Below are 121896 nucleotides of genomic sequence, written 5' to 3'. Positions count from 1 at the left end.
GGCATGCTTGGTTTCATTGGTCAGAACATTGAATATAGGAGTTGGGACGTCTTGTTGAAGTTGTACAAGACATTGGTACGGCCACGCTTGGAATACTGTGTGCAGTTCTGGTCACCCTATTATAGAAAGGATATTATTAAACTAGAAAGAGTGCAGAAAAGATTTACTAGGATGTTGCCGGGACTTGATGGTTTGAGTTATAAGGAGAGGCTGGATAGACTGGGACTTTTTTCCCTGGAGCGTAGGAGGCTTAGGGGTGAACTTATAGAGGTCTATAAAATAATGAGGGGCATAGATAAGGTAGATAGTCAACATCTTTTCCCAAAGGTAGGGGAGTCTAAAACTAGAGGGCATAGGTTTAAGGTGAGAGGGGAGAGATTCAGAAGGGCCCAGAGGGGCAATTTCTTCACTCAGAGGGTAGTGAGTGTCTGGAATGGGCTGCCAGAGGTAGTAGTAGAGGCGGGTACAATTGTGTCTTTCAAAAAGCATTTAGATGGTTACATGGGTAAGATGGGTATAGAGGGTTATGGGCCAAGTGTGGGCAACTGGGACTAGCTTAATGGTAAAAAACTGGGCGGCATGGACTGGTTGGGCCGAAGGGCCTGTTTCCATGCTGTAAACTTCTATGATTCTATGATTCTATGAAGACTGATGACTGGTAGCGAGCTGCAAGGGTAAGTTACCACAGCTCTCCTGCAATAAATTCCGCTGGCCACCCCACAAAATCCCATCCACCTCCCCCTTCCACACAAATCATTGGCTGACACCTGGCACCCTCCCCACATCCGATCTTCGTGCTTGTTCCTTGGCATCACATGGCACCCACCAGCACAACCCCTTCATGTAAAGTTGCGGCGCCCACACATGCCACCTGCCATAGACTCCCTGATCCATTGAGTGTGTGGCATACAATGCCCTCACTTTGTCCCAGCAGGAGAAGATAGGAAAGTGGGAAACAGCCAAAATGGGTACCAGAGATTCCAGTCCTCACCTCCTATGAGGAACGGGCCCAGGAGATCACCGGGTTGACCAAGGAGAGAACAGTCATTAACAGCAAGGTTGGCCTGCACCACAGAGGTGCCGATCCACTGCCCCTTTATCCAAATGACCTGTCTCAAATGTGTTGTTCATATCAGACAAAATTATACTTCCCCCTCACTGACCATATGTGCATTGTCTCGCAGGATCTCCATCTAATGGGACCGGGCTCTGACCTCCTCGAGGGAACAGGCTATCTCATCCTATCTCCACAGCGTCCAGAATCCTGGCCAGGTTGGACTCGCCAAAGCAAGGAGCGGAGCATCCAAGAAACAGCATCGCCTCCGATTATGACATAAAAAGGGATCCTCCGGCCGTACGCCGAATGCGATTTTGGCGTTGGCAATCGGAGAATCCCGCCCATAGTCTTGGTGCAGCTCAAAGTTATTATAGTCTACTGCCCGGCCATACAGGGCAGCCGTGATCCCACAGATGCACTTGTAGGCTGTTGCGTGTGAAATGCCTCACAAGTCACCACTCGAGCCCGGGAATGAAATGGTAGCATAGAGGTTCGGGGCTGCGGTGACATTCATGGCCAGTGGGCATGGGCTGGTTAGGTAGCAAACTGAGTCGCGTCCAGTGCGAATCTCGATTTTGGTCTTTCCCACTATTTAACCGGTGTGCCCAAATCCGCGCCGGGCACAACGCAGTGGTTAAATCGCGCCCATGAGATCAGTGGGCTGTGCCTCCCTCTCCTCTGTAGGGCACTGGTCCTGGCCACTTGCAACAGCAGGTCACTGCTGCTCGATAGCAATCCAGAAAACTGCCAGCTCGACTGATTCTCCATGATTCACTTGAATCAAAAACTGAAAAGAAGAGAACATCAAAGTGAGCAATGACATGTCCTGACATTGCCCTGACGTACAGGTCTGCCAGGATCTGGGACATCCACCCATGTCGATCCCCCTATGTGAGCACCTTTCCAATGAGCCTCACTCCCTCCCCTATCACACAAAAGCCAATTTCCCAGTTACTTCTCACAATTCATCTTAAAGAAGTGCTTTGACCCTTGAGAGCCTCAGCGTGACTCCCCCAGTGAGGGCAGTGAAGTACAGTCAATGGACCTGTGGTCCAATCTTATGGGGGAATGAGATGCTGCCACCCTTCATGTCCTGAGTGGGGTGACGAATGAGCGCAGTCATCATAATGCCTTGAATTGGGGGCAACATCTGAGGTAAGTATCCTAAAGGGGTTGGTGTAAAATCCTGGACTGGATTCACTGTTAAAAGTGACGCAGTAGCTTTGTTTAAAAGTGTCAATTGGAAAATGACAGGGTTCCATCCTGTGATCTTCCCGTCCAGTTATTGCATCAACCGAGACCAAAGCACAGGATAAGGTTGCAACAGCTGGAGTTGTTCTTCACAGAGCAAAGGCGATTAAGGAGAGATTTGTACAAGATTATGACTGCTTTAGATAAGGTAGACAAAGAAAATCTGTTCACATTCGTTGATGGTACAAGGACTCGAAGATACAGATTTAAGGTTTTGGGCAAGAGATACAGAGAGGACATGTGGAAGACTTTTTTTTTTACTTGGCAAGGGTAGTGATAGCGGAGACAATGAATGATTTCAAGAGGCATTCGGATAAGCACTTTGACTATCGCCGACCGTAGCGAGGGAAAATTCCTGGAGATTTTCATTAGCTGGACTTGCACTTGAATGTCTGAGCAATTGTGAGACCATTATCGAATATCAATCCAGACTCACAACTGAGATCCAAATGCTTAATTATAGAATTGCCAATGTACAGTCTTTTGTTTGCTGAAGAATTTACAGGTTGTGCAGAACCCTTGAAGAGCTTAAGGAAGAGCTCTGCATGAGAAGAATGCACTTCATCAAAGCTGAAATAGGAGAGAGTCGATGAAGATCTTTTTGCCTGGAAAAATTAGCAATAACTGAAAACGTGGTATCTCCACATTCGAAGCAGCTGTGGAAGATCCATGTATCACCAATCCAAAAAATGCAGTCAAATATATTTTCTTTAATTAGCTGACTCACTTTTCTGCTGAGAAATATATCAAATGTGGCATAACAACAAGGTGGGTGTTAGAGTTTTGGTCATGCTAGCTGCCCCAAAGTCAAAGGTGTAATGGATGGCATCCATGAAGGGCCCAACAGTACAAACTGAAAACCAGTTTAACAGATGGCCAATCTGCAATTGTCTGTTTAACATTTGCTACAAAAGTGAAGATTACACTCATTACATCAGACTTCATTGTCCCTATATAGTGATGCAAGCCTTAATCATCTGTTTGAATAAATCAACATAAAGTGCACCTCAAACCACAATATATGTGAACATTTTCATTAATACTCAAAGTGCATTTTCCTTCCTCACGCCCTGATTCCCGAGGTGTCTAATAGTGCATGAAACCACACGTGAACCATACATTCCAGCACTCTGACATGCAACTCACCATGCTAAATACTTCCATAGTTACCGGCTCCTCTGCCAACCTTCTGCAACAATCTTCAACTGTTTCCGAAGGCTGCGCTCCCGATTCCAAGCCACACAATGCACTTTTTCACTTGCACGGACAAATGCTACTGAGTCATCCAGACTCGAAACGTTCGCTCCCTTTTCTCTCCACAGATGCTGTCAGACCTGCTGAGATTGTCGAGTATTTTCTGTCCTTGTTTCAGATTCCAGCCTCCACAGTAATTTGCTTTTATCTATTGAATTACCAATGGATATTTAAATAAACTAACCCTACAGTTTAGAGTGAGGTCAGTGTTGAAGAACTTGCAAATCCTGGCTGGGGGAGTACAACACTGGAGTAACGATAAACCACTATTCTTTTAAAATAGTGTTATTGAAAAGGCTATGATGAGCTCATGCTCTGCAAACAAACAATAGACTTCTGAAGCAAATCCACTTTCCACAACTTAAGGATTGCATCCGATCTCAAGGGAGACTGAAATAAGGTTTTAAGGACACCCTGAAGGCCTCACTGAAAAGGGGACAAACTGACATTGGTTCACAGGAACAAACTTCCCACAAACCTTGCTGTGTGGCATCGCATCATCCAATAAGCCACAACAGATTCCAAACCTGACCACATGAACGCTGGCAGGGATTTTCTGGCCTTTCTCGATGGCGGGATCTTCCGGTTCTGCTGAAATCCGCCCCCCCCTCCTCCCACTGCAGATTCCCCAGCGGCTGGTGAGCAACGTAAATTACCATTGACTTCGGCAAGCCTGGAAGATTCTGCTTGGCGGCCAATGGCAAGCTGCCTCTGCTACAGGATTATACACCACGGGGGTGGCCGCAAAATCCTGGCCTCTGCTGCAGAGAAGCGGCAGAACTGGAAGGGGAGAGAACAGAAGTCTGGCTCGAGAACCCTTCAGGGCAACCCTTGACCTCCCTGCGCACTGTGGCTCCAAGACTGGCCCGCAAAGTCACCTGAGGGTACAGAAACCCTGAAGCCTGGCCAATGTCATCCTCATTTCAAAGGACTGATGTTGATGGCGATGGCAATATGAGTTCTGTGTAGGAGCACCTTTATGACACAGTACAACGTTACCTTCTCAAAGAGGTTCACAATCTCCAAAACAACTTTAAGCTAATTAACATCAATAAATAGTCCACAACTTATATCTTCTTAAGTCTAAATTTTATTTATCACAGAAGGAAACAAAATTAACACCAAGTCTGAATGTACATTAATCACATTTGTTCTGTTAATTCATATATTAAGTTTTAAATTACCACAATAAGTAGAATATAATTCTATACTTTTAGTTCTCTGATAACATTATTAAGTATACATTCGTAAAGGTCTTTATTGTAATATAAATATGAAATTCTAACGGGTCAAAGTTATTTACAGCTTAAAATAGTTAATAGTGAAAAATTACCATTAGCTTTATAAGAATTAGAATTGTGTCAGAACAACACTATAGTGAAGGTTTTCTTTTCAAATGTTTTCAATTTAATTAATAAACTATGGAGCCAATATTCCACTCTTTTGTCTGGGAAAAGCTGAGGAAAAAGAGTAGGGGAAACATTATACTTGGGGTGAAATTTTCATGAAAATGACAAAGTGTCAGGTTCTGACTGAAAACCGGCATATTTCACTCCAGAAACACAGCCGAGTTTTCAGATCAAATTTTCTGGCGTTTTGAGCACAGAAAACCTGGGGAAGTGGTTAATGCGTTCACCCTGGCAGGGCGGGGCCTGACAGGACTGGCAAGACCATCTTTACAGGGCACCCCGATCTGCATTTATAATTAGTTCCCTCAACCCCCCCCCCCCCCCACAGACATGAAGGACCACCCCCACAAGCACCAGAGTGACCCCTCCCACCACACAAGTATCGGGCACTCACTCACCCCTCACCACACAAAAAGAGATGCCTCCCTCCAAATTGGTTACCCCCTGCCAGAGCTCACTTGGCATTGGCCCATTCATGTGCCCTCTTGGCAGTGTCAGGGGGAAGTGCATACCCTTGGCCATCAACACCCTGTGCACCCAGGCTCCTATGCACCCCCGGTGTAGTCATCGCAACCAGTAGTGAATCACAGCAGTGTGATTTCATGCCTCCAGGAGTGGAGGATTCACCCAGAGGCATGAAGCCGTTTAATGATATTAAAATCTACGTAAATTGCATCTAAATCAGGTTCACACCCTTTCTGGGCATGAACCTGATTATGTCACCAGCAGGAGGCAGGGAAGACCTCAAACCAAGATCTCTCGGTGCACATCCCTTTTTGGCCCTCTCAGGAGATTTAGTGGCCATAACAGGATTTACATCCACAGTGAACAAGACCACTAGATCTTGCCTTTGGTCTCTGCATTCTTGTAGCACGATTTCCTTGTGCTACCATGATAATGTTTCCAGAGGGAGTCGTTATGCAAATGAGATAGGTGGGGGTGTAAACACTCCACTTCAGTCACCCTCAAACAAAATTCAAACCAAGTCTATTAAAACATGGGTGGCAAATCAACAGAATTTCAATGTTGGATCTAATCTTATAAGAGCTCTTATCTCTTTGCCATTCCCTTCACTTCCCTTCTGGCAGAGAGCGAGTTCAGCCACTCAGGGATAATGTCAAGAATTGCTTCTTTACACAAAGGTTAAGTGGAAATCTGAAATCTTTGTCAGGTAAGAGTATTATAAGACGTGGAATCAAGATATGTAAATGGAGATGAGATACAGATCAGCCATTAATTAAATGAATAGTGGAAAACACTGATGGGCCAGGATTTTCCGCCTTTGCAACCCACGCGCCCCCCCCCCCCCCCCTCCCTCTCCACCCCACCCCCCGGCCACCCTCCATGGGAGGGATGGCTTGCCATTGGCTGCTGGTGGACTCTTCTGGTCGCGCTGAAATCAATGGCCATTTACGTTGCTTGCCAGCCATTCACCACCGCAGGGGGTCACCTTTTGCAGGACCAGAAGATCCCACCAGCGAGAAGGACCAGAAAATTATGGCCATGGAATCAATTGTTCCTCATTCACATTGAAGGCTGGTGCACAGAAACAAGGTAGATTACCACCGATAAGAACTTTAGATCCAAGGTATGTTGCATAACTAGTTTTAGAAACGATTTCTACCAGAGCAGTCTTAACTAGTGCCTTGTATAGTTTTAGCAAGACTTCCCTATTTTTATACTTCATTCCCTTTGTAATAAGGGGCAACATTCCATCTGTCTTCCCTATTATCTGCTGAGCTTGCATGCTAGCTTTTTGTGATTTATGCACGAGGACCCCCAAAATTTCTTGTGCTGGGGCGGCAGGTGGCGTAGTGGTTAGCACTGGAACTGCGGCGCTGAGGACCCGGGTTCGAATCCCGGCTCTGGGTCACTGTCCGTGTGGAGTTTGCACATTCTCCCCGTGTCTGTGTGGGTTTCACCCCCACAACCCAAAGATGTGCAGGTTAGGTGGATTGGCGACGCTAAATTGCCCCTTAATTGGAAAAAAATAATTGGGTACTCTAAATTTTAAAAAAATCCTCTTGTGCTGCAGCTTTCTGCAGACTTTCTCTATTTCAATAATATTCAATTCCTTTATATTTTCTGTCAAAGTGCATAGCTTCACATTTTCCTACATTGGGCGGGATTCTCCTTTCTGGCGACTAAGTCCCCATGTCGGCGGGAAAACCGGTGCGAACCACTCCGGCGTCAACAACCTCCGAAAGTGCGGAATTCTCCACACTTCAGAGGGCTAGGTGGACGCTGGAGGGGTTGGCGCCGCGCCAGCCGGCGTCGAAGGGACTGCGCGAGTTTGCGCATGCGCCAAAGGGCCGGCGTGATCTCGCGCATGCGCGGAAATGCCGGCTTGTTTTGGAGCATGCGCGGGGGTTCTCTTCTCCACGCTGGCCATGGCGGAGCCCTACATGGGCCGGCGCGGAAGGAAGGAGTGCCCCCATGGCATAAGCCCACCCGCAGATTGATTGGCCCCGATCGCGGGCCAGGCCACCGTGGGCCCCCCCCCCCACCCCCCCCCCCCGGGTTCGGATCCCCCCGAGCCCTCCTGAGGACCACTCCCGCCGACGTACCTGCCAGGTCCTGCCATGTGAGAACATGTCTAACCCACGCCTGCGGGTCAAGCCAGAAACGGACGGCCTCTTGGCCCATTGGAACCCAGAGAATTGCCGGGGGGGGGGCGCTGCCAACGGCCCTCGACCGGCATGGCGTGAACCCCGCCTCCGCCTGAAAAACGGTACTGGAAAATACGGCAGCCGGCGTTGGGGTGGCAGGGTGGGATTCGCGCCATCTGACAAGTTTTTGTCCGCTTACTTAATCTGTCTATATCCTTCTGTAGACTCTTTGGGTCATTCTCATCACTTGCCTTCTCACTTATTTTTGGCAATAGAACATTCACTTCTCGCATCCCAGTCATTGATATATATTGTAAATAATTGTGGCTCCAGCACTAATCCCTGTGGCACTCCGCTAGTTACAGGTTGCCAGGCTGAAAATGCCACTCTTACCCCAACTCTAGGGGGATGGGGGAGGGGGGGCGGTTCCAGCTGTTCACACCAGGGTAGTTTTCCCAGTGCCGGAATGGATTCAATGAGAAGGCGGCAGGGCCGGAAGATCGTGCTGCTGGCCAACGGTCAGCTGTCAGCAAGAAATACGCTGCGGAGGCGCAGAAAATTGCACTCCCCGCTTTGTCTTCTATTAGTTAGCCAATCCTCTATGCATGCTAATATACTACCCCAACACCGTGGATTCGTATCTTACCTAGTTTTTTGTTTGGTACTTATGAAACACCTTTTGGAAATCCAAGTATATTACATCTACTGGTTCCCCTTTATCTATCCTGCTTTTTACCACCTCAAAGAATTCTAATAAATTTGTCAGGTATGATTTTCCCTTCATGAAGCCATGCTGACACTGCTTGCTTATATAATGCATTTCTAAATGCTCTGCTATTATATCCTTTATCGTGGACTCCAACATTTTCCCAATGACAGATGTTAAGCTAACTGGCCTATAGTTCCCATTTTTTGTCTCCTTTCCTTTTTGAATAAGTGTGTTAAATTGGCAGTTTTCCAGTCCTCTGGGACTTTCCAAAATTTAAGTATTCTTGGAAGATTATTGATGCACACTCAATTACTCTCGAGACAAGGTGAGTCATAACTAATCGGCTTTAATCAGCTAGAACTGTACCCAGCAGCTTCGATACAGAAAGTGAAGGCTGCTGGGGCGGCATTGGTTCTTATACCCTGCCTCTCAGGGCGGAGCTATGTACATTAGCCAATGGTAGACTCCTAGGTCTAGCCAATGGTCATCCACCTCTCAGGTACTGCAATACCTGGTATTACCACAATTATTACCAGCAAAATCGACTATCACTTAAGCGACTTCCTTCAGTAGCCTAGCTGTCTAAAAATGGCTAAGAAAGCTACTCAGGCAGTATAGGAATGTGCAAAATGGTGTCTTGATTTTCCTAATTGGCATCCTATGACAAGTTGCACTGGGCCGAAAGTAAATGGGGGTGCTGGAATGTGTGTCTGATAGCATTTGCCTGCAATCAAATGTACAGCACCCTCAGTAAATTTACTTTGCAAGAAATACTATGAAGGAGCTTGGACTTTACAACTTGGACTTCTAGTATCTGTTTTAAAGGAAAACTAAAAGAATGATGTGGAAACCTTTAATTATTTGGTAAAAGAAAATGGAATAAAAAGCATGTTGGGAAATGACCTGAAAAAGAATACAAAGTTTGTTTACAAGCAGGATAAGTCAGTAAGTAGAATTACAAAAAATTACAGCGCAGAAATAGTCCATTTGGCTCAACAAGTCCATGCCAGCGTTTATGCTACTGATAAGTCACCCCCCACCCCATCCAAACCCCCACCCGATTTAATCAAGCACTATGAGCATATGACAAGCTGCAAGATCTGAGGAGGTGATAAGAAATTCTTTAGCACTAAGACTGAAATCAGCACAAATATGGCACTAGTTTCAACAACAGATTTGACAGAAAGAATAAAGAACGGCCCAAGTTGCAAGGGTTCTCAGGAGAACTACATGGCCTAGAACATGTAGAAAATAGATGACCTAAGAACCTCCTTACTGTAGCAAAACACAAGAGGACTAAATCAATCCTTCCATCTTGAGTTATTTTCATCAGAAGAGTTTCACAGAAAGCTACAATTTTCTTTCTGATATGAACTAACACATCAGCATGACACAGTAGAAAACAATTAGTGTCTCATTTGATCCTTAATCTTTTGTGCTCGGAACAACAAAGAACAACTACAGCTATCGGCTGGAGGGGGTTAAAATAAAGTACATCTTAACAGGGCAGTAATATTTAAAACATGTATATACTAGATAAATATATGCCAGTTCTCAGGAAATCAATTTTCTTCTCAATTTTTTAATGTGCACAATTAGAATGCTCTATCACTGCAAAATTTAAATTGCCATACCATGAAGATACATAGTAGAAGGGCAACTTTTCATCCAAAAATCAGATTATATAAAATTTGCACAATGAAATGCTCAAAAATTCTGATTATTGGATGATTTGAGTTAACTAATTTTGAATTAAGAGCAGAGCATAATACATTTCCCATCAATGTTCAGATCTGAATAGTTACTCAAATTAGCTTAATCTGGAGAAGTTCCAGTTCTGAACCATTTTTAACTGATTTATGGGCAGCACGGTGACACAGTGGTTAGCACTGCTGCTTCATGGCACCGAGGCCCCAGGTTCGCTCCTGGTCCTGGGTCACTGTCCGTGTGGAGTTTGCACATTCTCCCCATGTTTGCACTTAGTGCCGAAAATGATCCTCCACAAGCTTCACGCTGGTACTGGCTGTCCCACCAACTGATTCGCCAGATTCGTTCCCGGCAGCTCCCCGCTTAAAAACACTCCCTCCAAACGCAGGCCCAATCAATATATGAGCATGGCACCACATAGACCTGCTCCACGTTCGGGGATGCCAACCTGACCAGACTGCTGGATGTTGTGAGGCGAGAGGGGACACCCTGTTCCCCCGAGTGGGGTTGGAACACCAGGATCAGGGCCGCCAATGCCGTCTGAGAGGCAGTGGCAGCGACCATCATTTCAGGCAGCGTGACCAGGAGGTCCGCTGTAAAGCGCAGGAAGACCAACGACCTGCATCAGGCCACAAGGGTAAGTTGACACCCACTGGCATCAGTTCCGCCTGCCACCTCCCTGCCCTCGGGCTCCCCACACCCAAAACTGGTCAGCAGCTGGCATTTCAAGGTTCCCCACATCCAATCACCGCGCTTGTGCCCCAGCACACTCTGGCACCCACCAGCACAAGTCCTCCATGTCCAGGTGTGGTGCCCACATATGCCGCCTGCCATGGACCACGCTGATGCACCAAGCATGTGATTCACAATGCCCTCTCTGTGTTCCTCTCACAGGTGGACATTGCCAAGGTACTGCAGAGCATGGCCCAGATACAGGTGGACATAGCTGAGGCACCCCGAGCATGTCCCATTCACTGAGGACCATCGCTGAGGGTGTCACCATGGTGCAGACAACACGGAGGCGCCAGGACTGGCAAAACAGGATGATGCAAAGGCATCTGGAGCTCACTCCAGCTGCCCCTCCGTCCTATGGAGACCCCCCAGGGCCCTATGGGCACCGTCCACGAGGTGGGGGAGCTAGAGGCCGACCCGGTGTCTACCAGCAGGGAAACGATGGCAGATTCCCGAATCTCTCCCTCCTGACACCATGTGTTTCAAGGTCAGCAGGTAGAACAGGGTAGCACAACAATGCCAGTGTCACCGGTAATTTTGCCGGGGCCCGCCAGCTGCAGGCTATTCAGGGGATGCCCACCCGGGGCATCAAAGGTCACATGGCGCGAGACGCAGCAGGCTGTCCTCACCTCTGATGTGCATCCTGGGACAGAAAACCACATGTAAAAGCAGAGCACGGAAGGGTAAGAGGATTGAGGATCACTGAGTTGGCACTGGGGTAGGGAGCACTATCTGTAGCTATCTGTAGGGGACAATGGAAATTTCAAATGTTCCCCAATAAACATCTAACACCTGATACATATGAAGCCTCTTAGGTTATTCTGCACAAGTAGCCTGCCTGCACCCTCACCCCCTGTTGCCCTCTGCTCCCCCCACGCCCCCAACCCCCTGCCCCGCTGGGGTCCTAGATCAAGAGCTCTGTTCAGGTAATGAATGTGAGCACGCTGTCAGCAGAAAGGCAGAAGTCAGATTTTGGCATAACCTGAGGAGCATAAGAGCTAACCTCAAAGTGAGTTATCATCACTCTCCTGCCTTGAATATTGACCCACTGACAGCACCGACACAGGCCCATCACCCTTGCGTGATATTAAACTGACATGGTAGGGTGGTAAGGGAAGGGGGGGAAGCAATGTGTGTGAGAGGGTCAGGGAATGAGGGGGGGCGAGGAAGGAGAGAATGGGGTGGAGGTAGTCAATGGGGTGAAGGGGACAGTTGGGGGGGAAAGAGGGTGAGCTGACCGACAAAGCCTCGCCCTATGAGAAGCGGGCAAGGATGAGGGCCTCCCTGGCCCTCCGGGCATGCCAGACTGTGGCCGCTGCCTGTCTTCCATCCTCCAGCTGTTCCTGCCGGTCCTCCCTGCGCTTGTCCTCCAGCCCTCCTGGTTTGGCCCCTCTTCAGATGAGGCCATATGCCCAGCCCCTCCTCCCCCAGCATATCGAGCCCTTGCTGTGCCAGGTTGTGGAGGGCACAGCAGACCACCACAAAGTGGAAGGCCCTCTGCGGGGGCTCACTGCGGTGCACCACCAGAGCTGTCCAGGCATTTGAATCGCATTTTGAGCAGTCTGTTGCACCGCTCAATGAAAGCATGCGAAGCAACATGGGCCTCGTTATTACCGGGCCTCTGCCTCGGGCTCCGGCCACCATATGGATATCATCAGCCAGGGGGTACCCCTTATCCCCAAGAGCCAACCTGTCATCCTGCAGTGGTCCTCGAAGATGTCGGGAATCTCTGAGTGACCCAGGACGTAGCTGGCATGCATGATTCCTGGGAAGTGCGTACTCTTGCTGGGGAGCCGGTTAGTTCCCAGGAGGCCATTAGACTGGACTTCCACATCGCTAATGAGATGGAGATTTGTCTTAATTGGTGTAAGTTGGTGCCTCACCACTTCTGGGCAGGATTCGGAACCCACCACCGGGAGTGAGCCGGTTAAATTGCAAACCAATTCGCACCCAGCGTGGATCCTGATTTTGGCCTCTCCCGCTACTTAACACGCGTGCCAGGACCCGCGCCAGGCACAACACTGCTGCTAAATTGCGCTGATAGACTTTGCAATTTCTGGCGACACCCTTTCCTACAGCTCTGCTGAGACATAACCTCCATTGGTTTTGGCAAGGTGCTATATAACTGTGTTGTTGGGCAGAAAACTGTTCTACACTATTCACTTCTTTCTTTCACCTCAATTCCAAATGTTTCACTGCAGCAATAAATTCAAGCCTTCCCTGGACTAAGATGCCCTTTTTTTTAACCAATATCATGAAAAAAAGGATGGTCCTTGTTTCTCATTTGTGAACACAATAATGCAAGGACTAATCAAACACCACTTGTATCAATACATCCAAAGACTGAAGTTCAAAAGTCTTCTCACATTGTTGCATTTTCTAACCCCCCCCCCCCCCCCCCAGTATAAGATCAAAGTAATTTCTTTATCCATTTCTAAAGCAGATCTTTATTTTCATTATCTTGTATTTATTTTTATACAATAATTTGTAAGGTGAAATAATAAATTCTTCACAGTGAATGGGAACCTGATATTTCTAACTCTTTTTTTCTCATATGTAACGCGAGACTCTTGCAATGAAATAAACTTAAAGGGCATAATTTAACTGGCACGCTTGCTATTTCTGAACTCAATTTTAAAGATACAATTAATTTTGAAAAGTTGCCTATTTTTCTCCACATGTCTGTATTATAATGCCAGTGAAGATTTCAAAACTCTTATTGATTTCATCTTGCTGTAGTTTACAAAAGAGAACATGTCTTAGACTGGGAACCTTGCGCCTTCTGTGATACGTCATCAGCTGCAATTTGAAAAGGAGAGAAAAAAATTGCACATTAAATTGATTATAAAACTATTGATCTAACTCCTATCATAATGTTTTAAATTATAGTTTAAAAATTACTCCAAGCAGAAATATAATGTACATATGAGTACATCAGCTTTTGGCCAGAGTCCAAACAATCTGAATGTTTCTTATTTTCAATTTACTCATATCTTTAACATATTATAGGATGAAGTTTTGAGTGGTTTCACTTGCCAGATATGCACCCAGTATGGCTGTACAATAATTCAACAAGGCCCACTGCTGGGTATGCATACTGGCCTTCGAGGGTAAGCAATTGGCCGGTTTAAAATAGAAATTAGGGTCCAATCCTGTCAATAGGACCTGATAGCCATTCTTGGACTCATCTGGCCTACGCATGCATAGCACATGTTCAGCAAAGACAGGTGAGTTTCTGTACTTTTTCCCCATCTTATGCAGCTCAGTGGAAAAATCCACCCCCACCTGTCAAATTTAAGGGATTTTCAAGATGCTCTCGGTTATATTTATACTACTACATTTTACATAGAATTTAGAGCATAGAAATGGGTTTCTTGAAACAAAGGTCAATGCCAGCATTTGCGCTGCTCCCACCCAATTTGATCTAACTCACTTGACATATTCTTCTACTCTCTGATTCATCTTCAGATGTCTAACCTTGTTTTGCTGCACGTTCTTCCTCCTTTTTCTGCTTCTCTTCCTCAATGGCTTTCACTTTTGCCTCATGCTCATCCGCCAGTGCTTTCCACTCCTTTCTGTTGTTGAGTATGCCACTGAGCATAGGCTGAATTTGACAATGAAATCTGGTGAATTCCTGATAGAACAGAAATATTATTATTAGTGCAAATGCGTATTCACAACAATCAAATGTTCTCGATGTAGATACGTGGGTGTGACGTTGCGGGAAAGGTAAGGAGGCCATTGCATTTGTTTTAGGATTTGGGGATCAGAGTACTCCAAACAGAACCGAACCAAGATTGTATACAAGTTTAACATAACTTTTCAATCTTTAAGTTAATCCCGAGCTTTGCTTACAGCCTAGTAACCTGCATGGTACTTTTCTGATTAATGCACCTGTACCCCCCAGATCCTCTAGTTCCTCTTTCCCATTTAAACACTTGTCTTGCAAGGTGTGTGTGGTCTCTTCATTCTACCAATATGCACTGTGACTCCTTACAATCACCCTCATCTTTGAAACATCTTACACTGATGTCTCAAATCACCTTCTTTCTTCCATCTTAGTACACAATAAATGTGGCACATTCCAGCTCCCCCCACGCCCCCCCCCCCCCCCCCCCACCCCCTTCCACCCCATCCCCCTCTTTGGAGTAGAAGAGTGCAAAACTCTAGGAGAAGCAGAGAAAGGGGAAGGGACATCCAATGACAAATATCCATTGGCAATCTATATCCATCTGGTCCATTGGGAAGGAGGTCTTGACTTAGGAGCTGTAGAGATCAGCAAAGACCTTCTGTGAAAGCATGAGGCCCATGAGGCACTGGTGCTCAGACATGGTGAGAGAGCTGATCCTCTCTGCCTGTAGATGCTGCATTGAATGTCTTGCCTTCCTCAAGCTGGATCTCCATGTCAATCTCTTCACCTTGTTCCTCATAAGTCCAAAGTAGATCTGCAGTAGCTGCACCCACGCTGTAGTGAAGAATGACAGCAGGGAAGTGAAGATAAAGATAAGGGAATTCCAAGATGGAACTGTTTTCCCAGAGGTTATAAACATCTGCCAAGCAGTGAAAACACTCAGATCAAGTGCTATATGAACAGCTGCAATCCTTCAGCGTCATTCTTTGAAGGCTTCCCAACCTGTCCGTTTCACTGAAGAAGCTCTGTTGAGTTCTCGCATGGTTGATCCTGCTGAGTTCCACACAACTTGGGAAAGCGGTGGCCCCTGAACCCTGCCAACCCACCAATTTGACAAGTTAAAATTCTGCACGAAAAAATCCAACAGCGAATTCAGGTGAAATATTTTACTTGCATACAGCATAGATCCATTAAGGAAAAGCTAAATAAATACAGGAGGAAGAAAGCAAGAGAAAGGATACGGTGATGAGGTTAAATCAAGGAGGCTTGTGTGTTGAGCTGAAACACCAGTGTGGGCCTGTTGAGTTGAATGTGTTGAATGGGCTCCTGTGTTGTAAATACTAGGTAATGCTTATTTTTCTTAATTGAACTTCAGATGAATATGAATGGGCAAAATAGCCTTGAGAAATAGTTTCTTAATTTTGCCCAACATTTCTAGCTATCCGAGGATAGTGAGATTATTAAAATGTGAAACATCTATTACTAATGGATTAGCCAATGTCATTGCAATATTCCAGTAAGGTGGAGGAGAGCTGCACACCCTCCTGCTGAAACCTTATCAACAGGAAAGATACTCCCCAGAAACACATTGAGCTTGTTACTATTGAGGTGCACAGTGGAAATAATGTCGGTACCAACATGCATAACTGTACTGAAATTGGTTGCAAATAACATGCTGACAGACCATATGATGGAAGCTCGAAAAAGCTTCCCTTTACTTTGTTATTTCTCTCTCTTAAAAATATTGTAATTTGAGCCTGTTTTATATGGCCTACCAGCATGCTAATCATGATGGAAAAAGAAGGAGCAAATTCAATAGATTACATAGCCAAATACAGTAAACTGTTTCATTTGGAACACTGCTAACCGGAGCTCTTTACTAACTGGAATTTCTGAGGTTTCTCTACTTTGAATCATCACTTTACCAAATGGAAGCAATTACAAACTTTCCAGAACCCATATTTGTATACAGTATTATTTTATGCTTTAGTGCGATGGAATGGTGGCAGCAGTCATTACAAAATTAATGGAGTGGCTGATCAGGAGTCTCAAGTGTAAAGGCCCGACAGAAATTAGATCACGGGAAGATGCAGCTAGAGTAATAGAGGTGCCTATTTTCACAGCAATTTCATTGCAGAGTTAATGCAAGCTTACTTGTGCCCTCTAACATTACGGAGACTCATGTCCATTAAACTAATTGGCCATCACGAGTTAACCCTCAACAATGTCAGCTGCCCACATTCACAAAATTCATGGTTCAAGGATAAAAGCTTGAATATACAGTGTTGGAGGGCATTTTGTGATACTGGACTATGATATAAATTATAGATGGCCCTGTAACTACATTTGTGCTCCTATATTGCTTTTGAATAGTTCCGATGAGACAAAAGGTACTCATTGGCTTAGATGCCTATTTAGAAGAGGTAATTTGTAGAAATAGATAGTGTATACATAATGCTTGTTAATATCAGAAAGGACACAAAATGGCTGTTAACTATTTTAGCAATACTAAAGATACAAAATGGCTGAACTAGCCACTGTCCTTTTTTTATAAGTTACAAACTGTGTAAACTACCTCATGAGAACCTAGGGAGTATTTCAACAGCTGCTGATAACAGCTTCCCAGAACAAGAAATGCTATGTGTCCTTGATAAGATCAAGGACCCCAGTTGCAGACAGGACATCATTATGTTAGTTTTGAATGACTTCTGTATGAAGTGGCGGGTAAGACAACACCCACTTTAACCATATATATGATAACTGGGATGCTAGGAAAATTGATTGACTGCATGTAATGAAGTGTGACGCGAATATAGTTGATTGATTGTAAGCAAATGAGAATACAACTAATTCCGCCCCTTGAATCTGTATATTAACCCGTGTGAGCCTTAGCTCAAGGTGCTGTCAAAGGCTGCGGAGTCTCAGGCCTTTCCTCCCAGAATTCTGATATAATAAACTGCTTTTTTACTTATACTCAGGCCTTCGTGTGAATATTTTCACCTCTAACATACAGGATTGGCAGGGACAAGTACTGGACTCCAGCACCTGCCATTGAAGATCTATTAGTCCTCAGGTTGGACAAAACTATCCAGTTAACCTTGTCCATGAGTGTTAGGTGATCATGGCAACCTCCTGTCAGAACCCTCGGTGATGTAGAGATTAAGGGATGGGACAATCAGACAGGAGGCCAGATGCAACTCTGAAGGTGCAAGAGCATTGACTAGGGTCTGTCTCTGTCTCTCTCTTGTGTTCTCTCGCAACACCAAGGGGTTGTTCCTGGGCTCAACAGGTGACCTGTGTGACATTTTGCAGTCAATCGCCCACACATATATCTGCCAGGTCACAAATACACTCTATGGGAGGTCATTGGATTTCATCCATTTCAACCTTGATCGGGCCCATCAGGATGAGAAGGTTGCAGGATTCATCACCAAGCTGGTCAGTCGCAAGAAGGGGGCGATCGACTGAACTCATGTCGCTTTACACATCCCGTGGAATCAGGGAGTCCCATTCATCAACAGAAAGGCGTTTAACTCCCTTAATGTCCAGCTAGTGTGTACCCATCAGATGAGGTTCATTCACATGTGTTCAAATTTTCCAGGGAGAGTACATGATAGCTACATCCTTGGGCAATCACAAATCCTTGGAATATTTGAGGATCATCCCAGGGTGCAGGGATGACTTGTTGGGGACAAAGAATATCCACTAAGGCCTTTGGTGATTACACCAGTGCAGACATCGGACACCGAAGAAGAGGCCCGCTACAATGAGACTCACAGTGCTACCCCGTCTGTGATTTAACGGTGCATCAGGCTCCTTAAGATGTGTTTCTGCTGCCTCTACAGATCCAGTGGAGCCCTCCAGTACAGTCCCAAGAGGCTCTCCCGCATTGTGGATATCTGCTGTGCCCTACATAACCTGGCACAGCAGCATGCAGACCACCTTACTAATGAAGCCGTGTAGGAATGGAATGTCTCCTCAGATGAGAAGGAAGGCCAGGAGGGAATGGACGGAGAGGCAGGAGGGGAGCTGGAGGGTAGAGGACAGGTGGGGTTGAGGATTTGCCTGGTCAGAAGGACCAGGGATGCCTTCATCGCTTCCCGCTTCACACGGTAGGAATACCATTTTGGCCGACAGTTCAAGAAAGCCCCCATCGCCAAGGCGATGCAAAGTCCTCTGTGAGCACAGAAGGAGGGTCACAGTAAACCTTAGTCTTCAGGGTGCTGGATCTGGGAAGTCCTTGTGCTTGCTAATCAGAAAAAGCAGGAGGGTAATGACAATTTGCAGTGAGGAAAGCTCTGTGATACACCTTAGCTATTGCTTATGTCCAACTCCTGTCTGTCTGATGCCAACACTGACTCCTCGGCTCATGTGCGAGTGAGTTTCGGCCCAAGATCCCTTTGTCACATAACACTGGAGGCGGATTAGGGGCCAGGATCTAGGACTCACTGACTAATACCCAAGTCGTTTCAGGAATTCTGTTATTTTCGCTTTGTGGGTCTAACTGTTTGCCTGACTTTGAGGGCCTCTTGAGAAGAGCTGTGTCCAGATGGGGGTCAAGTATTACCCCACTGGGAGGTGGGATAACGATACTGTGGCCTTAAGGTTGTGAAGAACAAGAGTTTTTAATGTGGTAACATATGCATTTGAGACATTTAATTAAGACCCCAGATATCTATGCCTAACCTCACCTGTGCCTACTTTGTCCCCCTACAATTACATAACCTTAAGAACCCTCCCACTATATCTTGGTATATTCCCAGGATGCATATCAAAAGTGGAGGTGGCCTACTGCCTTCCATGTCCTGTAGGCTGAGATGCCCTTGGTAGCCATTTTCTGGAGGCCCGGGACCTGGAGGGCTCTGGCCTACTCTCAGGTGGCACTGGTATTGCCGCATCACTCTATTCAGCCCCACTCCCAGGCTCTCCTGGGTGGAAGGCTATGGGAGGTGTTCCAGCGGCTTCTCCTCCCTCTGGGTGCTCGTGGACCCCTGGGTTACTCCGTGGGATGGAGAGACAACTGGAGTGAGCGCCACAAGCCTCAACATCATCTGGTGCTGCCAGTCCTGGAGGCCCACCATTGTCTGGTGCAAAGTATTGAACCCCTCAGCTTTGCTCCTGAAATACTGAGCCATGCCTTGGAGTTCAGCAGCCATGGATCTGACATCTTAAACCTGGCTTTCCACTTTGGCCTCCAGCCTTGCAGTGTTGGCCTGGGTGCCACGGATCACCCGCAACATCACCGGTGACAGGAGACTTTGGGAATCCTCCATTCCGCCTTGCAGTTGTAGGAATATCGGTGACAGCCCCTCCTGGTGTTCCTGGCTCTGTCTTTGCATTTCAAGCAGCTGAGGGGCAACCATGTCCAGATGCACGGCACGTGTCTGGGGCACAGCTGTGTACTGGGATCCAGCAAACCTCTGACTATCCAATCTCTGGGAATGTTACTCCTTCCACTGGATGTGCATCAGAAACTGTGAGTTGTTTACCAGAATGTGACCCAGACGCCCGCCTTATAAGCTTGCCCACTGAGGTGTGTGTCTCGGTGATGGTGGATGGTATGTGTGTTAGTTGAGGTGCTTCATCCATGTCCTCCTCCGAGATACCATCCGAGCTGCTTTCAAAAGTGGGCTATGGGGCACTGCTAGTCAATGGGCTAGGCTCTTGAGTTGATGTTCCTGCAAGGCAGGGGACATGGTTTTAGTGCAAAGCACTCGTGACTGATCATCTGAATGAAGGTTCAATGGCTCTTCACTTTTCTCTCGCAGGCCAACCTTATTCTCAGTACAGGCTCACTCCTCAATGGAGTCAAGATTGTCAGCTCGGACATTCCACCGCCTGTTTGTGCGTGTCTCTCTCTCTCTCTCTCTCTCAGTGCTGCCACTAGCTCCCAGGCAGGATGCTTGACCTTGCTAGAGGGTCTCCTGCCAGTCTGAGGGTAGGTAGATAGTTGTCCTTCTCTCCTCCACAGCATCCAACTTGGCTTGATTGTGAGCAACTTTTTAAAAATATTGATTTACAGGATGTGGGCGTCGCTGATAAGGCCAGCATTTATTGCCCATCCCTAGTTGCCCTTCAGAAGGTGGTGGTGAGTTGCCTTCTTGAACCGCTGCAGTCCTTCAGGTGTAGGTACACCCACTGTGCTGTTTGGAAGGGAGTTCCAGGATTTTGACCCAGTGACAGTGAAGGAATGGTGGTGTACCTCCAAGTCGGGGTGGTGAGTGACTTGGAGGGGAACCTCCAGGTGGTGGGGTTCCCAGGTATCTGCTGCTCTTGTCCTTCTAGATGGTAGTGGTCATGGGTTTGGAAGGTGTTGTCTAAGGAACCTTGGTGACCTACTGCAGTGCATCTTGTAGATGGTACACACGGCTGTCATTGTTCGTCAGTGGTGGAGGGTTTGAGTGCTTGTGGAAGGAGGAGCAATTAAGCAGGCTGATTTCTCCTGGATGCTGTCAAGCTTCTTGAGTGTTGTTGGAGCTGAAATGAATCAGGCAAGAGTATTCCATTACACTCCTGACTTGAGCCTTGTAGATGATAGACAGACTTTGAGGGCGGTCAGGTGAGGTAGTGCCATAGGATTCCTAGCCTTTGACCTGCCCTGATAGTCACATTATTAATGTGGCTAGTCCAGTTCAGTTTCTGATCTATGGTAACCCCCAGGGTGTTGATTGTGGGGGATTCAGCAATGGTAATGCCATTGAATGTCAAGGGGCGGTAGTTAGATCCTCGCTTGTAGGAGATGGTCATTGCCTGGCACTTGTGTGGCGCAAATATAACTTGCCATTTGTGTGTGCAAGCCTGGATATCATAACATAACATTATCTTTTTATTGTCACAAGTAGGCTTACATTAACACTGCATTGAAGTTACTGTGAAAAGCCCCTAGTCGCCACATTCTGACACCTGGTCGGGTACACAGAGGGAGAATTCAGAATTCTCAGCTGGCATGGGAATTGAACCCGCGCTGCTGGCCTTGTTCTGCATTGCAAACCAGCTGCCTAGCCCACTGAGCTAAACCAGCCAGGTATTGCTGCATTTGGACATGGATTGCTTCGTTATCTGAGGAGTCGCGAATGGTGCTGAACATCGTGCAGTCATCCGTCAATATCTGACCTTCTGATGGAAGGCAGGTCATTGATGAAGTAGCTGAAGATGGTTGGGCCAAGGACCTGAGGAACTCCTGCAATGATGTCCTGGAGCTGAGATGATTGACCTCCAACCACAACAACCATTTTCCTTTGTGCCAGGTATGACTCCAACCAGAGGAGAGTTTTCCCCTGATTCCCATTGACTCCAGTTTAGCTGGGGCTCCTTGATGCCATACTCGATCAATGCTGCCTTGATGTCAAGGGCAGCCACACTTACCTCACCTTGCTGTTTTGAAATCCTTCCATGGCCTTGCCCCTCCACATTTCTGTAATCTCCTCGAGCCCTGCAACCTCCAGAGATAACTGTGTCGCATAATTCTGGTACCCTGAGCCTCCCCAACTATAAGGCCCCCCACCACCATTCGTGATCACACTTTGTTACCTCAACTCTAAACTCTGGAATACTCTCCCTACACTTTTCCATCCCACTACTCCTTTAAAACCTACCTCTTTAACCAAGCTTTTGGTTATCAGACCAGTGTGGCCTTATGTGGCTTGGTGCCATTTTGCTTTAAAATGAATCTGGAGTATCTTGGGACATTTTATTACATTAATGACACTATAAAGATGTTGTCACCTATGATAATTAGCAAAAGTAGACAAATCATTTGTTTAAGAGTTGTGGAGCACTTTGTGTATTCTTCATTTCTTTTGTACAGGAAAACACAGCAACGCCCCCTGAGACAATGGTCAGGATTTAACAAAATGGGAACAAAGTCCCATAGTGAGCGTGTTTAGCCGCGTGTTTCCCGGCACTCGCAATGCTGAGAAACACAACACTATAACTCGTGTTAGATAGAGGGCCTTAACGTGGAGCGCGCAGTTGACGATGCACATAGCCCCAGAAATTCCTCAATGTAGCGAGAGTTTGGGATGTCATTTTTCAATGGTGACCCGATTGTTGGTGCCACCATAGCGACCCCACCTCCTCCAAGCCCCAATGCACTATGGAAGGGTTACCCGACTCCCCTCAATACCCTCGCAGGGCACCACTGGTCAGATCGCCATCATGCAAAAAATGCCAGCTTGGCACCTTGACAGTTCCAACTGGGCAGTGCCCTTGACAGCTGGCAGTGCCACCTGGGTACCTTGGCAATGCCAGTCTGGCACCCAGATGGCACTGCCATGGTGCCAGGTTGGCACTGCCAGGGTGCCCAGGTGGCACCAGCAAAGCCAGGGTACCACTCTGCCCAAAGGGCATGCAGCCGGGGGCCTCCGATCCCCTGGGAGACCCCACGAGTGCCATTCCATCTGGTCTCTGTTTGCGGGGACCAATACTGAAAAGCGCTCGCCCAAGGTCTCCGAGGCAAAGGGGATGGATCCAAACTCCTCGGGTACCTCAGGAAACTGCATATTAGAGTGAGACTAGCTATCTCGCTTTAATGTGCAGATTGCGAAGAAGTGATCCCTCCCACAATGGGCAGGGTTTACACCTCAATATTTCGCGAGATTGCGTTAGATCTCACGATCCGGATATATCATGACAGCGGCACCATCCGGCTTTTATCAGCCAATCTGTGCCGCAGCAAGCTACTTTCCAGACGTAGCATGGCCGTTGGATCCTGCTCTTAGAACATTTCCGTTAAAAGCCATCCCTCTTGTTTGGAGGACATTTTGACACTTATTTATAAATTAATTTCACATGTTTTAAGCACAGCAGTCCTTAAGGATTTTTACTGCCTATGTTCTTACCTTGTATACAAATGTGCACACAAAGTCAATGAAACCAACTTGAAGTTTTGGAAGTTCAGCAGACTTGTTTCTGTCCATCATGGGCTAAAAGAGTCATAAAGAGGCTAAGTAATACTTGAAAATAACTAGAAACAGCGTGCAGTACAAAATATGTTAATTAACATTTGTCTTTCATTGTTCTCAAGTTACCTATTGAATTGCAACCTGCTAAATACGTTACAACAAAAGAGCACTGTTATTTTTAGGTTCAAGATATTATCCTATAATTTTGCTTCAGGTCATTGTAGCAGGACTTACAATAGGTTGTTGTTCCAATACAGTTCGTTCCAAGTCACCTTGCTCCCAGAATTCAGCTGCTACAGAAAGAGCTACCTTGAATAGAAAGAAAAGATGTCAGATCTGAGATGGTGTAGCAGCACAGAATTGGCTTCCATCAATTATAACATAGGAATATAGGGTTTCTCATAATTGTAACACATATTGACACAGTGAAAGAAATGTTGTCCAGTTCTTCTTTTAAAAATTGGTTAATATTGCAAACATGAAGTCACTAGGGGCAATAATTGACTTCATCCAGTCATTCCAAGGAAGTGTCCGGCCACACTAACTGATGGTTACCATGGAGGTATGGCAAATATTGGAAGTGGGAAATATGTCTTGAGTACTTTAACATATATCATTTAAAGTGCAATTGGGGTACTGGATCACATTGGGTGGATTCCTCTTTATGGTTTTAGGATAATGACGATGGTGTGATGGAAGTCCAGAGTCTATGGCCTGGAATTTTACCGCCTCCAAACATGTCATCTGAGATTCTCCAATCCAGAGTCTAGTGCTCCAGCCAGCGGAGAATTGGTACTGTGTCCCACTGGTCCTAGGAGCGTCGCCGAGGTGGTATTCTCAATGCTATGCTATACCTGGCTACTTCAAAGCAGATAAGTGCTTTCACTTCATCTTTTCCCACCGCAGAAAGCACTTGGCATTGGTGAAGTGGCTTGCAGCTGTCAATCAGAACAAGGATGTTTATAAACATTGAGGTGAGGATCAATGGAGGGTACTTTAGATACATTTAAGCATAAAGGGAAAGATAAATAAACAAACCTCATGTGGTTATAGATTCTGAGATGAGACTATTAATTCCAATGTTTGCGCTTCTAAGAGATTATGCAGTTGTAGTGATTGGGTTTATTGATTGAGGGTTTAAAAATATTTTTTTATTTGTATTTTTAACATTTTAACATTTTATACATAAATAAAACAATGCAAAACATCAAAAACTACAGAAACCCCTCCCACTCCACCAAACAATACCCCACTAACTCAAATAAACCACCCTCCATCCCAACCTGCCCCTCCGCCCAACCTACCCGTCCCCCTTAGCAGCTGATGGTAACCAACTCTTTAAACGTGTAGAATAAACAGACCCATCTCTTGTGGAACCTCTCCATTTCCCCCCTCAAAGCAAAAGCTACATTCTCCAAATACAGGAACTCCATCAAGTCCCCAAGCCACACTGAGGCACAGGGCAGAGAAGCTGACCTCCGCCCCAACAGGACCCACCTGCGAGCAATCAACGAGGCGAAGGCTAAAACATCTGTCCCCATCTGCAGCTCCAAAACCCCAAATATGGCCCCGAGAGGACTGGACTCCAAAGCCACATGCAAGATTGGCAATATGTTGCTGAAAACCAACCTCCAAAGTTCCTCCAAATTTGGACAGGACTAGAACATATTTACATGATTGACCGACACCAGTTGCAAGTGGCTTCCACTCTCTCAAAGAGACGGCATCAGGTATGCCCTGTGCACCACCTTTTTAAAACAATTTTCCAATTAAGGGGCAATTTAGTGTGGCTAATCCACCTACAGTACACATCGATGGGTTGTTGTGTGCGACCCACGTAACATGCGGAGAATGAGCAAACTCCACACAGCAGTGACCCTGGGCCGGGATCGAACCCGGGTCCTTGGCATCATGAAGCAGCAGTGCTAACCATTGCACCATCGTGCCGCCCTGGGCACCACCTTAACTGTTTAAACCCCAGCCTTGCACATGAGGTTGAGGCATTCACCCTCTGCAACACCTCACACCACAACCCATCCTCCAACTCCATCCCCAGCTTCTCATCACACTTAGCCTTAACCCCCTCTAGCGATGCCGTGTCCTCCTCCAAAATCTTCTCTTAAATCACCGTGATGACTCCCCCTCCAATCACATCACTGACAACACCCCCACCAACAACGAGGAGGGGAGTGTCAGCTGAAACTTTTTTGCGAAGTCCCTCAGCTGCAAATACCTAAAGGCCTCCCTTGTGGAATCCCAACCTTCTTCATCAACTCCTCCAAACTTGTGAACCAGCCATCCAAAAATAAGTCCATCATTTCCATCACCGCCCTCTCCTCCCACCCCCAAAACCAGCAGCCAGCCTCCTCGGCACAAACATTCTCTCGAACCAGCATCAACTTCGACTCCGTCCCCAACTTAAAATGCTCCAAAATTGCCTCCATATCTTCAGTGTGGCCACCTCCACTGAACTACCTGAGTATTTCCCTGGGGCAAATGGGAGCGGCACCATTGCCAGCACCCACAACCCCGACCCCCTACAAGCACCTACCTCCATTCTCATCCACATTGCCTCCGGTTCCCTACTCCACCCGCACCTTCTTCGCGTTCGCCGAATAATAATAATACAACAGATTTAAAGAGCCAAACCCCCTGACTGTCACTCTCGCTGAAGCACTGTCTTCCGAATCCCCGCTACCTCACCTGCCCAGACAAAGGACAAAATTAACCGTTCCACTCCCTTAAAAAACGTCTTTGGCAAAAAGACCAGTAGACACTGGAATAATAATAAAAACCACGGCAAGATATTCATCTTTACCACCGGCGCCTGACCTGCCAATGATAGGGGGAGGCTATCCCATCTCAACAATCTGCGGTAACCCTGCCTATCAGGCTTGTAAAATTCATCTCACGTAGCCGGGCCCAATCTCGAGCCACCTGCACCCCCAAATACCAAAGTGAGTAATCACTACACAAGACGATAATCCCTCCCAAACCCCATTATATCTCCTGACGTGGGACCCGGGTTAGAAATATACAACAAAAGATCATCAGCTTCCAAGGAGACCTTATGCTCCAACTCCCCCCGACTATCCCCCTCCACCTATCCAAACACCTCAGCACAATGGCGAAGGGCTCAATCACCAGAGCCTTGCATTCAAGGACAACTGCCTACCCTTTACAAATCCCGTTTGATCCTCCCCAATTACCTGCGGAAGGCACTCTTTCAACCTAAGCGCCAACACATTTGCATCCGCATTTAGCAGGGATATTGGCCGACAAGGCCCACACTCCACCGCGTCCTTATCCTTCTTTAACAACAGTTAAATAGATGCCTGGCCCATCTCTGAGAGCGCCCCCTTAGCCTCGCCGTTGCATCCGCAAAACATCTCCCCCAACATCGGTGCCAACCTATCCAAAGACTTGTCATAGAATTTCATTGGGAAACCATGTGGCCCATCAGGCTTTACCCGTTTGTATCTTCCCAATCGCCATACGAATCTCCTCAATCCCCACTGGCTCCTCGAACCCAACCCTCTCCTCCTATACTACTTTAGGATACTCCAGCCCCCACCAAGAAGTCTCTCATATACGACTCATCCTCCAAGGGATCCGACCTGTACAACCTTTTATAAAACTCCTCAAATGCCCTGTTCATACTCTCCGGCGTCACCACCAAACCCCTCGCCCCATCTCGGACCTGAAAAATCTCTTGTGAGGCCACCTGCCGGCGGAGCATTCCCACCAACAAGCCACTGGCTTTCTCCTCGTATTCGCATACTACCCCCTTCGCGCTCGTCAAGTGATGTACCGCTTTCCATGTAGACAAAAGGTCATACTGGACCTGCAGTTGCTTTCTATTGACCAAAAGCTCCAGAGTGGGATCTTTTGCATACTTCCCATCAATTTTCAAGATTTCATTTACCAGCAGTTGCCGCTCCTCTCTTGCCTTCCTATATAACTGCGACTTATACGAGATGATCTCGCCCCTTACCTCTGCGTTCAGTGCCTCCCAAATTGATAGAGAGACCTCCCCATTCTTATTGAACCCCACATAAATCATCAATCACCTTTCCCATCCTCGCACAAAAACTCGGATCCACCAGCAGCCCCACATCCCACGAAGGGGTCAATGAACTCGGCTTAGACTGATCAATTTTTGGATGCAACACTGTATTTAAATCCCCACCTAAAATTAATTGATACGTGTCCAGAATAGGTATGGCAGCCAATATCCTCTTTATAAACCCTACATTATTCCAATTCGGGGCATACATGCTAACCAACACCACCAACCACCCCTCCAACACACCCGTTAGTATAAAGTACCTGCCCCCTGATCCGTCACCACTTTCTCCATCTGAAACCTAACTCTTACCCACGAATACTGCAAAGCCCCAGGCCCTGCTATCAAAACCCGAGTGGATTACTTGACTCACCCAACCCTTCCGAATGCTAACCGTGTCCTTCACCCTCAAATGGGTCTCCTGCAACAGCACCACGTCGGCTGTCAAGCTCTTCAAATGCGAGACAACTCTCACCCGCCCCAGCCCCCGCACATTCCGCGTTACCATTCAGACTAGGTGGGCTCTCACACCCCTCTCCTTCCTATAAGTCATGACCATGGCCTCCGGCTCCACCCTGTGAGCAGGACCAGGCCCTATCCCTAGTCCCTCTCCCCGTCCCAGAAATGCCCCAATCACTGCCTGTCAAAACCACTTCCCCTTGCACTACCCCAGCCTGCCTCCCAGAGAATTCCGCCATCCTGGGTTGAATATTCCAACTTCCAGGGTACTTCCTCCCAGGTCAGATTTATGGAGCTGGAAAATGTTTGATCCCTGTGCTCCCAACCCAGGAACCAAAACCCAGACCTAAATACTACAGCCTGTGGCTTTTCTGGTTGGGAAACCTTCCATGGGAGGTTATTTGCTTGTCATGCTTTTCAGAGAAGAACAAGAATAACAAACACTTCCCCTGTGGTTTTTGCCTCTACTTGCAGGATGGACCATTTTTCTCAACTTTATGTAGTCTTGGCTAAATTTTGTACATTGCTTTTAGTGACACAGTCTCCCCCATTTTCTTAATATAATGTTATTCCCTGCCTTTTCTTTCTTATTTCTGCTGTTTTAAAGAGTAGAGGATCTGAATGCAGTGTCTAAGTGCCATGAGGAAGATGAGCTTGTGAGGGGAAAACACTTTTAGAAACAATTACATTTATCAGATATAATTTGTCTTTTGCAAATCCATTGCTGGCTTTCCTTGATTAACCCATGACTTTCCAAATGAGTATTAATTTTATCCTATTGTACAAGCCTGAAGAGGTAATCAAGCCTAAACGATCTGTCGTTCACTATTTTATCCCATTCTTCCTTTTTGAAGAGATGTTAACCTACTAATCCTTCAGTCCTCTGGCATGATTTCCTTTACTAGCAATGCTTGAAAGATTGCGTGGGAACTTGGCCTGAGTCTGCAACTATAACAGTGAGCAGGAGCTAGATTGATTCTTGATTACAAGGGTAGACAGGAATGTGAGGTTGAGGTGACAATCAGATCAGTCACGATCATACTGAATGGCGGAGAAGGCTCGAGGGGGTCGAGGGCCTACTCGTGCTCCTAATTTGTATAACTCTAATTATTGTTATTTTGCCCATTACAAAGTAAGGCAGATCAATATAAATGGTCACAATTAATTAAATGGAGAATTATTCTGATTCATAATGCTTCAGTCAACCCTCCAGCAAATTATTCAAATGAACAAAACTAAAGCAGGAATAAAACTGAAAATTATATATATTTTTTTTACCTTGCTCTGCACTTCCCAAGGTTTTGTGATGGCAGATAAATCACATGCTGTCATCATCATGGCCCTAAATTAATAATGCTCAGGATTATATATAGAAAGGGAATTAAACTCTACTCTAATCACAAAAATAATTAGTACCATAATTACAAGTAACCATGGTATCAAAACTGCAACAAACACCTTGAATGGGAGCATAGCATAATTAATGTTAAGTTGGAAATTCTTGCAAATTTGGAATTTCAAAGAGATTCCAGGAAAAAGAAAACAAAGTTTACTTACATGATAATTTCTTTTCTGGTTGTTTCCAGGATCATAAACTGCACCCATTCGTCATCACTTTCATATGTTTCAGACAAATCTACAATCTTTTGAAACATTGTTCTTTTTCTGTCATGAAATAGAAATAATGAAAGGATGCGTCAATTGAATAATAATCAGTTAAACACAAGCTCTATTGGCTTATTTCTAATGAAAACTAGGTAAAACTCCAGTCTGTGTTCAGGTTATTTGAAAAACATACTTGAAATAGAGTGCCAAATCTGTAGCAATGATGGCAATGTCCATCAGACGGAGTACATGTTCATACTGTCTTCGGTTGAGATTTTGGAAGATGTTTAAGTCCTGTTAAAAAAAATCAAATCACACTCGCTAAGCAACAAAAAACCCAAACCAAATCAACACATTAGAATGTAAAACAACATGAAAAGGAAAATATTTTGGAGCACACTGTTAACAATTTTCAACATTCATTCTGATCTAACTTCATTTTTCCACAATAACTTTCTCCATCATTATCTTCAGCCATATGTCTCCTATAGCAGTAGAATAGGAACATGATTTCATTCTGTGTTTCAAGGAAAGCTGGTAATTGGATCCTGAGCTAGATGCTGAAATATGAAACGAGGCCATAAGGTACAGGAACAGAATTAGGCCATTAGGCTCATTGGGCCTGCCCTGCCATTCAATCATGGATGATTTATTTTGCATGGAGAGTAAGTTTAATTACAAAATGCAGCATTACATATGTCTGCCTCCTGTCCACTAACACCCATCCCCATGTCCCAGCAGTCTCTACTAATATGTGCTCCAGGTACTCAATTAAATGTTGCCCTTTGCTTGTGTATCCTGGCTTAACTTTGGTAATATAACCAACATACTATTAACAAATGAAAACAGGAAATTCTGGATAAATTCAGCAGCTCTGGCAGCATCCGTGGAGAGAAACAGAGTTAACATTTTGAGTCTTAATGACCCTCTGCAGAACTGAAAAAAGATAGAAATGTCAAGAATTTTATAGTTAGAAAGGTGAAGAAAGGGTGGAGCAGAATAGAAGAACGAGGATAGGTCGGGGATGGAGTGGAACACCGTCTGAGATTATCGGGGGGGGGGGTGCCCGATCCCTCTGTGGGGGGGGGGAGTGCCCGAGCCCTCTGTGATGGGAGTGAGAGCCATTAGGCTGCAGCACTGATCGAAGCAACCTTTAAAGATTGCACCCTGATGTTTTTGGAACCTGTTTTTTCTCTAGAGGCTCAGGATTTGGCAAGAAAACTGGTCTGTGCAATTGGAGAGCTACATGCCAGTTTTCAGTGTGAGCCTGACATTTTGCCAAATTCTGGTAAGATTCTGCCCAACACCTGCTCAAAAGTGGAAGCATTTCAGAGCAAAGAACCAGCCCCTTTAAAAAGAATTGTTGTTAGGAACAACACCTGCTCAAAAGAGGATGCACTTCAGAGTTAATGGAGAAAACAATGAAAGAGCCTGGACCTATCAATCAAAGTCTTGTTAATGTTAATGACCATGACATTGAATGTAAACAATGCAGTTCAAAGCTTTTAGGCTTCTCAGCAAGCCCCGAGGCTTGAAAAAGCAACAGGGCAATGAAATTAAATGTGAAAGAAGAACTTCAAAGGTTGCCAACACATCAAAGGAAAGACATTTACCTTCATCTGACAGATCATTAAATTCTTTCCCAGGGCATCAATTTCCTAAGTTATCAAGGCTTTCAAAGCTACAGAGGTAAGACAGAGAAGGTGGAACTGAATAGAAGAATGACAATAGGTCGGGGACGGACCGGAACGCCTTTGGAGATTATCGGAGAGTGGAGGGGAGCCTGGAACTCTTTAAAGGCCACCTTGCTTAGCGCTGCATCCTAATGACAGCCCTCATCACAGAGGAAAGACACATGACCTCCCATCCCAGGAAAGTTCCCTGATCAAAGCCCCTGCAGCCTGGTCAATGCTCCCCCCCCCCAACCCCCACCTCCCCTGAAGGAGTATCCTGGAGTTAGGTGTAGAGAGGGTATTCACCCATTTGCTCTCCCCTCAGTGTTCCTGGCACCTGGTCCAGTAGGGACCAGTAGTGATTAGAGCCTGCAGGACTTCCAGCTGGGCAGAGCGGGAGCATCCCATGAGGCCACAGCATTCCATTTCAATCTCACGAAGGAACACCCCACCAAGACGGCACTTTGTCCCGTTTCCTGCACTAAGGAGCTCCGCTCACCGGAACTCCTCAGTGCAGGATGAGGTTGGGATGCCATTTTTAAATGACGTCCCGATTTCTGAAACCACCGACGCGACCCTTGAACCCCCCCAAATCCCCAACTCACCTATAAGGGGGTCCTCGACCACACCCGCCTTGCACACACCTCACATGCGCAGGGCACCCCCAGTGCCTGATCCCCAGCATTTGAAAAATAGCACCCTAACACCACCAGCCTGGCAATGTTTGCATGGTTCTTCTGTTTAAGTTATCTGGGTGTTTCTCACAGTAGGGAACTATCAGGGTAAGACGGTAAGTCGTCTGAGGTGGACTTGGCAACTACATGGGAACCTGTGAAAGGAGTCAGAGGACGAGGAAATAGGACAAAAACAAAAGACAGAAAGGGGAATAAGAAAAGTGACAGGCAGATAAACCAAGAGCCAGTTTCAAACAGGGCCATAGTGAAACATATTGAGAGCAGCACTAGTAATGTTAAAAAGATAAGCTTAAAGGCTTTGTGTCGTAACGCGCAGCGCATTCGCAATAAAGTGGATGAACAAATCGCACAAATAGATGTGACCGGGTATGATATAGCTGGGATTAGGGAGGCATGGCTGCAGGGTGACCAGGGATTGGAACTGAATGTCCAGGGGTATTCAGTATTTAGGAAAGATAGACAAAAAGGAAAAGGCAGTGGGGTTGCATTGCTGGTCAAGGAGGAAATTAACACAATAGTGAGGAAGGATATTAGCTCCGACAATGCGGAATCTGTATGGGTCGACCTGAGAAACAGCAAGAGGCAAAAAATATTAGTGGGTTTCATATATAGACCCCTAATCTGCAGTGATATTCTTGGGAATGGCATTAAACAAGACATTAGAGACACATATGACAAAGGAACAACTGTAATTATGGGTAATTTTAATCTGCATATAGATTGGGAAAATCAAATTAGCCACAATACCATAGAGGAGAAATTCCTGGAGTGTATGCGGGATGGTTTTCTGGATCAATATCTTAAGGAGCCAACTAGAGAACAGGCCATCCTAGACTGGGTACTGTGTAATGAGAAAGGAATCATTGCCAATCTAGCTGTGTGAGATCCCTGGGGGATGAGCGACCATAAAATGTAGAATTTTTCATCAAGGTGGAGAGTGAAGTAATTGATTCTGAGACTAGGGTCCTGAATCTTAACAAAGGAAACTACGAGGAAATGAGGCATGCGTTGGCTATGATCGATTGGGGAATGTTACTTAAAGGGATGACAGTGGATAGGCAATGGCAAACATTCAAAGAGCGCATGGAGGAACTGCAACAATTGTTTATTTCTGTCTGGCACAAAAGTAAAACGGGAAAGATGACCAATCCATACCTTACAAGGGAAATTAGTATTAGACCCAAGGAAGTTGCATAGAAATTGGCCAAGGAAAACAACAGGTCTGAGGATTGGGAGTTGTTTAGAATTCAGCAAAGAAGGACTGATTAAGAAGGGGAAAATAGAGTACAAAAGTAAGCTTGCAGGGAACATAAAAACTGACTGTAAAGGTTTCTATAGATACTTGACGAGAAAAAGTTTGGTGAACCACAAAGTTAGGACCCTTACAATCAGAAACAGGGTAATGCATTATAAGGGACAAAGAAATGGCTGAGCAACGAAATACATACTTTGGTTCTGTCTTCACAAATGAGGACACAATTAAGATACCAGAAATGTTGGGCAATGCAGGGTTTAGTGAGAAGGAGGAACTGAAGGCGATCAATATCAGTAGAGAAATGGTGTTGGGGAAAGTGATGGGTTTGAAGGCTGATAAATCCCCAGGGCCTGATAATCTACATCCCAGGATACTGAAGGAGGCGGCTCTAGAAATAGTAATGCATTGGTGGTCATCTTCCAGGATTCTATTGACTGCAGAACAGTTCCTGCAGATTGGAGGGTGGCTAATGTAACTCCACTATTTAAAAAGGGAGGTTGAGTGAAAACAGGAAATTATAGACCAGTAAGCCAGTTGTGGGGAAAATTCTAGAATCCACTATCAAAGATTTTATAACAGACCACTTAGAAAACAAAGGCAGGATCAGTCAGTTAGCATGGATCGGTGAAGGGGAAATCACACTTGACAAATCTACTGAATTCTTCGAGGATGTAACTGGTAGAATTGATGAAGGGGAGCCAGTGGTTGTGGTGTATTTGGACTTTCAGAAGGCTTTTGACAAAGTCCCGCACAAAAGATTAGCGTGTAAAATTAGAGGGCAAGGGATTGGGGGTCGTGTATTCAGATGACTAGAAAACTAGTTAGCAGACAGGAAACAAAGAGTAGGAATTAACAGCTCTTTTTCAAATTGGCAGGCAGTGACTAGTGGGGTACCACAGGGATCGGTGCTGGGACCCCAGCTATTCACAATATATATTAATGATTAGGATGAGGGAACAAAATGTCATACCTTCAAATTTGAGATGGTGAACTGTGAGGAGGATGCAGAGATCCTTCAGTGTGATTTGGACAAGTTGAGTGAGTGGGCAAATGAATGGCAGATACAGTATAATTTGGAGAAATGAGAGGTTATCCACTTTGGTTGTAAAAACAAGAAGGCAGACTAATATCTGAATGGCCATAAATTAGGAGAGGGGAATGTGCAACTAGACCTGGGTGTCCTTGTACACCAGTCACTGAAGGTAAGAATGCAGGTGCAGCAGGCGATAAATGGCGTGTTGGCCTTCATTGCGAGAGGATTCGAGAACATGAGCAGGGATGCCTTGCTGAAATTATACGGGGCCTTGGTAAGGCCACACCTGGAATATTATGTGCAGCTTTGGTCTCCTCATCTGAGGAAGGATGTCTAGCTATAGAGGGAGTGCAGCGAAGGTTTACCAGACTGACTGATTCCTGGGATGGCAGTACTGACTTACGAGGGAAGATTGAATTGGTTGGGATTGTATTCGCTGGAGTTCAGAAGAATGAGGGGAGATCTCATAGAAACCTATAAGATTCTAGCAGGACTGGACAGGGTGTGGTTGTATGCGCTACACAGGGTTGATGCAAGAAGGATGTTCCCGATGTTGGATATGTCCAGAACCAGGGAGTCACAGTCTGAGGATACGGGGTAGAGCAATTAGTACAGAGATTAGGAAACATTTCCTTACCCAGAAAGTGGTGTGCCTGTAGAATTCATTACCATGGGGAGTAGTTGAGTCCAAAATATTATGGTTTCAAAAAGCAGTTAAATGTAGAACGTAGGGTGAAGAGGATCAAAGGATATGGGGGAAAGCAGGATTAGGCTATTGAGTTGGATGATCAGCCATGATCAAAATGAATGGCAGAGCAGGCTCGAAGGGCCGAATGACCTCATCCTGTGCCTATTTTTTCTATATTTCTATGAAAGGTACGATGGCAGTGTCACCTGTGCACATTGGCAGTGCCAGGGTTCCAGGCTGGCAGTGCCAGGGTGCCACCCAGCCCAGAGGGCAATCACCTGCGGGCCTCCAATCCCTGGGAAACTCCCAGAGGTGCCATTCCATGTGGTCCCCGTTTGTGGGTCCACCTCTGAACGGCGCTCGCCCAAGGTCTCTGAGGTGAAGGGGTTTGATCCCAACCTCTCGGGTAGATCAGGGGAGCGCATATTAGAATGAGACTAGCTGTCTCACTCTAATATGCAGATTTGCAAAATATTGATCCTGCCCACAATGGGTGGGATTCAGATCATGACATCTTGCGAGACCGCGTTAGATGTCACAAGGCATAGGGAGCTGGGTAGATCCCAGAAGAGGGAACTACCAGGATCCACAAGCCGTGACGCCTTTCGGGTGCAATGCGGCCAGTAGGTCGCACCCATTTCCAACTTCAATAATTCCATTATTCTTCTTCAAACCTTTCTAGTGACAGAACGACAATGATACTAATGTGCTAGTCCTGCTAAAGTCAAAGATACAGAATTTCATTATGGATGATAGGGCAAAACAGGTGGCATCAAAATGGCTGCCTGCTGTACACAATACCTGACATTCATTACAACCAATTAATGCTTTTGAACTGTATCTTGGGAACCACGCCAATACATTGCTACACAGTAAAGTTCCACAAATAACAATGTGATGAAGGACCAAGTAATCTGTTGAAAGTATTTCGGTTGAGGAGTAAATGCTAGACTAGACAATGGAACAGCTACACTATTGTGGAATTTTTTACATTCATTTCAGAGGGCAGATGGAGTCTTTGTTTGGCACCTTATCAGAAAGGTGGTATCTCTGACAGTGCAGCATAGCCTCAGCATTACACAACAGTATCAGCCTAAATTATGTGTCCAAGCATCACGAATTATGCATGATAGCATTGAGGTGTAAGTATTACAATTGAGCTAATGCTCATTTCTTTGTGGCAATCATCATATTTCGAAGGAGGCAAAAGAAGAGGGAATCCTTCAAACAATGATCTTCAGGGTCAGCCAGTGGATAGACAAGTGTATGTGGAAAAGATGAAGACTATTATACTGCTTAGATCAGTTCAACTATGTAGATAATGAAAATAAGATTGCAGGAGGGTAGAAAGTACATATGCATTGCTATATTAATGATGGAGGTTGGAATCATACAGGAAAGGGTATGCTTATATGTTAATGACATTTTTGGTTAGATCATGATGGGATCTTCCAGTCCCACTGACAGAGAACTCCTACCGTGGGTTTACCATGTGCCTTTTGAAGCCAAAATGTGTGTTGATCTGAATGCATTAATTGTGAATTAGCTTACAATGATGATATAATTATAAGCAAATAAGAATTCCCTCTATTTTTGTGCAAGCCAAAGTGTTAATGAAAATAACCATAAAACGGCAGCTACCTAAAATCACCATCAATTCATGTTCTTACCATTTGTAAAATTGTATATAATCTTATTCTCGGATCTCTGTATATTGACTTTTTCTATGTTTTCTTTAATATAGTGAATCACTTAGCATACATAAAATATTTAAAATTTGTAAAACATATTCAACTTGCGTGTTAGAACCACAATCTTCCTCTCCACCACTTCCTGCCTTTCCTTTGGAGGATTAACAGAATTGTGACATACCTCATCTTGGAGCAGGGTTTTGCTAAATTCCAAGTGATGACGTTCCATAATGGACGAGCCATGAAGCTTTGCCAATGGATCCTGTGATCTATTGGATTTAAGAAATGTAACTCAAAAGACTGTTTTTGGCTGTTAGCATAGTGGTCAAAATAAGTGCAATAACACATAATGGTCACTTTAGTAATGGTCACTCACTTCATTTGATAAAGGTTGTTTGTTCCTCTGTGGTCAATGTCATGGCAAAATGCAGCTGTCACCATGGCTAAAGCCTCCAGATCTGTGTAGTAGCGCTTTAGGTTTCCAGTCTAAAAAGAAGTGCATAGGGTAGTGTCAATGATCCAGAATTCTTCGGCAAAGGGCAGCTTGCATCCTGCCCCATTAGTTAGACTTTTCCCCCTCACAATTCAGCTCAGAAAAATGTATTGCGAGAGCAACAGAATATCTAGGAACTTGGTGATTGAATGGGTCAACAGTCTTTTTCCCAGACATTTAAGGATAGTGAAATAAACAAAATGGAAAGGGAAATGTGATGAATTATAGTCAAATTGGTACAAAAAGAGAAATAAAGAGAAGCAAAGAAGGATTGAATGAAGAGAGAGAAAGAGAAAAAAAGAGACAAGAAAGGAAACTTTTAAAAAATTCAAAGCTTAGAACAATTTATTACCTAAAGGAATGAGACTCCACAGCTTGACTGCTTCCCATTCTCACCAAAGAGATGGAGTGGCCTTGACAGGACATTAATTTCTCCATGTTAAGTACCAGCCCAAACTTATTGTGATAAGTTCAACTTGTACTTACTGCACAAATGCATCAATTTCTTGAGAGTCACAGGAGGGATGTAAAGGTGAGCTAGTGTTTGTGAAACTAATGGAAGGAACAGGACAAATTGTCCAACAATTCTCAATTATCTTGGGACTCATGGGATAAGTCTAACATCGCAAAATTTATTGGGCATTTATACACAAATCACAATCTGTGCACAAATTTATTATTTTGCAGAAAATCTGGCCCAATGTGTTCAAGACAACATTATTGTTTTCATAACAACCAAACAATACCAATAAAAAGTTGCACTAGATAATATCTGCATCACCATTGCTGTTACAAGATGTAAGAAAAATCTAGCTGAAGGTGAAAATGCTTTGTAATATCCATTTATTGAAATAGATGCTTATCAATAAATCACCAGCAGGTTGAAGTTTGCATATTAGGTGGTAACTTCCACTCCTGTTTATTCAATAATGGGATGTGGGTATTGCTGGCAAAGCCAGCATATATTGCACAGAGGGTGGTGAATCTTTGGAATTTTCTTCCCCAGAAGACTACAGGAGCTCAATCATTTCAAGACAGTAATTAATAGATTTCTTGATAGTAATGACATCAAGGGATATGGGGATAGCGTGGGAAAGTAACATTGAGATGGATAATCAATCATAATCCAATTGAATGGCAGAGCAGGCTCTATGGGCAGAATAGCCTACTTCTGTCCCTATGTTCCTATGTGCCAACATTCCGTATTGCCCTCAAGAAGGTAGTGGTGAGGTGAGTCTTGAACTGTTGCAGCTCATGTGTTGCAGGTACACCCATAATTCTATTTTAAAGCGAGTTCCAGGATTTTAACCCTGGGAGATCGACAGGGAGCACAGATCGCTCCGACCGAAGCCCAAAGCGGGGGAACAACCTACGGTGATAATTGCAAAACTGCATCGTTCAGGATTGTGAGATGATCTTGCGGTACCCAAGGCAGACGAAGGCGAGCAGCTGGGAAGGATATAGAATCCGAGTATACCAGAACATTGGGGCAGACCTGGCAAAGCGCAGGGCCGAGTTCAGCCAGGCGAAATCGGCCCTGTACAGAAGCGGAGTGAGATTTGGAATGCTGTTCCCAGCCAGGCTCTGGGTTACGTTCCAAAATACTGAACATTGGGCGCGATCTTTCCAAAAGGGTACAAAGTCCCCGAGCTATTCAACACAGCTCGCTTTGAATAAGGGGCCTGAATGGGGAACTCGCGGCCGAGGCCACACATAGCCCTGTTTTTTATCATGGGGAGCTCTGCTCACCAAAACTTCCCATTGTAGTGAGAGATCAAGTCACCATTTTTAAATGGCGTCCCGATCTCTGAGGCCCTGAAAAGAATCCCCGACCTCCCACGCCACAGCCCGAACACAACATGGGAGCGACACCCGCACCAGGCAAACACGGCCCAATCTCATATGCACAGAAAAATGCCAGCTTGGCACCTTGATAGTGCCAACTTGGCAGTCGCCCTGACAGCTGACAGTGCCACCAGGCACTCAGGTGGCACAGACAGGATACTAGGCTGGCAGTGCCAGGGTACGGAGGTGGCATTAGCAGTCCCAGGGCACCACCCTACCCAAAGATCATGCAGCTGGGGGCCTCCATTCTCCTTGGAGACACCCACGAGTCGGCTGTTCCGTCTGGTCCCCGTTTGTGGGGACCCGTACTAAACAGCACTCACGTAAGGTCCCCAAGGTGAAGGGATTGAATCCCAAATCAGTAAGAGGACGGTGTTTAAGGCACCGAAGATGGTTATGGACCCAGGGGGACGGTACGTCATGGTCAGCGATGTCCTGGACGGAGCACCAGTAGTCCAAATGGGACGACACACATTTCATAAAGAACACCATGGCTGAAATCCCCGACATTGACACACATTAGAGTAAGGTTTACTGCCTCGCTCTAATATGCAGATTTGTTGAAAACTGATCCCACCCATTGTGGGCGTGATTCCCCTTGCAACGTCTCGTGAGATTACGTTGAATATCGCGAGATGTTGAGAGCCAGGTAGAACCCAGGAGTGGGGTCTCCCAGCTTTCGCCGGCCATGCTAGGCCACGGCAAGATGCTTTTAGGGCATAGCGTGGCCCATTATTTCAACACCCCGGCAGAGGCGGACAAGTTTGTTCGGACAAACGGCCTTGACAAGGGGCAGGCAAGGCAATGCTGAGGAGGAAAGAGGGGAGGAAAAATAAGAACTATTATGGATGCACACTATGTTTGCGTGCGACTGTTCTGCCTCGCTTTGATCATAAAGATCAGATCACAGGAAAGGGCGAGGGGAGCGGAACACTGGAGAGGGTGAGGCAGAGACAGAGGGAACAGATATCTAGTGGGCATGGGAAAATGGTAAGCTCAGCCCCGGGAGGGGGGCCACCACACTAGTGAGGAAAGCTAGCCCAGGAAGTATGAAGGCAAGGGGGGCGCACATCCCGGCAGGGAGGGAGCATCTGGCGTGGGGTGGGGGAGACCATGAGGGCAGGGATGGGTAATGTAAGGAGTGAGACGGGGATGAGAAAACATAGGGAGGGGAGGGGTTAGCAAGAGGGACAGAGGGAGGGAAGAGGGAACACAAGGGAAAGAAAGGCATGAGTCTCCGATTGGCTTCAGCAGATACGGTGCAGGTTGAGGGAACAAGATGGTGCCATAAGCAGCCACTTTGGAGTGTCCCTGAACAAAGGGAAACCCTGGAGTGCAGGGGCTCACCCACCTGGCATACACACAGTTGGCGACCATGTTGGGTGCCCCCCGGACAAAGGGATACCCCAGAGCGCAGGGGACCAACCTCAAGGGGAGAACAGTGACCGTGGCCATTTTGGATGGCCCCCTAAGAAAGGGAGACCCCAGCGTGCAGGGACATGTCCACCAGGTAAGTATGGTTGATCCCACAGGAACGGGGAGGACAGAAACTCCCCACCAGTGTGGTGATATGCATCACTGTAAATACACAAGGGGTTAATGTCAATACACTAAGACTAAGTAAACACTAGAGGGAGCACCAGAGACATCATGACATGCAGACATACAGCCAATGAACACATAGAATAGGACATGACCAATGGGCAGTCAAGACACCCAGAGGTGAGACTACCACAAGGGGGCAACCCATATAAAAGGACAGGGCACACATGCTCTTTCACTTTCCACAGGCGACACTCAAAGAGAAGGACAGGAGCAGATCAGAAGCATCCCACCCACCGCATGGCTTAGAGCAGACTGGTTAGTTAGATTGAGTTGCTATAACAAGATTAGCAGGAGAGTCGAACTCAAGTAGGAGAATTGTTAACTGTTCAATAAATGTGTTAAACCTATCTCCAAGTCTGAACCTTCCTTTGTCAGAGCATACATCAAGGAAGCAGCTTATGCTACATGAAGAAGCATAACGCAACATGGTACCAGGAGTGGGGTGATGTTGTGTTATTAGTCTTCACCCATTTGAGATGTTTGAAAGCCAACGTAGTCTTCCTTCAAGAGACGCCCCTGAGAGAGATGCACCGACTGTGGGTAAGGAAGGGCTGGGTGGGACAGACGCACCATTCATGTTACGGCACGAGGGCTCGGGAGGTAGCCATACTAATCAGTAAGAGGACGGTGTTTACGGCGACAAAGATGGTTATGGACCCAGGGGGACGGTACGTCATGGTCAGTGGTGTAACGCTCCACATTACATGGATGTGAGAATGGAGACGGGCCGTGCCCAACGCTCTGCATGGAGATTGGACACGGACCTCTTGGCCGACAAGGTCTTCTGTCAGAAAATATCACAGGCCAAGTACATCATTGGCGAGTACATCACTAACAACCGGAAAGGGGAAGTCTCACCTTCCATGTTCTGGGAGGCATTGAAGGCGGTGATTAGGGGAGCGATTATTGCCTACAAGGCATGTAGAGATAGGAAAAAGAGGGAGGCTAGGCAACAACTGATCGACTCCATCATGGAGGTCGACAGAAGGTACTTTGAGGCCCTGACTGTAGAGCTGACAGAGTCGAGTGGAAGTACCTCATCGAGGTACTGGAGCGGTTTGAGCTAGAGATGGGGTTCACCTGGTGGGTGAAACTCCTGTACAACGCTGCCAAGGTGAGGGTTTGAATCAACATCACCACCTCTGAATATTTCCAGTTGCACAGAAGCGCATGGCAATTGAGCCCCTGGCAATCGCTCTGCGAGACGCAAAAAGCTGGAATTGTATCCAAAAGGGAAGTAGAGGGCACAGGGTCTCACTCTATGTGGATGACCTTCTCCTCTACATTTTGGACCCGCGGAGTGGCTTGAAGGAAATCATGAGGCTCCTGGAAGAGTTTGGGACCTTCTCAGGCTACAAACTCAACCTGGGCGAGAGCGAGGCATTCTTGGTGAACCCTCACAGGGGAGGGACAGAGCTGGAGTGACTACAATTCAAACTAGCCCAAAAGAAATTCCGCTACCTGGAAATTCAGATAGCCCACAGCTAGACATGGATCCACAAATGGAATCTGACCAGTCTTGCAGAGGGAGTTAAAAAGGACCTACAGAAATGGGATCTACTCCCGCTTTCCCTGGCGGGAAGGGTGCAGATGATCAAGATGAATGTACTGCCAAGGTTCCTCTTCCTGTTTAGATCCATCCCCAAGTGCTTTTTCCAAGGATTAGATAAAATGATTATGGTGTTTCTAGGGGGGAAGGGTGGGGGAGAGAGGATCCAAGAATCCTCAAGAATACAATGAAGAGGAGAAGAAACATGGGCGGCCTGGCCCTTCCGAACCTGCAATAATACCACTGGGCAGCCACAGTTGAGAGTGTGAGGGGATGGGTAAGGGAGCCAAACAGGAATGGATACAGGAACGACACCCCCGGGCCCCAGTCACAACAGCGCCCCCCCATCCCCGGCAAAGCATACATCCAACCCAGTGGTGATAGCTCCGTTAAAAACGTGGAACCAATTAGACAGCACTTCGGCTTAACCAAGGTTTCCACCATGGCCCCCGTCTATGGTAAATTCCCACCAGCAATGCTAGACGCCATTTTTAAGAAGTGGAGACAGGAAAGCGGGGACACTAGCAATTAGGGATTTCTACACGGGGGACAGACTTGCAACCCTGGACGAGCTGAAGGAAAAACTGGAGCTACCAAACACACAGTAGCTCCAACATTTACAAATCCAAAACTTTATCCGCAAGGAGATGATGAGTGCCCGAGGGCCCCGAGAGACACAATGCTGGTGGAACTGCTGGAGGCAGATGGTAAGGAGAAGGGGAACTGTGGGGACATTTATGGAAAACTGTTAGAAAGGGCGACGACACCACTCGACGGAGCAAGACAGTGATGGAGGTAGGGTGGGGACTCTGGAGAGAAGCACTGAACAAGGCCAACTCCATCTCTTCCTATGCAGGGCTGAGCCTCATACAGTTTAAAGTGGTGCACAGAGCACACCTGACAAGAACCCGAATGAGCAGGTTCTTCCCGGAGGTGAAGGACAATGTGAACGGTACAAGAGAGGCCCAGCCAACCACGGCCACATGTTCTGGGCCTGCCCCAGACTTGTCGGGTTTTTGACAGCCTTCTGCGAGGCAATGTCTAAGGTTGTGGGGGTAAGAGTGGAGCCATGCCCTAGAGTGGCTGTCTTCAGGGTTTTGGGCCAGCCAGAACTTCATATGGGGAAGAGGGCTGATGCCCTTGCTTTTGTTTCCCTAATCGCACGCCAGACAATCTCCATCTAGAGAGGATGATACACCATCTGAGGGTCAGATGAAGGCTTCCACAAAACGTGGGGGCGATTCATCAGCCTGTTCGAAGACATGTTTGAGGCCAATAACGCATAGGAAGGGAGGGGAGGCGGGGGGCCATTGAGGGCAGACAGGACCACACAGAGTAGATAGGAACAAGGCTGGGGGTGGTAGGGAAGCAGCAATGCAGAAACCAAGGGAAACATCAGGAGGAGGCATGAGAAAAGACAGAGGAGAGGGGTTAGAGGGCTCCCTGAAACAAAGCCAGGTGGTCAACAGTAACAAATCCAAAACGAAAGAGGGCCTACAGCAATACGACAGAAGAAAGGGTTCAAGATGGAGACGGAACAACAAAAAAAGGAGGGGAGCAGGGAGGGGGGGAAGCAAGGGGAGGGGAAGGATGATGAAAGAGGAAGATTTAATTGTACATACTAACTGTCTTGCTCAACTATTGGACAGTGTCCACATGTACAAATTCAAGAATGTTTTTTAAAAATTAAAAAGGACAGGTGCGGTTGGGGGGGCTAAGGGGATAGTGTTTCTGGGGTTATTTCCAATGTTTGGCTTTTGTAAATTGTATCTGGTCTGCAAGGACTTGTTTATTTTGTTTTGTATAAAATGCAAAATTTGAAAGAAACATTAAAAAAAAACAAATGTCACGCTACGTGACTGTGACAAAAGCAATATTTAACTCCTTTTCCTTCTCGGGTTGCCTGCATGCCTTTGATATAGTTGGCCATACTATCTTCCTCCACTGTTGCCATGGCTGTACGTGGTAATCTGCAGGCAGTTCCTCCCTCATGTTTGATTGAGGCTTTGGGCGGGATTCTCCGGCCTTCCAGCTGTGTGTTCCCCGGCGGCGGGAGTAGAGAATACTGCCGCCAGTGAACGACACACCACCGAGAAGCACATGGCTGAGGGACCGGAGAATTCAGCCCCTGGAGTTAATATCGATGAGTCTCAGGGCCTCTTGCGCTCAGTTGTGCCACAACCTCTGGTGGGATAGGACATACGCAGGGATGATGATGGAGTTGCCTGGGACGTTGGCTCAGAGATATGATTCACTCAGTAGCCAACAAAAGAGCATCAGGGAATAACTAATTTTACACATTAGCATGGGCTGTAAATATCATTTTAGTGTTGATTGTGCATAAAGCAACACTAAATTAGGCAGAAATCCATGTTCTGTTTAACTGAGGCAGGTCAAGGGGTGGGCTGCCAACTCACTCCCAGGGGGCGAGTTGGCTGTTTGAATACTGTAATGAGGCTGGGAACTCCCTGTTTTAAAGATTTAACCCTAGTTCTGGAAACATGGTACCTTAAAGGAGGTGAGGATAGCTGTGGGGAAAAAGTACATACAATCCTTTACAGAACTGCTTCTCCCTGTCCAGCTGTGAGCCAAGCCTGTCAACAAGGCTTCTAGGTGAGGATTCTCATTAACAAAAAAGGAATGCGCCCACTAACTCACAACATGTGGAGAAAAACTTAGACTTCCAGCCTGCCCAAAACCCCAAACACCATTGTTGGGAAAACCCATCCCAGTCAATATTGGGGTTAACATCCCCTTTGCATTTAACAAACCTAGTGATTTAATTTGGGTTAGAGTCTTACAGAGGGAAAAGCAGGGGAGTAGGATTAATTGTTCTTTCAGAGAGCCAGCACAGACACTACAGGATGAATGGCTTCATTCTGTGCTGTAACCATTGTGTGATTCTACAACTGATTTCATCTGGAAAACCAACAAAGCAAATTCTTACCATGAGCAGAGCAAACATGGTGTGCCCAACATTGAACCCATGCCGCCAGTTGTGATAAGTGATTTTTCTGTATCCTTTACTCAGAGAATAAATGAAACGGACCAATACCTGCAGTATGACAAAATATTTTGTCACAACTTTATTCTTAATAAAATATTAGTTTTTGAGATAAGTTGACTTCAAATTCACATCAGCTGGTGTTGTTCGCCATAATTTGTGATCATTTTTTCAAAACAACCAAGTTATTTCTTATTGTATTACATTTTTCTAAAGCAGCCCTTATATTAGAACAGTGACTCCAGGCCAGATTTCTATTGTCTCTGTCTGTGTCAGAACAGAGTAGAAAGGGCATTAAAAATAGTGGGTTCGGCCCAATTCCAAGATTCCTGCCTCCCTTCCCATTTCTGGCAATTTTCATGGGTGGTGAAAAGGGTACAGGTAGTGAGCCCACACGCAGCACTTCTGACCTTGCTGGTTCCATTCTGGGTGGATCCTTCAGATCTCTACAATTTTGGTGTAGTCAGTCTGGCTTTTCAGGAGGTGTGGTTTATAGCTCCTCAGAGAAGTCATGAATCAGTATGGAACAATTAACCTGTACAGAACTAATGAGCCATATAATAACACTGGCAAGTCCTTGAAATGGTATTGAAATAAAAAATGAAATTCAAAAATCACTTTGAATCACCTTACTTATATTCTCATCAAAATATCAATCAAACACAGGCAGTACAATTTGCATTGAAGAAGCCTTTAAACCTTTTAGCACTCTTAACAATGCACAAATAAACAAAGAGGCATTGAAAAAACATTTCAAAGAAAGATAAACTTATTACTAACTAATAAAACTATCAAACAAAGCCAACAGTCCCTTTCAAATGTTGTAAGCAGCGCCACCCCACCTCCCACCCACATGGATGAATGCATGAACAATTCTTGTAGCTTAGCCAAGCATTTAGCCTGTGCTTTCCTCCTTGGGGTGAAAATATATCAGGTGGCACTGCCAGGATGGAGGTGGGATTGCAGAGTTGATAAAATTCCTGGGTTAAGGGCCAATATGTAATCATGGTAGGTTCCCACCTCACCAGTTGGTCCCAGGAAAATCCAGGTGTTAGAGAGACAGGACCACCTCTCCAGCACCAAAAGATATGCTATGAAATATAAAAGTGGCTTGTGAGATTGAGGCCTTCAGTAGGTATGGGATCAGGCAGAGAAGGGGGAATCCTCTACTAAGCCCATTCCCATTTAATACGTAGGCCCATTGCTATCCATACACAGGCCCCACCTCCATGCAGTTCTGGGGAGCATTGAGCTGGAGGGGTCGGAAGAAAATGAACAGGAAACCTGGGCTCCACACCTTCACCAGCATTTACTTTTGCCAACCAGGAGTAGTCTGAGCTTGTGGAGAAGGAAAGGAAATCAAGTTTGGGTTTTGGGGCAGCAGTAGGCCTTGCTATTTGATTTCCTTGTTATTTCCCTTGAAATCTTGCCTGATCTAGGGTGAAGAATAAAAGAGGAAAATCCAGATCCATAGCTTAACATGTCAGAAAACCTTTGTAGAGAGACACCCACTGAGAATGGAAGATTCTGCCTAATGTTGCAGAATCCTGACTGAAGTGCAATGTTACAATTATAATCTGCTAAAACACACATTCCTACAGCATTCATTGACTGTTTGCACACCAAAAAAATCCATAATGTGCACATTAAGCAGCAATAGATTACCACAACTCTTTCTTGTTATCATCTTTAAATTGTATGCAGTGTAGGCAAACAATATTACTCACTGCCTGTGGTATGTGGAACTTATCAACAACACCAAGTTCATAATACATCTGTATTCCACATTTCACAAGGTCCAATGGAGACCACTCAAAATCACAAAAGTGAAATGCATAGAGTTCTGATTCCTCAGCATCTGGAAGTTCTTCGACCTTAAAAATAAGATAAAACAAAGAAGTGAATAACAATAGACAATGGAGTGGAATTTCTGCAGCTCCTATTCTGACCACTTATCAATACTTCTGTGGAAACTGAGGAGAGATGACAAGTCTCTGTTGATCTGCTATCAAAATTGTAAGGGAATGGTTAGAGTTCCAGACATGCATTGCTTGAAAAGCAAAAAGAGGGAACCCTATGGAAACCTTTATATACAGCATCACAGTATGATGAAGCACAGGTTGATGTCTGGAGTCTCCTGTGTGCTGAGTTCCGAGGAGACACCAAGCAGAGTTCATGCACTTCACTAAGGACAGTGGTGCAAACAGAGGGACAGTCACCTTAAGCTCTTCAGTAAACATTCACGTGACAGGATTTTCAGAGTCAGGAACACTCTGTGCACTTTTCAAAATAGCAGGAGGGGAGAGGGGGACCCGAATGCAGAAGACCCACCCTCACTTCCAAAAGCTCCACGTTTTGCCAGTAGACAAAAGGAAGCCGGGTGTGAATTACACAGGAAGAAAACAAAAATCGGCAGAGCCATTTGAACTTGCTGAGATCAAATAGATCTCATTTAGGCTGTTTTCAGTGCCTTAACCTGCTGTGTGATGTCATGAATCGATGGAGTAGGCAAGTGCTCTTGAAGGGTGAATAAGTTCTGTATAATTGTGTATTTAGGGGTACATTTTCTGACGCATATCCAGCAAGTCAGGAGATTTCCGCACTTGAGCTAGTTGCTTTTGGCAAAATCCAGTTCCAGGCACCTCAACGCTGCATCCTTTTATGAGACTGACTGTTTAAATGGGTAAATTTTCAGAAAGGTGTGGTGATATGCGTATAGGCATATCTATGTATAATTGTACTTAGTTGTACCAATGTATATATTTGCATATAATAGCACCACTGACCAATACATGTAGGGACAGTTATGACCTCCCACCAGAAGGTGGAATAAGACACCGACACATACATATATCGGGGGATGGACAGGAGGCGGGCACTTGGTAGTAGACAACAGAACAGTCATCTCCCTCCATGGTTTTACAGTAATGGAGATGGAATCGTTTGTACATAGAAATGCATGGTCATTATTAAGAATAAATACTTGTAGCAATCATATCTTTGTGTTCTACGTATACCTTCATGGTCGAGGAAGCACCCAAACACAACAAAAGTGTAGGGAGAAAATGGCATTCTTTAAAAAAAGTATAGATAATCACTGCAATCCATTTTGAATAATGATTGCAACAATTTTTATAGCTGCATTTTTATTCTGAGTGTTTTGTTCAGTCTTCTTATTTACTCTTTACAAAAATGTACTCATTACATCTCAAAATGTACAAAAATACAAAATAGTCAAACTTCAACTTGATCTACTTACCAATATTTCTTGAAGATCTTCTTCCTCGCATTCATCTGGTTCTCTATCATAGTATTCTCTGGTTTTCTGATAAATGTAATGGTGTTGGTGAGTTATTTTCAGAACCATGAAATTGAATTTCAATATTACATAATATTACTGAACAAAGTTCTTCAATATTATTCCAACCTACCAGGATGTCCTGTATTTCATCTTTAGAGCATTTAACATGATAGTGCACCATGTCTTGGGCAATGTCTTTCCTATTTTCGAGTTTGTTCATTCGGTCATATGTATCAGTGTTCAAAACAGACCACCCAAGGAACTGTGTCAACGCCTACAAAAGATAAAGAGCGATCAATATGTAGCTTTCTGTAGTTTGGTTGGGATTCTAAAAATACCTGATTGAACCTTACTTCCATCAGAGTTTCATCCATTTCATCAAATGGCTTCCCGTCCTTCCTGTTATAAAAGGTGGCAACTCCAACAATTTCCTCTTTCTTGTTTACTATTGGCATCGACAGCACATTCTTAATTGTCCATCCCAAAGCATCAAGTGGCTCTTTCTGTAAATGTAATAGAATTTGATTAAGAGACACATAAGGATTCATGGCTAATGCAATAATGTATTTGAGAAACTGTATTTTAATTTTGGATCTATCCATCCACGCACAGATATGTTTATAAAGGAACACTGGGTTGGACTTAGTCCGACCGTCACGACACCCGCTGGCAGGCCGGAAGTCATTGGGAATCTGGCGTAGCTCCATGGCGGTGGGCTGAACTCAATTACATGGTACCAAGGCCATGAATGCAGTTGACATGGAATTACTGGATTACATGTTACAGATTTGGAAAATGTCTTGAAGGCTTTTAAAGAAAGCTCTGCAGTTAAAATCTCCAGTGCGGCGCTTCTGTTGCTCCAGCACAAAGAGGTGTTCCAAAGTCAGGGAGAAGGTTCCTCCACATCACATGAGGTTATTGTGGTAAACCACTGTGTTCCTATATTAAGGGTTGTATGGTAGAACCTGCACTACAGGTTCACCTGGGCCCCTGCATGCTAGCTCCACCCAGGAGCCGGGTCATAAATATGCGTGGCCTTCAGCTTGCAGCCATTTCGTCAGCTGCTGTAGGAGGCCACACTTCAGATACTAATAAAGCCTCAGTTAGAATTCAGCTTCGTCCCCAGCCAAATTGATCGTGCCTCAGTTATTCAGAGGCATCAACTGGTTCAAATTAGGTCCAAGATATCGCAGTCGAGCTAGCACAGCCTCCTCCAGCTCGAGGATGAAGAAGGGACAGGGTGGATGATTCTCACTATCTCTCCTTTTCCCTGAGAGACTCGGATTTGTGGTGCCACTTTGAGGGTTAGTCATTCTGCACCTCATTTATGGGTTGCCCCTTTAAATTTTGGGCCTATTACATCTAGGCTCTGAATTTCCTGCCTGAGGCTCTGCCACTCAGAGTGTCAGCTCAGCTAGGTCTCCAAGGTTAATTGCCCTGTGACTCAATCGCCAGGGAGTCTGAAGTCAAGGAAGCCACACCTAAGTCACCAGCTTTCATTGGGTGGGTTACCGAAAGCATGACAGACACCTGTGAGTTTCACGAAATTGAAGAGGAAGGATTGAATCGCATCAAATTGCATTAAGCTATATGGACGTAGCCAATTAAGTATAGCAATGAGCTTCCTGCCGCTAATAGGCAAGTTTCCTGTTTTGTTACCTTCCTGTCACTGACTTAATCGCTTACAGTTTTCCTGTTGCTGGGAGTCTCATGCGCAGCCCCCCATGCAATTCTCCGCACCCGCTTGCCCGATCAAGTGGGTTCCACAAATCCATTTTCTATTCTTTGCTGTTCCCTACCTGAAATGCAAAGAATTCATCTGCAGCAGCATTCATGATGTTACATATCTGGGAAAACATGAAATATAGATTTTTTTTATCCCTTTAATCCTAATTCATTCTCATGTAACAGGCAAATTGCATTGTAACAACATTGCATTTATATAACGGCAAAATACAGCCATGTGCTGTTGCACCTGCTGTAGGATTAAAACACTTACAAGACTGGTTTCTGCAACATACGTTGGCAGTCCGCTAACTAGGGCCCAATGGTCTGCAGGCGGAGTCCTGAAGAAAATAAATCACCTAAATTAGATGTGAAGGTTCAGCTTGAAATGAGTTATTTTCAATGTATTTGCAGACAAGTAACCGAATAAAGTAATGCCAAATAAGTCCAATATTCAACAAGGAAAGGAAAAGAGCAAGGAAAAGAATCTCTTGCTGTAGGATATCTGAAACAAAAACCAAACAAAATGCAGATAGCATCTGTAATGAAAGTGCCTCAAAAATTGTAAATCTCATTTCAAGTTTTGAAGACATATTCTTACAAATATACTTGAGACTCAATACAGAAGAAGGAAATAACGAGATTAGTCGCAAAGCAGGGAAATCTGAAGGGGAAGATAGGGGATCAGGAGAACTGGTCATGGCTACAGAAATTAAGGATAGTGGGCCTGCTGGAAGGGATCGAGGGCAGGGACCCCACGGACTATGTGGCTCAGATGCTAGGCAGCTTCCCCAAGCCACCAGAAATAGATAGAGCCCACCGGTCGCTCCGCCCAAGACCTAAGGCTGGAGAGCAGCCGAGGGCGATAATGGCCAAAATGCATCGGTACCAGGACATGGAAAGAATCTTGCGCAGAGCAACACAGTAAACTGTGACAAGGAAGGACACCAGATCAGGATCTACTAGGACATTGGGGCTAATCTGGCCAAGCGCCGGGCAGAGTTCAACAGGGCGAAGGCAGGCGTTCAAAAACGGTGTCGATTTGGGATGATGTACCCGGTCAAACTCTGGGTCACATTCCAGGGCCAGGAGCGCTTCGTCATGGCCCCTGTGGACAAATTTGTCCTGGAGAACGGGCTGGAAAAACGGCAGCAGGGACAGCGGTGAAAAGGACACCCGAAGAGACTTTATTTATTTACTTCAGCAACTCGAAAGACACTCTGCACGGGATGGCCGGCACTGCCTCATCTTGAAGATGGAAGTTACAGCGCAGGAAGGAAAGGGCGAAAGCCGCAGAGCGCAGGAAAGGGTGATGAGAACAGATAGCAGGCAAAAGATAGACATTTAGCTGATCCCGGGAGGGGGGCCACCACACTAGCGAGAATGCTAGTACCAAGAAGCGCGGGCAAGAGAGGGGCCACGGCGCGTCTCCCGGAGAGTGTCTGGCAATGGCGGGGGGAGGGTGGGGGTACACATCACTAATGGGGGGACAGGGACAGTTAGTGGAAGAAACGGAGGAAAGGGAACATGCGGAGGGGGGGGGGCTAAGCACCAGGAAATGGGGGAAAGAAGACATTGGAACAAGAGTAGTTAGGCCATTAGGCTGGCTACAACAGGCCGCACGTGGTGCCTTGGTACACAAAGACACCATAAGCAACCACTTTGGAGGGTTCCTGAACAAAGGGAAACCCCAGAGCGAAGGGGCTCACCCACATGGCATACACATAATTGGCGGCCATGTTGGGTGGCCCCCGGACAAAGGGAAACCCCGGAGCGCAGGGACCCGGCCTTGTGGGGAGAACGGTGACTGTGGCCATTTTGGATGGCCCCCTGTGGTAGTCGGTATGAGGGGTATTACGGTATCTAGGTTGAGGCTGTAAGATCATTGGTGTGGGAGGTACCTGAGACAGGAAGATCATTGGTGAAGCCTGCCTGCTGGTTCCGCCCTGTAAGACAGAGTATAAGAGTCTGTGTCTCCCTAGCAGCTGTATTCTGTACCTGCGCTGCTGGGGGAAACATCTAGTCCAATAAAGCCTTCAATTGTCATCCAATCTTGCTTCTGGAGTCATTGATCGAGCATCAATTTATTGGACTAGATTTTAAAGGATGGAGCTCCGAATCAAGCCGGAGTGTCTGCAACTCAGCCCCCACGCGGCGAACTCAGCGGAAACCTTCAAACACTGGCTGGCGTGCTTAAAAGGGTACCCCAGGACGGCCACGACTGCACCCACGGAGGACCAGAAACTGCAGGTTCTCCACTCGAGGGTGAGCCCAGAGATCTACACCCTCATCGAGGATGTGTCGGTTTTGAGGCCGCGATGGCCCTGTTGAAAGGACACTACATTCGCCCAGTAAACCAGGTTTACGCCCGACATCTGCTAGCAACAAGGCGACAAATCCCAGGGGAATCGCTGGATGAATTCTACCGCGCGCTCCTGGTATTGGAGAGGAACTGTGACTGCCTGCAAGTTTCAGCCAGCGACCATACACAACATTTAATCCGGGACGCATTCGTTGCAGGTATGCTGTCCTCCCAAATCCATCAGTGGCTGCTGGAGAAAGAGACACTAGGCCTCAAGGAGGCACGGGCCCTTGCTAGCACCCTGGATGTGGCCTCCCGAAACGCCCACGCGTACGTCCTCGACCGCGAGGCAGCCCCTTGGGCAGCGTGGAGCCGACCCGCGGCTGACCCGATGCATCCTCCACCACAAAGGTTGTGGCAAAAAGGGCCATTTTGTGGCGGTATGCCAGGCCCGGGCGGTCGCCGCTGTCTCCCGGGGCGAACCGGGGCCGCCACCACAACTCTCTCCACGGGCCACGTGCAGGCCGCGGGCGCCGCCATCTTCATTTTCCCGAGCCATGTGCGGGCCCCGGGCACCGCCATCTTGTTCCTCAGGGACCACGTGCAACCCATGGGCGTCGCCATCTTGGCTGGAGTCTCAGGACCCTGATTCGGATGGCCACACACCGCCCGAGGAAAATCTTCAACTTTTTCCACGAAGTCTCGGCCCCGAACTCTCTCGATCGCGACGACGACCGTGCTCATCAACGGGATCAAAACATCCTGCCTGATCGACTCCGGAAGCACAGAGAGCTTCATACACCCCAACACGTAAGGCGCTGTTCCCTTCCCATACACCCAGATAACCAAAGAATCTCCCTGGCCTCTGGGTCTCACTCTGTAGAGATCGAGGGGTTCTGCGTAGCGAACCTCACGGTCCAGGGAAGAGAATTTAAACATTTCCGACTCTACGTCCTCCCTCACCTCTGCGCTGCCACATTCCTGGGATTGGACTTCCAATGCAAACTCCAGAGCTTAACCTGTAAATTTGGCGGCCCTATACCCCCTCACTGACTGCAGCCTCGCGACCCTTAAGGTCGACCCGCCTTCCCTGATTGCGAACCTCATCCCAGATTGCAAACCCGTCGCCACCAAGAGCAGATGGTACAGTGCCCAGGACTGGACCTTCATTAGGTCGGAAGTCCAGCGGCTACTGAAGGAAGGTATTATCGAGGCAACAGCCCCTGGAGAGCTCAAGTAGTGGCTGTAAAGACCGGGGAGAAGCACAGGATGGTCATCGATTATAGTCAGACCATCAACAGGTATACGCAGCTCGATGCGTACCCTCTCTCCCGCAGATCTGATTTGGTCAATCAGATTGCACAATACAAGGTCTTTCCGATGGTGGACCTCAAATCCGCCTACCACCAGCTCCCCATCCGCCCGGGTGACCGCAAGTACACTGCATTCGAAGCAGATTGGCGGCTCTACCACTTCCTAAGGGTTCCCTTCGGTGTCACAAATGGAGTCTCGGTCTTCCAACGGGAGATGGACCGAATGGTTGACCGGTACAGTTTGCGGGCCACGTTTCCGTACCTCGACAACGTCACCATCTGCGGCCACGACCAGCAGGACCACGACACCAACCTCCGCAAATTCCTCCATACCGCAAAAACCCTTAACTTAACCTACAACATCGACAAATGCGTGTTCAGCACCGACCGTCTAGCCATCCTCGGCTACGTAGTGCATGATGGAGTCATAGGCCCAGATCCCGAACGCATGCACCCCCTCATGGAGTTTCCCCTCCCCCACTGCTCCAAGGCCCTGAAACGCTGCCTGGGATTTTTTTCATATTACGCCCAGTGGGTCCCCAATTATGCGGACAAGGCCGACCCACTAATGCAATCCTCGGTTTTCCCCTGTCGGCAGAGGCCCGCCAGGCCTTCAGCCGCATAAAGGCAGACATCGCAAGGGCCACGATGCATGCAATCAATGATCCCTCCCCTTCCAAGTCGAGAGCGACGCGTCCAACGTAGCTCTGGAGGCCACCCTCAACCAAGCGGACAGGCCCGTGACCTTCTTCTCACGCACCCTCCATGTTTCAGGAATCTGTCATTCCTCCGTTGAAAAGGAGGCCCAGGCCATAGTAGAAGCTATGTGGCACTGGAGGCATTACCTGGCCGGCAGGAGATTCACGCTCCTCACTGACCAATGGTCGGTAGCTTTCATGTTTGATAATGCACAGCGGGGCAAGATAAAGAACGATAAGATCTTACGGTGGAGGATCGAGCTCTCCACCTACAACTATGAGATCTTGTATCGTCCCGGGAAGCTAAACGAGCCTCCTGTTGCCCTATCCCGCGGCACATGTGCCAATGCACAAGTGGACCGACTCCGGGCCCTCTATGAGGACCTCTGCCACCAAGGGTTCACTCGATTCTTCTACTTTATCAAGACCCGCAACCTGCCCTACTCCCTCGAGGAGGTTAGGACCGCCACCAGGAACTGCCAAATCTGAGCGGAGTGCAAGCCGCAATTCTACAGGCCAGAGAAAGCGTACCTGATAAATGCTTCCCGTCCCTTTGAACGCCTCAGTATGGACTTGAAAGGGCCTCTCCCCTCCACCGACCGCAACACGTATTTCCTGAACGTGATTGACGAGTACTCCCGGTTCCCATTCGCCATCCCCTGCCCCGACAAGACCGCAGCCACCGTCTTAAAAGCCCTCCACAGTATCTTTAGCCTGTTCGGTTTCTCCGCCTACATCCACAGCGATAGGGGGTCCTCCTTCATGAGCGACGAACTGCGTCAATTCCTGCTCAGCAAGGGCACCGCCTCGAGCAGGACGACCAGTTATAACCCCCGGGGAAACGGACAGGTAGAGAGGGAGAATGGAACGGTCTGGAAGACCGTCCTACTGGCCCTACGGTCCAGGAATCTCCCAGTCTCCCGCTGGCAGGAGGTCCTTCCCGATGCAGTCCACTCCACACGGTCACTGCTGTGTACCACGACAAACAAAACACTGCATGAACCCATCCTTGTCTTCCCTAGGAAGTCCTCGTCCCAACCTGGCTGGCAGCTCCTGGACCCATTCTGTTCCGCAAACACATGCGGGCACACAAGGTGGACCCATTGGTAGAGAGGGTCCACCTCCTTCATGCTAACCCTCAGTACGCTTACGTGGCGTACCCCGACGGCTGGCAGGATACGGTCTCCCTACGGGACCTGCTGCCCGCTGGATCCCCACCCACACTCACCCCCCACCCGCGCACCCCACGGCTGCCCCTTTCCCAGGGGTGATGAAGCTACCGAAGAAGCCAAAGTCACGCTCCCGGAGTCACGGATGCCCGAGCCGGTGCCTGCATCACCGCCGAAACTGCGACGATCACAGAGGACGACCAGGGCCCCCGATCGACTAATTGCTTCATTCTGATATGTACATGTAAAATGAATACTGTAAATAGTCGTGACACGTAATAAGGCAAAACACTGTACCACCGACGGGTACCACCATAACCTCTACCACTGTATGATGCGAGACCACCACCCCCGCCGAACTCTTTTTTTTTAACAGGGGGTTAATGTGGTAGTTGGTATTAGGGGTTTTACGGTACCTAGGTTGAGGCTGTAAGATCATTGGTGTGGGAGGTACCTGAGGCAGGAAGATCATTGGTGAAGCCTGCCTGCTGGTTCCGCCCAGTAAGACAGAGTATAAGAGTCTGTGTCTCCCTAGCAGCTGCATTTTGCACACAGGGGCTGTTTAGCACAGGGCTAAATCGCTGGCTTTGAAATCAGACCAAGGCAGGCCAGCAGCACGGTTCAATTCCCGTACCAGCCTCCCCGAACAGGTGCCGGAATGTGGTGACTAGGGGCTTTTCACAGTAACTTCATTTGAAGCCTACTTGTGACAATAAGCGGTTTTCATTTCATTCATTCTGTACCTGCACTGCTGGGGGAAACATCTAGTCCAATAAAGCCTTCAATTGTCATCCAATCTCGCTTCTGGAGTCATTGATCGAGCATCACCCCTAACAAAGGGAAACCCCGGAGTGCAGGGGTGCATCCTCTAGGTCAGTATAGTATAGTTGATCCTGCAAGTGGGCGGGGGGGCGGGGGGGTCGGGGGGACAGAAGCCCCCCATCAGGATAGTCATCTGGAACATCAGGGTACTTGATGGCCCAGTGAAAAGATCCAGAGTCTTTGCCCACCTGAAATGAAAACTGATATAGTCTTCTTCCAAGCGACACACCTGAGGGAGAAGGACCAACTGCTGGTAAGGAAGGGCTAGGTTGGACAAACCTACCATTCCTGCTGAGGGACGAGAGCCAGGGGGGGTAGCCATACTGTTAAATAAAAGGACAATGTTTACTGTGATAAGGATGGTTACGGACCCAGGGAGGCAGTACGTAATGGTCAGCAGTGTCCTGGATGGGGCACTGGTAGTCTTGGTCAATGCGTACGCTCCCAACTGGGACGACATGGAGTTTATGAAAAAGACCATGGTGGAAATCCCTGACATAGACACCCACCGACTAATCATGGGCGGGGACTTTAACTGTGTACAGGACTCATGGACAGGTCGAACCCCAAAACGGGAAAATGTCTAACAGGGCGAAAGAACTCGGCATATTCGTGGAACAGATGGAGGCAGTGGGCCATGGTGGTTCACCTACCCAGGAATAAGGAGTTCTCCTTCTTCTCCCAGGTACACAAGGTATACACCTGGATTGACTTCTTTGTAGTGGGGAAATCGGTGCTTCAAGGGCTAGGAAGAGCGGAATACTCTGAGATCCGACCACGCTCCACAGTACATGGGCCTGAGGTTGGAGACGGGCCGTGCCCAATGCCCCCCATGGAGGTTGGACACGGCCCTCCTTGTCGAAAAGGCTTTCTGCAAGAAAATATCACAGGCCACAGACGAGTATATTACTTTTCACCAGAATGGGAAGGTCTCACACTCCACCTTCTGGGAGGCGCTGAAGGCTGAATTCAGCGGTGAAATTATCACCTACAAAGCACAAAAAGATAGAGAAGAGACGGGACGAGGCAACATCTAGCTGACTCCATATTGGACATAGACTGGCGATACTCCGAGGCCTCGACCATGGAGCTCCTGGCGGAGAGGAAAATGCTACAAATTGACTTTGATCTGCTCTTCACGAGGAAAGCAGTGCACTAACTCCACCAGGTATGGGGAACCTGTATGAACACAGAGACAAGGCCAGCCACCTGCTAGCTCACCAGCTAAAAATGCAGGTAGCCACGAGGGAAATAGCACATGTTAGAAACAACAGGGGCAAACCAGTAGCAGAGCGGGAGAAGATCAACGAGGCATTTGAGGCCTTCTACCGGGGGCTGAACACCTTTGTGCCCCCCGTAGGAGGCTTGGGAATGAAACAGTTCCTCAATGGCCTGGGCGTGCCAGTCTTGGGGGAAGACTGGAAACGGGGGCTGGAAGCACCGTTAGAACTGGGAGACGTCAAGGAGAGCATCAACGCCGTGCAGGTGGGGAAGGCACCGGGACCATTTGGATTCCCAGCGGACTTCTGCAAAACGTTTGTGGGAGCATTGGCCCCGCACTTGCAGGAGATGTTCACAGACACACTGGTGAGGGGTATCCTGCCACCTACGTTAGCACAAGCCTCAATCTCGCTGATACCCAAGAAAGACAAAGACCCAACACAATGAGCGTCCTACAGACCCATTTCGTTGCTAAACGTGGACGCAAATATACTGGCCAAGATCAGAGCCAGGAGACTGGAGGACTGCACACCAGAGGACCAAACGGTCTTTGTCAATGTTCGACAGCTAACATCAAACATCAGGCGTCTGCTGAATGTGATAATGACCCCTGCAGGGTGAGAATACCAGAGATGATCATCTGCCTGGATGCAGAAAAGGCCTTTCACAGAGTTGAATGGAAGTGCCTCGTAGAGGTACTGGAGTGATTCGGGCTTGGAACAGGGTTCACCGCCGTGGTCAAACTCCTGTACAACGCTCCCACAGCGAATGTATGACCAAACACCACCAGCTGTAAGTACTTCCAGCTGCATAGAGGCACGAGGCAGGGATGCCTGCTATCCCTGCTGCTGTTCGCGTTAGTGATAGAGTCATTAGCGATCGTGCTCAGGGCAGCAAAGAATTGGAAGGGGATCCGGAGAGGTGACAGAGAACACAGAGTCTCACTCTATGCTGATGATCTGCTCCTCCACATCTCGGACCCCCAAGGAAGCAAGGAATGGAATCATGGAGCTCTTGAAAGGGTTTGGAAGATTCTTGGGTTACAAACTCAACCTGAGCAAAAGCGAGATCTTCCTGGTGAACCCGAAGGGGGAGGGGCAGAGCTGGAGGGAATGCCATTTAAACAGACCCGAAGCAAATTCCGCTATCTGGGGATCAAAATTGTCCATGACTGGACAGGGATGCACAAATGAAACCTGACCACCTGGTGGAGGAAGTTAAAAAGGGCCTGCAGAAGTGGGACATGCACTCTCCCTGGCAGGGAGAGTGAAGACAATAAAAATGAACGTACTGCCCAAGTTCCTCTTCCTGTTCAGATCCATACCCATCTACATCCCCAAGGTCTTCTTCAACTCAGTAGAAAAATTGATCTAGCCGTTTGTGTGTGTGGGGGGGGGGGGGAATCCGCCGATCCCCAAAAAAGACTTCCAGAGAACGAGAAGCATGGGGGTTTAGCCCTCCCAAACCTGCAATATCAGCACTGGACTGCAACAACGGAAAGGGTAAAGGGGTGGATAATAGAGCCAGAAGCCGAACAGGTGAGAATGGAGGTGTGCTCCTGCACGGGGACCTCCGCCCAGGCCATGGTCGTGGCAGCACTCCCATCCCCACGGACCAAACACTCAACAAGCCCAGTGGTGGTGGCCACACTCAGTTGTGCAATCAGGTACAACACTTTGGACTATCCAGAATGTCCACTAAGGCCTCCATTTGCAACAATCACAGGTTTGCGCCAGCCAAAATGGATGCCACCTTCAAAAGGTGGAGACAGGATGGGGGGGATGTTGATAGTTAGGGAGTTCTACACAGTCAACAGACTGACAACACTGGAGGAACTAGTAGAGATGTTCCAGCTGACAGGGGGAAACAAGCTAAGATATATGCAGGTCAAAACACCTGATGTAGGCAAACAAGGACATACCCACGACGACTGCAACAATAATTTTTAGGGCCTACTGGACACGAACATCTCAGGGAGCGGGAACTGTGGTGACTGTCATAATATGCACCCATGCACATCATGAGGTAAAAGCAGGCAGTGGCAGACACCCAGGTGAGCCAATCATCATACAGAACAGAACACAACCAATCACCAGACAGAACACCAGAAGGGGGCTTCCAACCATAAAGCACACGAGGCATCAGCACTCTGCCTCTTTCCACTGGTGACAACTGTAGTGACAGTCAGGGTGTACAAATCATTCAACACCTTCTACATGTGGATCAGAGCTAGACTGGTCGAGATAGTTAATGTTAGTTTACTTAGAGTAGTAGAGAGTCAACCCACAGGCAGCTGTGTGCTTCGTTACTCAAGTTCAATAAATCTTATTGAACCAACGCCTACGTTTGGTGTATGCTTGATCATTTAACTGCATCATGTTGCAGTCCGTGTTACCCCCAGGGTGAATAACACGACATGATACCAGGAGTGGCTATTGCTTCTAAATAATTTACCTTCGAAAATTCACTGATGACCAGCAACTGCCTTCCAGCGGCATGGAAAAGATCCAGGCACCACCGGATCTCATGTTCCCAGATGTCGTTCTGCCTTATCCGGACACCTCGCTCCACGAGGCCACCAATCTGGCTGCATGCCAACCTGTCAAGACACCATCATCCCCGCCTTCACCTCTCAGGTGGTCCACAAGAATCCGACAACAGCCCCAACAACTGGACTTCTAAACAATTCCTTTGTATATATACTGTTATGTTTCTGCATGCTAGACACCTTACATGTACATATCCATTCACTCACCAATTGCTGTATATAGTTACTTTTGTAAATATGTCGTATATGCTCTAAGCAGCCAACAAATTTTTTTAAAAAGGAGGGATGTCATAATATGCACCCATGCACATCATGAGGTAAAAGCAGGCAGTGACAGACACCCAGATGAGCCAATCAACATACAGAACAGAACAGGACCAATCACCAGACAGAACACCAGAGGGGGGCATCCAACTATAAAACACACGAGGCATCAGCACTCTGCCTCTCTCCACTGGTGAAAACTATAGTGACAGTCATGGTGTACAAATCATTCAACACCTTCTACACGTGGATCAGAGCTAGACCGGTCTAGATAGTTAGAAAACAAAAAAATAGAAACTGTAACCGATGTAAATAACCAAAAGACAGCTGATGTACATAATGGAAGACAACTGATGTGTATGAATTTTTTAGGTGTATGTTCACGCTCATCTTTGCTCTGTACAATATGAAAGGCACTCATAAAAACATTTTTTTTCAAAAGTTTGAATTCCCATCCTGTAAGTACACTAGTAAACATTCATTGATCTCCCAAAACATCCAGTTGTCATGTGTTGACAGGTGGGCTTGTTCTTCCTGCTTGCTCGGTGGGCACCGGTGTTCCAGAGACTGGTGGAAAACATTAAGCAAGATTCCATTCTAAATATCCAAACAATTACAACATCCCTTCCTCCCAATCCATTTCTTCCCTTCTTTTGTCGATGAGGCAAAATGTGGACCTGTAAAATAAATTGCATTACCTCAGAGGAATGTATCCCTCTCTCAACCTTTTATTGCACATAGACTTACGGGATGACTTTGATTTCCTCTTTTCCATGAAGGATGTAATCAATTATTTTGTAGAAGTTTATCTCCTGCGGATAAAGAAAAAGCATGTAAAAATGAAAACGTCGACACAGAGGCAGTAACATTTGACTGAAAGGAGTCGTAAAGCATACCCTTCCATCTGGTGTCCTTGGACCATCATATGGTGGTACTTCACCCATCTGTACTGGCCAAAGATCAAAAAATTCCTGCAGTAGAAAGAACAAAAACAAAATGGAAAGGAAGTTAGTTGGACATATTTCATGATCAGCGCAATGCTTCTATTTTTAAAGTATGGATGAAGGAAACACAAAACCTTTTCCTTTGTCATGTCCAGGAGTGCAACCGAGTATCTGTCACAGTTCAAAAAGGCGCGGACTGTGTAAAGGGCTTTGTGAAACTGACGTTCAATATCAGTCAGCTCTTCAAATACTTTGCTTGCAGACCATAAAAGGACCTGTGAAATAAATGCATGAAGATTTAATTGTAACTGCAGGAATGTTAACTCATTTCCTGTGATATTCAAGTCTAAACGTTCATCAGGTCTATCTTTTAAGGCATAGGCTAATTATGATTCAAGGAACAGCTATTTTCTGGCAAAGAAATAGTATGCCATTAGCGCTGATCTCCAGCCCTTGCTATTTCTTTACTAAAAACATCAATAATCTGGATTTAAAAATGAAACAGTGTCAAGATGTTATGATGATGCCAAATTGGAGACATTGTAAACTGTGACATAGATCAGGAATGACTGAAGAGGATATACAGTAGTTAGTCCAGCAGGATAGGTGGCAAACTGCAGTTTGTTTTAGTGAAATGTTACATTATATCATAGAATTTGCAGTGCAGAAGGAAGCCATTTAGTCCATCGTGTCTGCACTGGCCCCTGGAAAGCGAACCCTATCTAAGCCCACAACCCCACCCTATCCCCGTAACCCAATCCAACCTTTATGGACACTAAGGGCAATTTAACAAGGCCAATCCACCTAACCTGCACATCTTTGGACTACGCAAAGAAACCGAAGCACCCGGAGGAAACCCACGCAGACACGGGGAGAACTTGCAGACTCCGCACAGACAGTGACCCAAGCTGGGAATCGAACCTGGGACCCTGGAGCTGTGAAGCAACTGTGATAAGCACTGTGCTACTGTGCCCCCCATATATTTTAGATATAGTAATAGAGAAAGAAAGAACACTTTGAATTGAGGAGAGGAACCTTGGCCGACCGATATATGGAGCATCTGAGAGATGCAGCTACTCACCAAGGCTCCTGCGTCAGCACCATCAAGTATCTGCTACCTCTCCCACCTTTCAGGACAAGGGCAGCAGGTGCAGGGAAATGCCTTCACTTCCAAGTTCCTGTTCAGGTCACCCACCATCCTGATTGAGAACAATGGGTGAAATCTAGGGGTTCTGTTTGCCACAGGTGCACATTTTGTTATCGCTGCTAAATCTCACGAGGGGGCTAAAACGGGAACCGTGTCAGAGGGATCTCATTTTGGGATCTTCCTCACCCCCTGCTGGTGGCGTGATCAGATTCATGCCCTTGCTGAATTTGAATACATTTTAATGTAATAAAACGGCTTTATGCTGTACTGTCTGCCCATGATGTATCCTCCCCCCTAGTGGCGTGACGTTGCACTAGCGTGAATCACTGCTGGTTTTCAAAAGTTAGGCACAGCTTTTCTCGCCTTATCCATCACGCTGTGCAATTTGGGGAAAATTCCGCCCAATATCTTTGATTATTGATTGTCTCTGGGTCGAAACCGGGAATTCCCTCTCTAACTGCACTGTGAGTGTACCTATACCAGATGGACTTCAGTGGTTCAAGAAAGTGAGTCATGGCCCCTTTCTTAAGAGCTGTTAAGAATGGACAGCGGCATGGTGATGCAGTGGTTGGCACTGCTGCCTCACGGCGCCAAGGACCCGTGTTCAATCCCAGCCCCAGGTGACTGTCTTTGTGGAGTTTGCACATTCTCCCCGTGTTTGCATGGATATCATCGCCGCAGCCCAAAGATATTGCAGGATAGGTGGATTGGCCACACTAAATTGCCCCTTAATGGGGAAAAAAAGGAATGAATAATAAATGCTGGCCAAGCCACAATGCTCATACCCTATGAATGAATAATAAAAACTGATGGCAGTGCAACTAGATAATGGGTGCAATTCAACGGACAAACGTTTAAGTCCGTTTTGGGGAGCATTTGGCACGTTGTTTTTCAGCGGCTGCACCGCTGAGAATCCCCCCACTATTCAGTAATCTCACCAGCAGGTACAGATTGTTCCCCCATCAGGCCGCCATTTTGAGTGGAAGCCTGATCTCTCCACCCCCCTGAACTTTAAGGCCCCTCTGCTTTCTGCCCCCCAATTCAGCCCCAACCTTGTTGAGGCCTTTGAAACACCCCGTCACCCCCCTCCAATTGGAAAACCTCCCATCACCTCCCCCCCCAATTGGCAAGGCCCCTCCCGTCCCAACCGTTAGCACTGTCACGCCGGCACTTCCAGAGTAGCATTGATAGGGTGCCATGGGATGTCAGGCTGGCTGTGCCAAGATTCCCAGGTGTCAGGGGGAGTGCCAGGCTACCACACTGCCCTGTCCTTGACCACCTTGGGGTCTCTAATGCCCTGCAATGTCTCCCCGAGGTGCCATTGCATCTGGTCCATGTTTGTGCAGCCCAGTGAGGGCGAGATCCAGATTACGCTGGGCGGAGCGAGTTGGGTGACTCGCGATTGGTCCACGCCCGACACGAAGCCCGATTTGGGGCTCTGCCGGGATTTGCCTGGCTCACCTGGCTCCATGTCAGGCGCAATGTGATTGCTGAATCGCGCTCAATGTCGTGAAGAAAGGCATGCAGAATTCTTAGTTTTGTATCTAATGCATGGGTTCCAAAACTGTGGTATACATATTCCTGAGAGTACCCTGGAGAAATAATGTTGGATTATTTTTCTTACCGTAAATTGCGGCATATAGGTTGACCCAACTTTTCAGCTATAACATTCTATACTGTCGTTATTGTCAACCTCAAACTTCCACCCATGTTTCACTTACTGGCATCTTATAAATGGGTGCAAGGGACCAAGCACGTGATGAGCACTGTGTAGCTATGATGTACGGGAGTTTAAGAAATGCCTGCTCTTTTAATTGGATACCAACAACATTTCAAAATAGCGACAACCCACATCCATGTTGGTGGTTCACTTTTATGCTCAGCTTTGTTGTGAATATCTAGTTCATGGATGTTAAAATTGTAGATGTAACTTTTATATCTAGGAAGATTAAAACTGTAAAGGGTAAGCCAACTAAAATGCTGGGCTTTAGAGTTTGCCCGAACTCCAAAAAATTCAAACGTATACCCATGTTTATTTAGCAGCAAAGTCAATTCAGGAGATGAAGCCATAAAACTGCAGGTTGGAAGGGCAGCACGGTGGTGCAGTGGTTAGCACTGCAGTCTCACGGCACCGAGGTCCCAGGTTCAATCCCTGCTCTGGGTCACTCTCCGTGTGGAGTTTGCACATTCTCCCCAAGTTTGCTTGGGTTTCGCCCCCACAACCCAAAGATGTGCATGGTAGGTGGATTGGCCACGCTAAATTGCCCCTTAATTGGAAAAAATGAATTGGGTACACAAAATTTAAAAACAAAAGAAGAAAAAAAAACTGCAGGTGGGCTCAGTTAGCTGGAGAAATTGTTAAAAAGAGATAGGTGGCTTAGAGGTCAGTTAGAAGATAGATAGGAACAGGCTACGTCATCATGGAGATGGGTGGAGAAAAAGACGATTGCTTCCCGTACCAGCCTCCCCGAACACGGTAGCATTGTGGACAGCACAATTGTTTCACAGCTCCAGGGTCCCAGGTTCGGTTCCAGCTTGGGTCACTGTCTGTGTGGAGTCTGCACATCCTCCCCGTGTGTGCGTGGGTTTCCTCCGGGTGCTCCGGTTTCCTCCCACAGTCCAAAGATGTGCAGGTTAGGTGGATTGGCCATGATAAATTGCCCTTAGAGTCCAAATTGCCCTTAGTGTTGGGTGAGATTACTGGGTTATGGGGATAGAATGGAGGTGTTGGCCTTGGGTAGGATGCTATTTCCAAGAGCCGGTGCAGACTCGATGGGCCGAATGGCCTCCTTCTGCACTGTAAATTCTATGATAATCTATGATAAACAGGCGCCGGAATGTGGCGACTAGGGGCTTTTCACAGTAACTTCATTTGAAGCCTACTTGTGACAATAAGCGTTCATTTCATTTCAGTTCATCTATGTGTTAACTGGGAGAGGGAATTAGTTGCAGTTTGAAACTTGTGTGCTTTATATCTCACTGGGAAGCCTCAGAGCTGTTCTGCACAGTTAGGGTTTATGAGTAATCCTGCGAAGCTGAGAAGGCAGTAGTGGAAGGTCACTGTTGTGTGCTGGAGAGCGTTATCATTCAGAAGAATCTTTGGGAGCTATTTTAAGTTTGGTGGAACTGGGAGACTGGAGTTTGGAGACACATAGGGGCAATGCCAGCTTAGTCAAGCTAGCAGTCTGTAAAATAGTTGAATATGTGCTGGTAATTAGAGGTGGGAATGTAACTTTATGAATTATGTGGAATGTAGTTGCAGGAGAGGAGATTGAGCCATCAGATGGTAAGCAGTCATTGAGGAAGTCTGACTTAGAGTGGCTTTTGAGTCTAGATCTTCAAAAATTGGAGAGTTGAAATCTCTCATAAGGGAGATAGTTTTAATGAGATTGTGTAACTGACTGATACTTGGATTGATGCTGAGAAATCCATGGGATCTTTCTTGGTCACATCTACCACTTAATCTGCCGTGCGGTTTAATCGAACGTGGTTTGCTTGTTAACTCAGATTTATCGCATGTTAACTCTGAACATTAAGAGTGGAAAATAGGCATTGTAGATGTTTTGACAAAGGGCCATCTGGACTTGAAATGTTAGCTCTTTTCCCTCCTTAGAGATGCTGTGAGATCTGGTACGATTTTCCAGCATTTTCTCTTTTCGTTTCAGATTCCAGCATCCACAGTAATTTGCTTTTGTATTATTTTATTGTGGATGTTTTACTTTTTCTGATTGTATAGTAAAGTTATATTGTTTAAAACTGTGGAATCTTGTGGATATATTTTCTCAGTATTTCAAACTTCATCTACTTTTAACAAAAGGTAACTCATTCCTAACCAGATTGTAACAATGTACAAATTGATTCCGGCTTTTGGAGGGATTGTTTGAGGCTTCACAAGTTAATTTAAATGCCAACATCTATGGTAATTATTTTGTTTATTTATTTAATTGGTAATGATAAGAAGAAAGAAAAAAGGCAAAATTGTAAGGCAGCATAAAGAAAGACCAGCATCAATTCGGGACAAACGACTGAAAAATGTTTAACAGGCAAAATTAAAGGTACTCTATCTGAATGCACACTTCAATTTTCGAGAACCGTTTGTTGAGCAACCAACTAGGGAATGGGTTATTTTACATAGTATTGTGCAATGAGAAAGTGATAATTAATGAAATGAAATGAAAATTGAAAATCGCTTATTGTCATAAGTAGGCTTCAAATGAAGTTACTGTGAAAAGCCCCTAGTCGCCACATTCCGGCGCCTGTTCGGGGAGGCTGGTACGGGAATTGAACCGTGCTGCTGGCCTGCCTTGGTCTGCTTTCAAAGCCAGAGATTTAGCCCTGTGCTAAACAGCCCCTAAGGAACCCCCTACCGAACAGCAACCATAATATGATAGAATTTTACATTCAGTTGGAAAATGATGTAATTCAGGGCATCATGGTAGCCTCGTGGTTTGCACAGTTGCTTCACAGCTCCAGGGTCCCAGGTTTGATTCCCGGCTGGGTCACTGTCTGTGTGGAGTCTGCACGTTCTCCCCATGTATGTGTGGGTTTCCTCCAGGTGCTCTGGTTTCCTCCCACAGTCCAAAGATGTGCAGGTTAGTTGGATTGGCCATGCTAAATTACCCTTAGTGTCCAGAAAAGTTAATTGGGGTAACTGGGTTAAGGGAATGGGGTGGAGGAGGTGTGTGCTTGAGTGGGGTGCTCTTTCCAAGGGCCGACTCGATGGGTCGGATGGCCTCCTTCTGCTCTGTAAATTCTGTGAATCCGAAAATTGAATCTAAATAAAGAAAAATAAGACTGTATGCGGGGCAAGTTGGCTGAGGTAGATTGGGAAGCCAACTTAAACGGTATGATGGTAGACACACAATCGCTGGCATTTAAAGAAACAATACATGGTTTACAACAAATATACATTTCTTTGAGACACAAAAGCCCAACAAGAAAAGTGATTCAACCATGGTTAACAAGAGAAGTTAAAGATTTTACTGGATGAAAGGGAGAGGCTTAAAAAGTTGCCAAAAAGAAGTAGTACACCTGAAGTTGAGAAGCTTTTTAGAGTTCAGCAAAGGAAGACCAGGAAACTGACAAAGAAAGAGAAAATAGAATATGAGGGTAAACTGTGAAGGTCCTTCCTTTATTTCCCCTTTCTTTATGTTTGCTGTTATCAATTTTGATCCATGGATGCTTGATGGGCATGTATCTTTAAGTCAAGCAGTGGCGAGAATGAGGAATTTGAAAAGTTGCAACATAGTTTATGGTGCTCCTAGCTTTGGCCAGCAAGACCCAGGCTTTTCGGCACCTGAGAGATGGGGAGGCACTCGGTTCGATTGATTAGCTGGTGGCCAATGAATTGGCCAAAAGGCCGTATCTGCCCGGTAACAATTGGTGATTGGGTCATGCTCGATTGGAATGATTTTCAGAGACCTAAGGAGCTCAGTTTTGACTCCTGGACACTCAGGGGAAGGTCGCTCTGTCTGTCTGCCTCTCTCTCATTACACCCCTCTCCTCTCCTCTATGTTTGTCTGTCATGTGTGATTGCATGTATATTTGTATATATATATATATATAGAAAAGATTTGTAAAGATGTGGGCAGAGACAATTGGGAATAAGGTAATGGCAGAAAAACAAAACCCTCCCAGAAATACTTGAGAACCAAGGGATTAGCGGTGACAAGGAGCTGAAATAAATTGGCGTTAGTTAAAAAGCAATACTGGAGAAATCAACAGGATTGAAAGCTGATAAATCCTCTGAGCCTGATGATCTATTTCCCAGGACATTGAAAGAGGTGGCCATAGAGATAATGGATGCACTGGTGGTCATCTTCCAGAATTCTCTAGATTCTAGAATGGTTATGCAGATTGGAAGGTAGAAAATGTAAACTCATTCTTTAAGAATGCTTCAGAAAGGAGGGAGAGAACAAAAGGGGAATTACAGATCTGTTAGTCTGGCATCAATAGTAGGGAAAATCTTGTTATAAAGTATATGATAGCTGAACATTTAGAAAATAACGGGAGGATTAGACAGAGTAAACATGGATTTATAAAAGGGAAAGAGACAAATCTGTTGGAGTTTTTGGAAGTTGCAATCAGCAGAATAGATAAGGAGGAAATCAGTAGATGGAGTGTATATGGATTTTCAGAAGGCTTTTGATAAGGTCCCATGCAAAAGATTAGTAAACAAAATTAAAACGCATGGAATTGGGGGTAATACCATGGCAAGGATTGAGAATTTGTTCACAGACAGAAAAGTAAGAATAAACTGGTCATTCGCAAGTTGGCGAGTTGTGATCAGTGGGGCATCTCAAGGATCAATGGTTGGGCACAATCTATATTAGTGATTTGGAAGTGGGAATTAAAATGTAATATTTCCAAGTTTGCAGATGACACATAGGACTGTGAGTTACAAAGAGGATGCAAGGAGGCTGCAAAGGGACTTAGGCAGCCTAAATGTGTGGGCAAGAACATGTAAAAAATGTGAAGTTATCCACTATGCTGGGGAAAACAGAAATGCAGCATAGTTTTTAAGTGGTGAGAGATTGGAAAGTGTTGATGTCCAAAGAGGCCAGGGTGTCCTAATGTGTCATTGAATGTTAGCATGCTGATGCAGCAAACAGTTAGGAGGGAAAATGCTATGTTAACCTTCATCACAAGGAATTTGAGTACAGGAGTAAAGATGTCTGGTTGCAATTGTATCGAGTGGTGGTGAGACCACAACTGGAGTATTGCATAAAGTTTAGGTCTCCTTACCCAAGGAAGAATATACTTGCTAGAGATGGAGCGCAAAAGAGAGATGGGGGTAGTGAGGGAAAATAGTGTTGAGGTAGAAGATCAGCCATAGTCTAATTGGATGGCGGAATAAGCTGGGGGGAGGGGGTGCTGAATGGTTTACTCTTGATCTTATTTCCTATGTTCCTATGTTTGTTTATAGCATTTTTGCTACAGGCTACTGTATGAAGCTTTAAAACTCTGTTGGGGATATGTTATGTAAAGTAGGTAAAGTAACTGATTTGCTTCAAGATGTACCAATGAGAACACTTACACAGAGACAATGATTAAGATACCCCTCATCGCCAATCGCCATAGAGTATAGTGTGCTTTCAGTTGTCCAGCAATTGTCTAGCCTAACTGAGATCAATTTATAATTCAATCTATCTCATCTACCGTTCCAAAAATCCCGTGCCTAAGCTCGAACAAATAACATCACTGGTTACATTAACGGCACATGGTACTACTAAGTTGTACAATTGTACTTTAGTTTGTACATTTCCTACAATAAAGGAGCTAAACTATTAAAAGCTGCTCCTGACAGTGTCTGCAGGCAGTTGGTCGATTTGGAAGCATCTAAGCAATAAGTAACATTTGCTAAACTCTGATCTGCAGCATAGGATTCAAAGCAAAGAGATCATTTAAATTTCTACAGAAGTTTCTGTGGCACGATCAATGACCATTAAAGCGGGACTTCCGGGTGCGGCGATGACCAGCTGAGTCGCACGTTTCGGCAGCTCCCGGTGAAACGGACTTTTGGGCTCTTGATAGGAGCCCCAACGGCAATTTTAACGGCTAAAAACACCGTGCGGTAAACCAGAAGGGAATTCCCCCTGGACACGGATGGAAAAAGGAGAGGAAAGTGGCCGGATTGCAGCGGATCCTTTGGAACAGCGGCAAGGAAGGCAAGCAAAAACCAAGATGGCGTCGGAAGGTGGCAGTTTCACATGGGGCCCTGAACAACAAGAGTTCTTGAAATGCTGCGTGGAAGAGATAAAAAAGGAAATGAAGAAAGAGCTGTTGGCCCCGATACTACAGGCGATTGAAGGGCTAAAGGAGGAACAAAAGACCCAGGAGCGGGAGCTTCGGGTCGTGAAGGCGAAGGCAGCCGAGAATGAGGACGATATACAGGGCCTGGTGGTGAAGACGGAGATACAGGAGGCACATCAGAAACGATGTGTGGAGAGGTTGGAGGCACTGGAAAACAACGCAAGGAGGAACAACCTGAGGATTCTTGGTCTTCCTGAAGGTGTGGAGGGTGCGGACGTCGGGGCATATGTGAGCACGATGCTGCACTCGTTAATGGGAGCGGAGGCCCCGGCGGGTCCGTTGGAGGTGGAGGGAGCATACCGAGTTATGGCGCGAGGACCGAGAGCAGGAGAAACTCCCAGAGCCATAGTGGTGAGATTCCTCCGTTTTAAGGATAGAGAAATGGTCCTTAGATGGGCGAAGAAAACTCGGAGCAGTAAATGGGAGAACGCGGTGATCCGCGTTTATCAAGACTGGAGTGCGGAGGTGGCGAGAAGGAGGGCGAGCTTTAATCGGGCCAAGGCGGTGCTTCATAAAAGGAAGATAAAATTTGGAATGCTGCAACCGGCAAGACTGTGGGTCACATATCAAGGGAGGCACCACTACTTTGAGACGGCGGATGAAGCGTGGACTTTTATTGTAGAAGAAAAACTGGAATGAGTGGATTATTAAAAAGAACGTTTGGACAAAGTGGTGGGGCGAATGGGGGGGGCGAAGAGGGGTTTTATGTTCTAATCCTGCGGTGTGGTAACTTTTCTCTCTCCCACAGGGGGTGATGGGGGGAGGTGGGGAGGGAGAGGAGATGGGGCGTTGGCCATGGGGGGCGGGGCCAAGGGAGAAGCGCGGGCTTGGCTCCCGCGCTATGATAATTATGGCGGGAATAGAGAAGCAGGAAGGAGGGGGCGTCGCACGGTGCGAGCCGTGGTCACGGGGGGAAGCCGAGGTCAGCCAGAGTTTGCTGACTTCTGGGAGCAACATGGGGGGAGTAATTACGCTAGCGGGGGGTCTAGCGGGGGGGGGTGGGAGGGGGGAATTACTGGGTTGCTGCTGCTGGGGAAAGGGGGGAGCGGGTACGGGAGAGGATGGGCGGGGGGGCACCGCCTGGGGGAGATACAGCTGCGTGGGAACTGGGTGAGAAGCTGGAAAAAGATGATGGCTAATCGGCAAGGGGGGGGGGTGGGGGGGTGGGAAGCCCCCCAACTCGGCTGATCACGTGGAACGTGAGAGGGCTCAACGGGCCGATAAAGAGGGCACGGGTACTCGCACACCTTAAGAAACTTAAAGCCGATGTGGTTATGTTACAGGAAACGCACCTGAAACTGATAGACCAGGTTAGGCTGCGCAAAGGATGGGTGGGGCAGGTGTTCCATTCGGGGCTAGATGCGAAAAACAGGGGGGTGGCTATATTAGTGGGGAAGCGGGTAATGTTCGAGGCAAAGACTATAGTGGCGGATAACGGGGGCAGATACGTGATGGTGAGTGGCAAACTACAGGGAGAGACGGTGGTTTTGGTAAACGTGTATGCCCCGAACTGGGATGATGCCAATTTTATGAGGCGGATGCTAGGACGCATTCCGGACCTGGAGACGGGAAAGCTGATAATGGGGGGAGACTTTAACACGGTGTTGGAACCAGGGCTGGATAGGTCGAAGTCCAGGACTGGAAGGAGGCCGGCAGCAGCCAAGGTGCTTAAAGATTTTATGGAGCAGATGGGAGGTGTGGACCCGTGGAGATTCAGTAGACCTAGGAGTAAGGAGTTCTCGTTTTTCTCCTATGTCCATAAAGTCTATTCGCGCATAGACTTTTTCGTGCTGGGTAGGGCATTGATCCCGAAGGTGAGGGGAACGGAGTATACGGCTATAGCCATTTCGGATCACGCCCCGCACTGGGTGGACTTGGAGATAGGGGAGGAAACAGGAGGGCGCCCACCCTGGAGAATGGACATGGGACTAATGGCGGATGAGGGGGTGTGTTTAAGGGTGAGGGGATGTATTGAAAAGTACTTGGAACTCAATGACAATGGGGAGGTCCAGGTGGGAGTGGTCTGGGAGGCGTTGAAGGCGGTGGTTAGGGGGGAGCTGATATCAATAAGGGCACATAAAGGGAAGCAGGAGAGTAAGGAACGGGAGCGGTTGCTGCAAGAACTTTTGAGGGTGGACAGACAATATGCGGAAGCACCGGAGGAGGGATTGTACAGGGAAAGGCAAAGGCTGCATGTGGAATTTGACTTGCTGACTACAGGCACTGCAGAGGCACAATGGAGGAAGGCACAGGGTGTACAGTATGAATATGGGGAGAAGGCGAGCAGGTTGCTGGCACACCAATTGAGGAAAAGGGGAGCAGCGAGGGAAATAGGGGGAGTGAGGGACGAGGAAGGAGAGATGGAGCGGGGAGCGGAGAGAGTGAATGAAGTGTTCAAGACATTTTATAAAAAATTATATGAAGCTCAACCCCCGGATGGGAGGGAGAGAATGATGGACTTTTTGGATCGGCTGGAAATTCCCAAGGTGAAAGAGCAGGAAAGGGTGGGACTGGGAGCACAGATCGAGGTAGAAGAAGTGGTGAAAGGAATTAGGAGCATGCAGACGGGAAAGGCCCCGGGACCGGACGGATTCCCAGTCGAATTTTATAGAAAATATTTGGACTTGCTCGCCCCGGTACTGACGAGGACCTTTAATGAGGCAAAGGAAAGGGGACAACTGCCCCCGACTATGTCTGAAGCAACGATATCGCTTCTCTTAAAGAAGGAAAAGGACCCACTACAATGCGGGTCCTACAGACCAATTTCCCTCCTAAATGTGGATGCCAAGGTCCTGGCCAAGGTAATGGCAATGAGAATAGAGGAATGTGTCCCGGGGGTGGTTCACGAGGACCAAACTGGGTTTGTGAAGGGGAGACAGCTGAACACGAATATACGGAGGCTGTTAGGGGTAATGATGATGGCCCCACCAGAGGGTGAAACAGAGATAGTAGTGGCGATGGATGCCGAGAAAGCATTTGATAGAGTGGAATGGGATTATTTGTGGGAGGTGTTGAGGAGATTTGGTTTTGGAGAGGGGTATGTTAGATGGGTGCAGCTATTGTATAGGGCCCCAGTGGCGAGTGTGGTCACGAATGGACGGGGATCGGCATATTTTCGGCTCCATAGAGGGACAAGGCAGGGATGCCCTCTGTCCCCATTACTGTTTGCACTGGCGATTGAGCCCCTGGCGATAGCGCTGAGGGGTTCCAAGAAGTGGAGGGGAGTACTTAGGGGAGGAGAAGAACACCGGGTATCTTTGTATGCGGACGATTTGCTACTATATGTGGCGGATCCGGCGGAGGGGATGCCAGAAATAATGCGGATACTTGGGGAGTTTGGGGATTTTTCAGGGTATAAATTGAACATGGGGAAGAGTGAGCTGTTTGTGGTGCATCCTGGGGAGCAGAGTAGAGAAATAGAGGACCTACCGTTGAGGAAGGTAACAAGAGACTTTCGTTACCTGGGGATCCAGATAGCTAAGAATTGGGGCACACTGCACAGGTTAAATTTAACGCGGTTGGTGGAACAGATGGAGGAAGATTTCAAGAGATGGGATATGGTAGCCCTGTCAATGGCAGGGAGGGTGCAGGCGGTTAAGATGGTGGTCCTCCCGAGATTCCTCTTTGTGTTTCAGTGCCTCCCGGTGGTGATCACGAAGGCTTTTTTAAAAAGGATTGAAAAGAGCATCATGGGTTTTGTTTGGGCCGGGAAGACCCCGAGAGTGAGGAAGGGATTCTTACAGCGTAGCAGGGATAGGGGTGGGCTGGCACTACCGAGCCTAAGTGAGTACTATTGGGCCGCTAGTATTTCAATGGTGAGTAAGTGGATGGGAGAGGAGGAGGGAGCGGCGTGGAAGAGATTAGAGAGGGCGTCCTGTAGGGGGACTAGCCTGCAGGCTATGGTGACAGCCCCATTGCCGTTCTCACTGAGGAACTACACCACAAGCCCGGTGGTGGTAGCTACACTGAAGATTTGGGGACAGTGGAGACGGCATAGGGGAAAGACTGGAGCTTTGGGGGGGTCCCCGATAAGAAACAACCATAGGTTTGCCCCGGGGGGAATGGATGGGGGATATGGAATGTGGCAAAGAGCAGGTATAACGCAACTGAAAGATCTATTTGTGGATGGGAAGTTCGCGAGTCTGGGAGCGCTGACCGAGAAATATGGGTTGCCCCAAGGGAATGCATTCAGGTATATGCAACTGAGGGCTTTTGCGAGGCAACAGGTGAGGGATTTTCCGCAGCTCCCGACACAAGAGGTGCAGGACAGAGTGATCTCAAAGACATGGGTGGTGGATGGTAAGGTGTCAGATATATATAGGGAAATGAGGGACGAAAGGGAGACTATGGTAGATGAACTAAAAGGGAAATGGGAAGAAGAGCTGGGGGAGGAGATCGAGGAGGGGCTGTGGGCGGATGCCCTAAGTAGGGTAAACTCGTCGTCCTCGTGTGCCAGGCTAAGCCTGATTCAGTTTAAGGTATTACACAGGGCGCATATGACTGGAGCGCGGCTCAGTAAATTTTTTGGGGTGGAGGATAGGTGTGCGAGGTGCTCGAGAAGCCCAACGAATCATACCCATATGTTTTGGTCATGCCCGGCACTACGGGGGTTTTGGATGGGGGTGACAAAGGTGCTTTCAAAAGTAGTGGGGGTCCGGGTCGAACCAAGCTGGGGGTTGGCTATATTTGGGGTAGCACAAGAGCCGGGAGTGCAGGAGGCGAGAGAGGCCGATGTTTTGGCCTTTGCGTCCCTAGTAGCCCGGCGCAGGATATTGCTAATGTGGAAGGAAGCCAAGCCCCCGGGGGTGGAGACCTGGATAAATGACATGGCGGGGTTTATAAAGCTAGAGCGGATTAAGTTCGTCCTAAGGGGGTCGGCTCAAGGGTTCACCAGGCGGTGGCAACCGTTCGTCGAATACCTTGCGGATAGATAGATGGAAGGGGAAAAAGAAGGCAGCAGCAGCAGCCCAGGATTTGGGGGAGGGGGGGGGGGAGGGGTGGGGGGGGGGGGACGGGGGGGGTGTAACTTGTGACAAGGCAGTTGCCAATTAGGGCTAGTTTTCATTTTTGTTATTTAATATTTATTCATTTTTTGTTTTTTGCTTATATAAAATAGGTCATTGTTATTTGTGCTGTTATAATAATGTGTAAAGGATGCACAATGTACTGTGTTGGTTGACCAAAAATTTTCAATAAAATATTTATTAAAAAAAAAAAAATGACCATTAAAGCGAGGCTGTAGTCCAACTGAAGGCTTTGATAAGCTAGATGTTTCCCCCAGCTGCTCAGGTACAGAATGAAGGCTGCTGGGGCGGCACGGGTTCTTATAACCTGCCTAGCAGGGCGGAGCTATCATACATTCTAACCAATAGAAAGCATACAGTTTCCACCAATGGTGCTTTAGCCTATCAGGTACCGTAATACCTATAATACCATATTCACCCCCTGTTAAGATAGAGTCCGGCGGGGGTGGTGGCCTGAAACTACATAACATGGCAACGTGGTATAATTAGTTCTGGAGGTACCATAATACCTCCGTACAGTGTTTAGTAACTATTTACAATTCTGATAGCTATGTACATTTGATGGTTTATATTTACAGTTTACAATCAGTCGATCGGGCCCCTGGTCGTCCTCTGTGATTGTTGGAGCTTCGGTGGTGACTCCGGTGGAGGCTCGGGCGCCTGTGCCTCCGGGAGCGTGGCTTCGATCTCCATGGCAGCTTCGGCACCGCTAGATGGTGCTGGTGGGGAAAACGGTTGACCTGGGAAGGGAGCGCCTGCGGAGTGCGTCGGTGGGTGGGGGGGGGGGGGGCCTAGACGGGGCCGGCGGAAGGACCGATCCTCCTGTAAGGTGCTGCGGTGGAGGGGCGGGTGGGACTGGTGGCTGGGATGTGCGTGGGATTCCGGCGGGCGCCAGATCCCGTAGGGAGACCACATCTTGTCAGCTGTTGGGGTACGCCACGTAGGCGTACTGGGGGTTAGCATGGAGCAGATGGGCCCTCTCGACCAATGGGTCCGACATGTGCGCCCGCACGTGTTTTCGGAGCAGGATGGGTCTGGGTGCTGCCAGCCAGGTCGGGAGCGAGGTCTCAGAGGAGGACTTTGTAGGGAAGACAAGGAGACGTTCGTGGGGTGTCTGATTGGTGGTCGTACAAAGCAGTGACTGGATGGAGTGAAGGGCATCCGGGAGGACTTCTTGCCAGAGGGAGACTGGGAGGTTCCTGGACCATAGGACCAGTAGGACGGTCTTCCAGACTGTTCCGTTCTCCCTCTCTACCTGTCCGTTACCCCGGGGGTTGTAACTGGTCGTCCTGCTCGAGGCGATGCCCTTGCTGAGCAGGAATTGATGCAGTTCGTCGCTCATAAAGGAGGACCCCCTATCACTGTGTATGTAAGTGGGGAACCCGAACAGTGCAAAGATGCTATGGAGGGCCTTGATGACGGTGGTTGCGGTCATGTCGGGGCAGGGAATGGCGAGTGGGAACCGGGAGTACTCGTCAATCACGTTCAGGAAGTACGTGTTGCAGTCGGTGGAGGGGAGGGGGCCTTTGATGTCCATGCTGAGGCGTTCAAAGGGACCGGAAGCCTTTATCAGGTGCGCTTTCTCTGGTCAGTAGAAGTGCACTTTGCACTCCGCGCAGATTTGGCAGTCCCTGGTGGCTGTCCTGACCTCCTCGATGGAGTAGGGCAGGTTGCGGGTCTTGACAAAATGGAGTGACCCCCGGGTGGCAGAGGTCCTCGTGGATGGCTCGGAGGCGATCTACTTGTGCGGTGGTACATGTGCCGCGGGACAGGGCATCAGGAGGCTCGTTTAGCTTCCCGGGACGATACAAGATCTCGTAGTTGTAGGTGGAGACTTTGATCCTCCACCGCAAGATCTTGTCGTTTTTTATCTTGCCCCGCTGTGCATTATCAAACATGAAAGCAACCGACCGTTAGTCCGTGAGGAGAGTGAACCTCCTGCCGGCCAGGTAATGCGTCCAATGTCGCACAGCTTCTACTATGGCCTGGGCCTCCTTTTTGACTGAGGAGTGGCGGATTTCGGAAGCATCGAGGGTACGAGAGAAGAAGGCCACGGGTCTGCCCGCTTGGTTGAGGGTGGCCGCCAGAGCTACGACGGACGCATCGCTCTCGACCTGGAAGGGGAGGGACTCGTCGATGGCATGCATCGTGGCCTTTGCAATGTCTGCTTTCATGCGGCTGAAGGCCTGGCGGGCCTCTATCGACAGGGGAAAAACTGTGGATTGGATCAGGGGACGGGCCTTGTCCGCATACTTGGGGACCCACTGGTCGTAGCAGCTAAAAAACCCTAGGCACCGTTTCAGGGCCATGGAGCAGTGAGGGAGGGGGAACTCCATAAGGGGGCCTATAATTCCATTCCGCACTACGTAGCCAAGGATGGCTAGGCGGTCGGAGCTAAACACGCATTTATCCTTGTTGTATGTAAGGTTAAGGATTTTAGCGGTCTGGAGACATTTTCGGAGGTTGGTGTCATGGTCCTGCTGGTCATGGCCGCAGATGGTGACATTATCGAGATACGGGAATGTTGCCCGTAAACCATACCGGTCAACCATTCGGTCCATCTCGCGCTAGAAGACCGAGACCCCGTTGGTGACACCGAAGGGAACCCTTAAGAAGTGATAGAGCCGTCCATCTGCCTCGAAGGCAGTGTATTTGCGGTCACTAGTACGATTGGGGAGCTGGTGGTAGGCGGACTTGAGATCCACCGTGGAGAAGACCTTAAAATGCGCGATCCTGTTTACCAGTTCGGATATGCGGGGGAGAGGGTACGCGTCCAGCTGCGTAAACCTGTTGATTGTCTGACTGTAGTCGATGGCCATCCTATGCTTCTCCCCGGTCTTTACCACCACTACTTGAGCACTCCAGCGGCTGTTACTGGCTTCAATGACCCCTTCCCTCAGTAGCCTTTGGACCTCTGACCTAATAAAGACCCGGTCCTGGGCACTGTAGCATCTGCTCCTGGTGGCGACGGGTTTGCAATCCGGGGTGAGGTTCGCAAACAGGGAAGGCGGGTCGACCTTAAGGGTCGCGAGGCCACAGACAGTAAGGGGGAGTATAGGGCCGCCGAATTTGAAGGTCAGACTCTGAAGGTTACACTGGAAGTCTAAACCCAGGAGTGCAGCCACGCAAAGGTGGGGAAGGACGTAGAGACGGAAATTTTTGAACTCCCTTCCCTGGACTGTGAGGTTTGCTACACAAAACCCCTTTATCTCCACTGAGTGTGAACCGGAAGCCAGGAAGATTTTTTAATTAATGGGGTGGATGAGGAGAGAACAGCGCCTTACCGTGTCAGGGTGTATGAAGCTCTCCATGCTCCCAGACTCGATTAGGCAGGACGTCTTGTGCCCGTTGATGAATACGGTCGTCGTAGCAGTTGAGAGTGTTCGAGGCCGAGACTAATCCAGAGTCACCGAGGCTAATCGCAGCAGTTGAGAATTCTCTTCGGGCAGTGCGTGGTCAGCCGAGCTGGGGTCCTGGGGGTTCATCCAAGATGGTGGCTCCCATTGGTCGCACATGGCTGGGGGTGCGCAAAATGGAGGCGCCCATCCCTCCAACATGGCGTCCGCGGAACAAGATGGTGGTGCCCAGGGTCCGCATGTGGCCCTGGAATATGAAGATGGCGGCGACCGCTGGCCGCACGGGGCCCGTGGAGAGGTTTGTGGTTGCGGTCCACATTCGCTGCCGGAGACCGCGGCAACCGCACGGGCCTGGCATACCCCCACAAAATGGCCCTTTTTGCCGCATCCCTTGCAGGTGGATGCACGGGCCGGGCAGCGCTGGCGGGGGTGCTTGGCCTGCCCGCAAAAGTAGCAGCGGGGCCCCTCGGGGTTGCCAGGTCGCCTTGCAGTGCAGGCCTGTGGGAGAATGGGCGAGGTCTCGGGGTCGTCCGCGAAGGGGTTCCACGTTGCCCAGGGGGCTGCCGCGCGGTCGGGAACGTAAGCGCGGGCATTCCTGGAGGCCACGTCCAGGAAGCCTGCAAGGGCCCATGCCTCCCTGAGACCCAGGGTGTCCTTTTTTAACAGACGCTGCCGGATTTGTGAAGATAGCATAACTGCCACGAAAGTGTCCCGGACTAAGAGTTCCGTGTGTTCGCTCGCCGAAACCTGCGGGCAGCTGCAGCTTCTTCCCAACACCAGGAGTGCACGGTAGAATTCCTCCCGCGATTCCCCAGGGGTTTGTCGCCTTGTTGCAAGCAGACACCGGGCGTAGACCTGGTTTACCGGGCGAATATAGTGTTCTTTAAGCAGCTCTATTGATGCATCGAAGTCTTCCGCTTCCTCGATGAGGGTGTAAATCTCTGGGCTCACCCTTGAGTGCAGGACGTGCAGTTTCTGCTCTCCCGTGGGTGCGTTTTCGGCCATCCCGAGATACCCTTTAAAGCACGCCAGCCAGTGCTTAAAGATTGCCGCTGAGTTCGCTGCATGAGGGCTAAGTTGCAGACACTCCGGCTTGATTCGGAGCTCCATCCTTTCTTCTTAAAAAAACTAGTTTATTAAATTGATGCACGATCAATGACCACTAAAGCGAGGTTGTAGTCCAACTGAAGGCTTTAATAAGTTAGATGTTTCCCCCAGCAGCTCAGGTACAGAATGAAGGCTGCTGGGGTGGCACGGGTTCTTATACCCCGCCTAGCAGGGCGGAGCTATCATACATTCTAACCAATAGAAAGCATACAGTTTCTACCAATGGTGCTTTAGCCTATCAGGTACCGTAATACTTATAATACCACAGTTTCATTCGGCTGTTGTTGGATTATTGTGTACAATTTTGCTTCCCCCATCATAGGAAGGATTAAAATAAAAGGAAAATGTGATGTAAAATGAGTCAGGAAATTGCTGTAGATTATCAAGAATCGTGTTACAGTTATGAAAGCAGACAAAGGAAGTTAGAGTCTTTTCTCTGGAGCTGCAAAGGTGAAGTAAAATCTAATAGATCTCCAAGATAAATAAATAATGATAGATTGGTCCCATTTGCTGCTGAAACACCACACAAAATTGAAGATAATCACAAGAAAAATGAATGTTGGTTCAAAACGGCGGACGGAATGTACATGACGGTCGGAATGTAGAATTCTCCCCAAACATCATTGTCAAAGCCGATTCCATAGTTACATTTAAAAGCAAATTAGTTGCAGCTTGAAAAAACAATATTATAGGATATGTGAAGCATGCAGCAGTAAAATTAGAAAGATGTTTAATGTAGATGTGTAAAACACAAACAGGGTCTTGCACAGCCAATTGGCCCATTCCTTCAAAAATTGGGCATCATAAAAGGAAAGCAATGTAAAACAGTCTGCCAGTATTATAAAAACACATTTCTTGATATCAGTAGTGGTCCATTTTAATTATTCTATGGTTCTGATTCCTTCCACTTTTAAATTTTCTCTGAAAGTTTTTTCTTTGATAGTGCACCTGATAAAGGCTTCCCGTCCCTTTGAACGCCTCAGTGTGGACTTCAAAGGCCCCCTCCCCTCCACCGACCGCAACACGTACTTCCTGAACGTGATTGATGAGTACCCGGTTCCCATTCGCCGTGGAGCTGCACGGTGGCACAGTGGTTAGCACTGCTGCCTCACAGCACCAGGGAACCGGGTTCAATTCCGGCTTCGGTCACTGTCTGTGTGGAGTTTGTACGTTCTCCCCATGTCGGTGCGGGTTTCCTCCGGGTGCTTCGGTTTCCTCCCAGATTCTAAAGATGTGCTGGTTAGGTGATTTGGCAATAATAAATTGTCCCTCAGTGTCCAAGGATGTGCAGGTTAAGGTACGGGAATAGAGGCGGAAGTGGGTCTGAATAGAGTGCTCATTTGGTCAGTGCAGACTCGATGGGCTGAATGGCCTCCTTCTGCACTGTAGGGATTCTATGATTCTATGAAATTACCAAATACTAGCAACATGAGGAATGGTTTCCTCTGTGACAAAATAGCCAACAGCCTAAAAAGCAAGGCCAGATACAGAATTGGACAATCTAAATTAAACAGTAGCCAACAACTTGAACCTTCAGGCCTGATGGGAATTCGGACAGGCCTAGTAAACACAGACATTGATCAGAGGTGAATAAAGGCAAATCTGAATGTCCTCGAAGTTGGGACCGGAGGTCATCGACCTTGGCCAAATAAGGTCAGTGTTTGTGTATTGGCTAATATCGACCAGACTCTCAGCACCTCAGGTCAAGTATCGATCAGACTCAGTGGCGCCTGAACACCATATATGGAAAGGGCTACGTGCGCTATGTACACCTAGAATGGACAGCTAGGGGGCTCCTGACATCGTCCATATGTGGAATCAGCAATCCCATTGGGTGCTGCCACCCCCTTCCAGTAACCTCATTTGCTGGAAGCCAGAGAACTTTCTAGAAAGGGGCAAAAGAGAGAAAGGAGAGAGTATAAGAAGAGACACCTGGAAGCCACCCCCTGTGAAGACTCCACCCAGAGTGAAAACTCCATCACCTCAGCAAAGAGAAGCCACGGCGACAGGGGAGGGCTTGTGAGACCCACCTTCGTGAAGAAGGCCCTGAGTTCAAGAAGCAAGGTCATCGGAATTGGGAGCCTGACCATGTTCAGCTGCATGGGTAGTATCTGAGTCTCTGATGACCACAGTATTTATAAGTTACTTTAAGGATTTAAGGGTTTGTTGTGTGAATAGAGTTTGAATCATAGGATTTAGTATGAAAATCGAGTTGAACTCTCGTCCTTTGTTTGTCTCATGAGTAAGGACACGTGGGAAAACGAGTTTTAAGATAAGTGGTCGAAGTGTCTGAAATGTATAGACAACACCTCTATTTGCTAAGTGCAGCACTATTGGAGACTGGCGTGCAGACAGTGGCTGCATGGGATTTCTGTTCCGCTTGACAGCTGTTATTGTCTTCTATGCTAAAATCTAAGGTGGGAAAATCAGGCTGGTGATTGAACGAGCAGAAAATTCTGACAGAATGTTTATAATTTCACTGGAAATAATAGGAAATCCTCACCCAATTTGTTTGCAAATCATTATTTAGGAATGACCTTAATTTTTGTCAAAGATATTAATTAAAAACAGTTCTAGAAAGTCCAAACTTGTCATAGATATGATATTAAATTTAAACTGTACTCAGGAGGTAATTTACATAGACATTTCCAATCCTTTGTCAAGAAAGCTTTGTTTCACTTTACCTGCCCTTTCCTTGTTTCACACCCATGGAGATAATTCAGATGGTAGATCCTGAGCGTCAAGTTTAGAAAATTGAGATACTTTAAAAAAATCTGTAAAAAAAAAGTAACAAGAATGCTTTTTAATTTAATGGACCAAAGCTATTCAACCCATATCTCAAAACCCCACCAGTCTATTTGCCCTGAAGTTAGGGCCCAGATTTTCATAAAGCTGGAATGACTCCAGAGCCATTTAATAATGGCGGCCAGGACCCGACTCTGAGATTCCTAACTCCATTTCCAATGCCCCAATTTTTTATTGGTTTGGGATAGGGATGGGTAGTAAGCTGGCAACCTGCACTCCTGACCTGCCCAGTTCCATTGTTGGGGGGAGCATCTCCCTGCTCCTGCACCTTTCATGGTGGGGGCAAACTTCTCCATGATTTGTTGTTCACAGCCCCTCAGAAGAGTTGCGAACCATAGTCTGGATTTGGAAACCTCTTGAATGCTAAGTTCAAAAAGGCTTACTGTTATCACCACACTTACCCATGCCTTCATGCCCCTTCTGTGACTCCCATGCCAGTGCTTGACAACTCAGTGCCACCTCAAGCCCCACACTGACACCCATGCCAACTCCCCATGGCACCAATTCCTTCCATGCCAACTCATACCCATTCCGAGCCCATACACCCAGAAAGTACAATGTATATAACCAATTAAATATATAATAACAATGACAAGTGTGTAACTTTTGAGAGAAACAAAAAGAAAGCTGTTTTTGGAAAAAAAGTGTCCTTTAACATAGTGAAACCGATCTATATATGTAATTATATCAATGCATATATATATACTATAGATATATGAGTGAGATTCTTTGGCCCTCCCCATGGCTTGTTTCTCAGTGGCAGGAAGCGGTCCTCCATTGAATGTCATGGGATCTTCTGGTCCTGCCTCTGTCAGTGGGATTTCCCATTGAATCCACGTCCCACCGTCGGGAAACCCATTGGGGTACGCCTTGGCGGGACCGGAAGATCCTGCTGGGGTGGGTGAACAATCGGAAGGTCCTGTCCTGTTTCTATTCTATCTGTTGTCTGATGCCACCTGGACGATATTCCCTCAAAGATTAGCCTTTAGTTAATTCCCTCAATCTTGTTACAAAAGAAAGGTGCACATAATGAAAGGGGGGAAAGACTAGAGCCAGCAGCAAAGAATTTCAGAGCTGCATCCTTCAAAGGAGAAGATCTGCACGTATCTGCCATAATTTTTTCTGGTAGATCAGAATGATGAGGAAATCCATACAGGTGACTTAGCGTACAGCTGATCCCACTTGATGTCCCCCCTCCCCCCCCTCCCCCAATGCATCTGCATTAGTGCATCAACTCAGTAACTCCATGGGGAATTAGAAAGTCTAGGTGAGAGTGCAATATTGGTTGATTCACAGAGTATAAGGGACCAAGAAGAGTTTGCAGTGAATAAGCATGCACCAACTTTCCAACATAGGCAGATTGGTAGGCCACTCAACTTTAGTGTCACATGTTCCATTAAAATCTCTCCACATGTCTGGCAACTAACAGCTGTGACTTTCATTTGTAGCATTAAGGAAACTTTCTCCTTATTGGAGAAATCAATGCAGCATTTAATATTTGCATTGGCATCTGTAATGGCCGTTCACCTCTGAAGCTGTCAGGAACCAATCAGTTATTCTGACTTTTTGAAAGCAAAATTGTTACCCTGGTTGTAGTGCTTTCCAGGTTAGACGGCATAAAGGTTTACTGAAGACCAGAATGTGACCACTTGCTTAGTGCTTTCAGGATCAGGAAAAAAAAATAAGATCAATATTGCAGGCATTGAAGGAATAACTAGCCCTGGTGCTTTGGTGACACAAGTCATGGGTTTCCAGAACTCCACTGATGATTTATCTATAGATAATTAATTAAACCTCTAAAAGCATTAGTTGAAACATTGTGAAAAAGTCCCAGACAACAGTGGCGCAGTGGGTTATCCCTGGTGCCTCACGGCGCCAAGGTCCCAGGTTCGATCCCGGCTCTGGGACACTGTCCGTGTGGAGTTTGCATATTCTCCCCGTGTTTGTGTGGGTTTCGCCCCCACAACCCAAAAGATGTGCAGGCTACGTGGATTGGCCATGCTAAAATGCCCCTCAATTGGAAAAAAATTATATTTAAAAAAAATTAAGTGCTGGAAGAGGTATTGTATTTCAATGCCTTAATTTTCAAAATATATATGTAGACACAGGTATATACAGTATATTTGTACAAAAAGCTGGAACACTCTTACTTCTTCATCTTTTGTGGTGAAATGTGGTCCCTCTACTTTGTTTACAGCCATTACAACAGCAACTACATCTTTTCCATTCATTATTGGAGTTGCCAGAACACTGTTTGTTTCATATTCTGTAAGGTGGTCCACAAAGTCACAGAAACGTTCATCCTATGAAACAGAAAATAGTCAATATAATTGAGGACAATTTTCAAAGATCATACCCCATTGTGCTGATAATAGTTAAGCCAATTTTGACAACTATATGTGAAAGTTAAAGTCATTTGAACACTCAATAATATATCACAAAGTCTATTGCTGAAACCTCCAGAAAGTATTATTAATTATATCAGATCTGAAATTCCAAAGGATTTTGTCCTACCTTAATGTATTAAAATATCGTTACCACGAAAGGAGAAGAATGTCAATGGGAGGAAATGATCAGCTCCGAATACCATCATTGCAAGGATTGCAGCAGCTCCAGGAAAAGGCTTGCTATCATCTTCTTGTGGAAATAAATCAATCTGGTTCTCAGCCCAGGAACAACATATAAAAACCATTTTGGAAAATACCCAATATTTCTCGTACACCTAATTATTTTCAGCACTTTGAGCGAAGATCCATAATTATTTAATTTGAAAAAAAATGTAAAAACATAATAAATGAGTCAAAGTAGGCCATTTGACCCCTTGAGCCTGTTTAGTTCATGGGACAAGGGCATCGCTGGCTGGGCCAGCATTTATTGCCCATCCCATATTACCCTTGGGGCAACCACATTGCTATGGGTCTGAAGTCACATGTAGCCCAGACCAGGTAAGGACAGCAGATTTCCTTCCCTAAAGGACATTATTGAACCAGATGGGTTTTTATGACAATCGACAATGATTTCATGGTCAGCATTAGACTGTTAATTCCATATTTTTATTGAATTCAAATTTCACCATCTGCAGTGGCGGGATTTGAACCCGGGTCCACAGAGCATTACCTTGGCTTTCTGGTTTACTAGTCCAGTGGCGATACCATTATGCCACTGCCTCCCCATATTTAAACGTATCATGGCTGATTTCCTACCTCAGCTTCTCCTTCCTGTGCTATCCCCATATCACTTAATTCCTTTTGACTCCAAACATCTATGAACCTCTTGCCTTGAATATATTCAATGATGAGATCCTTCAGATCTTCGAAGTAAGAATAAATGTATTAGTCAATCCCTCAATTAGAAACACGTCATTGACCTTTCATTTTGCAAATCATTGGAAGTGATTTAACGGAATAAGTTCGAAGTCTGGGTGTTTCCCAACGGCCACTCCGGCGAGATTGTGGCCTATATTTAACGGCACTTAGTGCTGGAAATGAGCCCCCACGAGTTTCCTGCCATTACTGGCTGTCTTCCCAAGTCCCGAAAAGGCGCCGGAGTGTGGTAACTAGGGGCTTTTCACAGTAACTGCATTGCATTGTTGATGTAAGGCTACTTTGTGACACTAATAAAGATTATTAAAGACTATTAGATTATTATTATGTGTGGTACAACACTGGACAATATTCAAGCCACATGTCAATGAAGCTTTGCTTAAGAAAGCAGAAATGGTGGACGTGAATTAACCTCTCCGCTGCGCCCGCTGCAGATCCACCGTCCATCTTGGCCCTTTCAGGTCTATTATGGGCCAACCTATCCTGCGGTGACAATGAGGTGGCATTGTGAGCCACACGCTTGATGGACTGGGGAGATCAACAGCAGGTGGCATGTAAGGGCACTGCAACTTGACATGAAGCGGTTGTGCTGGTGGGTGCCATGGGCTGTTGAGGAACAAGCGCCAAGACCGGATGTGTGGAGGTTGCGAGGTGTCACCCAGTGATTTATGTGTTGGGGGGGGGGAGGATTGGGAATTTGAGGGGTGGAAAGCAGAACCGATGCCAGGAAAGAGGTGATAACTTACCCTTGCAGCTTGATGGAGGTCATTCGTCTTCCGACATTGTACGGAGGTCCTCCTGGTCATGTTGCCCGCACTGACACTGATTACCAGGTGGCATTGGAGGCACTGCCTCTGGTCCCTGAGTGGACCAGGTGGTCCAGCCTTGCATCCAATGCATCCAGAAGCCTCCCTAAAGCAAGAAGCATGTCGGTGCACTGCCATGCTTATGTCTTGACTGGGAGTGAGTGGTGAGGGAGCGCTTAAAAGCAGTTCACCTTGTTAGCAGAGAGACACTGGGACATAAGTCTGGGAATCATTTGGCAAGAGAGCCAATAATGGCAAGAAGCCCGAGGGGGCTAATTTCCGGCACTAAGTGCTGTTAAAAATGTGGCGACTAGAGGATTTTCACAGTAACATCATTGCACTGTTAATGTAAGCTTACTTGTGACACTAATATAGATTATTATTACCTAAAACTATAGCTGTGATTTTCAGGCCCTAGGATGGCAAGTCCCACCATGGCGGATGTGGCAGGCCATTCAAACTTCCATTCACTTCGATGGGACTGGAAGATCCTGCCGGTGGGAGGGACCAGAAATTGTCGATGTCTTGAACTATTTACATTACATTCTGTAACTCCCTTTTTACAACTATACACTCTACCCAACTTTAACTCTTCCACTTCCCCTCCCCAAATCACAGTTCTGGGGGGGGATTCAATCTCCCAAAGTATTCTCAGTCGTTAGGGAAAATGACTTGACAATAGGAAGGTTTCCTTCTGCTTCTGGTAGATCACCATCTGCAGAATAGGACAACTCTATATCATCATGACTTCCGTAAGCCGCACATTTCGGCAGCTCCCGCTATAACGGACTTTTGGGCTCTCCGGAGGAGCCCCAACGGAATTTTTTTTACTAAATCCCATGTGGGAAGGTGAAGTAAGGTCCCCCTTCCGTCGTATGGAGGGGATTAGTGGTGGAGCGGTGGAAAAAGAGGCTCTGGAGCAGCGGCAGAAACGAGGGGGAAAAATCAAGATGGCGGAGGTCGGAGATCGAGCAGCATGGGGGCCGGACCAGCAGGAGTTTCTCAGGCGCTGCGCGGAGGAGCTTAAAAAGGAGGTGCTGGCGCCAATGCTGTTGGCGATCGAGGGGCTGAAGGAGACCCAGAAGGCCCAGGTGGTAGAGCTCCGAGAGGTGAAGGACAAAACTAACGAGAACGAGGACAAGATCTTGGGCCCGGCAGTGAAGATGGAGGCGCACGAGGCGCTGCACAAGAGGTGGGCCGAGAGACTCGAGGTCCTGGAGAACAGGTCGAGGAGGAAGAATCTCCGGATTCTGGGCCTCCCCGAAGGAGTGGAGGGGGCTGATGCCGGGGCGTATGTGAGCACGATGCTTCATTCGCTGATGGGTGCGGAGGCCTCTCCGAGCCCCCTGGAGCTAGAAGGCTCACCGGGTCCTGGCGAGGAGACCCAAAGCTGGCGAGCCGCCAAGGGCGATAGTGGCGAGGTTCCATCACTTCGCGGACAGAAAGAATGTCCTGAGATGGGCCAAGAAGGAGCGGAGCAGCAGATGGGAGAATGCGGTGATCCGAGTCTACCAGGACTGGAGCGCGGAGGTGGCAAAGAGGAGAGCTGGCTTCAACCGGGCCAAGGCGGTGCTGCATAAAAAAAGGGTGAGATTCGGAATGCTGCAGCCAGCGCGACTGTGGGTCACTTATCAGGACCGACACCACTATTTTGAGACGCCAGAAGGGGCTTGGACCTTTATCCAAACGGAAAAATTGGACTCGAACTGAGGGACTGTGGATGTGGGAGAGATGTTGACTGTATACAGGGTTGTAAATATGGGTAAAGAATGTTTCACGGGTGGGACGATGGATGGGGATGGGGGAAGAGTTCTTGATGGGGGGACAGTGAGGAATGTGGGCGTCGGTGCTGGAGGGAGGTGAGACTCGGGGATGGGGGAATTGGGATAAGGCCGCAACATGAGCTGCGCCACAGGGGGCGGGGCTGGCTCAGGAAAGCGCGGGCTTTTTCTCGCGTTAGGGAGGGGGGGATGGAGGAGCGCAAGGAGGAGGAGAGATTTCCACACCGGGGGGGGGTCAACGGGAAGGCGGGGGAAGCCGGGGTCAGCAGGAGTCAGCTGACTTACGGAATATTATGGGGGAGCAAAAGAGCTAGATTTGGATCTAGCGGGGAGGGGGGAGGGGAGGGGGGAGAGAGGGGGACAATAGGGTTGCTGCTGCATTGGCCGAGGGGGAACTGAAAATAGAAGAGGTGGTCGGGGCGGGGGTTCTCCATCTGGGGGACTGGAAGGTGCGGGAGATGTGGGCACGGACTGGCCTAAGATAGGAGATGGCTAGTCGGCAGTGGGGGTAGCCCCCCAATCCGGCTGATCACGTGGAATGTGAGAGGCCTAAATGGGCCAGTCAAGAGGGCCCGAGTGTTCGCGCACTTAAAGGGACTGAAGGCAGACATGGTCATGCTTCAGGAGACACATCTGAAGGTGGCAGATCAGGTCAGGTTAAGGAAGGGATGGGTAGGACAGGTGTTCCATTCGGGGCTGGATGCGAAGAATAGAGGGGTGGCAATACTGGTGGGGAAGCGGGTGTTGTTTGAGGCCAAGAACATAGTAGCGGACAATGGAGGCCGATACGTGATGGTGAACGGTACGTTGCAGGGGATGGGGGTGGTATTGCTAAATGTATACGCCCCGAATTGGGACGATGCTGGATTCATGAAACGGATGTTGGGGCGTATTCCGGACTTGGAGGTAGGAAGCTTGATAATGGGTGGGGATTTCAACACGGTGTTGGACCCAGCACTGGATCACTCCAGATCTAGGACCGTAAAGAGGCCGGCTGCGGCCAAGGTGCTCAGGGGGTTTATGGATCAGATGGGGGGAGTAGATCCGTGGAGATTTGCCAGGCCTTTCGCCAGAGAATTTTCTTTTTTTCTCCCATGTACACAAGGCCTACTCCCGGATAGAATTTTTTTGTCTGGGCAGGGCATTGGTCCCGAAAGTGGAGGGAACGGAGTATTCGGCCATAGCCATTTCAGACCACGCCCCGCACTGGGTGGAACTAGAGCTGGGGGAGGAGAGGGACCAACTCCCGCTGTGGCAGTTGGATGTGGGACTGCTGGCAGACGAGGAAGTGTGCGGGAGGATGTGGGGGTGCATCGAAAGGTATCTGGAGGCCAACGACAATGGGGAGATGCAGGTGGGAGTAGTATGGGAGGCATTGAAGGCGGTGGTCAGGGGAGAGTTAGTCTCCATCAGGGCTCATAGGGAGAAGAGACAGGGCAGGGAAAGGGAGAGGTTAGTGGGGAAGATCTTAAGAGTAGACAGGAGATATGCGGAGGCCCCTGATGAGGGACTACTCAGGGAGAGACAAAGTCTCCAGACGGAATTCGACCTGTTGACCACAGGGAAGGCAGAGGCACAGTGGAGGAAGGCACAGGGGGCGATTTATGAGTGTGGGGAGAAGGCGAGCCGGATGCTGGCACATCAGCTCCGTAAGAGGATGGCAGCGAGGGAAATAGGTGGAGTCAAGGATGGAAAGGGAACTACGGTGGGGAGTGTGGTGAAAGTGAATGAGGCATTCAAGGCCTTCTACGAGGAACTGTATAGGTCCCAGCCCCTAGGGGGAAAAGAGGGGATGCGACGATTCTTGGACCAACTGAGGTTCCCGAGGGTGGAGGAACAGGAGGTGGCTGGTTTGGGGATGCCAATTGGGGTGGAGGAGCTGGTTAAAGGACTGGGGAGCATGCAGGCAGGGAAGGCCCCGGGACCGGATGGGTTCCTGGTGGAGTTCTATAGGAAGTATGTAGACCTGTTAGCCCCGTTGCTGGTAAGGACCTTCAATGAGGCAAGGGAGGGGGGGACCCTGCCCCCGACAATGTTGGAGGTGACAATCTCTTTGATCCTGAAGCGGGATAAGGACCCAATGCAATGCGGGTCGTATAGGCCGATCTCGCTCCTCAACGTAGATGCTAAGTTGCTGGCAAAAATGTTGGCTACGAGGATTGAGGACTGTGTCTCGGGGGTGATTCACAAGGACCAGACGGGATTTGTAAAGGGCAGGCAGCTAAATACCAATGTGCGGAGGCTCCTAAACATGATAATGATGCCATCGGTGGAGGGAGAGGCGGAGATAGTGGCAGCTGTGGACGCGGAGAAGGCCTTTGACCGGGTGGAGTGGGAATATCTCTGGGAAGTGTTGCGGAGGTTTGGGTTCGGGGGAGGGTTTATTAGCTGGGTTAAGCTCCTATATAGAGTCCCAGTGGCGAGTGTGGTTACGAATCGGCGGAGGTCGGAGTATTTTTGGCTGTATCGAGGGATGAGGCAGGGGTGCCCCATGTCCCCCCTGTTGTTTGCATTAGCAATTGAACCTTTGGCCATGGCATTAAGGGAGTCCAGGAAATGGAGGGGGGTTGTTCGAGGGGGAGAGGAGCATTGAGTGTCGCTGTACGCAGACGACCTCTTGCTGTATGTGGCGGACCCAGTGGAGGGGATGGTGGAGGTCATGCAGATTCTAAGGGAGTTTGGGGACTTCTCGGGCTACAAGCTCAATGTAGGGAAGAGTGAGTTCTTTGTGGTGCATCTGGGGGATCAGGATAGACGACCTACCATTGAGGAGGGCGGAAAGGAGCTGTCGATACTTGGGGATCCAGGTAGCTAGGAGCCGGGGGTCCCTGCACAAACTTAATTTGATGCGGCTGGTGGAGCAGATGGAGGAGGACTTTAAATGGTGGGACATGTTGCCACTCTCGCTAGCGGGCAGGGTACAGTCGAGTAAAATGGTGGTCCTCCCGAGGTTTCTTTTTGTATTCCAATGCCTTCCAATTGTGATCACCAAGGCCTTTTTTAAGAGGATAGGCAGGAGCATTATGGGTTTTGTGTGGGTGAGTAAGACCCCGAGGGTAAGGAGCGGGTTCCTGGAGCGTAGTAGAGATAGAGGAGGGCTGGCGTTGCCGAATCTGGGTGGCTACTACTGGGCAGCCAACGTGGCGATGATCCGTAAATGGGTGATGGAGGGAGAGGGGGCGGCATGGAAGAGGTTGGAGATGGCGTCCTGCACAGGAACGAGCCTGGGGGCGCTGGTGACGGCACCGCTGCCGCTCTCGCCGACAAGGTACACCACGAGCCCGGTGGTGGCGGCAACGCTAAAGATCTGGGGGCAGTGGAGACGGCACAGGGGTGCGATGGGAGCCTCGGTGTGGTCCCCGATCAGAGATAACCATCGGTTTGTCCCAGGAAGGATGGACGGGGGGTTTCAGAGCTGGCATCAGGCAGGGATTAGAAGAATGGGGGACCTGTTCATCGATGGGACGTTTGCGAGCTTAGGGGCGCTGGAGGAGAAGTTTGGACTACCCCCGGGAAATGCTTTCAGGTACATGCAAGTGAGGGCATTTGTGAGGCGGCAGGTGAGGGCATTCCCGCTACTCCCGGCACAGGGGATTCAAGACAGGGTGATTTCGGGCATATGGGTCGGAGAGGGCAAGGTGTCGGTGATATACCAGGAGGTGAAAGAAGAGGGGGCGGCTTTGGTAGAGGAGCTGAAGGGTAAATGGGAAGAGGAACTGGGGGAGGAGATTGAGGAGGGTCTGTGGGCTGATGCCCTAAGTATGGTTAATTCCTCTTCCTCGTGTGCCAGGCTTTGCCTGATACAATTTAAGGTTGTTCACAGAGCGCATAGACGGGGGCGAGGCTGAGCAGGTTCTTTGGGGTGGAGGACAGATGTGGGAGGTGCTCAGGAATGCCGGCGAACCATGCCCATATGTTCTGGTCGTGCCCGGCACTGGAGGGGTTCTGGAGGGGAGTTGCGAGAACTATATCTAAGGTGGTGAAAGTCCAGGTCAAGCCAAGTTGGGGGCTAGCATTATTTGGAGTAGCGGACGAGCCGGGAGTGCAGGAGGCGAAAGAGGCCGGCATTCTGGCCTTTGCGTCCCTGGTAGCCTGGCAGAGGATCTTGTTAGTGTGGAAAGGTGCGAAGCCCCCCAGTATGGAAGCCTGGATAAATGACATGGCAGGGTTTATCAAGTTGGAGAGGATAAAGTTTGCCCTGGGAGGGTCTGCGCAGGGGTTCTACAGGCGGTGGCAACCGTTCCTAGACTATCTCGCGGAGCGTTAGATGAAGTTTGGTTAGCAGCAGCAGCAACCCAGGGGGAGAAGGGGGGAGGGGGGGGATATCTTTCTGGGGAGGGGGGGGGAAAGAGGGAGGGACTGGGAAGCAGGTTTTTTCTGAGGAGCATCTGAGCAAGAAAATACATAAATGATCCGGAAAACTGATATGTACGGGAGGAATCCAATGTACAAAGTTCTGTATCATATTGACTTGCCATGTTTATGTCTTGCTATGCGAGCTTTCTTTTCTTTTTGGTACGGGGGAGGGGGGTTTTGTTCGTATGGTTGAAAATTTTGTGAAAAAATTCTTAATAAACATATTTTTTTCAAAAACTCTATATCATCATTGCTGAAGGCTGAATATAGGTTTCCAAATGTCTGAACTGCAGGACAACAAATATTTTAAGACAAAAGACTTATCCAAAAGAGAAGACTGAAGAGAATTGACCTTTAGACCCACGGGGACTAGAAAAAAAGAACTTATTGAGGAACTGGTATCTCCCTCTTCCCTTTGGGAAGAATCTTCTAAAGAGGAATGATCTTCAACTCCTGGGAAGACTATCACAACTGTATCATCGACTGCTATTTTAAAGACTGAAAAGATATTGAAGATCAGGGATTTCAATGAACTTAGATGAGGAAGGATAAACACGACCAACTTTTTGTAAGACTGTCAGGAAAAGAAAAAGTAATGATTTCCCAATTATTTTTTGTGAGGACTATCTACTTTCTGTAGGTCAGTGGTAGGAGAGGTTTACCTTATTCTGTGTGAGGTTGCTGTAAAGGGAGGAACTGCGTAGAACATGGAGACAAGACAGCCTCATCTTCTGTAACAAGGTGAAATTACTGTTTGGGTTAAGACTGCTGTACAGGATTCTGCAGCTCCAGAAGTGCTAATGATTCTGCTGCAGTTTCAGCGTGACCTCCAGCTCTGAAGAGAAGGCAACTTTCAGCAGGGACACAAGGATGGATGGCAATTGTCTTTCACCCCTGGGAAAGTGACAGCGCCTGGATTCTCTGTTCCTGAGACTAAGTTTTGACGCCGGGGCAGGATTCATGGACTTCCATGACAGCAAAATTGGCGCCGAACCTGGTCCAATCCAACGGCTATTGAGGGGCTTGCAGCCGCACCACATGGAACACAATCGATTCAATGAGAAACAGTGCCAGATTCGCGATTGACACTCAGGAGGCTGACAAGCTGCAACTGCATACACACAATTTGCTCCCCACACACATCATCCCAGCCAACAAGATGGCACTGGTTGCATTGGAGTGTGCCCGTATGGCTGATGGGAAGGCTGGGGCCAGAGTGTACCTCCGGGGGGCCTGGGGGATCACCCATATGACCCATCGCCCTAAGTTCACAGTGGACATTCAGCGGTGTGTGCAGCTGCATGGCTGCCTTGCCGGCTGCGGAAATGGTGTTCCATGCCCGTCCACCCTGACCCCACAGCCCAACTCTTGCCCCCCCGCCCCTCCACACACACACACCCCTGCTACTCCACCCGGCCCTGGCAGAAGCCTGCGGCCAGCGGCACAACTGTCAGAAAGCTATGGCGATGTTGGACACTTTCCGTACCTCCTCTCTTTCCCTCATCAGCCCCGGCTCCTGTTTCCCAATTTGTATAAGCACAAGTGAAACTCGCCATCGGGACTTCGGCCTGTTGGAGGCGGAGAATCGCAGAGGCCCTGGAGAATACCAGTTCCTGCCCGCTAATGATATGCCAATGATGTTTTCTGTACGTGCATTCTGGACTGCATTGATGCCTCTGTCGAGGCGACGGAGAATTACGATTTGCCATGAAATCGGAGCCCGCCGCGATTTGGCGTGGAAACTGATTGCCCGCCCAATTGCATTTCCCAATTCCAGCGTCAGCCGACGGAGAATCCCACCCCAGTTCTTTAACTGTGTGACCCGTGCAGCTGAACATGGTCAGGCTCCCAATTCCGATGACCTTGCTACTTGAACTCAGGGCCTTCTTCACGAAGGTGGGTCTCACAAGCCCTCCCCTGTCGCCGTGGCTTCTCTTTGCTGAGGTGATGGAGTTTTCACTCTGGGTGGAGCCTTCACAGGGGGTGGCTTCCAGGTGTCTCTTCTTATACTCTCTCCTTTCTCTCTTTTGCCCCTTTCTAGAAAGTTCTCTGGCTTCCAGCAAATGAGGTTACTGGAAGGGGGTGGCAGCACCCAATGGGATTGCTGATTCCACATATGGACGACGTCAGGAGCCCCCTAGCTGTCCATTCTAGGTGTACAAAGCGCACGTACCCCTTTCCATATATGGTGTTCAGGCGCCACTGAGTCTGATCGATACTTGACCTGAGGTGCTGAGAGTCTGGTCGATATTAGCCAATCCACAAACACTGACCTTATTTGGCTAAGGTCGATGACCTCCGGTCCCAACTTCGAGGACATTCAGATTTGCCTTTATTCACCTCTGATCAATGTCTGTGTTTACTAGGCCTGTCCGAATTCCCATCAGGCCTGACGGTTCAAGTTGTTGGCTACTGTTTAATTTAGATTGTCCAATTCTGTATCTGGCCTTGCTTTTTAGGCTGTTGGCTATTTTGTCACAGAGGAAACCATTCCTCATGTTGCTAGTATTTGGTAATTTCATAGAATCCCTACAGTGCAGAAGGGGGCCATTCAGCCCATCGAGTCTGCACTGACCAAATGAGCACTCTATTCAGACCCACTTCCGCCTCTATTCCCATACCTTAACCTGCACATCCTTGGACACTGAGGGACAATTTATTATTGCCAAATCACCTAACCAGCACATCTTTAGACTCTGGGAGGAAACCGGAGCACCCGGAGGAAACCCGCACCGACACGGGGAGAACGTACAAACTCCACACAGACAGTGACCGAAGCCGGAATTGAACCCGAGTCCCTGGTGCTGTGAGGCAGCAGTGCTAACCAATGTGCCACCATGCAGCTCCACGGCGAATGGGAACCGGGAGTACTCATCAATCACGTTCAGGAAGTACGTGTTGCGGTCGGTGGAGGGGAGGGGGCCTTTGAAGTCCATGCTGAGGCGTGCAAAGGGACGGAAAGCCTTTATCAGGTGTGCTTTCTCTGGCCGGTAGAAGTGCGGTTTGCACTCCGCGCAGATTTGGCAGTCCCTGGTGGCTGTCCTGACCCCCTCGATGGAGTAGGGCAGGTTACGGGTCTTGACAAAATGGAAAAAGCGAGTGACCCCCGGGTGGCAGAGGTCCTCGTGGAGGGCTCGGAGGCGGTCCACTTGTGCGGTGGCACATGTGCCGCGGGACAGGGCATCAGGAGGCTCGTTTAGCTTCCCGGGACAATACAAGATCTCGTAGTTGTAGGTGGAGACTTTGATCCTCCACTGCAAAATCTTGTCGTTTTTTATCTTGCCCCGCTTCGCATTATCAAACATGAAAGCAACCAACCGTTGGTCAGTGAGAAGAGTGAATCTCCTGTCGGCCAGGTAATGCCTCCAATGTCGCACAGCTTCTATTATGGCCTGGGCCTCCTTTTCGACTGAGGAGTGGCGGATTTCGGAAGCACGGAGGGTACGTGAGAAGAAGGCGACGTGGCCTTTGCAATGTCTGCTGAAGACCTGGCGGGCCTTTATCGACAGGGGAAAAGTTGTGGATTGGATCAGGGACGCATAGTTGGGGACCTTGTCCGCATAGTTGGGGACCCACTGGGCGTAGTAACTGAAAAACCCTAATGATGTGGAGATGCCGGAGTTGGACTGGGGTGAGCACAGTAAGAAGTCTTACAACACCAGGTTAAAGTCCAACAGGTTTGTTTCGATATCACTAGCTTTCGGAGCGCTGCTCCTTCCTCAGGTGAATGAAGAGATATGTTCCAGAAACATATGTATATAGACAGATTCAAAGATGCCAGACAATGGTTGGAATGCTTGGAATCCGGGACTGATCCAGAGTCACCGAGGCTAATCGCAGCAGTTGAGAGTTCTCTTCGGGCAGTGCGTGGTCAGTCAAGCTGGGGTCCTGGGGGTTCATCCAAGATGGCAGCTCCCATTGGTCGCACATGGCTGGGGTGCACAAAATGGCGGTGCCCATCCCTCCAACATGGCGTCCGCGGAACAAGATGGCGGCGCCCAGGGTCCACACATGGCCCTGGAATAGGAAGATGGCGGCGACCGCTGGCCGCACCGGGACCGTGGAGAAGTTTGTGGTTGCGGCCCGCATTCGCCGCCAGAGACCGCGGCAACCGCACGGGCCTGACATACCCCCACAAAATGGCCCTTTTTGCCGCATCCCTTGCAGGTGGATGCGCGGGCCGGGCAGCGCTGGCGGGGGTGCTAGGCCTGCCCGCAAAAGTAGCAGCGGGGCCCCTCGGGGTTGCCAGTCCGCCTTGCAGCGCAGGCCTGTGGGGGGATGGGGGAAGTCTCGGGGTCGGCCGTGGAGGGGTTCCACGCTGCCCAGGGGGCTGCCGCGCGGTCGGGAATGTAAGCGCGGGCGTTCCTGGAAGCCACGTCCAGGGAGCCTGTAAGGGCCCGTGCCTCCCTGAGACCCAGAGTGTCTTTTTCTAACAGTCGCTGGTGGATTTGTGAGGACAGCATACCTGCCACGAAAGCGTCCCGGACTAAGAGTTCAATGTGCTCGCTCGCCGAAACTTGCAGGCAGCTGCAGTTTCTCCCCAACACCAGGAGTGCACGGTAGAATTCCTCCAGCGATTCCCCAGGGGTTTGTCGCCTTGTTGCAAGCAGCTGCCGGGCGTAGACCTGGTTTACCGGGCAAATATAGTGTCCTTTTAGCAGCTCTATTGCTGCATCAAAGTCTTCTGCTTCCTCGATGAGGGTGTAAATCTCCGGGCTCACCCTTGAGTGCAGGACTTGCAGTTTCTGCTCTCCCGTGGGTGTGTTTTCGGCCGTCCCGAGATACCCTTTAAAGCATGCCAGCCAGTGCTTGAAGATTGCCGCTGTGTTTGCCGCGTGGGGGCTAAGTTGCAGACACTCCGGCTTGATCCGGAGCTCCATCCTTTCTTCTTAAAAAACTAGTTTATTAAATTGATGCACAATCAATGACCACTAAAGCGAGGTTGTAGTCCAACTGAAGGCTTTAATAAGCTAGATGTTTCCCCTAGCAGCTCAGGTACAGAATGAAGGCTGCTGGGGCGGCACGGGCTCTTATGCACCGCCCAGCAGGGCGGAGCTACCATATATCCTAACCAATAGAAAGCATACAGTTTCCACCAATGGTGCTCCAGCCTGTCAGGTACCGTAATATCTCTAATACCACATACACCAACGGTGTTTACTGTACATGTGTTCTGGAACACATTGATGTCGTTGCCGAAGCACCAGAGAATTGCGATTTGGCATGAAACCAGCACCCACCACGATTTTGATGTCTAAATCGATTCTCCACCCAATCTCATTTTCCGATTCCGACATCGGCCGACGGAGAATCCCACCCAATTAGTCACTCAAATGATAATCATCTGGTTTTGCCTCGGATCCTTAAAAGTATACTAACATCACCACTCAACAGGAATGTATATTGATTGTGAAGAATGTAGAGACTCAATAATCTGGCAGTTCCTGTAGTTGATAGCATCAATAATCCGGTCTTTGATCGGAAGTCTATGCTGCCTGGACTTGGTGACTTGATGTTTAATTGATTAAGGATCAATAGCTGAAGCCAGTTGAGATCGTCTGCTAAAATGTTAAATACTGCTCCAGTATCAATTTCTAGGAAGCATTTAAAGCTTGAACTTGTACTATCACTGACAGGTAGCCTATATTAAAACCATCTATTTCCTCTGGGAAGTCTGTATGGTAGTTTTTTTACTGGACATTTCAGGAATATGTTCTATAGATACGCACTGGTCTGCAACTGTGGGTAAATAGCTGGATTTGCAGAAATGCTTGCAATGTCCAATCTCGCCTCACTGAAAGCACGCCACACACCCTGCTGGGGAGTCTTGGAGCGGGATTCTCTGGGTCGGAGAATCGCCGGGGGGCGGCGTGAAACCGGGCCTCCCCAGCAATTCTCAGGCCCGCGATGGGCCAAAGTCCCGCTGCTGTCATGCCAGTCTCGCCGGCGGGAATTAAACCACCTCTCTTACCGGCGGGAATGGCGGCGCGGGCTGACATCTGGGGTCCTGGGGGGGGGTGTGGGGCGATCTGGCCCTGGGGGGTGCCCCCACAGTGGCCTGGCCCATGATCGGGACCCACCAATCCGCGGGTGGGCCTGTGCCGTGGGGGCACTCTTTTCCCTCCACCTCGGCCATAGCCTCCGCCATGGCCGACGCAGAAGTGTCCCCCCCCCCTGCGCATGTGCGGGGATGTTGTCAGCAGCCGCTGACGCTCCCAGGACTTCCACCGGCCGGCAGAGTCCCTTCGGCCCCGGCTGGCGTGGCGCCAAAGGCCTTTCCCGCCGACCGGCGGTGCACCAACCACTCTGGCGCGGGCCTAGCCCCTCAAGGTGAGGGCTTGGCCCCGAAAGGTGCAGAGAAATCCGCACCTTTGGGGCGGCCTGACGCCGGAGTGGTTCCCACTACTCCATCCCACCGGGACCCCCCCGCCCCGCCGGGTAGGGGAGAATCCCGGCCCTGGTGTCTATGCTTGTTTTTTGTGCCATGTTGTGGTGATGCCGGCATTAGACTGGGGTGAGCACAGTATGAAGTCTTACAACACCAGGTTAAAGTCCAACAGGTTTGTTTCAAATCACTAGCTTTCGGTGCACTGCTCCTTCTTCAGGTGAATGAGGTTCATCTGAGGAAGGAGCAGTGTTCCGAAAGCTAGTGATTTGAAACAAACCTGTTGGACTTTAACCTGGTGTTGTTAAACTTCTTACTGTTTTTTGTGCCACCTCGCTTTTTTCCCTTTTGGATGGTTTGGTGGGCTTTGCTGCTGCCCACCAACACATTGAAATTGTGTGAAGCCTCAGAGTCACAGCAAATTATAGACTGATTCGAAGCAAATTATAGCCTGAGCATGCTGCTGAATAACAGTGTTCCATGATGGCTAACGGTGTTTCCATGGTTCCCATGTTGGCCTCTCAGTGGACCTTCGAGGCAGTTAAATGGGCAGGTCAAGGGCAGGGACTGTTCACTCAGAGTGGTTATTGTTATCTCTCTGCAGAGTGGTTATTGTTATCTCTCCTTCGACTTTCAAACTCTCTCAAGTTGCTTTTAAAAGGTTTTTTCACTCTGTGGTTCCTGAGGTAAAATCAATGGGTGGGATTTACCGACCACCCCGCCGCATGTTTTTCGGCGGCGGAGGTAGCCCGCCAGCAGGATCTACTGACTCCACCGTTGTCAACGGGATTTCCCAGTGACCACACCCCTCGTCGCCGGGAAACCCATGTGCCGGCGTGGGACTGAATGTCCCACCGGCATAAACAGTTGGTAAATCCCGCCCAATATCTTTTACATCAATGTCTCCATCATTAACACCATGCTCTGAGGTTGGGGGCTGAATTCTCCACCTTCGGGATTCTCCGTTTTTCCGGCAGCCTGGGGGTTTCCCGGCGGCATGGGTCTGCCCCACAATGGGAAACCCCATTGGCCAGATGGCAAAACGGATATTCCCGAAGGCGGAGAATTCTGGTGCGGCGTGAGGGAGAAACCCGTCCTGTGTCTTTTTCCTTTGGGCTGTAGATGTGGGGCTTGGTCTTCGCCAGACTGCAGACATATTGGGATGACACGGTGGCACAGTGGTTAGCACTGCTGCCTCACAGCTCCAGGGACCCGGATTCAAGAAGAACAAGGTAGCCTGCCTCAAAGGCTACTGACCGGTGGCCCTGACGTCTGTTATCATGAAATGCTTCGGGTGGCTAGTCATGAGACGGATCAACGCCAGCTTCCCAGACGGTCTCGATCCACTGTTGTTCACCTATCACCGCAACCAGTCCACAGCAGATGCTATCTCCCTGGCTCTATAATTAACATTCGAACACCTCGACAACAAGGACACCTACGTGAGACTGCTGTTCATAGACTACAGCTCCGCCTTCAACACCATTATCCCAACAAGACTTATAGCCAAACTCTGCCATCTTGGACTTGACCGCTCCCTGTACAGCTGGATCCTTGACTTCCTCACCAACAGACCACAATCTGTCAGAATAGGCAACAGCGCCTCCTCCCTAATGGTCCTCAACACCAAGACCCCATAAGGATGTGTGCTCAGTCCTCTACTGTACTCCCTATACACACACAACTGTGTGGGAAGATTTAACTCCAACTCAATCCGTAAGTTTGCAGATGATACGACTGTGGTGGGTCGTATCTGAAACAATAACGAATCAGACGGGAGATAAATCACTTGGTTTCTTGGTGTACCGAAAACAACCTCTCTCGAAATGTCGGAAAGACCAAGGAACTGATCATTGACTTCAGGAAGCGTAGCACGACCCCCACCAACCCCCCCCCCCCCCCCCCCCCCCCCATCTGCATCAATGGCTCCGAAGTGGAGATGGTCGATAGCTTTAATCGCCTGCGGGTCATCATCACCAACAGTCTGTCCTGGCCCACTCACGTTGATGCAACAAGAGAGCCCAACAATCATCTCTTCTTCCTACGGAAGCTAAAGAAATTCGACATATATGCATCGAATCTCACAAACTTCTACAGATGTGCCATAGAGAGTAACTGCTCGGCCCAAGATCGCAAGAAACTGCAGAGTATGGTGAACTCCGCCCAACGCATCACACAAGCTTGCCACCCACACATTGATTCTGTCTACACCTCCCGCTGCCTCAGGAAGGCAGACAACATTATCAGAGATCCCTCCCACCCATTCTTTGCCTCCTTCCAGACCTTTCCATCAGGCAGAAGGTACAGAAGTCTGAAGACCCGCACATCCAGACATAGGAACAGCTTCTTCCCCACAGCTACAAGACTCCTCAACGACTCTCCCTCGGACTGATCTGTTCCCTGTAAGAACAATATTCGTGACGTCCTATGCTGCTCAAGCTCATGCATTTGCTTTGTTTGGCCCCTTGTTCCGCACTGTAACCAATCATGGTTTGTCGATGTACCATTTGTCAATGTTCTCTGTCGATTATTCTTTTTGTCTTCTATGTACGTACTGTGTACGTTCCCTCGGCCGCAGCAAAATACTTTTCACTGTACTTCGGTACATGTGACAATAAATCAAATCAAATCAAAATCAAATCAATTTTGGCCTCGGGTGACTGTCTGTGTGGAGTTTGTGTGGGTTTCCTCCAGGTGCTCCGGTTTCCTCCCACAATCCAAAGATGTGCAGGTTAGGTGGATTCACCATGCTAAATTGCCCCTTAGTGTCAAAAACGTTAGATGGGGTTACTGGGTTACGGGCATAGGATGGAGGCATGGGCATAAGTAGGGTGCTCTTTCCAAGGGCCGGTGCAGACTCGATGGGCCGAATGGCCTTCTTCTGCACTGTAAATTCTATAATTCTACTCTGGTAACGGCTGAACACTTGTTTATTGGTATTACTTCCAAACAGGTTACAGAGTGTGTATGTAGCTTTTAGGCATGATTCCAACCCCTCTCTCTCATGGGAGTGCGGGAACCCAGCCAATGGGGAGTTTGCATGGGGCCTGGGAGCAGGACCCCAGGCAGTGTGGACCAGGGAGCTGAAATGTTAAGACCTGTTGTATAGTGTTCTGTGCCTGCTCCTTAACTGCCTTTGCCTTTCATCAATACAGTCCTTTGTTAACTACTGGAAGAAGGCAGTAAAGAAGGCAAATAATATGCTGGCCTTCACAGCGAGAGGATTTGAGTATAGGAATAGAAAATGAAAAATGAAATGAAAATCGCTTATTGTCACAAGTAGGCTTCAAATGAAGTTACTGTAAAAGCCCCTAGTCGTCACATTCCGACGCCTGTTCGGGGAGCCTGGTACGGGAATTGAACCGTGCTGCTGGCCTGCCTTGGTCTGCTTTCAAAGCCATCTATTTAGCCCTGGGCTAAACCAGCCCCGGAATTGGGGTGTGTTACTGCAATTTTTACTGCATTGGTGAGGCCACACCTGGAGTAGTGTGTGCAATTTTGTTGTCCTTCTCGAAGGAAGGGTGTTATTGCTATGGAGGGAGTGCAGCGAACATTTACCAGGCTGATTCCTGGGATGGCAGAACTGTCATATGAGGAAAGACTTAAGTCGGTTAGGATTATATTCATCAGAGTTTAGAAGAGTGAGAAGGAATCTCATCGAAACTTATAAAATTCTAACGGGATTAGACAGAGTAGATTCAGAAAGAATGTTCCCGATGATGGTCCAGAACTAGGGGGTCATAGTTTGAGGATAAGGGTAAACCTTTTAGGACTGAGGTGAGGAGAAATTCCTTCACCCAGAGAGTGGCGAATCTGGGGAATTCACTACCACCAAAAGTTGTTGAGGTGAAAATGCTGTGGAATTTCAAGAAGGAATAAGATATAGCTCTTGGGGCTAAAGGAATCAAGGGATTTGGGGGAGAAAGCAAAGGATCAGGGTATTGAACTTAATGATCAGCCATGATTATAATGAATGGCGGAGAAGCCTCGAAGGGTCGAATGGCCTCCTTCTGCTTCTATTTTCTATGTATGATTTGATGTAAGCCTCCAGTGTATCTCTTGAGCCACCACATTGGGGACAAGGCAAACAGTCATTGTGAATTGAGGGGGGGGTGGAAGGAATAGTTGAGAAATTAGCAAAGCTCCAGCAAGAGTCAGAATCTTTTAAACCATGGTTGCGATTCTCCGGCATTTTTACGCTCTCACTCGAGCGAAACGAGGCCGGTGAATAGCAGGAGAGACAGAAAACAAGAACCACACCAGGTGCCAAGCAGCTTGCGATGCAACCATCCTGTTCCCGGAGGCGAAAATGGGATCCCGCCATAGAGTGGCGAGAAACCAATTATCACCACTTAAGCCCAGTTTCCATACAATTAACAGGAGCCACCCCATATCCAATGGCCCCCTGTCATTCAGCATCCTCCCCAGCAAGTGATCACACTGGCACCGATTAGGACTCCTTTTGAAAAACGGTGGAAGGGCTTCTGTGAGGAGCCGACGTGGTGAGTAGCCATCTTTGCTCATAGGCAAAGAGTCTGGCGGTGCTGGGCTTGCCACCCTAATGCTGGGCAGGGGTGGGGAACCCTTGGCTGGGGGAGGGGACCCTCAGCTGGGGGTGGGGGACCCTCCGCAGGGGTGTGCCACATTGGGAGGGTGGGGGGGAGGCGCTGGGGCGGCAACCGGGGGCAACTGCTTGCAGCACCACAATCACAACTGGATCGTGTGTGCTCTTTCCAGGGGCAACCCTTGCCCTGCCCATCTGCCCCATCAACTACCCATAACCCACACCAAATGCTGAGGCCTCTGGCTGTGCGGCTGAAGGATTTTGCGAATAAGGAATTGGCAATCTTGGTTAAGTGAGCACATCACAGAACCCAAGTGGATTCCCGTGGGTGAGTGGGCCATGTAGCATGTGGAGTCATGGCCTAGAATCCCAATCAAAATGCCTGGACACTGTGCCTGAACACTGCAGGAGGCAACACCACAAGATGCAGTTCTGATGCCACGGTCACTCCAGTGGTGCACTCCAGTACACCGCCCGGAGTGTCGCCTGTTTTGTGGTGGCCTGCTGTGCCCTCCACAACCTTGCACAGCAGCTGGACAACAAGCTGGAGGTTGGTGATGGGGAACATGTGGCCACCTCTGAGGAGGAGGAGAAAGAGGAGGATGCGGATGATGAGGTGGCGCCGGACCAGCAGGGGGTGGAGGATGAAGCCAGGGAGGAACTGGAGGACAAGCTGGAGGCTGCAGGACAGGCGGTAGCGACAAGGATCCGGCAAGCCCCGAGGCCCAGGGAGGCTTTCATACTCTGTCCGCACCATCAGCGGGTCACTGTGGAGGTCAGGGGGGGTGATGATAACCCGCAAAGAGCTGAGCGCCAGTGTTCCTCAATCTATGCCACAGTCTGACCGTTGCCTGGCCGCTCACTCACACCCATCACCTGCACGCAGTGTGCCCGAGGGTATGGAGAGATGCCTGGAGAAATGGCCCAAGGGTTCGGGGGTTGGCCCGCATTGTGAAAGAAAGTGAAAGAGACGTCATATTGGTTGTGCTCAAGGGTGTTTATTGTGTTTTACAATTCCCCACTCTCCTGATGTGCTGCCCCACCCCCTCCCTACCTTCCCCACTCCCTCCCTCACCCCCCTGCAGCGCCTCAGCCATGCTCACCTGCGACTGGAACAAGCTCCACAGCACCTTGGCCATTCCCTTCTCAGAGCGGGACATGTCCCACAGAACCTGATCAAGGTCGGCCTGGTACTGGGGTCATCCCCCAGCGATGCGGACATTCCGTCGAAACCGTCAGCCAAGGCCGTCACCGACAGCGTGACGCCTTGGACACTTTCACTAATGGTGCTGACGCCGTGTACCAGGCTCTCCACTGGGGTCGCCACCCCAGCAGTGTTGGCCTCGGTGCCACTCATTGCCAGCGACATCTCCTGCACCCGTAGCCTCTGGGTCTCCTCCAAGCGGCTATGGACCTGCTGGAGTGATGCTGACATCTCCCCCTGAATGTCCCAGCCTCACCCTAACCTCTCCACCAGCTCCAGGAATTTCTCTTCCACAGGTTCAGCATCAGGCTGAGACCCAGTTGAGTCCTGAGATCCAGCAGACCTCCAACTGCTGTCTGGCCTGAGGGTTCCTGCCTCCACCTGATGTGCATCAGCAGCATTGTGGTGCTCATCAGATTGTGCCCCAGAAACCTGACCACTAACATTTCCCATCTGTTCACACTTTATACTACAATTTCCATCTTGCAGTGGAAGTAAACTTATCACTGAAGTGTCAGACCTCCTTGCAGTGGAAGGCAATAATACTAGAATGTTTTCCTAAGCAGTTTGAAAGATATTTCATAACTAATATTACTGTGAAGGTACTTCCCCACTGAAGAAAATAATTAGATGATGGAAAATATTCCAGAATATAATCCAGTTACATATCCTGATGTTAATTATGTCAAATGTGGGTTATGATATGAGTAGATAATCACAAAGTATTTTCTTTGCTCCACAGTCCCTTGTCACAGATTTGGGTTATATTACACAAAACATGAAGCAACCAAAAATCATTTGACAATTAATCCATTTGATGTGGTCATCAGCAACAATGGAGTGACAATTCTTAACAATAGAGTGAGACATGCAGCAATACCAATAGCATGCTGTTCGACACTGACTAATGTATCCTGCTACAACTGCTGAAATGTTATATAATGTAATTGGACCTCAAGTACCACCACATATTCTGTCATTCAGGGATTCACATAAAAATGTTGGGCCCAGAACTCTGATCCAACATTTGGCCCATTGCCACCACAGCCTCCCCCTTTTTCATGTCCCCTACCACAAGAACATGTCTACCCCATTAGCTACATTACCAGCTCAAACATATCTGTATCTTACAAAGTGCAGTAAATGCGATCCCAAAACATACCTGTACCTAGGAGTACAACAAACACATTTATCCTTCAAAATAATACAGGAATCACCAATGTCCCTCTCACATGGACAACTAGATTGGAAAACAATTATCCTGGAATTTACAAAATAGAACTAAGACATCTAATGTGACAATGACTACCCCAAACTGAAATTTTAAAAACAGCTCCCAACTATGATTGTAGATATTCCCAACTATATTAGAAAATATTAGCAAATATACTCCAGATTATGAGAAAACATGATTGTGAATATCACTGAAAAATAAGTAAATATCCCTAATTAAGCATAAATATTAATGAATATTTTCAACTATCCCAAAAAGTAGTGAATATCTCTAAATACCTCAGAGAATTCGGGCGTGATTCAACGGTAATACTTCCAAGAGTCATTTTGGCATGTTTGACGTGGTGTTCCTCGATGGCTGCATTGGTGAGATCGCAGCTCATATTCATCAGCACTTAGTGCCAGAAATAAGCCCCATGAACTTCTCACCCTTACTGGCTGTCTCGCTGTCTGGTTCACCCAACAAAACTGCTTTTAAACACTGCCTCAGCACTCACTCCCAGTCAACTCATGAGCATGGCAACCCTGGAACCTGCTCTTCGCTTTGGGGATGAAGACCTGGACAAGACTCCTTGACGCTGTTAATGAGAGGCAGAGCATCCTGTTCCCCTGAGGGGCTCAGCAGCATCAGCAATGATGTCTGGGAGGCAGTGGCTGTGGATGTCCGTATGGGCAGCATGATAAGGAGGATCGCCGTTCCATGTTGGAATGAGACCAATGACATCCATTAATCAGCAAGGGCAAGTTACCACCTCTCTCCTGGCATCAGTTGCACCTGCCACCCCTCAAAGTCACTGGCTGACCCCTCCCATCCTCCCCGCATCCGATCTTCGTGCTTGTTGCTCAGCACCCCATGGCACCCGCCAGGTGCAATGCCCACATATGCCATCTGCTACAGATGCCCCTGACCCATCAAGCGTGCATCTCAAAATACCCTCTCTTTGTCCCCGCAGGAGAAGATAGCCCATAATAAGTGGGAAAAGGGCAAGACGGGGGATGTATGCCAGAGATCAGAGTCCTCACCTACGGACACTGGAGATCGTGGGGTTGTCCAAGGAGAGAGCAGTCACCAACAGTGAGGTTGGCCTTTGCCGCAGAGGTGAGGATCCACTGCCCCTTCACCCAGAAGATCTGCCTCAAGTGAATAGTTCATGTCAGACAAAATGATCCTTCCTGTGCTGTAATTTTCTTTGTTCTTAGTTCCCTCTCACTGATTACATGTTCATTGTCTAGCAAGATCTGCTGAGGACAGGCCATCTGGAGTCTTCCTCCACCGCCACTTATGAAAACACTTAGGAGGAGAGCTCTGAGTAGACCACCATCGAGGTGTCACAGCTATCAACCCACCTTCCACCACCACAGAGACACACACCACAATGGGCAACATTAGTGGATAGGCTTCTGGGGCTCAATCTGGTGAGCACCACACAGCTGCTGATGCACATCAGGTGGAGACAGGAACATCCAAGGGAGTCAGCAGTTGGAGGTCCGCAGGATCCCAGGGCACAGCTGAGTCCCAGTCAGATGTCCAACATCTGGACAAGATTATCCCAGAGCTGATACAGATGCTAGGACATGGCCATGGGATTCATGCAGGGATATCCGAGACATTCCAGCGAGTGCACAGGCAATTGGAGGAGTCCGAAAGGCTTCGGGTGCAGGAAACGCAATGTGTTGCACCGAGGTCAGCACTGCTAGGGTGGGGACCACAGTGGAAAGCCTGGAGCACAACATCTGCGCCTTGCGTGGTGGTGCCCAGGGCATGGTTCAGTGTGTGACGGCCATGGTTGAGGGCCCCAACATCATGTCCCAGCTGATGAAGCACATGTCCCAGACGCAGGTAGATATTGCTGAGGCACGGCAGAGGTTGGCCCAATCACTGAGGGCCATTGCTAAGGGCGTCGACACTATGGTGCAGAAAATGGGGAGCCGCCAGGGCTGGCAGAGCCAGATGACGCAGAAACGCCAGCAGCCCCTCCTCCCATAGAGTCTCCCAGGGCCCTACGAGCACCGGCACGGAGTAGGAAGCAATGGAGGCCAACACAGGGCCTGCCACCAAGGAGGTTTCAGTGATCTCCAGTTATTCTGATTCCTCCTTTTGCCCCTGACAGTGGCAGCTCTCAAGGGCAGCAGGCAGAACAGGGTGGTACGGTGACGCCTGTTTCACCGGTAAGTTGGCCAGGGCCCTCCGGCACCAGACCTTCCTGAGAACGTCAGCCAAGGGCATCAAAGGCCACAGGGCATGGAAAGCAGCAGATTGCTTCCACCTGTGACCATGGAAAATCAAGATGACTGAGGAACCACTGAGTGGGGGGTCACTATCTGGAGCTAGGGGGAATGGAAATGTCAAATGTTCAATATTAATGCAGACTACATCTGATACATGTGAAGCTTCTGTCACGTTAATCCTCACAACAGGCCTGCCTGCACCCCCACCCCTTGTTGCCCTCCGCTTCCACCACCCCTGCCTCCCAGGCACACTGGTCCAAGATCAAATGCTCCTGTTGCAGACCCCCATTCAGAGGATGGATGTGTGCTGTCAGCAGAAAGACAGGCGTATTCCAGAAACTGAGGAGAACCAGAGCTTTCCTCACAGCGTGTTGTTACTCTCCTGCCTTGTATATTCACCCACTGACAGTGCCAACACAGGCCCATCATCCTGGCATGATCTTACAAAGACCCTTGGATGGGGTGAAACATGGTTGTCAGGGAGGGGGTGAAGGAGAGGAATGGAGGCGAGGAGGGAAATAGGAGGGAGATGGGGCGGTTTTGAGGTGATGGACGCAGCCTCATCCTATGAGAATCTGGTGAGGATGAGGGCCTCCCTGACCCTCTGAGCATGCCACCACCTGCCCTCCATCCTCTGGCTCCTCCTCTGGCTCCTCCCTGGGATCGCCTTCCAGCCCCTTCAAGTCTGCCGTCTCCTCAGCCGAGGCCGCATGTCCTTCCTCTTCCAGCACATTGCCCTACTGCTGTGCCATGTTGTGGAGAGCACAGCAGACCATCACAAAGCAGGAGACCCTCTGGGGGGAGGCATACTGCAGGGCACCACTAGAACAGTCCATGCATCAGAACTGCATTTTCAGCAGTCCGATGCACCGTTCAATGACAGCACAGTTGGCAACATGGGCCTCATTACAGCGGGTCTCCACATCAGTCTCAGGCCTCTGCACCGGTGTCATCAGCCAGGACCTCAGTGTGTGTGTATTCCTTGTCCCCCCCAAGAGCCAATCCATCATCCCAGAGTGGTCTTCAAAGACACCTGGGATCTCTGAGAGGCCCAGGATGTAGCTAGCATGTGCACTCCCTGGGGAGCGGGCACACACGTGCATGATATAGAGGCAGTGTTCGCACACAATCTGAACATTCAGGGAGTGGAACCCCTTCCTGTTCATGAAGGGAACTCCCTGATGCCGCGGTGTGTGCAGGGCAACAAGTATGCCATCAATCGCCCCCTGTGCCCGGTGATGGAATCAAATCTTGCAGCCCAGGCTTCTTGGTGGGCCTGTTCCAGCTCAAAGATGATGTAAAAGAACAAACAAAGAACAAAGAAATGTACAGCACAGGAACAGGCCCTTCGGCCCTCCAAGCCCGTGCCGACCATACTGCCCGACTAAACTACAATCTTCTACACATGTAGTTGGTAGCCCAGTCATAAAGGGCATCCGTGACCTCCCGGATGCACCTGTGGGCTGTAGATTGCGAAATGCCACACAAGTACCCACTCAAGACCTGGAGTGAACCAGTGGCATAAAGGTTGAGGACTGTGGTGACCTTCACGGTCACCAGGAATGGATGTCCACTTTCTCCATGGGGTGTCAATTCCTGAGGACATGGCACAGGTGCCAAACTGTTTCTGGCCTGAAATAGTGTCTTCTGTAGCACATGCTGTCCATCATCTCATTGAAAGGCCAATGACACCTGTACACCTTGGGCCATTACAGGCCTCCCCCTCTGGGTCCCTCCTCAGCCTAATAGGTGGCCGGGTCTTCAGGATGTACGGCAGACATCCGCACATGGGGTGCCACCTCCAAACTGCTTTGTTGCTGCTGCCTTCTTGGGCTTCTGGCCATTTAGGCTGCGACCAGCAACACGAGGGCAGCCACCGCGAGACGAAAACCAGCAACCATTTTGGTATCTGTAAGGAATTGAAAGGATAAACTGACAATTGGTTAGGGCTTCCATCCCAGGACTCTCAAATCGCACAAGTCTCCCCCACGTAAGTGTCCCACCTTCTTTCAGAGTGCCATCCAGTGAGGTAGTTGTGCTGCCAAACCTTGCTTTGCACACTCACTCCCAGCTCCATCAGGAGCCCCTAGACCCCAGACCTCGGCCGGAAACATTAGGGAGGCTGTGCTCAGCTGCCCTCCCCTGATCCACACATTACCCTTTGGCCGTGAGAGGATCCCAGTGCTGAAGCCCTGATCTTTAGTGTTTGATTGTTGGCAGCTGCCTCTACGGTGCTGATGCTCCTCGAGTTCAAGCACATTGTTCAAGCATCAAAGGTTACTTGAAATGCAATGCACTAATCATCCTCTGAGACATGGCACTCGTGCCCACGAGGAGGCACTTGAGAGTTGAGGAGTGTGAAGTGCTCTCACAACCAACAAGGCTAATTCCTCATTTGCACTCGCCTTCAGCTGTGAAGCTAGAGGCTGCTCACAATCAAAAGGGATGAAATTGACTTTCAGGATAGAAGCCACAGCAGTTTGGTAGGACAGACAGGCTGCTCACAGATGCACCCCCCCCACCCCCACCCCACCCCAAGCACTAGGCATGCAGCTCCGGTGTCCTTGAGCTGCAAAATGGAGATGCCTACTCACCTCCTCAGTTCTCCTCAGCAGCCATTATACCAGATTCATGTTATTGAAACGGGATACTGTTATGACCCTATAGGAGACCCGGGGATCTGTAACATCAGAGTCCCTGTGGCCTCGCCTGAATAGGACCCACCCTGCCATCCTAATAGGATGAGGGGGCATGGCTAACACTCCTGTTGCTCGGACTTCTAGGATATAAATACCCTAGCCTAGGTATGGGCTGGCTGCGGGAGACCCTTTGGGGAGTAGGAGGAATGTAGGACATCGCTTCCGAGTTGTTGCTTGCCTGAGACTTTACAAGTACTAAACAATGCCCATGGGATTTCTCACTGGTGAGTCAGGTAATTCTTGGGAGGCCACTGCATTTGACTTCAATCTCACTAATGAGATTGGAATGAAGCTAAATGAGAGTTAATGATATGATCTTTGGGCAAGATCGCCAACAGGAGTAGGCTGGGTGAATCGCAAACTGGTTTGCACCCGTCGAGAATCTCGATTTTGGCCTTTCCCACTAGTTACCCGACCCACCCAGATCCGAGTCAGTTGCAATGCGGTGGTCGAATCTTACCCTATGTGTTGAAGGGTATATAGGAAGCAAGCAAGGTTATAGGAAGAAGAAGTAACTGTTGTGTAGAAAAATCCCAGCACAGATTTATTGGACCAATCGATTTTTTTCTCTGCCATGCTGTAACATTCTATGATTCAATAGGTTGTTATTGATTACTCAGTTAAAATAGTTTAATAATAATACGGAGTTAGAAAATACCCGAGATATGGGGGGGCATGGTAGCACAGTGGTTAGCACGGTGGTTTCACAGCTCCAGGGTCCCAGGTTCGATTCCTGGCTTGGGTTACTGTCTGTGCGGAGTTTTCACATTCTCCCCGTGCCTACGTGGGTTTCCTCCGGGTGCTCCGGTTTCCTCCCACAGTCCAAAGATATGCAGGTTAGGTGATTGGCCATGCTAAATTGCCCTTAGTGTCCCAAAAAATAGGATAGGTGGGGTTACGGGGTTACAGGGATGAGGTGGGATGTAGACTTAAGTAGGGTGCTCTTTCCAAGGGCCAGTGCAGACTCAATGGGCCAAATGGCCTCCTTCTGTACTGTAAATCCTATGATTTTATGATATGTACAGCATTAAATTTAAGACAGCACATTGGTTAGCGCTGTTGTTTCACAGCCCCAAGGTCCCAAGTTCGATTCCCGGCTTGGGTCACTGCCTGTGCGGAGTCTGCACGTTCTCCCAGTGTCAGCGTAGGTTTCCTCCGGGTGCTCCGGTTTCCTCTCACAAGTCCCAAAAGCCGTGGGGCTGGATTCTCTGCCCCACCGTGCCACATTTCTGCCCCGACCTGCCGGCAGGATTCTCTGTTATGCCAGCCGGTCAATGGGGTTTCCCACTGTGGGGCAGCCCCACGCCATCGGGAAACCCCCGGCTGCCGGCAAAACGGAGAATCACGCTGGTGGAGAATCTCGTCCGTGCTGTTTGCTGAATTGGACATTCTGAATTCTCCCTTTGTGTGCCCGAACAGGCGCCGGAGTGTGGCGACTAGGGGATTTTCACAGTAACTTCATTGCAGTATTAATATAAGCCTACTTGTGACAATAAAGATTACTATTATTACTATAAAAGTACAAGACGTGAATATACAAGGGTTTTTGACTACATTTCCTTTTACTTTTGATAGTTTATTTTGAAATCAATAAATGGAAAAGTACACTTGAAAATATATTGTTTATCATTGTATTATGTTATTTAATTTTCTGATAAAATGTTTTGAAAAATTACAGTTTCCAACCAACAACTATGCTGACAAAGATGTTCCATTAAATCAGCTTGTAGAGCATGACCTACACAGTAATCCATGTGGCTATAAGTGTGACAGGATTAGTTTGTTTGATAATTTAGTATTAATACTTAAGTCTTCATGAAACAACTATCAAAACAAGAAAGCCTTGTGCATTATGCAAATCTGAAATATCACTAACTTGCCTTATCTTTTTACAATTGCTGACAAGCCTGCTGCGTATTTCCAGTAGGTTTTGTTCCATCACTAATTACCTTATGGTAGTGACTGTAACTAATTAGGATGTGGAGATGCCGGCGTTGGACTGGGGTGAGCACAGTAAGAAGTCTTACGACACCAGGTTAAAGTCCAACAGGTTTGTTTCAAATCACTAGCTTTCGGAGCACTGCTCCTTCTTCAGGTGAATGAAGAGTTAGGTTCCAGAAACATATATATAGACAAAGTTAAAGATGCAAGACGATACTTTGAATTCAAGTCATTCAAAGTATCATCTTGCATCTTTGACTTTGTCTATATATATGTTTCTGGAACCTACCTCTTCTACCTCTGGAACCTACCTCTGGTGTTGTAAGACTTCTTACTGTAACTAATTAGGACTGACATTTTTGTTACAGAGTTACAGAATCCAAATTGTTGTCAGTGAGATTCATCTACTCACGTTTTGTTAAAATACATCTCCTTGCAACTACTAAAATACACTTTAAATTCTATTTAAATAAAAACAAATATGACATTATTGGAGTAAATTTCTGCAATATTTATTGTAAGTAAGATTGTATCTACTGCCTGTATCTAAATTCTGAAATCTAACAAAATAAAGAGGAATGGAATATCCAATCCGTGTTAAAGCTTGAACTCAAGATTAGGCTACAGTATTTCCAAATAGGTTTCAACTTTTTTTCATATTTTAGTAACATTCCATTGCATCTCTTCTCATTACATTGCAAAACCAAATATATTTTTCACACATTGCATCAGTTATATGTAATCTGCAGCTAGAATTAGAGACAGGCTCAGCAGCTCCTTCTGTTGGGCAGTATGTGCAAAAATCTCCTCCAGATAAACAGAAGACGCTGGAAAAACTCAACAGGTCCGCCAGCATCTAACAGCAGAGAAACCAAGTTAACATTTCGAGTCACAGACCCTTTGTCCGAACTCGGACCCTATAGGACCTGACCCTTCATCAAGTCTATGATTCGAAACGTTAACTCGGTTTCTTTCCTGATAGATGCTAACAGACCGGCTGAGTTTTTCCAGTGTCCTCCGCCCTTGCCTAAGATTCCAGCACCCGTAGTATTTTGCTTATTTCTTCTAGATAAAGTCATGTATCTTTTTACAACTGAATGGAGTGGAATAAATGAAGTATTTTCACCACGCTTTCTGAAAAACATATATTGTGATGCATTATATTTGTGTGCTCCTTTTACATGTGGAATTGAGCCACAAATGTAGAGATAAAAGAAGCTAAAATATCTTGCTTGCAGCTGATGCTGCACTGGTCCCATAGCAGCTCTGTAGATCCTCAATATTACTGGTAAAGGTACAGGTTTATTATTGTTACATCTAGTACCTGCAGTCAGTGGTTGTTTTGGACCACCTGTATTTATAAGTAGAAATGTGTCCTTTGCAAAACCTATTTACATAATTACATGAATATAATGGGGAAATCTACAATGCACAAAGTACTTTCTTGATTGAATTAAGTTAAAAAATAATGGGACTGTTTGTTGCTGTATACTCACATATAATATTCTGCATATTCTCTATTTGATTATTCAATACAGTGTTCATGTAATTAAATCTGCTAATGTGTTTTTGCTCATATATTTTTAAAACACTTATTCAGATTTGCATTTCAATAACTCCAGCAATGAAGAGAGGCTGGCTAGGCTGGGATTTTTCTCCTTAGAGCAGTGAAGGCGGAAGAGAGAACTTGATTGAGGTGTACAAAATTATGAAGAACATAGATAGGAAGAAATGTTTCCCCTTCGCTGAGTGGTTAATAACCAGGGGACAATACTACAAAAGTTGCTGATGTAGCACAAAGGAACTATGCAGTTTTTGGGGGGGTTATGAGAAGTGCCCATTGTTGTTGAAATTGCTAATATATATCAGAGCTCTGTCTGGTCCCAGCCAAAAGTTCATTATCGGTAACAATTGTGTTTAAGGAACCCCTATTTGAAGAACTATTTTTATGCTGCACTATTTATTCAATTCTGTGCATATTATATCTTCTCTTTCAATCTCATTGCTTCTTAAAAAAGAAGCCAACGCGTTGGCATTTATCTTAAAAAAAGTTAAATCAAATTTTAATTAGCCCTAGTTTACCTCTAATGATAGATACTTTTGTGTATCTGTTTCCTGCAACACCTTGTTTCTCTCAATTCATAAATCTATTCCTTGTTGCTTTTGCACTCGGTCTCACTCATTTTTGCAATCACTATTGGTCTTCACATGCTTTTCATTGCCATGCCACAATTCCTGTACGACACTGCTTACCCTGTCAGCTTCTTCTTCCTTCTCTAAGTCTATTTTATCCTCCCTTCTCCTTCCTCAGAATGTCTTTCACACCTTTTATTCTTTATTGCTTTATTCAGTCTGAATATTTGGCTGTCTCTGGCTGACTCACACACAATGATTTTGAGCAGGATAAGCATTGAAAAGTAAATGTATGGTAAATTCCTTTGCTCGAAAAGAGTGTTTACAAACATTGTAATGCAAAGTGTATTGATAAACTAAATGGTCCATGTCATTATATCAAATACATTTATTTCACTAAACTAGAGCAGCATTAAACTGAAGAAGAAATACATCCAGTACCTTGCTTTTATCCTGGACATTGACTGTTTTCTTAATGTGAGCCACATATCCAATGATCCCAGTGTCAAGAGGAAAAACTATTTCACAATCTGGTGAAACAAAACAATCTTCGAAAACAGAATCTTTCTGAATATTGAACAGCCTGGTGGCAAGTTCAGGAGTTCCATTTCTGGATCTGTACATGAACAAACTCATGCGATCTGCTTGAATGAGAAATGTAATTCTCCTGAGTATATTAAACACTGTCTTTTCCATATTAACATCCTGCATGTCTCGAATCAGCTCAAAAATGATTTCACTTTCCTCAACACAGTTTATCTCCCGGAACATATTATAGTCTATACTTGCTTGTTGAGATCCCAGCAAGTTAGCAATATGTATAGGTCGTAGTTTCGTGTCGTAGTATTCTTTGGCAAAGGTGGGATTACTGTCCAGGAACTTCTCCACATCTTCCTTGGTTGAACTCATTTTGGAATATGTATTTCCTTTCCTTTTCCACGCACGATAACAAAATAAATTTTATGAAGTAAACTAATAATATACGACCATTCCTTCCATTCCAGGGTTTATGAAGTAACAGTGTTTCATGGAAACAACAGGCTTACTAACACCACTCAGATCCAAGGTTAGGTGAACCATTGAACAGCTTTCAATTGCATTTGCTCAGTGATGCTGAAGGTGAAAGTAGGATTACAATTGATGATCACATGACATTGATTAAATCTAGAACTAATCAAACAGGGCGATATTTCAGTTTAAGAGATGAGCAATTGTACAGGTCAAATAAAGTGCCAATCCCCAAAGAATTGAAAACAATGGCATGTAACGCATTAAACCTCGCACAGTAAAACTCATTAAGTTAATAAGTAGTAAGATCCTGACGTATAAGAGAACCTTTTAATAAACATGGTTTAAATTGGAAAAAACACAGCAATTTCTATTCCTACATGTTGCATTATTTATGTAGGGATACATTTTCAAATTCTGTTCACATTTTGCTTCAATTAAACCTGACTCCTTTCCTATAAAACAAAGAATAGAAGGTATTTGGATTGGGCTTGGATTAAAAATCCCCCTGTCATCCCTTGTTGATCTAAATGCTTATAATGGGATGAAGGAATCTTTATCTGCAGATTATGTTTGTTAGGGCCTTACAGGTACAAGGTTATTCTTGTAATGGCAGCAGTGGGGAGTTCTAACTGCTCACATCATTTCTTTATAAATATATTTTGAAACAATTTACCTTGCCAGCACCAATTCACAACTGAACAACGCAAGTTATTAAAACTGCAGTTTTGAACGCCACAGAGTAGATTCCCATCAGGCATAAATGGTGTCACATTTGACAAAAGCATAAGGGATACTTTTAAAGCTGAACTAGCCACTGGGCGGGTCAATTAGAAACACAGGCACATATGCTTTCCAACTATTTAAAAAGTGATGGTCATATAATCATGTGTGGTGCATGTCCAAATTTATGAATGCATCTGTTGAGGGTCCAAGTCAGAATAGCTCTGTTGATCTGACCCCCCACCCCACCCCCGGGCAAGTTTGGTGTCAGGGGCGGGATTCTCTCAGGCTGACGATGTGGGAGCAGGAGGTGAGGGGCCGGCGTGTGGGGGGACCTACGACTGTCGGGACAGGCACGGCTGTGGCTGGGAGCGAGGGGGGGAGGGCCTCCATGTTCGGTGTGGGGGGGGGGGGGGGGGGCGACAGGGCCGGCGGCCTGGAACGGCCCGCCATGGCAGGGCGGCACCAAAGCCACGGTCGCCATTACGGCGGATAGGCTGATGGACACCAGCCCCAGGCGCTGGCTGAGTGCAAGCTTGCCGGACGTGCGCATGGGTGCTGGACCCCCCAAGGGGTGGCCCTCCCAGCTGCCAGCACCCACCGGTGGGTAGGTCCAGGGCCCCATCCATGGCAGCCCCCCGTGAGGGCAGTGCCATCCAACGGTGGCGCTAGCAGGAGGGATGGAAAATAGTGGTCTGAGCACGGAGGGTGTGGGCAGGGTTCTGGGTGCATGCGCGGCTGTGGCGCAATCAGCCAACTGGGCAGACATGTAGCCCATGGCACCTGGCTGCAGAGGGCTCCATGCGCCATCATAATGTTTGGGCACTAGCCAGTGATGTTGTCCGCCGTGGCGGGAGCTGCTGCCCTGCATGCAGCCCTTTGGCAGCGTCGGTGCAGACGGCTCAGAGAGGCTGTGGCAGCGGCGTCCGTAGCAGAGGGACGGGCTGCAGCAGAGGGACAGGCTGCAGAGGGCCAGGTGGCACCCGCCCTGGTTGCAGGCCACCTGCCCGATGGACGCAGGAGGAGGAGGATGACAACAAAGAGGGCGAGGCACAGGATGAGGATACCGATTTGGATGAGGAGCAGGAGGAGGAGGAGGAGGTTGTGGTGCCAAGGCGGCGGAGATGCCCAATGAGGCCTACTGTCTACCGGCTCTGCATGTCCTTTGAGGACCTGCGAATAGGGCATGCTGGAGGAGACTCCGGATGAATTGGGAAACCGTCACCCACATCTGCCACCTGATGGCACACCTGGCACCGTGGGGCACAAGGGGAGGACATGCTCTCCCAATGGCCGTCAAGGTAATGGTGGCCCTGAACCTCATGCCATGGGGTCGTTCCAGTTGCCGAGTGGGGACCTGTCCGGCATCTCCCAGCCATCGGCTCACTGGTGCATCCGTGCAGTGACGGACGCCCTGTATGAAAGGCGTCCGTCACAGGAGGCGACCGATGGGGTGCACGTCGCCTTGCGGCCACCAGCGGAGAACAGGGACGTGTTCATGAACAGGAAGGGGACCCACTCCATGAACATTCAGGTGGTCTGTGACCACCAGATGAAGATCCTGCACATCTGCGCTCGGTACCCGGGCAGTGCACATGACGCGTTTATCCGCGCACAATCGTTCATCCCCGCCATGTTCGAGGAACGCCCCCCCCCCCACCCCCCCCTCCGGCTGAGGGGCAGGTTGCTGTGCGACAAGGGTTACCCATTGTTGTCGTGGATCATGACGCCTATAGGGAGGCCACAGACTGACGCGGAGACCCGCTACAATGAGGCCCATGCAGCGGCCATGGGTGTGGTCGAGAGGTGCTTTGGAGCCCTCCAGTACCATTCGGAGAGGGTCGGCCGCATTGTTGTGGTCTGCTGCGTCCTCCAGAATATAGCCCAGCAGAGGGGAGATGTGCTGGAGGAGCAGGAGGAGGCAGAGGGCGAGCCCGTGGAAGGGGCCGCCTCACCAGATGAGGAGGATGGGGAGGAGGGGGGCAATTGATGCGACATGAGGATTGGATATATAAGTGAGGCTGCACGGCGTGGCCAACGAACACGTGAGGCATTGATCGGCGCACGTTTCACCAATTAGGGGGGTAGAGGCTCGCTAAGCAGCGGCACTGGCACCACTGTACCGCACCACCTCACCACCCCGCACCCCCACCTCCCACAACACCCATGAGTTGCACCTCCCACACCACCCACCACCCTTAGCTCCCACACAACCACATGCACAACACCCCTCCACTACATATCCATCTGCCACACAACGGGCTGGGCTGACACGATTGCCTGTGGAAGCGGGTGTGATCGATGCCATGGAGGATGATGACAACCCACTCTGCGATCAGCTGTCAGCTCCAAATCGTTGGACTCTGTCTGACTTGTCGTGTTGGGTGTTCTGCTGTACAAACGATCCAACATGGCTGGAGATGGTGTAACTCAATTTTATTAACTACTTGACTGTAACAGCACACTGCTAACTTGGGTACGCGCATTACCAGCTAATCTGTGGACCCTGTCCTATTACTATCTAAGTGAGGCACTCAGCACATGGTGAATGTCTGAGTAGCAGGCTCTGAGCTCGGTGCTCTGAGCTGGCTGCTGCTGGAATGGGCGGGCACTGTAGTGTCCCCTGTTTTTATAGTGCGTGTGCTCTCACTGGTGATTGGCCACATTGGCTGTGTGTTGGTTGGTCCTACTGCATGTCCATCAGTGTGTGTTTGATTGCACCATGATATGCTGATCTAAATATCATGACATGACTCATGACCACATTTGCACCCTCCACCTGGGTGGTCCCTATATGCGTGCTGGACACTCCATCACATGGCCATGTTGAATCAGTGGCGGTGGGGTGCCGTGGACGTCCGGGGGGGGGAATTACACCCACCTGGGCTCATCGTTCCATCGCCCCTCGACCACATTGGCACTCAGTCCCCCAACCGACCCCGCAGGCATCGGACATAGCACAGAGGTAGCTTCATTTGGTGTAAAAATGAGTTTAATTAGAAAGGTTACATACATGTGCCTAGCCCCTATAACTAAACTGTGCCCTCCACCCATGCCAATTTACTAAGTGTCAAATCTCCTGGCCTTGCGGGCCCTACCACGACGTCTCTGTGCCTCCCCAGATGGTACAGCAGGAGTGGAGGCGGACTGCTGGGACTCCTGTCCTGCGACTTGGCTCCCCGTTGGCACTCGTTTCCTGGGGCGGGCCAGCTTGGATGGGCCAGGCTGCTCCACGGGCGCGCTCGATGGCGTGGTGCCACCCTGGTCTGCCCGCTGCCCACCAGATGCACCAGGGACGGAACGGGGGGAGTCCGAGGTGCCGTGGTGTTCCGGGCCCTCCACTGCAGGAATCACCGGAACGGGCCCCAGAATCTCCTCCTCCCCCGAGGTGCTCGGTGGCCCCGGGCCTCTCTATGGGACGAGGTTGCGAGCGGAGACAAGCCCCGAGGCACCACCGACACCTGGCGCTGCCTGTCCCTGAGGCCCGCTGTGGTATCGACCAGGGTCCTAACGTCAGCTGCAATGGAGCCCAGGGAGTGAGCCATCGCGTCTGGGACTGCACCACCTACTTCTGGTCTTGTGCGTTGCCATCCAGCATCTGGCCAATGCCGCGGATGCTTTCAGCGATGGCCTGCTGAGACTGGGCGATGGCCTGCTGAGACTGGGCGATGGCCTGCTGAGACTGGGCGATGGCCTGCTGAGACTGAGCCATCATGGGGCAATGCCACTGATGCTCTCAGTGATGGCCTGCTGAGACTGGGCGATGGCCTGCTGAGACTGGGCGATGGCCTGCTGAGACTGAGCCATCATGGTGCAATGCCGCCGATGCTCTCAGCGATGGCCTGCTGAGACTGGGCGATGGCCTGCTGAGACTGGGCGATGGCCTGCTGAGACTGGGCGATGGCCTGCTGAGACTGAGCCATCATGGTGCAATGCCGCCGATGCTCTCAGCGATGGCCTGATGAGACTGGGCGATGGCCTGCTGAGACTGGGCGATGGCCTGCTGAGACTGGGCGATGGCCTGCTGAGACTGAGCCATCATGGTGCAATGCTGTCGATGCTCTCAGTGATGGCCTGCTGAGACTGGGCGATGGCCTGCTGAGACTGGGCGATGGCCTGCTGAGACTGGGCCATCATGGTGCAATGCCGCTGATGCTCTCAGCGATGGCCTGCTGAGACTGGGCGATGGCCTGCTGAGACTGGGCGATGGCCTGCTCAGACTGTGCCATCATGGGGCAATGTCGCTGATGCTCTCAGCGATGGCCTGCTGAGACTGGGCGATGGCCTGCTGAGACTGGGCGATGGCCTGCTGAGACTGGGCCATCATGGGGCAATGCCGCTGATGCTCTCAGCGATGGCCTGCTGAGACTGGGCGATGGCCTGCTGAGACTGGGCGATGGCCTGCTGAGACTGGGCCATCATGGGGCAATGCCGCCGATGCTCTCAGCGATGGCCTGCTGAGACTGGGCGATGGCCTGCTGAGACTGGGCGATGGCCTGCTGAGACTGGGCGATGGCCTGCTGAGACTTGGCGATGGCCTGCTGAGACTGGGCGATGGCCTGCTGAGACTGGGCGATGGCCTGCTCAGACTGTGCCATCATGGGGCAATGCCACTGATGCTCTCAGCGATGGCCTGCTGAGACTGGGCGATGGCCTGCTCAGACTGTGCCATCATGGGGCAATGCCGCTGATGCTCTCAGCGATGGCCTGCTGAGACTGGGCGATGGCCTGCTGAGACTGGGCGATGGCCTGCTCAGACTGGGCGATGGCCTGCTGAGACTGGGCGATGGCCTGCTGAGACTGGGCGATTGCCTGCTCAGACTGTGCCATCATGGGGCAATGCCGCTGATGCTCTCAGCGATGGCCTGCTGAGACTGGGCGATGGCCTGCTGAGACTGGGCGATGGCCTGCTGAGACTGGGCCATCATGGTGCAATGCCGCCGATGCTCTCAGTGATGGCCTGCTGAGAAGGTGACTGAACAGGTAGACGAGGGTAGAGCAGTTGATGTGGTGTATATGGATTTCAGCAA

The 121896-nt window shown here is 48.3% G+C and overlaps 1 protein-coding gene across 1 annotated transcript; it reads right to left on the bottom strand.

Moving 5' to 3' along the window:
* Positions 1 to 11624: 11624 nt before the first annotated feature.
* Positions 11625 to 116390, bottom strand: pde6a (phosphodiesterase 6A, cGMP-specific, rod, alpha). The gene is made up of 22 exons (XM_072512141.1): positions 115577 to 116390; positions 84632 to 84784; positions 82361 to 82450; positions 61365 to 61505; positions 61183 to 61257; positions 61034 to 61098; positions 50224 to 50290; positions 50024 to 50071; positions 48578 to 48727; positions 48355 to 48498; positions 48183 to 48248; positions 46651 to 46797; positions 44867 to 44974; positions 36804 to 36913; positions 36609 to 36696; positions 29586 to 29686; positions 29345 to 29452; positions 29066 to 29129; positions 23497 to 23571; positions 23200 to 23283; positions 14206 to 14362; positions 11625 to 13527 (listed from the first exon to the last, which is right to left on the bottom strand). Exons 1-22 carry the CDS (start codon positions 116042 to 116044, stop codon positions 13469 to 13471), a joined length of 2568 nt encoding a protein of 855 aa, XP_072368242.1. The 5' UTR covers positions 116045 to 116390; the 3' UTR covers positions 11625 to 13468.
* Between the last annotated feature and the right edge of the window lie 5506 nt (positions 116391 to 121896).

Source organism: Scyliorhinus torazame, chromosome 7 (genome assembly GCF_047496885.1).
Source record: "Scyliorhinus torazame isolate Kashiwa2021f chromosome 7, sScyTor2.1, whole genome shotgun sequence".
Lineage (NCBI taxonomy): Eukaryota > Metazoa > Chordata > Chondrichthyes > Carcharhiniformes > Scyliorhinidae > Scyliorhinus > Scyliorhinus torazame.
The sequence above is the reverse complement of the archived record's forward strand: the minus strand, read 5'-3'. Positions and strand labels throughout refer to the sequence as shown.

What these genes read in the sequence shown, in the direction of transcription:
- pde6a (XM_072512141.1), bottom strand. Translation starts at nt 116,044, where the DNA reads ATGAGTTCAACCAAGGAAGATGTGGAGAAGTTCCTGGACAGTAATCCC. An exon ending in AAGATCTTCAAGAAATATTG is followed by an intron (nt 46,798 to 48,182) that starts GTAAGTAGATCA and finishes CTTATTTTTAAG; the next exon opens with GTCGAAGAACTTCCAGATGC. An exon ending in AAACCCTGCTCCAAGATGAG is followed by an intron (nt 29,687 to 36,608) that starts GTATGTCACAAT and finishes TTTTTTTAACAG; the next exon opens with GACTTAAACATCTTCCAAAA.